At 44.0% G+C, this 125,420-nt stretch overlaps 3 protein-coding genes and 2 long non-coding RNA genes across 5 annotated transcripts; 2 read left to right on the forward strand and 3 right to left on the reverse strand.

The window, feature by feature from the left end:
* Positions 1–12,196: 12,196 nt before the first annotated feature.
* LOC308584705 lies at positions 12,197–13,130 on the reverse strand. The gene is made up of 2 exons (XR_014006982.1): positions 12,756–13,130; positions 12,197–12,720 (listed from the first exon to the last, which is right to left on the reverse strand). It is a non-coding gene; the product is annotated as an uncharacterized lncRNA (long non-coding RNA).
* A 4,900-nt stretch (positions 13,131–18,030) lies between these two features.
* Positions 18,031–43,902, reverse strand: LOC308593533 (acyl-CoA 6-desaturase-like). Its single transcript, XM_081205987.1, has 12 exons — positions 43,169–43,902; positions 36,564–36,674; positions 32,861–33,058; positions 32,218–32,319; positions 30,068–30,193; positions 26,762–26,822; positions 25,598–25,674; positions 25,289–25,386; positions 23,547–23,643; positions 22,445–22,524; positions 21,608–21,733; positions 18,031–20,653 (listed from the first exon to the last, which is right to left on the reverse strand). The coding sequence occupies exons 1-12, from the start codon at positions 43,373–43,375 to the stop codon at positions 20,602–20,604; spliced, it is 1,335 nt and encodes a 444-aa protein (XP_081062113.1). The 5' UTR covers positions 43,376–43,902; the 3' UTR covers positions 18,031–20,601.
* Positions 43,903–51,451: 7,549 nt separating this feature from the next.
* LOC308593539 (acyl-CoA (8-3)-desaturase-like) lies at positions 51,452–87,178 on the forward strand. The gene is made up of 12 exons (XM_081205999.1): positions 51,452–51,750; positions 57,808–57,918; positions 59,629–59,826; positions 60,736–60,837; positions 60,985–61,113; positions 74,063–74,123; positions 75,601–75,677; positions 77,411–77,508; positions 78,997–79,093; positions 80,784–80,863; positions 81,896–82,021; positions 83,353–87,178. Exons 1-12 carry the CDS (start codon positions 51,562–51,564, stop codon positions 83,402–83,404), a joined length of 1,320 nt encoding a protein of 439 aa, XP_081062125.1. The 5' UTR covers positions 51,452–51,561; the 3' UTR covers positions 83,405–87,178.
* An 11,167-nt stretch (positions 87,179–98,345) lies between these two features.
* LOC308593524 (acyl-CoA (8-3)-desaturase-like) lies at positions 98,346–115,727 on the reverse strand. The gene is made up of 12 exons (XM_081205959.1): positions 115,431–115,727; positions 108,806–108,916; positions 107,187–107,384; positions 104,994–105,095; positions 104,450–104,578; positions 104,161–104,218; positions 103,285–103,361; positions 102,633–102,730; positions 101,551–101,647; positions 101,224–101,303; positions 100,740–100,865; positions 98,346–99,891 (listed from the first exon to the last, which is right to left on the reverse strand). Exons 1-12 carry the CDS (start codon positions 115,650–115,652, stop codon positions 99,840–99,842), a joined length of 1,350 nt encoding a protein of 449 aa, XP_081062085.1. The 5' UTR covers positions 115,653–115,727; the 3' UTR covers positions 98,346–99,839.
* LOC308593586 lies at positions 105,102–106,909 on the forward strand. The gene is made up of 2 exons (XR_014011020.1): positions 105,102–105,693; positions 105,730–106,909. It is a non-coding gene; the product is annotated as an uncharacterized lncRNA (long non-coding RNA).
* Positions 115,728–125,420: the final 9,693 nt, after the last annotated feature.

Here is a 125,420-nt window from a genome sequence, read left to right on the forward strand (position 1 = left end):
GGCATCCTCATCCGCTCCTGTTCCTGATGCTGCAGTGATATTAGTGGGCAGGGTGGTTTTGCAGCCAGCCTTAGCTCAAGGCAAGGCACTGGGGGCTAGTGTGGGAACTAAAATGGTCTCGTGCAAAAGAAGGCATGGTTCCTGTACCCTACAGCCTCTAAGATCAGCGCAGAGGGCTCTCGGTAGCTCCACTATCCTGAGACTTTTTTGTGGGGTAGGGTGGCCCAAACTCTGGAACTGTGGAATTTCCTTCCCACAGAAGTACATTGGGCACTTTCATTGTTAGGTTGTGGGCGAACTTAGCAGATGACACAGTGATTTCTCCAGAGCAGCTCTTTTATTTGTAAGCTGGACAGAACTGAACAGCAAACAGCTCAGCCGGCCTGCTTTTATAGGCAGCTGGCTGTCAACAATGTAGCAACAACAACCCAGGGTTTCCCGCCTAAAATAACTGACGTGGACCTGAGTGAAAACTACACACACAATACTCCTGGTGGCCAGGGTGAGAACTTCAATACATAACATTCATTATATACCAGGCATGTCCAGAGTCAGGCCCAGGAGCCTAATCTGGCGTGCTGGTTGGTTTAATGTGGCCCCTGCAACAGTTTATTTTCTGGGGGGAAATCCTAAAAAAAGTTCAACAACTTTGGGGTAAAATCCGGGGGGGGGGGGGGAGCTAAACAACTTTGGTCAGCCCTCATGCATGTTCACGTCTTCAAATCTGGCCCTCTTTGAAAAAAGTTTGGACACCCCTGTATACCTTCCGCCGTATGCTGAAGAGGGTGAACCTGAGCATTCATTCCAAACATGATCAATGCTTGTAACAATTGAAACCATTTTCATTTACCAAATTTGAGAAGTTTAAGCCATCTAGAGTTTTAAGCATGGAAATTCAACTTTGGCAGTTGAAGTTTCTGCATGTAAGGATGCTGTTAAAGACACAAGAGCAGGGACCATTAACGTTCAGTGACCCTCACTCGGTAATGATAACAGGATCCCCTAGATGACGTAGTTCAGGGGTCGGCAACATGGGCCAGATGCGGCCCACAAAGACTGTTTTATCGGTCCACGAGCCACCCTTGAACCAAGCTGCCCGCTCCCCGACTCGCTGCGCTAAACTGGGCATGTGCAGAAGGAATTTCCGGCATTGCGCTGCCCCAGTCCAGCCCATGGACGATCGCCATGGGAGTGATCCGGCCCATGGCCGGTAAACCTTGCCGACTCCTGATGTAGTTTGATTGCATAAAGCTTACATGCAGGTTAGACTACGCCCAGTCTTTACTAAGCATTTGTTCTGAGTGATTTGTGAGGTGGTTATACAACAATGAACATCCATTCTGATTTGCTTGTGGGGTATTCACCATTGGTTCAACACATTGTTTAAAGCACATTGAAACTGCTGCTGTCCTCAGAACTAGTTTGGTGCTTTAAAAAAGCCAAACTTCCTGCAATGTAAGAGTGAAACATGCCTCCAACTGTACAGTGGTACCTCGGGTTACATACGCTTCTGGTTAAATTTGCTTCAGGTTACACACTCCACTAACCCAGAAATAGTGCTTCAGGTTAAGAACTTTGCTTCAGGATGAGAACAGAAATCGTGCTCCGACGGCGCGACAGCAGCAGGAGGCCCCATTAGCTAAAGTGGTGCTTCAGGTTAAGAACAGTTTCAGGTTAAGTACAGACCTCCGGAACGAATTAAGTAATTAATCCAAGGTACCACTGTATTTGAGAACCAAAGTGTGCCAGGAGTTTGAGAAGCAGGGTTCTATCTCCATAAAAGAGTTTATTTACTTTACTCAATGTCTAGCAAGCAAAACAGGCAAAAACAACTGCTTTGTTTTCCCCGCTCTCACAGACTAATCTTCTTTGCCTGTCATAAAGAACATTCTTATCAAGATTTACTATTAAGATTTGAATTGTTATTGCATGTTATAAACACATTTTATGCCACCTAGCCTGCTCAGCACTGAGCCTCTTGATAAGAAGAAAGGTAATGGCAGGTGGTTTTTCTTCTTTTTCAATATCGCATCTTCATCTTTGTCATCAATGTACTGTGCTTAAAACGTGGACTCTATAAGCCAAGGTTTGTGTGTTTGTCACTAAGTTTCTATTTCTGCCGACAAAGTTCAATTAAAATGATTTATTTGTTGTTGTTTTTTAATGCAGCAAAACAAGTGCATGCAACCTGAGGTAACTAACCTTTCCCTCCTGGTAGAAATTTTCATACTTATTTTTAAAAACACTTTTAGCTTGCCCTTGCCCCAGGAAGCAGTTTAGAGAGAAATGGGGGCAGTTTAGAAAGCAATGACAACAGGCAGAAATTCAGTAAGTGAAGTCCTTCCATTGCTGCTTCTCCCCCACCTGTTAAATGTCTTTCTTTCACACAGATGCTAAGAATGGGTGTATGAGTAGCAACCTTAGTTCAACATCCCCAGCCTATTAAGGTTATTTTCCCTAGAAAGGAAGAGACAGCCTTACACACGCTGAAGTGGAGACTTAGAAAAGTGATTCCAGCAGCTGATATGTACATTTAGTTTTGGGTGGCTATAGTGGAACTGCACCTGATTTGCATGTTGGAAGCCCCAGGTTTAAGGCCTGGTAAGGTAAAGGTAAAGGTACCCCTGACCATTAGGTCCAGTCGTGGCCGACTCTGGAGTTGCGGTGCTTTATTGGCCAAGGGAGCCGGCGTACAGCTTCCGGGTCATGTGGCCAGCATGACTAAGCCGCTTCTGGCGAACCAGAGCAGTGCACGGAAACGCCGTTTACCTTCCCACCGGAGCGGTATCTACTTGCACTTTGATGTGCTTTCGAACTGCTATGTGCGCAGGAGCTGGGCCCAAGCAACGGGAGCTCATCCTGTCGCGCGGATTCGAACCACCGACCTTCTGATCGGCAAGTCCTAGGCTCTGTGGTTTAACCCACAGCGCCACATGTGTCCCCTTAAGGCCTGGTATCTCCAGCTACAAAAGGAGTTCAGAAGAAGGAGTGACTTGCCCTCAGAATGAGACTCCTGGGTCAGATGGTCTCTGACTGTGTATATGGCTGGCTATATTATGAGAATAGTCACTCCTTTACTTTGAAATTAGCAAGATGCAGACTTAATCTTAGAACATTTACCTTTGAATGACCCTTGTAGGCTGCCAGCTTCATAAAACCGTCTACTGCTTGTTTTTATTGCCTGATTTACTTGATAATTGTGGTGAAACCCGGGAGAGTCACTGCTAGTCAATGTAGATAATACTCAATTGGGTCAATCAATAGTCTGACTCTATAGACTGCAGGCAGCTTCCTATGTTCCTTCTAATTAGTACCTGAGCCTGGAAGCACTGATCTCACCTGCCTCGGCTTTTTGCCTCCTCTGGTGATCTGGCTTGCAACCAGGGAGTACTGTAGTTGATCCCCTTTCTTGTGAAATCAAGCAGCTGAACAAAATGGGTGAAACACAAAGGCAGCATTTTCAGTCTCAAGGCAGTAATTTATTTCCCAAAGGAAACAAAAATAGCAATTCTGGATGTGAAGGAGGTTTTACTAGTTTAAAATAAGGCTTTCTCTGCATCCTGTTTTTGGGTGATATTTAAATATGCTACAGTGATTGATTTATGAAACTGAAATAAATAAAAGCAAATTTCTGCTGATTAAGTTGCAGCTAAATATTATACTGTATTGTGAGGGATGCTGAGGCCTGGATTCAGAGGGTGTTTGAGGTTACAATCTCCTTCTTTTTACAGTCCCAGGATCCTCTTGCTGAACATATAATAGCAGGTGCAAATGCTTATCTCCCAGATTGTGAAAACTTCACCTGCTGTTTTATGTCAAACTATCTGGAGTTCAAGGTAAAAGGTTGCTGGGTTTGTTTCTTTTTATTATTGTTGTTGTTGGCAATCCTAGGTGAGTCATTCCTAAATCCCATGGATTTGTCTCTCTGGATTGGGCATCCTACTATTTTCTGTTTATTTGGGAAATCTACTATTCTAACAGAATTACCGTATTTTTCGCCCCATAAGACGCACTTTTCCCCCTCCAAAAATGAAGGGGAAATGTGCCTGCGTCTTATGGGGCGAATGCAGGCTTTCGCTGAAGCCTGGAGAGCGAGGGGGGTCGGTGCGTACCGACCCCTCTCGCTCTCCAGGCTTCAGGAAGCTCTGCGCAACCCTCGGGAGACCGGCTCCGAGGGTTGCGCAGAGCTGCCTGCAATCCCGGGACCAGCGCAGCTCTGCCCGGCCACCGGGAGCCTGGGGATAAGCTCCGCCCCGCTCCCGGTGGCCCTGCAGAGCTGCCTGCGCTCCTGGGACCAGCGCAGCTCTGCCAGGCCACCGGGAGCCGGGGGAGAAGCTCCGCCCCGCTCCCGGTGGCCGTGCACAGCTGCCTGCGCTCCTGGGACCAGCGCAGCTCTGCCCGGCCACCGGGAACCGGGGGAGAAGCTCCGCCCCGCTCCCGGTGGCCGTGCAGAGCTGCCTGCGCTCCTGGGACCAGCGCAGCTCTGCCCGGCCACCGGGAGCAGGGGGAGAAGCTCCGCCCCGCTCCCGGTGGCCCTGCAGAGCTGCCTGCGCTCCTGGGACCAGCGCAGCTCTGCCCGGCCACCGGGAGCCGGGGGAGAAGCTCCGCCCCGCTCCCGGTGGCCCTGCAGAGCTGCCTGCGCTCCTGGGACCAGCGCAGCTCTGCCCGGCCACCGGGAGCCGGGGGAGAAGCTCCGCCCCGCTCCCGGTGGCCCTGCAGAGCTGCCTGCGCTCCTGGGACCAGCGCAGCTCTGCCCGGCCACCGGGAGCCGGGGGAGAAGCTCCGCCCCGCTCCCGGTGGCCCTGCAGAGCTGCCTGCGCTCCTGGGACCAGCGCAGCTCTGCCCGGCCACCGGGAGCCGGGGGAGAAGCTCCGCCCCGCTCCCGGTGGCCCTGCAGAGCTGCCTGCGCTCCTGGGACCAGCGCAGCTCTGCCCGGCCACCGGGAGCCGGGGGAGAAGCTCCGCCCCGCTCCCGGTGGCCCTGCAGAGCTGCCTGCGCTCCTGGGACCAGGGCAGCTCTGCGCCGCCATCCCGAGCGGTGCGCTAAGTCCCGCCCCGCTCGGGAGGGCGGCAGAGATCTGCCTGCCGTCGCGGGACCGCAGGCAGGTCTACGCCGCCATCCCGAGCGGTGCGCTAAGTCCCGCCCCGCTCGGGATGGCGGCAGAGATCTGCCTGCCGTCGCGGGACTGCAGGCAGGTCTACGCCGCCATCCCGAGCGGTGCGCTAAGTCCCGCCCCGCTCGGGATGGCGGCAGAGATCTGCCTGCCGTCGCGGGACCGCAGGCAGGTCTACGCCGCTATCCCGAGCGGGGCGCTAAGTCCCGTCCCGCTCGGGATGGCGGCACAGAGCTGCCTGCCATCGCGGGACTGGTGCACTTCTCCCCATCGCCAGCCCCACAAGCTCGGGGGACAGCGGGGAGGCAGAGCGTGCCTTCCCACTGTTCCCCGACCTGGTTCTTCCAGCCCCGCACCTGGGGGGGGAAATAAAATTTTTTTTCTTTATTTCCCCCCCAAAAAACTAGGTGCGTCTTATGGGCCGGAGCGTCTTATGGGGCGCAAAATACGGTATCTGAAACAGATAGCATTTACATTTAGGCAATGGAACTCATGGGATGTGATTTGTGTTGCATTTGAAAAAATTAGACGCATTCATGGACAACAAAATGGCCTCTCAGTCAGCAATCCTATAGCCACTTTTCTGGGGACTAAGCCCTAATGTAATCCAACATTATTTATTTATTTATTTTACTAAATATATATCTCACCGTTTCACCCAAAGAAACTTAATATGCAAGTAAAAAGGTAAAGGGACCCCTGACTGTTAAGTCCAGTCACGGATGACTCTGGGGTTGCGGCACTCATCTTGGTTTTACAGGCTAAGGGAGCTGGCGTTTGTCCGCAGACAGTTTTTCCGGGTCATGTGGCCAGCATGACTAAGCCGCTTCTGGCAAACCAGAGCAGATAAAAGAATAGGAGTATCCATCCAAATTTATTTGCACAAAGTTTGTGGGGAGGTTAGACAATGCTGGCTATTTAATAAGCATTCATTCTGATTTGTCTGAGGGGAGGTTAGATGATGTTGCTGACTTTTAAGCTCAATAATACGGATTTAAAAAACAAAATGCTACAATCCATACAAACACACATTCCTTTTTTTGCCATGAAATAAAATAGTTCTCAAATTGCAAAGAAAGGTTAAGTAACTGGACACAGAAGATGAAGTAGTATCAGGGTTAAATTTATAAATGCATGTCTTGCCGTTCCTATTTCATACCTGTAGATTCAGTTTGGGAGGGTCTTTCCCCCCAGTGTCATCTCTGTTATGCCAATGTTGGGCTTCTTCACCTTTGGCTGTGGTTGCAGGGGAGGCACAGTAGGTCACAGCCACAGGATGAAATTCACCTGTGCTTATTCGTGCAGGCTGAGAAGAGATGCTGTTGATTTGTTTTTGACCTATGTGTGATAATATTGTATCTGAAGAGATTTGCTTTGTATTCTGAGAGCATAATATATATTTGTGTCTGTGTGTGTATTCACACATGAGTACTTAATGTCAGTTCTAAGTGGGATTTCGGGTCTGGATGTAATCACTGACACTAATCTTCCACAACTGCCTGGTGCGACCCGGGCCTCCCTGTCTCAAATAGATTCGAAAGAAGGCAAGCTTTGTAAAAATAGGTCAGGTTGCCCCTGGAGACGCAGACCAGAGATTTGCATTACAAGGAAGTAACAGGGAAGTAAAGCTTGAAGTTTAACATATGGTGACGGGTGGGAGGGGTCTGAGGAAGGAAAGAGAACCCTGAAGAGTTTGGTTCAGCAGTAGCTACTGCTAACAAATTAAGTCCAGCTCCAGGATTGCTTCTGCATTTGGAAAAATCTGTAAGTGTAGCATTTCCTAGCTCAGTCTAGAGCAGACTTCTCTGGCTGGGATGGATGGGTTGGAGTCCATAACATCTGGGAGGCTCCAGCCTGGCAAAAACTGATCGAGGAGAAATTCAGTTTGGGTTGCATTTTAATGAAAACGTATGTAATTGTTACTTCCTGAAACAATATGTGAACTTAAACAGAGTTATCCTTCAAAATTCACACTTCTCCAAAATTTGCAAAGCTGTTCTCCAATATTGTGTACAAAAATGTGTATTTTAGGAGAAATTGTGCATGAAATGCATACGTTAGTGAGAAAAGCATACACAAATGGATTTTATTAGGGGGAAGGGCTGGCAAAAAAAAGTGTAGAGTAGGCAGTCACTGATGAAGTTTCACAATTTATTTGTTGATGTTTTTTGTTGAAAAATTCAGCAAACTGATGCAGCAATATGAAGAACTGAACTTAAACTTGGGGAAAATGGGGAACTGAGAGAAACCAAAATTGTTTCCCTGTAGACTCCCCGATGGCCATCTTTGATACAGAGGCATGGGTGCTGCTATTTAGGGTGAACTGAAGGCCAAGACAGGTGTACATGTTAAAAAAGACCGAACCTTGAATGTGTGTTTTAGTTCTCTTTTGGATATACGTGCGCCTGTAGCGTATCAGAGCAAATTGACACAGGTACATTCATGAAGGAACAATGAGTGTTCAAAACCTGTGAGTCTTTTTTTATGTATGCCTTGTCTTGGCCCTCAACTAAGATTCTGTTTGCAGAAAAGAACATTCATTTATGAATGGAGAAGGCACAAAGTGTGGCATTTTATTCCAAAGCTGAGCAAAACCCAGTTTTCAGTCCAGAACAAAAGGTGATTGGCCCTTTTGAATGATTTATCTTTTCCTTGAACATAACACCGAGCACTTTAACCCATTCCCCACAAGAGGCCCAAAAGCAATGCAATCCACACCTTTGGCAGCTGTGGCTGCTCTTGAGGGAAATGCAACCTCTTGAGGGAAATGGCATAATAAATAACAAACTGCTTGAAAACAAAGACAAAGAACAATTAAATGATATCCATTGTTCAGTCTCTCATAGGAAAAGAATGGAAGTAAATGAGCTTCCTTTTCCAGGGCCGGCCCTGCCACTGGGCAGAATGAGGTAGCCACCTCAGGCAGCTGATATTGAGTGCTATGAAAGGGGAATAATAGATTCAGAATTGTAGAGTTGGATCGGGAAATCATTAGTCAGTTTATTACTATTGTGCAAGGGGAAAGTAATATGGATTCAGCTGTGCAGCACAGGAAGTAATTGAAATGTGCCTTGTGAAGCCAATCTCTTGTGCCTCTTCACAGTGCACAGGGAGGATGCCCAGCTATTGACTCAGAGACGGCACCTTTGGCTTTAACACTAGACCCAGGGCATGGCCATCCTAGTGCCTTAGTACTTCACTGTAACCCTCCTCCTTTCTCCTACCTGCAAACAGCATTCTAGTTTTGTTCCTCATGAGGTCAGCCTGGCAAATGCTGCATTGTCTCTAGTGAGTGCTGCCCCTGGGGTCAACAGCAGGGTACCTTATGTCCTCCAAGCTGGAGAACTCTGGTAGATGGGACAGCGCAATGTTAATTACAACGGTAAGGGAAAGAGGAAGCAAGTTTCCACCTGGATGGAAGATTCTGTATTAGGAGAAGAAATAAGCTCCATGTTGTGACATGTTCAGTGGTGCAGTTGCGGGGACATATGATGGGGCTTTTTCGGTTCTGGCACCCAGGTTGTGGAACTCCAACTCTAGGGAGATTCCTTTTCTTACAGCTTTTAGATGTTCTGTGGAAACCATTCTATGTTGCCATGTGTTTTGTGCCTATTTTCTCCCTGCTGAGCTTCTGATTGTTTTCAATGTGCTGTTTTCATGCTCTTGGAATTTTAAATATTCTCTAAATTGCTTGCTTTGTTTGTAAGTGGAAGCCACCTCAGACCCTTTTAAGGGCTGAAAGGTGCTACCTAAAAACAGCTTTAGAAGGAAGTAAATAATTCAAAACATGTGTGAGCTTGGAGGCTGGGAAGATACAAACCAGGCCAACACTTGAGATGCTCAAGGTAGTTCCAATGCAAGGTAGTTCCAGTGCTGGTAGTTCCAGTGGCACTGTCCCTTGTACCATCATTATCTGTTGGAGCAGGAGATCAATTTTCCTTGACCGAGACTGGGCATGATTTCAGTTGTTAGGTGTTTAAACAAGGCCTATTGGGTTAGTTATCTGGCTGATAAAGAGCAGATAATAATCGCTGAAATGGAGCGGTCACTCCAGCTGTCAAGGCAGCTGGACTTTGTGCTGTCACATAACTGTTTCTCCAAACGACAGGAGGGTTAAAGTCAACCCCTGTGAACTGGGACTTATGCAAATGTGCAGTCACCCCACCAAAGCCAGCCAATAGCTGCACCCACCGGGTTGCAGCTGGTTCCCAAGAAGCCGTGGGATTCAGGTTTGGAAAATTTCTTTGCCTTTCCCGATTTTCTTCTGCCTTTTTCTCTCACATGAAAGCCCTAGGTGGGTTACATTAGTAAAATAAATGCAATAAAACCAATAAAGCCACAATGACAATTCCAATCATCATTCAAACCACCGTTCACCGTAATTCAAACGCACTTAGCAGCTGCACCATCCCATGCATGCCTACTCTGAAGTAAGCCCCACTGGGTTTACTTCTAGATAAGTGTGTATTGGGTCGCAGCCATGTAGCCATATGCGAATCAAACTATCAGTTGTCTGAAACTGGAATTGAAATTAAATTAATAAAAGTGTTTTGAACTTAAAAAAGGTTTTGCCCATTTCCTGGAGGTTGACAGCCTGATCATTTTTACTTGGAACTTCCACTTAAATCAGTAGGTCTTTACTTCCTAGCAAGTGTGCGTGGGATTGTAGTCTCCTTAGAGTCCATTTTTGGGCAGCTTTGCTCAGAAGAGAGTTCAATTTAAAAGAGAGGGGAACCTGTAGCCCTGAACCTGAACCTCTGTGGTTGGACTCTAACTCCCATCACTCCCTGCCAGCATGACCAATGATCAGGCATGATGGGACTTGTAGTCTAACAACCTCTGGGTTGCCACAGATCACCCTTCCTGCAATATACTACGCTAGCTGAAATGTCTTGTCTCCTCAAGAACTCACGTAGCATCTTACAAACTACGAGGGATTTTTAAAGAGAAACCCTACTTTTGTGCTAACAATAGGGTGACAGATGCAATCTTTTCAAAGTGTATATGCCTAAGGCTGGGTACACATCTTGCCTCTAAAGCACTTTTAAAGATTACTTCCCCCAATGAATCTGAACTGTAGTTTGTTAAGGGTGCTGGGAATGTAGCTCTGTGGTGGGTAAACTACATCTCCCAGGGTTCTTTGGGGGAAGCCATGTGCTTTAAATGTATGGTGTTTATGCAGATTTGGGATAATATATCCTACACATAGCCTGTAACATCATCCATGACAGAGCAGTAATAATGTAGTCCAGGAACAAGCTTCCTCTGTCCCCTTGTTACAATGAGATAAGCTTTCTAACTTAATCGTATTAGAGAGTTAACCTTAGGATTTTTCTTTAAGTGAAATGTCAGTTAGGTTTTAACCGAACTTCTTATCCTTCTTCATTCCATCGGCAAGAGAAACATGTCTCATTGGATAGATCCAGGCATACAATGCAATCCTAACCATGTCTACTCTATTGAATTCAATGGGACTTACTCCCAGGCAAGGATGGACAAAATCTGTCCACTTGGTTTCTCATTTTTCCAGTTACTCCCCTTTCCTTAGCAATCTGCATTTTTAAAAAAATCCCTCGTGAAAATTTGTCAGCATTTTAGTGCAAATTTCTCCTAATAAGCACATTTTGCACATACAGCCTAACAAGCAGATTCCTCTCATACAATGCATTTTTGTATGCTATTTCCAAGAATATAAGCACTTGTATGCACACCCTTCCCCAGCGGCTGACAACAGGGATGGTGGCAGAGATCGGGACAGGCAGGCGGCAGTGCGCACCAGGTTTCCGAATGCTGAGCTTCACTCTCACTTACTGAGAGGCACAAGCCATGGGAAGCTTAGTGGCCCAGCCAATTCAATGGTCCTGCCACTGCGATTACACCACAATGAGGTCACTGGGTCCTTTTTAAAAAGTGTGATTTCAATGTCACAGATTTCCTGTTTAGGAGAGTTGCAATACAGTTTTTCATCAGAGACACAGCATGTCTTCTGGTTCAACAGGAAAATCCTTAATTTTCTGAAGTTCTGGAAGAAGGCTTCACTACATTTGCAAAAGTTGCCACTTCTGAAGTTTGCAGTATGTTGTTGCCTTTAGTATTTGAGCACTTCACAAAGGGCCCCAATCCAACGGTGTCTTTAAGCACCTTGCCCCTACATCGTCTTACAAGAAGCAGCCCATCAGAGAACTATTAATACTTTCCGATTGCTGTCTGAAAGTTCTCTCGTCTGCCAAACAGGAGGCAGAAGCTACCAGCACCAGTGGAAACTCCTGACATGGGACATTTAGGGGCAGACACAGGATCTGCAGGATCCTGTGCAGACTGTGCTATCATCACGTGATGACAATGGGCCCAATCAGACCTAGGAGCTGCTGCAGTATGGGGAGTTGCATTTTCTCCTTGCTCTCTTCTCCTCCTCCTCCTCCTGCCCTGCTGGGGCTGTGGATGCAGCAATCTATCAAATCCCACTTCTGCTGACCAAAGATTACATATTGTCCAACTTTTCCAGAGCCAAAACCAGGACGTGCATCATCCAGGTGAGTCACGTGACCTGCACTATGCTCTGAACCCCCAAAAATGCTTTTTCAGGGCTGTGATTGCATGTGATGCCCCAAAACACGTTTTTCAAATCTTGGGGGGGGGGGGGTTAGACTGCCATGATCTTGCATGGAAAAACAGGATGTCCCATTTTTCCTGAGGCACTTGGGAGATATAAGATCAGGGTTACGGCCTAAGCTAGTAATGCTTTAGTCCTATTGAGATCAATGGGGCTTAAGTTAGTGATACTTGGTCCAACAAAATATTATCAAATCCACAACTGGCTCAAAATCAATCTGTTCAATTTTTTTTTAAGCAGCTCCAAAGGTTTTTCTTCTTCTGAATATGGCAGGATCACACCATGTAATGAAGGAATCACACTCAGCCTTGGTGCAATTTGAATAACATGGGAAGCCCTTCTTAGGTTAGTTAGATAGAGCCAATTATGGTAAGTGCTTCCTAACATTCCTGGTTGTGTTTGGAGAAATCACAATGTGTTTGGATGTCTACACTAGATATTTTAAGACACAATAATTAAGACACAAACCATTTATGTATTCAACAGCTATGATTTTATTGAGCTTAACAGCAGACACTTAAAAAATAGGTAAATTGATTTCCTAACAACAAAATTTGAATTAGGGACCGATACACATTGAAGCTTTGTGTGTAAAGAAAGCCTTCTTTGACTACCACTAGACCACACTGTAGGTTTATGGGTTTTATTAGAATAGCTCATTTTCTTTTTTTAAAAAAGCCTGCAAAGTACAAGATTGAATGGGATGGGGGGAAAGCTGCTGAAAATAGAGCTTTTGCTTTCGAGGTTAAACATTTGGCGACTTAACCATTAAAACCCATGATTGTGTGGATATTTCATTACTAATATCTAGTGCCCAAACTCTGCTCTATTAATCCAATATTTAATGTGATACGTTTGCAGCCTAGCCATTTTCAACTGCTTTTGTATCACCGATAGCCGCATGAGATCCAAGTAGCCACACAATCAATGTAAATGCTAAGGCAATTGTTTCATCAAGCCTTTTGCCTTTCCAGATGGCACAGTGCAGCTTCTCCTCCCCTGCTGCGCTGTTCTGAGGGTTCTTCCAACCCCCCGAGAGCCAATTTCGCAGTGTGCCCTGGGAAGCTAGCCCCATTGTGGAAGCCCTTAGGGCTTCCATTGACAGGACTCACTTGCTGAATCTAGATTTTACGTTTTATTATATGCTCAGATGTTATGACTGAAAGGAAGAAATAACCACCTCACTGCATGGAACAAAGTTTATCCTCGGCGTGTTTAGCTTTCCATGTGCATTAATGTGTTTGACATGGGTGAGCATGAAAACATGGAATAGTAGTTTCATTTGAGGTGGGTAAGTCCTGGGAGGACTGTACCACATACATTACATGATCTTTAGAGCTAGCTTTCAGACACATGGGCTTATTGGTCAGTGTTGATGGTGATTGTATTCCAGCAATATCAGGAGGTCTTTCATTACCATAGGCGCCGACTCAATGGGGCTTGAGGGGGCCCGAGCCCCCTCAAAAATTCGTTTGGGGGGGCTCAGCCCCCCCAATAATCTCGGGCGGCGGTGGGCGCGTCCGCGGCTTTTATAGGGCGCCCGGCGCGCACCAGCTCGATAACGGGCACCGGCGCGGCGGGGGGCGCCGGGCCGGGGAGGAGGGCGGCCGGCCTGTCTCCTTGGCAACCCCATTGAGCAGCGCCGGCTCCCCCGGGAGGGCCATCCCCCCGCGCCGCCGATCGCCAACACCGCCGACGCTGTGGCTGCCCGAGCCCGAGCCCGAGCCTGAGCCCGACCCGGAGCCCGAGCCCGACCCGGAGCCTGAGCCCGACCCTGAGCCCGAGCCCGACCCGGAGCCTGAGCCCGAGCCCAAGCCCGTCAGCAGGTGAGTCAGTCAGTCAGTCAGGAAGGTAGGAGAAATGGGGAGGGAGACGAGGGAGGAAAATTGCGCGCAGGGTGAAGAAAGGAGAAGGGCGAACGAGACGAGCTTCCAACCCAAAAAAGGGCTGGAAGACTGGGAGGATGCAGGATCGGGAAAGAAAGCGACGCCTTCCCCGCCCGCGACGTCGGCCGCTTGTCATTGGCAGCGCAGCGGGCGCCCAGAGGGGCTGGGCACCGGCGCAGGGCCGCTCCGCAGCCGCGGAGGACAGCTGCGCGGCTAGCAAGGTGCGCCGCGTAGAGCGCGGCCCTTGTGTGGCCCGGTGGCCAGGCAAGCTCGGGCGGGGACCCCCATGCAAATCTAAGACGGGAGAAGAGGGCAGAGCAAAGGGGGTCCCTTCCCCAACCTCCGGCTCTGAGACTTCCCTGAGCCCCAGAAAAGCGAAAGGATTTTCTCTTCTTTTTTTTATAAATATTTTATTAAGTTTTCAAATACAAAGTTAGAAACATACACTGAAGAAAAAAGCAAAAGAACAAGAAAAAGAAAAAAAGAAAAAGAAGAAAAGAAAACCAACCATTCAACACATTTTTTATATAACTAACTGGACTTCCTCGCATCTCCCTTACCCTGCATTCTTTATAATAAAGATATCAGCAAATTATTACCTTGTTTCGTACCTTATTTTGTACTTTTCAAATACTATACCTCTAAATTTAACATACTTTTCATCAGTTACTTATATCTTAAATTAAACATAGTATACCTTAGATTTTGACCTTTTCTTACTTAAAATATAATTTCCTGTTTCCCAAATCTAATTGCTGAAGCTATAGTTTCCGAATCGTGTAAATTTTTAACATTCATACAACTTATATTGTTTTTGTAAATAGTCCTTAAATTTTTTCCAGTCCTCTTCCGTTGTTTCTTCTCCCAAATCTCGGATTCTGCCAGTCATTTCAGCCAGTTCCATGTAGTCCATCAATTGTGTCTGCCACTCTTCCAGTGTGGGCAAATCCTGTGTCTTCCAATATTTTGCGATAAGTATTCTTGTTGCTGTAGTTGCATACATAAAGAAAGTTCTATCCTTCTTTAACACTTTCTGGCCAACAATGCCCAAGAGGAAGGCCTCTGGTTTCTTGGGAAAGGTATACTTAAATACCTTTTTTAATTCATTATAGATCATTTCCCAGAAGGCCTTCACTTTTGGACAAGTCCACCAGAGGTGAAAGAATGTCCCTTCAGCCTCCTTACATTTCCAACATTTATTATCAGACAGGTGATATATTTTTGCAAGCTTGACTGGGGTCATGTACCACCTATAAATCATTTTCATAATATTTTCCTTCAAGGCATTACATGCCGTGAATTTCATTCCGGTGGTCCATAACCTTTCCCAGTCCTCAAACATGATGTTATACCCAATATCCTGAGCCCATTTTATCATGGCTGATTTGACTGTCTCATCCTGAGTGATTTTCTCTTCAACCTGCCCTCCATCCTCTTGCAGAAAACTCTTTGCCTGCCCTGCCCGTATCTCGTTTTTGCTTTTTAATTCCACACACGCACCCTTCGGACTTCGTGGCAATCGGGCGCGCGGGTGCGTTTCCTAAGAGAGTGAGGACCCCTGCCTCCTCCCCACCTGCTCCCTCGCCAGCCAGCCAGCCGCGCGCCCTAGCCGGAGAGCCCCGGCCGTCCCCGTCGCGCAATCGGCTGGATCTCCCTTCAGCAGGCCGTGCTCACAACTCGGCCCAGGGACCCCCAGCAGCGGATCTCCGGCTCAGCTGAAGAATCCGGCAACAAGCCCCTCCTCCCCAATCGCTCCGCCGAAATACGCTCCAAAACCCCCCAGATAGGCCGCCGGCCGCCAAGTCTCGTGGCGCCCTGAGCGAGGGTCTCTCCCCAACACCGCCACCTCGAACTGCGTTCTCCCGGCTACCCGAGCGAACCAGCGGCAGGACCCCGGTATGGGCCCCCCCAATATTTTTTATAAGTCGGCGCCCCTGTTCATTACGTATAGTGCTGTACGGCTGACTCTGCTTATCACCAATTTGTGAAGTAGGGGAGTGAATCTGCAGCCCACTTCTGCATAAGATGATCTCCAAATATAGACCAGAGAGGCTGCAACTGACTTTCTTTTTTTGAGAATGTATTTGCTCTTTGCCACTGGTGCATCCTTCCACCACTGATTACACCCTAAAGAGTGAAGAAGACTGGCTTTGTCTTACTTAATTTTACTATCTCCCCCTCTCACACATTGCATCTAATACTTCCCTGCTCTCACATGCCTTTACTTTTCCTACTTAGCCCAACTTTCCTCCCCTCCTTCTTTCCTCCCCTTTCCCAAGGGTTCTAGAATGGAATGCTTGCTTCCATTTCACCTTTGAACCCTCCAACTGCTACAGAAGCAACAATTCCCAGAACATGCGCTGCTTTCCGCTAAGTAGACATCACTTGAGACATGCCATAGCCTAACAAAATGGCTGAAATGCGGCAAGAACATATCCCATTCTTCACTAATTTAATCATTATTCCTCATGAGCAAAAGCCATCAAAATATTCAACACACCATTACATTATTACTTGACTGGAGAAGGAGAAAGAGAAAAGATGGATTTTTTCCCCTAGCATGTGTTGTTTCCATGAAAGCACACTTAATTTTGCCTTGCTAATGGCCAAATCATGTGAAAGCTTTGATTTTCTACATTGCTTAAAACAAGCCGAGGGCTATATTTGTCCAATAGCATTGGTGAATCTCAGTGAATATCCTGGGTTAGAAATACAATCTCAATGTGGAAATTGTATATGCTTTTGTCTAGCTCAGATATCACCCAGGAATGGATTTTAGTCCATGCTAACATCATGCATTATACAGATGGCTAAGCAGCTCTGAGTCTGGTCAGCGCCTGGGTGGGTGACTGCCTGGGAACTGCATAGCACCACCTTGGCCTGTGATCAGAATAAATAAATATTGTCCCAATTTTATTTTTCCTTACAAACAACTTTCCTTGAGTGGGGGATTTTGATGTTAGATTAGGCAGGGACTGATATGTCATTGGAAAAAGAGAGCATTTAAGCCCTTGTCCCAAGTAAACGTAGTTTTTACGCATGTTTTGCAAGTATGGACGAATATACTTTGTGCTAATGTTTTGTAAGACCCCTCTAAGACAAGAAGGAACACAGCTTTCAGAAAATAATTGACTCAGGACTAGTTTGATAAGAGAACCCGACAAAAAAATGTGAACACAGGACTGCTAGTATTTACAATTGTCACAACTTCCCTATTGACACACATGCACATTAGTTAAGAATCAGTGCTTTAATGTCTGGGGAGCAGTGGAACATTGTCTTTCAGCAAAAGCAATGAAACACAATACACAAAGTATCTCCCAAATGCTAATGTTTATTTCAATCCACTCAATTCTGTGCTTTTCTCATGAACAAGCTCAGTCAATAGAGCATGAAACTTGGGTGAAAGATTCCTGCATTGCAGGGGGTTGGACTAGAATTCTATGATTCTAAGGTCTGAATAAAGACAGCCATTGGGGCTTGTTTTAGTCAAGAGAGAAAAAATGTCTATTTTAGGCTCCTTACTGTACCTATATTCTTCAGCACTTGCTACATTTTCACTAAAGGAATTGCTCTGTATCAGTTGCATACTGACCCCTACTTGTGTGGATTGTCCCAGCAACATGGTTCTTTATTCTAAATAACACCTACGTATCACTATCAGAGGATGCAACTGCCATTTCCCACAGTCATTGGCAGTACTGGTTCTCCTGCTTAGATGTTTAATAATCCACTAACTGCACAATCCTATACATGCCTACTCAGAAGTCCCACTGAATTCAGGCTTTGTCCCAGATAAGTGTGTGTATAGGATTGCAGCCTGCATTTCCCCCTAAGCCAGGTGTGGGGAACCTTTTGCCCTCCAGATGTTGTCCCATCATCTCTACCCAGTGGCTGTGCTTGCTGAGGCTAATTGTAGCTGAGTAACATCTGGAGGGCAAAATGTTGCCCGCACTTGCCCTCAGCTGAAGAGAAGAAGGCTATTGAGTTGAAATGGTTGAATCCCCAGATTTCTGTGGCTAAGCAAAGAGAAATCATCTGAGCAGGATGGAATACAAGATTAGAAGGTGCTGGGGTGGAGCGAAACAAGGTAGAAAGCTGCTAAAGGTATGATAGAATTTGTTCTGGAACCAAAGGTTGGGCAAACAGAACCACAAGAAAATCAGAAGACTTCAGACCAAATGAGCTTTCATCTTGGAAGACTGCATAGGAGATGCTACAGTACATTTTTGGGTGGTTATTCCTGCTGGAGCAGAGAAATTGAAATACATTCATGCAGGGCTTTTTTGTGACAGTAGTGACTGGTTTGGGGCACCAGCACCTCTCTTTTCTTTGCTGCCCGTGGCAGCCATTTTGTGCTGGCACCCACGGCACTTTTATCAATTTATGAATACTGGCACATCGTTTTTTTTAATAAAAAAAAGCACTGCATTCATGGAACCAGAAAGAGGCAGAGGGCATGAATCAGCCAAACCTAAGCACTTATGTAATTATTCAATACTTAATTACATGCTTAAACTGCTCAGTTGTGGTTTTTGTTTAATACTCAAGTTTGGCTTGATTATGTCCAGGTAGATTAAGGCAATATGTAGTTGTGCTATTAACACTCTGGTGTTTACTTCCTATATTATGTATCAAGGGTATAAAATATGGAATGTTCCTTTTAGTTCTGGAACCAGGGGTTTCCAGACCCTCAGTAGAAATGCTATTGAATAAAGTATGGTAGCTACACATACTTGGCGGCAAGTAAGATTTATATTACCTGCCAAATAGTCAAGAGGCACTGAATAGGCATTAGAAGCGGAAATAACTGCAATCTCATTAACTTTTAGTTAGTAAGAACTAACCCAAAATTTCACTGGGTGTGGGCAGCAAGGTGTCTTTCTACTAATGGCCCGCTGGCATTTAAATGTGGTCATTAGTAGAAAAAGTGGATGAACAGTGTACTTTATTTACAGTGCTAGAATTGCCGGCAGAAAGTATAAGATCCATGAACTGTGGGAAAGGCCCCAGAAACCATCTTTGAAGATACATGCCTCATTCAAATATCTCATGATTCTGGCCCATTGTGCTCGCTCACAGAATAAACTGGTTACCCACGAGAGGAGTCCCAGAAACCCCTGGATGCATGTTCTCATGGGTGTATTTACCGTATTTGATTTTTTTCCTGCCATTCCTCCAAGGAGCTCAGGGTAGTATATGTGGGCTTATTCCATTTTCTTCCTCACATTCCTGTGATGCAAATTAAGGTGAGAGAAAATGACTGGCCTCAAGATGCCCTGCGAACTTCATTGCTGAGTGAACCTAGGCCTCCTCCACTGTCCCAACACACATAATTGCTGCCCCAAGAGTGACCTGGGTATTTCCACATATGACCAACAGACTTTTGCATGAATGGCAAGAGGCAAGCTTCCTAAATATCTGAGCTAGTTTAACTGAGACCGTGAGCTAGACAAGGCTGCAAAGAAGAAGGAAAATCACCTAAGGTGGTTGAACTATATAGCAACACTGTACATGAGTTACCTGGGAACTTGTCACTGTTAATGGATCCAGAAACAAATCTTGATCTTTAAAGCAAGTCACTACCTGCTGTAGAGAGTACCTTGTTTCATGACAGACCCGTGTAATATCTGAGACTAGAGGCAGAATGCTCCTGTGGGCCCAGAACGCAGTGGCCCAATTAAAGCCCACGCACACACAGCTCTGAATAAAGCTAGTCAGGTGCCCAGGCTGGAAAAAGTGGGGGAAGACTAAACAGATGGCGCCTGCTTCTCATCCTGAAGCCCGGTCTGCATTTGCCCTGGAACTGCATATGCTCAGACCTGACTGGTGAATCATGCACGCAGCAGCCATTTAAGTGCACCATCCCCTATCTGGTGAGGAGCACACATTGGAAAGCCTGCTTCCCTGCACACGTGGTCCCTGGTTGGATCAGGCTAGCTGACCCAGGGTGAATGGGAACTACACCAGTTTATATGCAGCCCCATTGCAGAGAATGGGAAGTGGCCTGCAGAAAGGTCAAGGCAAAACAAGTACAGTATATGGAATTTTGTTCTAACAGTGTGGCAACTGGAGAGGGAGAGAGGTCTGCACACATGGAAAGGACCAGCTCTGAGCAAAGGAGACAGACCTGGCCTAGCTGCTTGGACCTGGGCCTTTCAGTTCTCCTTTTGAAAAAGCCGAGAGCAGAGAATCCCCCAATGTAATTCTCCATTAGATTGGTGACAATATTTTGTTACTGGGTGGTTGCTGTTGTTTTTCAGAAACATGCTTCTGGCATTTATTGTCTCAGCTGGAGGATAACAAGAGTGAGATGAGATGATCTCAAATGTCTCTTCCAATGCTAAGATTCTATGTAAGCCTATGATGCAAGGCCTGTATTTTATATGAGTTTTGCATTCAGAGGCACTTCACAAGTAATGAATATTATCACGATGATTAACTTATCTTGCCTTCCCTCCTCTTGTTTCAGCATCATTAAGGGGAAATGGGACCCAAGTCTATTAAAAAGAGCCAGCCATGATTGTTTTGCAATTCAAACATCTGCAGAAGCTTGACTGTTTTGAAAAATAAAATCTGTGTAGATGAATCAAGTACCTGAGAGTCTGGGACAGTAATAATAGTAAGTAGTAAGTCTCAGGAAGAGGAACAGGAGAGTAACTCTGCCTACTTGCTTCTTCACTCACCCTCCCTTCTCAAAATACCCCCCCCCCCACCTACTGGGCCAATTCTCAGCCATCATGTGTTCAGATCAGCGTTTTCCATTCATATTCTATGGAGACTAACTGACCTGTCTGAAACCCTCTCTGATTTTAAATAGCTCCCCTGAACCCACCCCAGCATCAATTTTAAAATACAGGAAATTCCCTTCAAGCTGTGTACACACAGATACACACTGAAATTGGACGATAAGAATACATATGTGAACACCCCCAGCCCCCAGTCCCCCCCCCTTTGTCTAACACCTTCCCCTTTGTTGAAACCCAGCTTCATTTATGGAGGTAGGCATCCAACCAGAGTGCTCCAGATTTCTTTAGGGACCTGTGGAGGAAGAAGAAGAAGAAGAGGTGTTCCCAGTGTTGGCATGTTCCTGCATTTACGTGTGCATAGGATACTCGCGAGTAGCAACAGGGTGGGGCCATGCTTCTCAATACTGTCTCAGGTGTTGCATCCCTGTCGCTGAACCACTCCCAACCTTTTCAGAGGACTGGAAAGCAAACTCTTCACACAAAGCAGGGCACACAATTGTGTGAGCATCCTGTTCACATGCAGCCCCTCTGCAGGAGCAGCTGCTTGCACGAAGAGTCTCACTTTCAGACCTCCACAATCAACATGGAAAGGTCAAGTGTGGATGCAGTGTCAATGGCAGTCCTGCTCCTGTTGCTATATATGGGTGCCCTACATGCAAGTAAAAACATGAATAGGGCTACACTCCTCTTCCCAAATCTGGATTTATAGGGCATGTTGATAACAACCTATACTTAAATTGTGAATTCCAATAGTTATTTAATGACCAAGGCACACTGTCTTCCTGTACAGGTCTTCCAATGGATTGCACAGGAGCATTTAAATGCCTGTTAAGGTGCCTGGCATTCCAGTACTGCCTGCTTTTCTCCTTCCATTACCGGGTTCCAGCATATCATTTGTTTCATAAACGCTATATTTGTCAATTTCATCTCACTCTGCCTCAGTGAAAGTCAGGGCAGTACATACATCATTTCCTTTTTTTTCTCTTTCACAACAACCTAGCAAAGCTGGCTGGCTTGAGCAATGGCAACTACTGTGCTTTAAAGGGAATAGGCAAGGTAATGTCCACAGGCCCAGCTCACTTGCAGAGAATTCCCAGCTCTAAACATGTCTGCAGCAAATGTCTGCACAGCAGTTGAGTTGGTTGAAGGTTCTGCCAAGGATATGGGCTACGGGCCTTGCGGTGTCTTGCCAGATTTTCAAGATGTGCTAGGTGAACACACTGAAAACCCCCGCCCGTTCTCTTACCCAACAATGTCTGAGAATGCTTTTATGATAGGTTTTTCTTCATAAGGGACATTGTACTTGGCACAGAGGGACCTCACCAACGGTGCTATCTTGTGGTAGTTGTGGCGCGGCATCGTGGGAAACAGGCTATGGTAAAACAGAAAGGAGAAAGCTTGAGGAAGGCCTCCATAGACTCTGTCCTTGGGGAAATGCACTGCACTGCACTGCCTTGCACGTTTGCTTACAGGAATAAGCAGCAAAATGTAGTAGTAGAAGAAGGGTCTGTACCCACTTCAGACTACAAGTGTGTGGTCTCTGCTGGTAGAAAACTAGCACTGTATGGAGGAGGCTGGGTTAGAACCCTAGACCCTGATGCTGGGTATTACCTGCAGTAATTTTTTAACATGGGAAGGCATTCAAAAGTAGCCTCCTCATCTAGTAGCTTGAAGGTGAGCATCCCTGTACATCACCTCAAGGCTCTGCCAACCCACTCTGCTGCATGAGTTCATGGCTGGTGTGTGTGTGTGTGTGTTCTCAGTGCAGACAGTCCAGAACTAAAACATTAGCAGAAGTCATCCAGACTTCCTGAGCAATTGTTTTCTTCTTTTTGTATCTAACACCGGGGTTTTATTTCAACCATATTGTAATGTTATGTTCTTTTGCTGTTAGGCACTGTAGCCACTTAGTGTACAAGTGTGGGAGAGAAATAATTATTTCAAAAATAACAAGGTAATAATTACCTTGCTTTTCGCCCTTCCTTTTTATGGGTTTCCAGTTCCCCCAGGGGGTTTCTATTCCATCTTATAGGGTCTGTTCTTTCTAGCAAAATTCCTTCAGGCCCAAACATTGCATACTTACTGGTGCTCTATTTGAAAGTTCAGGTGTCCACTGAACCAGTCGTTGAAAAAGGATTGTTCAATGTTGCAGGTAGCTGCCAACTGCAGAGTTCAAGGAGACAAAACAGTGAATCTTAATGAAGCCCAGACTTGGAAGCAGATCAAGTGGATTTCATAACAAGCTCTGCTCTTCTGTCACTGTCTGTGGTTCTAATACCACACTGCCATCTTCTACTCTAAAGCCACAATCCAAGGAAGTCTCAGATTGCACCTGTTTACACAGGAACTCCCTTGATCTCTCTACCAGTTTTAATTGCCGTGTTGTTTTAAGGGGATTGTTTTATTCCCTCTTTTAATTAGGAATGTTTATATTTTAATGTTCGTGTCACTGGTTTTTATATTTTCAAAACTGCTAAGAAGCCCATTTTGGCACAAAGAGGTTTAATAAATCAAGAAATAATAGTCATTGTGCAAGGGCTTCCATGTGGCCCTCTTGTTTAAATGGGGGCCATCTAATTTAAGCAAATGTTCTTCCCATGGCCACTGCAATGCTTAAATAGGCCCATCAGTTTTGGAAACCTGAACCAAGAAATCTAACGTTGGAAATAGTTATAACATGTGGTCTGGAGCCACTTTAAATATACCTTGAATAGATGGCAGCAAAGAACTTCATGGACCTCTGTAGTGCAGTTGTCAGAAATATGACATTCACCCATATATCAATGGGGAACAGGCTATCTACCACCAAAAATGTAATTTTAAGGGTTAGTTAGAGGTCAGGAGCAATTGGAGGGTTGTTGCTGCTGCTCTGCACATGGCCTACCAGCAGCAGTCACGGTTCCTTATTGGGAGGGGAGAAGGGAAGCTACTGGGTGCTGTGTGGGTGCATCGACAGAGACCATCTGCCACTCCCACTGATCTGCCTGCACAGCACCAAACTTCCTCAGTTAGATTTATTTTTAGAAGAATCCCATGACACAGACACAAAGGCTTAAGTTTTTTCCAGCATGATTTTAGAACCCCCACGGTGCAATCCCAGAAATCCCACCAAGTTCAGCGGCGCTTGCTGTCTCATTAAGGCTGTGCCAGATTTCAATAGTTCAGACTTTAGCGACCCAGTTTACCTGAGCACTGAGCCAATCTCTGTGCTTGTCATTGTCGATTTCCATTGGGATGTGATTCATCTGTGTGACCCATACAAACCAGTGGCTTTCCATGAACCTTAAAAAAGGACAAGGGGGGGGGGAAGACAAAAACCACACAATTCAGCCTTGTATATCTGGAAAGATTAATCCTTGGACAAAACTGTGCTCCGTTAGTGCAGGGGAAATGGAATTCTTGCCTGAATAATCAAAGGAGAGCCTCCCCCATTCTGTGCAGACAAACATCTTAGTGGTTGCTAGGTTTTCCAGTGGAAAGGGTAATTGGCATTTTGCTCTGCCTTTCTATATTGTGAGACACTTTCCATTTACTTATTTAATAATTTGCATATTCATTTTCTATCCTAAGCAGAGACAAGACAGCTGTTCATTTGGGATAAAAGAATGTAGTTGGACTTCAGTTCCCATCATCCCTAGCCACTGCCCATGCTGGCTGTGACTAGTGGGAGCTGAAGTCCAACTATATCTATTTGCCATCAATTCCCTGCCCCTGCTGTAGCCAGGTAGCCTGTATTTAAGCAGCTCAAAGAAGAAGTGACCTGGCTATGAAACCCCCCAAATAATAGACACCCCAGCTTCATAGCAGACTGTGTTTCTTGTATTTACTCGTGGCAACCGTACTGGGGAAGGAGGTGAAACTGGAATTTTCCACTGGACTGCTTGACATTTTTTTGTGTCTTCTCCAAGGGATTTTGTCAGTGACAAATATAGTAGCAGAAAGGACTGGTTCGTACATGATTATTTTTTCACTTGATAATGGGAGCTTATCTGAACAGCCTAACACAGATACACTGCCAGATTCCCCTCAAGCACAGGACTGCTAAATTGAGGGAGTTCACCAGATTCATAGGACTGTCATTTATCCAATGAGTCTGAAGATATAATTTTTAATATACCCTGCATACTGTTACCTTAATAATATTACTGTTTGTCATAGGATCAATTCAGAAATGCATAAATGAAGACAAATGAATGGGTGTTTTTTTTTTGAATGAATGTGAGCTGTTTTTAAAGATTATCAGAGGACCAGCTGCTGATGGCTATCTGAAATAAACAGGATTTAAAATACCGGAGTATGGGATGGCAACACAACATTCCTTAGAAGAGGAATGTCACATTTCAGGAAAGTTGTACTCATTTGCCTAGAGGTACCCCAGTGGGGGCATGAAAATCCATGCAAAAGAACTTGCATTCTTAAGAACAAGAAACACCATGGTGAGGGTGACAATGAAAAGACCTTGGAATCCTGAGGCCTGCCATGCAGTCCCAAAGCCTTCTAGTTCAAAGAACAGATCCAAACATGCTTTGCAACCATCTCTGGTAACTAAATCCCTGCAGAACATGTGTGAATGTGTTGAATGTTTAAGAACTCTTGAATAAATAAAACCAATGAAGCACTTTTGAAAACTGTGCACTCCTGCAACTCTGATTTCGGGCAGCATTCACGGCACAGCATTTGGTGTACAGTAAACAAGCACAGGGAAACTTTCCCTCAGAAAAAGAGAGCTAAAAAAGGGGGAGGAATAAGTTGGGAAGAGATGGGATGCAGCAAAGCCTGAGGTAGAACAAGTCAGCAAAGATAATACAGCGTAGTAGACCAAAGATGGATGACTGAAAGAGGTAGAAACAGTGTGATTAGGCTACTCTGAAGACACTCCTTAGTTCCACTGTTGGAAAGGGGAGGTTCAGCAAGAGGGAAACTTTACCTGACGAAGGTGAGGAGACACAAGGATCCCAGAACTCCATAGAAGGGGATATATAAGGTGAAATAGCGTAGGTAGTAACTGAAGGCCCAGGCCAGGTCCTAAGGAGAAAAGGAAGAGGTTACGTGTTGCAAGGGATGCTGCTGGCTGCCTCCCTCCTTCCACCAGTGCTGACTTCCACAGAATATGCAGAGAGATGCCTCTTCATTTCCCCCAGGAAGATCTCCTTGGAGTGGCCCAGGCCATTCAACTCCAATGGAATGAATGGGTTTGAATGAAGGCAATGCAGGGTATGGAGGATATTTCACTTACCGCCCAGAATTTGTGTCTGAACATGGTCATGAAGATTTGCATTTGGAAGTAAACTGGAATGAGGAGAGGTGGAAAAACTGAAAGGAAAACCAGAAGGCATTAGAGGAGGCAGGCAGGCATGAAACATAAAATGGCACCCTGCAGCTGGACAATGACCTTAACATGAAAGTTAGGGTCTGGAGGGAACTGCTATCACTCTGGGAAAACATGGCAAGAGGTTCTGTTTCGGTCTGTGTTCTATCCAACATCTCAAGATGTTAAAGAGACTAGGATACCTCTGCACCATTCCAGAAAGGCCAGGTTTCTACTTACAACCAGTTCAGCTATTTAGAAAACAGCAACCACCCATTTTAACTAGCATTCTGAACCACTTCAAAGTGCAGGTGGGTAATGCCAAGTTTGAATTCTCCACTAGGACAAATGATTCCCCGTATGTAGGAACTAGCACCTCAGTTTTAGAATAGCTAGCTCTCTGGATACAGAGAATTTATGACATGTGGAAATACTTAAAAATTACACTCTAAAATGCTGTAGTCCCAGGAGGGTTCTCTTGATGCTTGTTCCTAGTTTAACTAGAGTTTATAGACCAGTAACATTTATTCTTCACATTGCAAGAACCTGGAAAAAAATATGATGGAGCTCCATGTTTTCTTTAATAGAGTTGTGTGGAGTTGCATCATTTATGCCACAATAGTGAGTGTGGTGTAGTAGTTAGAAAGTTGGACTAGGCCTTCCTAGTTCAAACCCCTACTCAGCAATGAAGATCACTGGATGTAGTCAGTCACAACTTCTCAGCCTAACCTACATTGCAGGCTTGTTGTGAGGATAAAATGGAATATGTGGGGAGAAGAACCATGTATACTGCTTTGAGTTTCTCGTTGGAGGGGTGAGATAAAAATGAAACAATGGCAGAAAGGATAGAGTCGAGAGAGAAATATGTGGCATGATTCCGACTGGATTCTATGAGTTTCCAAATATGGAATACAATGAACGCTCAGAAGTGAATGAAAGGAGATCTACCCTATTGCTGCACATCAGAAATGTAGCAGGAGGGATCTTAATTCCTACACAGGGAGGGGCTTGTTTAATCACAAAGGAATTACAAGCAGGCTCCTACCAGCACTTACATGTAGGAAAGTGAAAGAAGGAAATGGAGATACTCACCAAAAAAGAAGTATTCGTGCTGATGGTTATATGGGAAATATTTCAGCTTCTTCTTTCCATACTGAGGAAAAAGGGGGGAAAAGGGCCTTCTCAGTGGTAGCTCAACAATTGTGGAACTCACTTTCCAGGGAGATTTGCCAAGCTCCCTTTCCTTTTAGGTGTACTTCAAAGCCTTCCTGTTTCAGAAAGCCTGTTAAAGTTACAATCCTAGGTACGTTGCCTAGGAGCAAGTCTGATTATACCGCAATTGCCTTTGTTTTAGTGGACTCCTATATAAATTGTCACTGTGCTTCTTGTATTGTTGTTATATTGGTTTTTTATTGTTTGAAATTGTATTTGTATCAGATTAATATTGTAAGCTTTTTTTCCTGACGATAGAGGATTATATTCACTCATTTAAGCCCACATGTTATTACATTTCATTTCTGCTATAATTCCCCCACCCCCCGCAAGAACCCCTAATACCGTATTTACATGAGCCATCGAATCTAATGCGCACCTCAATTTTCAAAACCTTGAAACAAAAAAAAGAGTATATGCTGGCAAATGTAAATGCACACCTTAATTTTTGCAATGTAATTTGGCCAAAAAAGGTGCACATTAGATTGAAGTAAATACGGTATTTACAGTCAGGTTTTTAAATATCCACTTTTCTTGTCGGCTGTGGTAAGTAAGAATTGCCATCAGGCAACAAGTCATCATCACCACCACCACCACCACCACCATAATCTTATTATTTATACCCTGCCCAGCGTATGGGAGGGGGAAATGGAAGGGGGGCCAAGGGAGGAGAATGTGTCCCCAACAATCATTCTGGGCTGCCAAAACCATGGTTTTAGCAAGATGGGATCTTTACACCTAGGCTCTATGCATAGTGGGGATGGCAGAACTCCTTTACCATTCTCCAGAGTTCACAGTATGGTGGCTCTTTCCTCAATTTTTTGAAAAACTGAAATGCCACCACTTTGTTTTAAAGGTTCGTAGTTGGAAAACAGCACACATATTTCTTGAGTCTGCTGGCTCAAACCGATTGCTTCGCTTTCGCAAAGGTCAGGTAAATGCCAATTTTCTGCTTAGATGGACTTTAGACAAGTGCCAACTGGATGATATGCTGACACTTATGTCCATGAAAGAATGGAAAACCAGCCTCTTCCTTTTCACAAGTTTCTGTGTGCTGCTAAATCATTTTTCAGTTTTTATTGCTGTTGTTATTAAGATCATAATCACTATTTGTAAATAATGATATTATTTTTAAATGTTGCATGTTGTACGGTCCGTGCCAGCAGGCTCACAATCTGATAGGCACAACGCTAAGAAGAGCGCAAGCAAATTCAGGCACCTGTTGATAAGGCTACAATTATCAGCTTCGAAATGGCTCAGTGTTGAAGGTTGGCATAGCTCCATTGTTAATTTTGTTTGAACATAATGAATCAGGCCAAATCAAGCGGTGTTCCTCGAGGGCACGCAGCGCTCTAGACACCATGATCAAACAGCATTCCTCTATGACACAAGGTACAACCTGTACACAACCATGCCCAGTTTGCCCCATCCCCTGTTTACTTTGAAAATATTCAGTGCCCTCCTCCTGGCTGAGGCTTTGGATTTAACGGCAAGCATCTTCTTAGTATGTGATGCAACAGCACACAGAGCGTTGCTGTGGCAACCATTTTGCAGAGCTCCGCTGAAAACTATGTTTATTTCTGGTTATTATTGGCTGAAGATCATTCTTTGCACTTTTGAACCAGAGCAAAGTTGTGTTCCAAGAAAGCAACCCATCACAAGGACAACATACAGCTGCAGCGCCCCAACATTATCCAAAAAAATGTATCAAAGAATAACATCTTACTGCCCCCTTTTCTTTCCCACCTATAGGAGGTCTATTTCCTGTTTTCGTAGAGGTGGTTCTCATATTAAAGGTTCAGGTGTGCTCTTGCAAGTCACATCTTTAGCTGAGGATAAGTGCACATCTAAGAGTGGGAGAGCATCTGGCCTTGAATGCAGGAGGTCCCTGTTTCAACCCCCAGCATCTCCAGGCAGGGCTGGGAATATCCCCCATCTGAAATCCTGAACAGCTACTGCCAGTCAGTGTAGACAATATTGGCAAGATCCAGTCCTCAAAGCAGGCAGTGAGCTTTCCCTGTTTAGGGAAGTTTTTAATGTTTGATGTTTTATCACATTATTATTATTATTATTATTATTATTATTATTATTATTATTAATCTGTTGGAAGCTGCTCAGAGTGGCTGGGGAAACCCAGCCAGATGGAGTGGGGTATGTATAAATAAATAAATTATTATTATTATTATTATTATTATTATTATTATTATTAATAATAATAATTATTATTATTAGTGCAGCTTCATTCTAGGTGAGTCTTCTGCAAACCAGCCACGCAGAGTAGCCAGCTTTGCTATCACATGGAAGTATGATAGTAGCAAGGACGGCCTCACTATTTAACAGTAGCACCAAATGGCCAGTTCCATATATGAATGAAACTGCCTTCAACATGAGATGTGACTGGTTTTTAGGAGAACTCTAAAGACTCCCCCCCCCGTCAGCTTTTGGATGAAGATAGGTCAGTTTTATTCTGGTGATGCTGTGCCAAACATCATGTTTTCAGATGTGCTGTAGATTATGATTGTATGGTTTTAATAATTTGTGTTTTAATGTGTTGTGATCTGCCTTGGGCGGGCTAGCCCTGAAAAGCAGCCTATAACTAATATAATAATAAAACCATGTTGTTATTGTTGTTTGCGGATAGTCTCCGAGTCATTGGCTCTGTCATCCAAATCCAAGGCTGTGCCTAATGAAGTCATCCCATTATTAGCACAAGGGGTTCCGCTATGCAACAGGACTTCCTCCCCCTCCTCTCTCCTTGCATGCCCCCAATCCTCCAGAGCCGATGGGGTCGGGCAAGAGGCTTACAGGGAGAGGAAAGGGAGAGGAAGTCCCATTGCATAGGTGGAAGTCTTCGCACTATTGAGACAGCTTTGTTTGATACAACCCATAGCATTTAATTCATATCCAACTGGTATGAAATTCAGAGTCCTAAAACTGGTAGGGTCAGTATTAAGCCATGGATTAGAATGTGGATGATAGTTTTCCCCTACAAAACTTGACCAGTCACAAAGTCCAGATAAACCGGCCTGCGAAAGAGCTTTGCCCCTCTTGTTTGCTAGTCATTGAGGTGCCACATAACTGCGCTGGGTTCCCGGCCCCCCACAAACATGCGAAGCGGGTTCCCAACTCTTGGAAACAAAGAGCTTCCGTGTAAATGCAACTTGATTTCACACCCCCTCTTCTTACCTCGACAGGCTGCGTGTCTCCCAGGACAAAGAGGTGCACCATGTTCACGTCCGGATCCTTCTTGAAGATGTTTGGTTTCGCATGGTGCTGGAAGTGACGGTGATTCCACCAGTTTGCTGAGGCGCCCTGCAGGAAGAAAAGATTTGCACGGTACATGGGGAACTCTGCTTTTTCAATGCATTTGTGTACACAAAAAGATGCCCTGCAATATTTTAATAATGAAAGGGGCTGGGAACTAGGTACAATAGTCAGTTTGGCTCCCGCGAACTCTTAGCTCCTTTTTCCTCTTGAGGTTTGAGTACCAATTTAAAGCGGCAGATCATAAGGCCAGCTTGCTGCTCATCACTGGCCTGGTAGGCAAGCAGGCTGTTGGGGCGGCTCCAGATCGTTTCCAAAAACTCAGGACAGACAGAAAGCCTTTGCTCACAAAGAAGCTTTCAATTCCAGCCCCAGGCTATGTTTATGGAAAGCAAGTACAACACCCTATTCATAGACCCTGGAGGTCCCCAGAGGAAAGCAAGGAAGCCTACAGCTTGGAGCAAACAATGTGGGCATTATCGAGAAATTAGCTAGCCAGTCCCAAAAGCCTTATCTGGGTTTTATGTGGCAAGGATAAACTACTCCAGCCAGCATTCCTTACTGCTCCATGGTTTGTGATCTTGAATGATAATCTGAAAGGAGGCACTTAAAAGAATGGCCATGAATGTCCATTCCAGGTGATGCTAGTCTTGCTGCTCTGTGTCTTTAATAGTTGCCTGGTAACTGCAGCAACAAAGCTTTTCCTGACACTTTATCTCCACACCAGGAAAAGCTTAATCTGCTTTCCATCTGTGTGTCAGGTTGCTGCTAAAGGCACAGGAGCTTGAGGGGGCGGGGGAGTTGACAGTCCTAGGTGACATACTGCTAATTCTCCTGGAGTATTTCAAGTTGGTGGTTCTTAGCTGTGATTGGCTGGCTAGATCTGTTGGATTTCTGCCTTTCAGGCACAGGCCCTCTGTTGGTTAAAAAGGTGGTAACTATTATTGGCTTGATCCTTATCTTCTGCCATAGCTCTTCAGCCTATTAATGGATTCTTGCAAGAAGTGATTTCCTCATCCTGAGCTCTTGAGCCTCTAAACTCATTGTATTTATTGTGAAATCTCTTGGACTCAGATCTTCCAGCTTCTGAGTTCTGAATTTATAAAATCCCTCACTTTGGAGTAAAACAGGTGAGACATCCTTTGATCCAGAATGTCCACACAGTGATTCCATTATTTTTTTTAATTTTATATATTTCAATTATTTTAATATTTCCAAACATGACTTCCTTCCCCCTCTTTCTGCAGTTCCTTAGATTTATTTTTAATATTTTCTGCATATCCAAATTAACTTAATTTGCTAATTTATTCATCTACTTTATATGTATACTCTTTTTAAAAATCTCTTGTAATACTTTCGGGATTGACTCTATTGGATCTTCTACAGATATCACCACGTCGTTTGCAAATGCTTTTAATTTATATTGTCTCTGTCCCACTCTTATACCTTTAATATCTTGATTACATCTTATTCTTTGCACCAATACTTCCAAACTATTATAAACAACAAAGGTGACAACGGGTAGCCTTGTTCCTTTAGTTATTCTACCATTCTCCGTCAGGATTCCTTAAGAAACTTAAAGGGAATAATATAGTCATACAAGTTTGACTGTGGCTAATGGTTCAGAATTTGAAGGGAATTTATATATATATATATATATATATATATATATATATATATATATATTGCTTGAGATACATTTATGTCAGTTCACAAGCTATACCCTCTGTGGGCACAACAACCTGTTCATCTAGAATAGATTCATTTCGGCTTACTCCTTGCTAAAGCAATCAGACACAAGAGCTAGAATTTACTGTTTTTTATCACTTGGAAGAGTGAGGTAAGCTGGCCTCCAGCTAAGATTGTGCTCTTTTTGTCCTGCTCCCTTAAAAGCTGCATGACAGGCAGAAATCCAACAGGCACAGCACTTCCCAGTGATGGGGAATGCATGATCCTTGGGATCTTTGCCAGTTCTGCAGTTTTTAAAGAAACTTTCCTACCAGGAGAAAGATGGCAATCTTAACCTCATCATTTCTTACTGCAGTTATTTCCTTAATGGGAAATGACCTTACCTTCAAGTGACCAATCACAAACTTATGAACTAAGTGGTTCCATGTAGACTTCTTAAACACAGAGAGGTGTCCAAAGTCATGCTGTAGCCATCCAGCCTGGGCCTTGGGAGGAAAGAGAATGATCATGAGAGAGAGGAAAGGCACCCCTAAGAGAAACTTGATATCAAAACCTAACTATAAGTGCTTTCTCTTCAGTTTTCTTTACATCAATGGTTCCCAAACTTCTCCCCACCCTGGACCACTTGAAAATTGTTGCAGGGCTTTGTGGACCACTTAACGATTTCCCTGCCTGTTCTAGCAATTGTAATGGGCTGCGCTAGATGCTGTATGGTTTTTTTTTAATTGTTCTTTTATTGCTTATTTTATTTCTTACATACTGTGTTTCATTACAATACAAATTGTAGGTTTATTTTTTGAGGGTATTTGATTCAGTTGTATTATAACATTGTAATAGGGAATGAAACACAACACAGTATTAAAGATGGCCCACCCTTCCGGTAACGATTGGCAATTATGAAGTTACAAGTTGTTTCGTGCTATCTTCAGTGCCTTTTTGAAGCAGTGACAGTATGCAACTTTCAAGGCATGGGTGAACTAGGAGGCAGGTGACTGCCCATTCAAGATCCATAGAACAAAGTTTCACCTGGGAAACTGCAAGGATGATGGCAAGGAGGAAGGTTGTGATCCAGTTAGTACCACAGTATGAAACCATAAGCCAAGCCAGAGCCTCCATCACAAGGATATGACCCAAGTAAAGAGAAAAAAACACAGGATCCGCTTGGAATAAGTTCATGTCTTCTGCTGTCTTCCTCAGGGCACGGAAATCTTCCACCAATTGAGACTGCAAAGTAGAAAAAAAAGGATATTAAAAGAGGTCCTCTTGATACCAAAGGGACTAAGGCACACTAATTTTTTTCTGGATTGCAAATTATGTAAAAGAAAATTATATGCCAGCATTTTTGACAACAGCAAGATGGCTTTCCCTCTCTGTACAAATGCATCTCTCTCGATGAGAGAGAACACAAAACAGACCCCCCACACACAAACATCCAGAAAAGCCCATCCATGAGTGAAGGAAGTGCCTGCCATTTCCACACACCCACCCCAATTTATTTTGTCTATTTCCCCCCTCCTTTAAAAAACAATAATAACCCAAAAACTACACAAGAAAGGGCCATTATAACCTTGGCAAGGGTACAATGCTGAAGTTTCCTAAGGAAACTGGGGCGAAGCAAAGGGGAGAGGAGGAGTCTGTAGACAGTTATGCAAACTCAGTTCTGCAAAACTGTGGCAATACTGCAGCATAAAACTCAACCGTTTTCCAACTGCCCCTGCCTGCAGCCCCAATTTGTTTTCCAAAATACCCCTTTCTGCGGGAATATATTTTGGAACAGCACAGCCTCTGTTTGCAGCGAAAATCATCCGAGACTCTCAGGGTTTGTCACTGCACCGCACCGACTGTGAATGCACCCTAGAGTCAGGTTACCAGACGTCCCCGTTTCCCAGGGACGGTCCCCGGATTTACAAATCAGTCCCCTGACAAATTCCATTGAAGTTGAAAAGTGTCCCTGGATTCATTGAAAAAAATCTGGTCTTCTGCTTTGCACCTTGCTAGGGGAGGTCAAGATTTCTTTTACAAAATCTGGTCTGCCATAACAGTACTGAACTCCTCATGGAAGCGTCTCTGATAAGCTTTCTAGGAAACCCTGCTGCCTGCTGAAATGTAGTCTGAACCGCTATTCCCTCTGGCATAGGAAGCCCTGAGCTCTGCAGAGTGGTGTTCCTGAGGGAAAGCAGCTCACGAGGCAGGTTAATGTTTAGACACTGGCTGGCTGTCATCAATGCAGCCATCCAAGAACAAGAGGCGGCAGAAAGGGCTTCCTTTTGCAATCAGCCAAGTGGGACGAAGTGCCTGAATAATTGATAGCTGGAGCGTTTGGGATTTGAGGGATCCTGAGTGACACGGCGACGTGAGGCCCGATGGGAAAGGCATCTGTGGATCCTGTTTGCAAAGCTGCCCTCCAGGCCAGAGCTCAAAATTTCAGATTATGAGAGATCCACGCATGGCTGGTTTCCTATCCGTTTGGAATATATATGGACGACTGGTTTGGTTATGTGGCCAGTTGTACTGGGAACAGGCTCCTTACAGGCCCATGAAAATTCTCTGGACATTTTATGTTACTTGGTAAATTTACATTCAGGACTCTTCGTTTCTTTGCAACACTCCCCCTGCTCCTCCCTGCCTCCTCTTCTATACCTAGGCCTTGTGTGAGGTTTTTCTTCAGAATATTGATTCTGTGACATAACAGCAACTCAGCTAATCTTTCTCTCAAGCTCTCTCTCTCTCTCTCTCTCTCTCTCTCTCTGTGTGTGTGTGTGTGTGTAAAAGTCACAGGTTTATTTCCAGCGGGCTCCTTTTCCTGTCTCTCGTCTTCGTATGTTGTCTCCCTCCAGCCTTCCCATATTCTGGTGTTTCCCTTTTTATTTTCTAATAGTGTCCCCCCCCCCCCCGGCTTCTCTCTCCCTGCTTGTTTCTTGCAGCCTGCTTTCTTCAGGACTACATTTATCTTTATCACACACCCCCCCCCATTGTATGGCATTTGCATATATTTTTGTTTAATGTTAAGTCGCTTGGAGACCTTAGGGTGACTAGCGAATAATAAGCTTAATAAATAAATAATAAATTATCTGCACATTAAAGGCAGTCAGAAGCACCCCTGAAGCCACATGTCTCTGGAGATGTGTCCCTCCCCCGTTCCTCATTAAGGCATCTAACAAAACAGCTCATCTAATAGCTAGGGATGGCTTTCAAATGGAAAGTTAATTGCAAACTTGTGTCCGCCTCATGCTTTATTCTTTACCATTCCTTTTCTTTCTTTTCTTTTTTTTACAGCCTGTGTGACCTTGGGTGGTGGTGGAATTATCGTCATAATTTTCCATCAAATCATTATTCTAGTTATTTTTGGAGGATTCTAAGATACAGCATTTATTAAGCAAAGTCAATGTTGGTAGGTTGGACTTACATTGTCCTAAGCGCATTTGAGAAAAGGGAAACCTCTAAACCTGAAGTTTACTAAATATTCCACCTTCCCTAAAACCTTTTTTTTTTTTTTTTTTTTTTTGCACATACAGCAAAAGGAGGTAACAGTAGACTCCAGGGGCATAGTACCTCAGTTCAAATAAAGCAAAGGCAAGCTGAAACCCAAGAAGTCTTGCAGTATCAGTTCTTCCTATTGGTCTACAGTGTCAAATATCCACCGTATTACAACCCTTGATACAGTTCTGGATGGTAGTATTTAATCCTCAGATGAATCAATGTTCTATGCTTTCTTTGACACCTCAATCCTATAATGTATTTTATGACCCTACAGAAATGTCTACACAGAAACCCTGAATCTGGCGTTACGGCATAATCATTGTGCTGATATTTTCTGTGTTTTCTACTGCTATCCTGTTTTCTTTCTTGGGTATCCACAGACTAGTTTAAACTCTGATCAGTATATCTGTGCAGTCTCAAGGTAGATTACTTTGCAGGAAAAATTCGAATTTGTGTCTGCAGCCTCCAAGCGCATGCCACTGTCACTGGTTCATGCCTATCCACATACAAAGAACTCCCAGAGCTTGTGAGGCAGGGCTGCACTTTGCAGAAGCCAGGCTAGGGTTATCATATTTCAAAAAGCAAATGGCAGCCCTACTAATTCATCTTGGCCAAGTTTCTCCCAAGGGATAAATAATTTCAGCTTTTAAACAGATTTGCCTGGGATAGGCTGGATTGTCTGTAAGATACTCCCCTTCTGACACTCAGTGCAATTCTTCATTCTCCAGTGATCGTTTGTCCTCCAAAGCACCACTTCAAATATTGTGACACACTTTACAGAACTAGCTCATGAGAGATACTAATGTAGAGTAAAACACAAAAAGGAAAACTGACTGTAGATCAGGGGTGCAGACCCTCCGGCCTGTGGGCCAAACTTAGCCTGCTAGGCATCCCTATCTGGGTCGCAAGGTTGTTTTGGCACTTGACATAATATATGACATTAGGTGTGAGGCAAGTAAGGACAGAGCCTTAAAGGAACAATGGGCACTTTAAGGGGAACTCCTGTTCGCTCCTTTGCTGGAGCTAGACACGCTTTCATCGTCCATCAGTTGATGGGTGGCGGGAACATTGCTCCAAGAGGGGAAAGTGGTTTCCATTGAAACCATGGTTATGAAAAGCACTTCTCCCTCCCAGCACTGCTCCTTGAACCTCTGAAAACCAGAGGGCTGTTTGAAAGCCCTTCTGCAAACAGCTCAGTGCCATCCTTCAAATATTCACTGAACATATAGGAAAAATTGCTCTTACTCACGTTCTGGCCTCTGTCTTGGCTGGGTTCTCCTGGGGCAAGTTCTCCAATCAATAATGGCTTAAGAAACTTTCTTACAAACACAGGATCAGGGTGAAAGGCCTTAAATGCATCCTAGAATGAAGAAATACACAATTGCTGTTCAAAGAGCTGTTACCCACTCTTCCTTATCTCTCATAATCATTTTCCCCTTAGAATCCAGAGACTTCTTTCTACATGCAATAATCCTTACAGATGAGCCAGTGCAGAGCAAATTCCCAGAGTGGTTTGATAACCAATCCCTCTTCTCTGGGAATTGTAGCTATGTGAGGGGAATTCGGGTCTCCCAACAAGTCTCAGCACCCTTAACAAAATACACTTTAGGGCAGGCATCCCCAAACTCGGCCCTCCAGATGTTTTTGGGACTACAACTCCCATCACCTAACAGGAGCAGTGATCAGGGATGATAGGAATTGTAGTTCCAAAACATTTAGAAGGCCAAGTTTGGGGGTGCCTGCTTTAGGGGAAGCCATGACTGTTTAAGGTGGTGATACCATTTTATATGTTTTGTGCAGACAGGGCCTTACTGTAGGAATCAAACAATATTCCTTCTGATTACAGATTCTCAAAACACACACACACGTATAAAATAGTATATAACATTGAAAATCTCCATCTCCCAGCATAATTATTAGTAGATAAGCAAACAGAAAGCAACATATTTTCACAGCCAAAGAGTGAGTGGGTGGCAGAACTAGGAATCCTAATCTTGCGGTGCTTTATTCCTAGGGACTGGTCTGACTCAAGTCATTGTCTCTAATGAGTCCTTTGTTGTCCTTGCTTATGGAAAAAAAGGAAACCTTAATTAGTAAGATTAGCTTCAGCAGCTTAATTCACTTGGGAAAAGCACTGGAACAGGGGACAAGGAGAAAATAAATTAGAAAATGCTGGAAAGGAGAAAACAAGATAGGAAATAATATACAGATAAGGATAGCTATTAAAGCATAAATGTGAGGCACCATGGAAATTTTATCACCAAATGTGATTTCTGTGTGCAAGCTGCTACCTGAATCTGCAGTCATCAAGAAACGAACAAGCATGTGCATAAGCCTAAAGGATTTGTAACTGAGGGAAATTTCCAACTCCTTATCTTCCCCTAGAGCCATATAAAATCCCTAACTCCTTCCTAATTCCCAGCAGAAAACACTCCTGCTTAAAGTTGTGCATTGCTAATTCACCTTGCGGCAACATAATCTAAGGCTGGGTGCACCCAGGCGATGAACATTTTGGTGTGCTCATTAACTTCCAGAGTCTACATGAAATGAAGGCTTCACCTTTAATTGGTACCAAATTTTTCCATGTGGTGAACAGGCGTTGTTGGGGGTACTGGAGCACAATTTTCAGCCTGCAAGACAAAACTCCTACTGTCACTGAAAGAGGATCAGATGTGAGAGAGCTATCTGCACTGTATAATATAAAGCCAAACAAGGGGAGTGTAGACAACCATTATGTGGGCAGGCCCTTTGTGCCGCTCCCTGTCAAAACACTGGATGCAGCATCACTGGACTTCTTCCTCCTCCTTTTGAAACGAGTATAAACCTGAAAAAAGCGAAGGAAAGAAACCCTTCCCACATACTTCAGCCCCCTCTGATACCCAAAACAAATGGTACAGTGGCTTGGAAGGAAAATGAAAGGTTGTGGGATGGGGGGGGAGAGCCAGGGAAGCTTGCTGCTGAGCCACACAATGCCCACCAAAGAAACAGCTAAGTGTTTAGGGAGATGACAATTGGCCTTACAAAAGATACTGGATAAGCACTGTTTAATGCTAGGGAAAATTTGAGCCTCCTGGGAACCGACTAATGGTCTTCATTACAACCCAGTAACCGTACCTTGCTAGCACTGGATTAAAGGACCTGGCAAGCCCTCTACTGGGATCATATTCTGGGGCCATAGGCCTTTCTGACTTATATGTCAGACTCATACACTGCATGCACACCACATTTTCTTTGCAAAGCAGTCATGCTATTTTGTTGAACAGATATCCATCTCTTTTTAGGTTCTTGAACACATTGCTAGCAGATGGCAAGTAACAGTGGCATCTCCTTGGGAAGCACTAAATGGCTTCAAAAATGCACTGTGAATGAAGTCACACTTGCAGTAAGGGTTTATGCAGTCTGAACCTGGCCAAACAGGAGACAGTCCTATGGTATTGGAATTGGCTGGCGGAAGCTTCAAGGACTCGATGTGACTTTGGGGCTTGCACTATCAGCTTCCTTGCTACCTGCTCAAACTGTGTGTGTGTTTGTGTGTGTATATATACAAGGTACAGTAAGCCTCTATCATTGCCTCACCCAAAATGAAAAACTAGCTTGCAACATCCTAAAGAAGGTGATCAGGCCTGTCACCACACTCCTGAAGTTCAAACAGAATTATGGTGGCAAGCAAGCAAGCAATGGTCACCTTCAACAATACACTTGAAAGAACATGATGCTGCAGATTTGGCTCTGTGTGTCCCCCCACCCCCCATAAGTACAAACACTTCCACATGTGCTGGTTCATGAGACTGATAGCTTTGTAGTGGATGTACAACATTTGGGAGAAAGAGCATTCATGAAATCCTAGAAGGGATGAAAAGGCAATGCAGCTAAACCAGTGACAAAAGCTGGGAGCCATCAAACTTGCTTCTGCAAGTTGGGAAACTGTCATATCTGGTAACCTCTAGGTTAGTTTACTACAATGCATTTTACACTGGGCAGCCTTAGAAGACACTTTGGAAACTACAGCTAGTGTAGTATGCAGTCGCAAGATTACTGACTTGGTCCAGAAGGTCTGAGCACATTACACTGATTCTGGCCTGACTGCACTGGCTACTGATGAGTTTCCCAATTCAATTAAGTGCTAGTTTTAACCTATCAAGCCATATGCAGCTCAGGACCACAATACCGCAAAGGCTGCCTCTCCCAATATGAATCCGCTCAGAGCAAACTATCTTCATCAAAGACCCTTCTTTATGTACCTTATCCAAGGGAGCTGTGGAAGGTGGTCACATGAGAACAGGCCTTTTTGGTAGTGGTTCTTCCTTGTGTGGAATGTTCTCCTCAGGGAACCATGCCTGGTGCCTTGGTTTTTATGGGCCAGGCCAAGACATTTTTATCTGCCTAAGCCTTTGGTAGTTATACCAGCTTCTACTGTGGTGCTTACCTTTTACTGATATGAGATAGGTTTTAACCTTATTGTGTTGGATGAGCATTTTAATTATTTTGTATTGTACACTGTGTTTAAATTTCCTGGTTTTTATTTGACTTCATATATATATTGTTAAGTTGCTTTGAGACTAAGAAGCACAACAATACATAAAATAAAGGAGGTAATTTGTTTTTAAAACGTTGCTCCACAGAATCACACAATCCAGACATTTCAGCTCATTGTGTCTCTTCAGTCTTCTTTTTAAATGTTGCTTTGAAAACCTCCACTGTGATTTAAAACAACAAAGACAATAGAATCACTGTGTGTTTCAGTTTGGGAAGTTCAGAGATGAGTGGGAAATGAAAATTACAATGTAAATGATTTAACAATAAAACTTGCAGATTGGCAGGACATCTGGACCAATTGATTTTAATACATGATGGCTGCATTTCGAAGAATGACAAGTTGATTTGAAAGCATGTAGTTCTTCCCAAGAACACAAAACGGATTTATAGACAGTGGACAGAAGTAACCACAGCCAGAAACATGCAGCCAAGGTACCTGGCCAAAAACATCCATTCTGGCTACAATTCTTGTTCATTCTGTATGACAGACACACACACAACCAATGGAGAAGCACAAGAGAGACTTAACGGAGCCATGACTCAATACAGATTCACATTTTCTCTATATGTGAAAGCCTGTGGCTGCTTTTGATTAACACACTGTTTGCAAATACACTCCTAGAGGTTACTGGTACATGTCCTGTCTGACATGCATGTAGAAGGGTGGAGAACAAAAGGCATACTCACCTGCCACCTCTGAAGGTGGACTTTGCTGAATTACATGAATGTGTGATTTCACCCTCACTTCTGAAGATTTGCTTTAGACACCTTAGCCTGAGAATAAAGCTGGGAACCTGTAGCCCTCCAGGTATGCTGGACTCCCATCAACCCCAAGCAGTATGATCAATAGGGATGATGGAAAACAGTAATGATGCTCTGAGTATTGCCAGGGTGCTTCACTTTCCCATGAGTGATCACAACCAGCTGTAACACATTTAGGATTTGTCCTCAGTGCCTCTCAGGTCCAGAATACTTCCCCTGCCCTCAGTTTCAAAAATAGGAGAGAAGAAGAAAGTAGAAAACAGTGCCTCTGAGCACATGCAAAGAGGCCTTCCTTCATCATCAGGTAACTACAACCCACATTCACCTGAGGAAAGGTTTCCGGAGCAGAAAATGCAGCTGGAACACATTTATGAGTCCCATCACCTTCTCCGTCCCACCTGCTGGCACACAATCTCTCTGCATTTCCTGCTTCTCTTAATGGGCATATCCAGGTGGTTGAAATGATAAAAAGACCTCATACACCTACAAAGGGCTACCTTTGAAGGTGACCCGGAAACTACAACTAATCCAGAATGCGGCAGCTAGACTGGTGACTGGGAGTGGCCGCCGAGACCATATAACACTGGTCTTGAAAGACCTACATTGGCTCCCAGTACGTTTCTGAGCACAATTCAAAGTGTTGGTGCTGGCCTTTAAAGCCCTAAACGGCCTCGGTCCAGTATATCTGAAGGAGTGTCTCCACCCCCATCGTTCTACCCGGACACTGAGGTCCAGCACCGAGGGCCTTCTGGCGGTTCCCTCACTGGGAACCAGGCAGAGGGCCTTCTCGGTAGTGGCGCCCACCCTGTGGAACGCCCTCCCACCAAATGTCAAAGAGAACAACAACTACCAGTTTTAGAAGACATCTGAAGGCAGCCCTGTTTAGGGAGGATTTTAATGTTTGATGTATCACAGTATTTTAATATTTCTTGGAAGCCGCCCAGAGTGGCTGGGGAAGCCCAGCCAGATGGGAAGGCCAACAGAAGCTGGGGAAATATCCAGTTCAGAATGAATTACCCCCAAATGGAATGAGAGTAAAAAAAAAAGTTTGTGGTCATTCAGATAGGGCTGGGATACAGCAAGATGCTGAGCATCCAGTAGGCCGTGATAGCCCAAAGGGCCATGGGAGGGGGAATGAACATGCCAAGCAAATCCACAGAGGATGCCATGTGCAGATATGCTCTCTAAGCTATGATAGAGGAAGTGGGGTGCTTGGTTTCAAAAGCAATCATAGAAAGGTGGGCATAAAGGAATTCTGGTCAAATAGAGAGACGCAGCAGTATACAATTATCTTAATGGGATGCAGTTAAGGCAAACTTTTTGAAGCTGAGGTCCACATTCACTTGAGGGAAAGTGATCAGGGGCGCATGCAAGCGGTGGACAGGGCTAAAGTCAGAAGTGAGGAACAGCACAGCTTCCCCTCCTCTCTGCTATGTCTTCCCTCTACCGCTTCATTCATCTCACTCACTCACACACACACTTATACAACTTGTTTCCCACAGGCATCTAGTTGGCCACTTTCCCCAAACCTCTCTTCTCCTGGCGTAATCCAGTAAACCAGAACCTGGGTAGACAAAAGTGCTTCTTCAAAGCTTGTATGGTTAAACTATGGAATACTATCACAACATGTGAGGAGGACCCCCAACTACGGTGGCTTAAAAAAAAGGGGGGGTAGTGACAAATCCATGGAGAATAAGGCCACCAACAGACAGACTCCCTCCAGGACCAGCGGGCCTCAGGAGTCCAGTCGCTAGGGAATAGCAGCTGGGGAGAGCTGCAACTCTTGTGCCCATGTCCAGCCTGTGGGCTCCTCAGAGACATGATCTGACTGGCCACTTTGGGAAGCAGGATGCTGGGCGAGACGGACCTTTGCTTTGAGCCGCACAGTTCTTAACACGCGACTACCTTCCCCGCGCTGTGCGTCCTGCCCGGAGCTAAGCCTCCGCTGGCCGGCTGCTCCCCTGCAGCTTGCGCTTTCAGGAGCCGCAGCTACTAATCTTGCAGAGGCATCCTGGTTTTGCTCCTTCCCGCCGCCGCTATGCCTCCTCTGCTGCCGTTACTGAAACAGGAGCCCGGTTTGGGGGGGGGCGGTGGAATGAGGCTAGCCAACCACTAGCTGCAGAAGCAGCTGCCGGGCGAGGGGAGGACGCCACCAGCTCCTTTCCTTACGTGGGGGGTGGGGAGTCTCAGGGGAAAACCCCTTGCAGAAAGAGCCACCCGAGCGCAGCTCTTTGGCCGGCCTGCAGGCAAACCTCTCTCCTCCCCGCTCTTGCATTGCTACAATGCTCCTTCTGCAGCCTCCCAGCCGCCGGCAACCTTCCAGCTTGCAAGCACCCCGTTCCCTCTTTGCATCCAGTCCCCGTTTCATGTCAAACGGCGGTTCCTGCCAGCCCTGCGGCTGCAGCGAGCTCCGCGCTGCGGATTTGCCAGCCCTGCAGCGGCTGCCGCCGCCGGTTCCCTCCCTTCTTCAAAGCAGCAGCAGGTGAGCGGCAGCGCAGGAGCCGGGCGGAAGCCATTTGCGCCCTGCCAGCGGCACCGGCAGCCGGAGCCCCTTACCGTGGCATCTTCGCCGGCGTAGTGGCTGATCACGCGCAGCCCCCCCGGGTGTCGCTTGGCCCATTGGGTGATGTTGTACACTTTCCGCTCGATCACCAGCCACTTGTCCGTGTGCACGTTGTGCTTCTGGATCTCCTCCCAGGTGTACGAGGGGCTCGGCGCCTCCCGCTCGGCGCACATCCCGCCCTGCTCCTCGCCTTTCCCCATGACCGGCTTCGGCGCGCTGCTTCGACGGCTCGGCTTCGCGCTTGCTGGCGATGCGGCGAAGCGAAAGGCTCCCCGCCTCTCCGCTCCGGTTTAACTCACCGACTGCGCCGCCGCCCCCTCCGCGTGCTCTTTGTCTTCGCCTTGCCGCCTGCCAGCCCTTGTGCAATTTCTGCCGGCTCCGCCGCCTGCTCTGAAGTGCCCCCTAGGCTGCAGCGGCGGACTTTTCCCTCGCAAATAATCCCTGCGCCAGCCAGCCAGGGGGGAACCTCAGCCTCTCCATCCCATTCCATGAATCACCGACGAGGATTCCGGAGGGTAATCAGCAGAGCTCCTCCTCCAATCGCCGCTCTCCGCCGGCCAAGCGGGGCTCTGCCATTGGCTGGCGCTAATCTTTCGAAGGTGAAGGCCGGCTGACCTCAGCTTAAAACTTGAAGAAGCCTTGATATTGTGAAGCGGGCCGCCGCCGCAGTGCTTGCGCGGGGCTCGCGGCGCTGGCCCAGGTCTCTTCTCAGAGGCGGCCCCGAGGGCGCCACCGAGGCAGCATCAGGCACGAGGAGCGAGCGCGCGCGCGCCTCAAGGAAAGCTTCGCGCCTTCCGCCAACGCGCCGGTCTTTGTCTCCAAAATTGGCACAAGAAACGAAGCTGTCAAAACTCAGGACAGCCGGCTTCCTGAAAAGATTCCACACACACACAAAACGAAGAAGAGTTTTTACAATTATGCAGATTTGCCTCCCCGCTATCTTCAGCCTAAGAGAGTCCCAATCTGCTCCTCATGTCAGTGTCTTATCTCCCCAACTAGGAGATCTTGGCAGTTCTCCCAGGATTGCCTATCAAGAATACCAACTTGTAAAATATATCCTGCAGGGTGGCCCTTCTTTATTCAGACCTTTAGGTAGGTAACTTAACTCAAGATTTAGGCAATTTCAGTTCAGGATCCATAAATATTTTCCTGTATGTCTGCATAACAAAATGAGCAAGGTTGGTTTTATAGACATTGTTTTCTGATTGCACTTACATGAGTGAAACAAAGGGTTCTTTCTTCCTAATGTTTTTTTTCATGTCAAGTTGCTTCTATCAAGTACATAAAAGTGATAGGGTGCTGTTTTTTTCTGTTAAAAACTCGTGGCCACCAGAAGGCTGTCACAACCATACCCATTTCCATGTGACTGCAATGTTATGTATTTTGCCATAAATACATGTCACATTGCAGCACCTCATGCATGTCTTCCCTGGAGTCAGGGGAGATGTCATAAATTCAGACCTTTGCCACTTTCCCAGGAAGGTAAAACAAATGTTTTCACCATGGATCACCTTTTATTTGTTGTCACTGAAAAACCTTTCCCTCACTTATGAACAAGCTATGGGAGGTAAAAGTGTAGTTTTAAATTGTTGATTAGGCATTTTGATCCCCACTGGGTCTTTTTCACTTTGCAGTTCACAAGGACAGATTTGTTGGGTTTAAGGCTATGAAACTTTGCAGAGGAATCTCTGATGTTACAGATTTAAAGCTGAGGGAGAAAGAGAACCTTGCAGGCATGGAACATGCCACTCTTGTTCCACAGATCACACACAGTTCCACAGAGTCACAAAAACGAAACAAAAAAGCCACAAAAACAAAAGCGCAAAATAAATAGCTGAAACAGACAGACCTCAACATAACACTGAAAACGGAAGTGTGGCACTCAAATCAGAAGCGTAACAGTCAAAACGGAGTGCCTCTTTCCAGGTATCACTCTTTTGACAGTAATGGCTATATAGAGATCAAAGCAGCCTTACCATAGTGCCGCATGCTCTGATGATCTCTTGCATAGACCACTGGAATGTACTCTAGGTTTGGCAACCATTGAAGATGATCCAAAAATTAAAACAAGGGCAGGATGTAGCAGCTAGAGTCTTAACTGACACCACTGTGCAATGTCACATCACACTTATTCTGCAGGATCTGCACTGTATGTCTCAAGGTGCCAGCACTGATGTAAAAATGACAAGGGTTTTCTTCTGGCATCATCCAGCACAAGCCCTGAAATCAGGGGAATCCTGCTTGTGCTCCTACCAACAGGGATGTGGGGCCTTCTCTGTGGTGGTGCCCCTGTTATGGCACACTCTCTCCTTGGAGGCTACAACATGAATGAGCTTCCAATGAATGGTGAAGTCTCACAGTTTTTCCTAAGCTTTTGGAGGCCACGTTTAGTTTTTTTTTGTCTGTCTCTAATCTTCTTTGCATTTTATATAGATTGCAATTGGTTTATTGGTTTCAGTTGTGTTTCAAATTTTGTTTTGTGATTAGAGCTTTCAAATGTTCGGATAACACTGCAGCGGTTGTGCCGTGTTAACACCATTTGGCATGAAGGGTTACTTCAGTTCTTAGGGTTGATTTCATATGGGAAAATTGGGAAGGGTCATGTTTTCTGGCAGTGTCCTATACAGCACTAGCAGTGTCATTATATAATCCAGCCCTCTGGCATGTTTGGGAAGTATTTGTACCTCTCTCTCCAGTGTCAAAGCCTTGGGTTTGGCACTCATCCTCAGCCACAGAAAGGAAGACTAAGAAGGGGAATGAATTCACTGTATTTACTTTTGAGGATAGTGTTGGTAGCCAAATAGGCAAAAGGCTGCACATTGTAACTGCAGCTTGGGAAAAGAGTATGGAGTAGCTTTGATTAAACAAAAGATGCTGTGTATTAGAAAGCAGGAGAGGGGCACCGAGTTGGAGGATTATGTGTGGGATAATTAGGCTGAGAATTACAAACAGAGAGAGAAAATGAGAGGAAGAATGAACATACAAAGAGGAAAGAAAAATAAAATAGAGGAAATCAAATGCGGAGGTGGGGGCTGGGAGGAGTATGCTTAACAGATTTCTTTGAGACAGGTACATTTAATCTCTAGTATTGAGGAGCATGCCTCATACAGCCATGCTGCCTCATATTCACATAGGCATCTCATTATTATTATTTTAAATTAATTTCAGATAGGCATCTCAGTCCAGCAGCTAGTGTACTGATGTCAGAGGTTCTTATATTCAATCACCATGGGTATTTGCTGTGGCCTTCATGGCATAGCTGGCTACACTGAAACATTATTGTCCTGAAACCAACAGCTGTAAAGCTAAAGATTTTTTTTTTTAAAGTTTGTCTGTATGATACCAACTTTGCACATATAGAACAATTTCCTAGTCCACGATTATGGGAAATGTTTGCTAGGTTCTGTTTACTAGATATTGTAGTGATGTATGTGCCATGGCCAATGATATATCTATGAAACCTCTCTGGGGGATAAGGAATGTCTGTCTGTCTTTAGCTACTATCTCTGTCTCTTAAGAAGGGAAGCAGATAGATACCCAGGATATTACAGTATTTAGGTTAAAAACACAACCCCAGAATACTTTATAATAAATCTATGCTTGAGTGACAAAGGAGGTGGTTATTTAGCATAGAAAAGCTGGTTAGAGTAGAAGTTGTTTTTGTTTTGGACCAGGAAACCATTTCAAAGTGTAACATGGTTGCAATGTAGCAGAAGTCAGTTAATGGTAATAAATTTTACAATGTAATCAAAGAGCCAATGTTAGTGACACATTGCATGTTGGAGAGAATACCAGTTCAGATGTGTAGAAGTCAAGCTTCCAGAATTCCAAACAAGCAGAGCTCTGGCTATCTGTATTCCTGTCTGCTTCTCCTCTTAATAGAAAACGGGGACAGTTTTCAGAGTTTCGAATGTTAGTAGTCTGAAAGTAGTCATTCTGCAGAGGGGGAAAAATGGGAAAGAATATAGAGTGGCTGGCTTGATAAACCACATCACAGTAGTTTATTCCTATCACCTACTTTTCTACTGTCCTAAAAATTAAATCAACAGTGAATTTACTCAGAAGTAAGCCTCAGAGAATGCAGTTTACAACTGTAGTTTTAAGGGCTTTCTCCTCTCCAAAATAAGCCAGAAGCACATAAGCAATAATGAATGCACAAACAGCACATAAGCAAAGATAAACAAGAATAAATCCAAGCCACTTAATTAATTGGTGGCAGTGTAGTCTGTTCCTTTGTACAAAAGATAGATGAATATATAAATCAATCAGAAATTTATATAATGTGCCACATGGGCATTTGATTGCATAAATTGCACAGCTAAGCTATGAGTAGAAAACTGCTTGAGATAGTATGTTTCTACAGAATGAGCAAAATGTTACATTTTTGCAAGTTAATTGCCAATATGCAGAAGCACCACATGGGAAATAGCTCAGGGGAGGAGTTGTTCTGTGCAAGATATGACTAAATAGAAGACTACTACAGTATGTATTTAAGACTACACAGAAGTATCAGAATTAATTGCCCTGCCCTTCAGATTTTTATTTTGCTCGTTTCTCTTATTTATCACGTGTCTCTTACCACAGAAGGAGATGCTTCCACTGAGCCTAGGGCTTGCTGATCGGAAGGTTGGCGGTTTGAATCCCCGCAACGGTGTGAGCTCCCATTGTTCAATCCCAGCTCCTGCCAACATAGCAGTTCGAAAGCACATCAAAGTGCAAGTAGATAAATAGGTACCTCTCCAAGTGGAAAGGTAAACGGCGTTTCCGTGCGCTGCTCTGGTTCGCCAGAAGCGGCTTAGTCATGCTGGCCACATGTCCCGGAAAAACTGTCTGTGGACAAATGTTGGCTCCCTCGGCCAGTAAAGCGAGATGAGCACTGCAACCCTAGAGTCATTTGCGACTTAACTGACAGGGGTCCTTTACCTTTACCTTTTTATTTATAATTTATTCCCGAGATGCATTAACATTTGTCGAAAGGCAGTTTATGCATGATGAACCTTTTAGATGTTGGGCTTGTTTCCCCCCTTTCCACTTCAAGAAAATTCTCTGACCTCCCACTTTCCTTTGCGTTGTCCTTTCTCACCATATTTATTGGGTAACCTATATGTATTGGGTAGTTGTACATCTCTGCCTCAAAGTTAAAATACAATGTTTTTGTACGATCTTTCCTAACATGTAAAACAGAGGTGGGTAACCTCTGGTCCTCCTGATGTTGTTTTCCTCAAACTCCCACAAGCCCCAGTCAGTATGGCCAATGGTCAGGGTTTATGGGAATTGTAGATCAGCAATATGTGGAGGGTCACAGTTTCCTCACTTCAACGTGCACATCATCCACATGGATAATTATTTCCTACATATCAAGGATGGGAACTATTTCTATGACACCCTGAAACCAGATTCTCAAAACAACTTACAAGAATAAAAGGAAATCTAAAATATATACAAGAAAAGAGCTCAACAATAATACATATTTAAAACATATACAAACTAATTCCAATTCCTTTCTTAGGCCAATCAAAATATAACAGAACAGTGTTGTGAGCTTTTGAGTTCTCCAGAACTCTTCATAGATAGTAAACAGAACAAGAGGAGGGGGAGGAAATATTTTTGTCTGATGTTGAAGCCTTAATGACATTGGAATTTTTCTAAAGCGCCAGCACAACTACCTTTACATTTTATGTTACATGGAAAATAAATAAAAAGTGGCAAAGATAAAATTGATTAGACCTGGAGCAGATTGAAATATATCAATCTGAAATGCTATGAACCAGGTGAGCCTGGTGAGCAAGGTCAGCCTCTACTGCTTTTAGCATTTTAATGTAAGCAGCCATGGGAATCCCATGATGGGTCAACTTTTCCTAAGTGTAGAAAAAAATAAACGTTAAAAATAGTTTTAAAAACAACAACATTGCACAGTGTAGTAAATGTGTGGGCACTCATTCAGCCACAGTTTTGATTTTAATAGGAGAGATTTAACTCACATCTTTCTCAATGAAATAAATGGCGTTTGGGTTGGAAAGTGCGAAATGAATAAATGAATGAATGAATGCAGTCGGGGAATTCAGTTGTTCAAATGAGATCAGGCAAATACAAACGAAGGCATGAACCCCAGGATTTGAAGCTGGAGATATGATAGTAATGGGAATCTGATGTTTTTCTGAGGCTTGTTCACACATCTTGCCAGATAGCTAATCATGGTATTGTGCTTGTTTTAATCAGAATGTGTCACAAGGCAAAACATATATGGTCTGTAGCAGCCATTCATCCTGATATTGCTCAGAAAATGTACTGTGCAGCTACATGCAACAGATTATAGATTTTGTCACATCGATTAAGTTATTCACATAGAAACTGAAAAAGTGTGAGCAACAGATTAGATAACAAGGCAATCAGGCAATCAGACATTTTGTTGGAATAGCAGAGTTCACTGAGTAGTCTGTTCTACTATGTTTCTGTTAATTACCTTTCACCAGAGATTAACTCACCCTAAATGCAGATGGCCACAGTTGGGTGCCAGTGAGCATATAGTAGCAGCTGCTTTTTCTTCTTATGTTGCTTTCATAACAATGACCTTATTCTTGGCTGTGTGAGGTCCTTTGGAGCTCTGTGTATATTAAGTGTGAAAGAATTGACTCTTTGGACCAGTCTTATGAGTGTCTTCAAAATCCATTACAACTTTGGGAAAGGCTGTTCTCCAATTGGAGCACTCGCAGGCCAGTGTTCCCCAATTGTCAGTGTTTATCCTACATTTTTTAAAAATTGCCTTGAGAGAGTCTTTAAACTTATTTTGTTGACCACTAGCATTATGCTTTCCATTTTAAAGTTTGGAATAGGGTGGTTGCTTTGGAAGATGATAATCAGGCAGCCAAACAACATGATCAGTCCAATGACGTTGATGTTGAAGTATCATTGCATCAACACTGGTGATCTTTGCTTCTTCCTGTACACTGGCATTAGTTCGGGAAGATATGTAAATTTTTTTTGAGACACTGTTGATGGAATCTTTCAAGGAGTTGGAGAAACGTGCTAAGAGGAAGGCAGATTTGGCAAACCTTCACCATGATCAACTATGTCCCCACTGTGGAAGGACATGTGGGTCCAGAATTGGCCTCTACAGTTACTTACGGACTCACTGTTAAGACCATGTTCATGGAAGACAATCTTACTTGGCTATGAGTGATCGCCAAGAAGAAAGAAAGAAAGAAAGAAAGAAAGAAAGAAAGAAAGAAAGAAGACTAGTAGCAAACTGCTCTAGATTGCTTACTAATCAAGGCCACTGTGCAATTTTCTCCTCTAGCCACCAGTTTAAGCACTGTTTATTCTGGCTGACTACTAGACAACTAGCACCTGACATCTAGGCTGGGCACCCCTTCTATAAGGGGGTGCTGGCAAGTCAACGAAATGTAACATTTTCTCTCTGTGGACGGTATATATTTTCTGTCTATGCAAAGTAGTGTTATTGGGCGTCATGCAGCAGATAGCAGCTACTGGTTTGTTGCAAGAGAGAAAGAGATTGGCTGCTGCAAGGAAATGAGAAAGAAGTCCGAAGATTTTGCAAGTGTAATAGTCTTTTTGAAAATCAGGTGATGCTTTAGAACCAGCAATGTCACTCTAAGTTCAGTGCTTGCTTGACTCCCTCATGCTCAGTTTTGTCCGTCTGAAGTGTGACCCTTTCCTTACAGATTGATTGGCCCAGGCCGCAGGGTAGAGAAAGGCATTGCAGGGTAAACTTAATGGGCATCGGTGGAGGTAAGATTTGGATCAGCTGCAGTGGGTGCACATTGGTTTGCCATCAGATCAACTGTGCTGGCATTTTTTATTCTGTGCTGCACATTGTATTGTTGCATGCCACCCCAGTCTCCGAGTGGTGCGAGATTTCAGGGTTTTCCAGGCGATATAAAACAGTTATTGAAGTTACTGAAGCACCATGGACTTTCTTAGAAGCCACCCAGACAGCAACCAGTTCTCATTTGCGCGCGCACCATCCCCACCCCCCGCAGTCCTTTTTTATGTAACGTCTTGGCAAAGGCAAAGGTTTGCTAAATATCATCCGGAACGGGACCGGCACGAACAAAGGCCGTGGGATTACGCAGCCGGCATCTGCCGGGGCACAGGCAGCGGCGAGAGGGAGCGGGCGTCCAATGCGCGCGAAGGATTTCCTGCACAATAAAGCCGGAGCTCTCTTTCTCCAAGCGAGCCGGCAGAGCTGCCGGCCAATGGGCTCTCGCGAGCCTGGCGCGCAGGTCGCGGGGAGGCGTGTCCCGGGCGGAGCGCGCGGCTGGCTGGGCGCTTGGGGGTGGTGGCTGCTCGGCGCCGCTGGATGGGCAGAAGCGCTTCGGCAGCCCGGGGGTCGCTGACTGTGGCATCGTGACAGCCGCCGGCGGAGATGGAGAAGGCCGAGATCCCCGCGGCAGCCCCGCGGCTCTTCACGTGGGACGAGATCCAGCTGCGATCGGGCAGGGCGCCGGAGCGGTGGCTGGTGATCGACAGGAAAGTCTACAACATCAGCCAGTTCCACAAGCGGCACCCGGGGGGCTCCCGCGTGATCAGCCACTATGCGGGGCAGGACGCCACGGTGAGGGGGCCGAAGGAGAGCGGGGGCGCCAGAGGGGATGCCCAACGCAGCGAAGCCGGGGAGCGGTGGGGGCGGAGATCATGTTTCAGGGGCCGGGCTGGAGGGCAAGAGATGCCTGGAGGAATAAGGTTACTGGATAGGGCGGCATGTGTGTGGTGTTTTGCTTGGGCTTTACTGGAGAAGTGATCATTGTTGCGACCCGATCCTACACGTGTTTACTGGGAAGCAATCTCCGGGACTTAGAATCCTAGAGTTGGAAGGGACCACGTGAATCAGTTAGTCCAAGCCCCTGCAATGCAGGAATCATTTGCCCAACGTGGGGTTCGAACCCGAACCCCTGAGATTAAGAGTTTCATTCTCTACCGACTGAGCTATTCAGTGCAAAGCAGTGGCATAGCGTGGGGGGTGCAGGGGGGGCGGGCCGCACCGGGCGCAACATCTGGGGGTTAGGGTTAGGGGGCGCAAATCCACGGGTTAGGGGGCGCAAATCCACGGGTTAGGGGGCGCAAATTACTTGCCTTGCCCCGGGTGCTGACAACCCACGCTACGCCACTGGTGCAAAGCCATGCTTCGGATTCCAACATCTGGAGCCCACTCAGCCACACCGAGGGCCCTGGAGTGGCCAAAAGATCCTGCAGGGGTTTCTTCATGAAGAGGCTATGCTTTATACTCAAAAGGACAGGAGTTGCCATAGGCAATGATGAATACTTAAACATAAGAAATAACTAACTGACCAATCACATCGGTTCTGCCCAACAAAGTCCACCCCCCCCCAACAAATATCCTAGCTATGCCCATGTATATATGGTGAGGGATGCAGGTGCATTACATTTTCTGACTGGAGGCAGAGAAAGAAAAATAACTCTGCACATGCTCAGAAACACTGTTATTTCACATGTCTCACAGTGATCACTTTTCTAGTTGTAAGAACATGCCGTACATTCACTATGCTGCAGGGACAGATCACCTGTGGACCTCTGGGTGTTGCTGGCCTCCCAGCCTTCTTCAGCTTTATGCAGCATAGGCCATGTGGTCTGGGGTGGAGTTGGGAGTCCAGCAATGTTTAGAGGACCACAGGCTCCCCATCCTTTTTGTAGGACTTGGACAAAAATGAGAAGGCTATGAATGAATATATGCCTATTTGTGTGAGAGAGCAGGAACTCTGGAAGAGAGGAAAGCATGGTGACTGGCCTGTGTGCTTTGCTAGTTTGTTTGTCTGTATGTACTGTGTCTATCTATTTGTTGGTCTATATGCCTCACTCTTCTTCCCAAAGCATGTTCAAATAACCCCCATAGAAAACTAACATGGTCAGGGAGAGAGCTAGGCAGACCATTTCTCCCCAATACATATATTTCCCATGTGTACCGTCTTGTACAAGTACCAACTTGAGAATGAGGATAATTTTTCAAAATGATGACTGCAACCTATTAGGGCTGACCCTACCATTAGGCAGAGCAAGTCAATTGCCTTAGGTCTCAGAGGCTTGGTGGGGCAGCATCACGCATCCAGCCATTTCTCTTGGACATTTTCCTCTGTTAGAGACCAGAGCTATGTGTTCCCCAAGCCGGTCATCCACCCCCATAACCATCCTGCTACCCTTGGTTGCACTGGAGGATGCTATCCTGTTGCAAGCATTGAAGTAAGATTCAGTTGCCAGTCTAGTCAGTACCTGGGTGTGTACGTGTGTGGCAAATTATCCTTTGCTTCAGGCGGCAAAATGTGTTTGGGCTGGCCCTGCTTATTAGGCATCTATGCAGTGTTCTATTTGTGTTCACATTAGAAGTGGCTCTCCTGATGGGGTGGAGCTACAGCACTAGCCTTCTGGCAGTGGAGAGGGGGGAGGTGGCGGGGAGAATGGTGTGCTGCAGGCACACCGGTGGAGTCAGTCTGGCGCTCCTGCCAGTGGGTCTGCACTACACTGACCTTCACCCTTCTTCCTGGCAAGTGGCAGTGACATCTGGTATTGTGAATCTGTCCCACTGTTTGCATGTACTAAATTTAAGTTTAGCATGACATATATGCAACCAGGAATCAGCCACAGCAAGCCTAATGTGCCCCCCCTTTGCATAACCATAGTTTACCACGCCATCCAGACTTGGAATTATGATTAATAAAAACTTAACTTTGATAATTATGGCGTGACGTTGATTTGCCTGAAACCAACCCTTATTAAAGTTAACCATGGTTTGGACCAGCAACAAACCATGGCTAACCATAAAAACGGGAGCTTCCAAACCTTTCTGTGGAGAGAGAAGTGGGGAGCATTCGCTTATCTGCAGGACATTTCACACTTCATACTAAACTGTGATAGTTACAATAAATACCTGTTAAGAGTCCAAGTGCTTGTTTATCTACACAAACTTGTTTGTAACTCCATGGGAGAACTGTACTGGGGGAAGTGGAGAAGCAGTAGGTTTGATAAAGGTTAAGTAGTCTCTGTGCCCTTCTGCCCTATCCCATCAGCTCTCCTCCAGAAATGGCTTCTGTTTAAAAGGAAGATGAGTCTATCAGGATTTTGTTGCATGCATTGTGTGTTAATCTTAGTTAAGTTGTAAGTGTCAAGTCAAGTAATGCCATTTTCTTCTTGCACATCCTCATAACCACCTTGTGGGGCTGGCTGCTATTCTTTGTATTTTGACTTGGAGAGCTGAAGTGGAAAACCACGTAGAAGTATTTGATCTGGGTTTAAAACCCAACCACAGCATAGACTTATTGCAGTCATGGCTAACCTCTGATTTCAACCTAAGTCATTACTTCACTTCACTGATGGGATCCCAGAACAGCAGAAGCTTGGATTAACGGACCTCCAGTTTACGTAGCATTTACGTGGCTGTACTTTTTATGGAACTCAGATAGTCTTGTGCTTACAGTGAGGTTTCTGTCTGAACCACTTCTCACAAAATCAGATTTCAACTGGTCGTGTAGCCACTCTAGCCTTTTTAGAAATGATAGTGGTGGCATACTAAACGGCAATTTGTGTTTGCGATGAATGGCTCAGCTGTCTGACTCATCATGTACATAGCACAATCCAGACACAAAAAAATGCATCTGGCAATGTGGATCGTGGCAGTGTGAATTGACTCTGAATAAGCCATGCATTTTAGTCTGGATTTAGCAGCCTTGAGGACATGCTGAAAGCTTAACACTGTGCAATTGGAAACAAAGATGAAATACTGTTCATCTGGCAAAAAAAAGCTGTTACAGGTCATACACACACACACAAAATCTAAAAAATGTAAGAAAATGAGATGTTCCCCTTCTACTTCCTGCTGCCCAGCTAACTATTCCAGTTCCGAGAAGGTGATTTACAAGGTCCCTCTCTATCGCCTCCCTCCTCTCCCTTTTTCATTACTGCCGGGTTTTTACAACAGCTATTGTGAGGATTGGCTGAATCTTATGGTACCACCGTCTACAGATCAGCCTACGAACCACCCCCTTTCCCCCTTCCAATGAGAAAACTAACAGGAAAATACCGTTCCCCACTCCCAGGATTCAGATAAACTTAGGAACAGCAGATACAATCTCTCTCTCTCTCTCTCTCTCTCTCTCTCTCTCTCTCTCTCTCACTGGAAGTAGTTATATCAGCTGCATTTTAAAACACTTTCCTGGCCAGCCTTAAAGGGCCAGCACCATCCAAAAGCACACAAATTAAGGATAGCATGTGTTGATCAGTATCGTGGAAAAGAAGGAAAGAATAAAAGCCAATACAGAGATTTTTTAGAAAGGGGACATTTTCGGTCTGAGGGGTGTCAACAGCAGAGGCATTATATTAGACAAGAAGAAACCAGCTTCTTTCCTGAGGTCCTCACACCACTTGAACAGAAGAGTGACTGACACTATGTCAGTGTGATATAAATATGTTGTTGTTGTTGTTGTTACTATTTATTCAATTTATATCCTGCCCTTCCTGCCAAAGGAGCCCAGGGCAGCAGACATGACAATAATAATAAAACAGCTTAAAACATGTTTAAAACATGCTATAAAGAAAAGTGGATTATGCATCAAACCCAGGTCTGAGCACAGACTGGAATGGGTCCAGATAATCTGTTTCCTCCAATAATGCTTTCAGCTGAACTAAAAAGACCCTCTTGAGCATTTGAGGCAGATTTAGGGCAGTGTGGCCTGTTCTCCCCAACTGGCACTGAGCCTAGTGAGCACCACAGGGTGTCACAACTGTGACATAGTGAATTGAGCAGAACGGAAGGCGAGAGGCGGGTGGGGTGCTTAATTTTGGCCTTGTACATGGCACTGCTGAAATTTGAAAGACCAAAGTCCACCACTGTAAGCACTTTTACCTCAAAAGGGGGATGTTAGAAGCCTGGAGTACCCCCTGTTTCTTCGGGGGGAAGCGCACGCCTTCCCTGGACATTGTGGTGTAGGGGGCAGTGTGTCAGACCAGGGTTCAAATTCTTACTCAGCCTGAAACTCAGTGGATTGCTGTGAGGGGAGTGGAAAACTGTATACGCCACCTAGGGCTCCTTGGTCAGGTTGTGCACCTAATTATCACACTGACTTGAGAACACAGGCTTGTTTAGGTGACACAGGGCAGGCCATGTGGTACACACAGCTTTACCTACTCCCTACTCCTCAGCATTTGCTGCCTGAGGTGGCTGCCTCACTCTGCCTTATGGTAGGGCTGGTGCCTTGTTATACAGACAAGCTAAATAGTACATGGAGAGGAATGTGAGGTTGCAGAAGTTTTGCTCTGCCTTCTTATATGTATCTGAATCAATATTAGATTGGGGTTGGGAGGCCTTTCAGTAACAGCCAGGAAAATTCACACGTTCTTATAAAACATAAGGGTTATTTGCTGGTATTTCTACACAACCCTGTCCCCAGCTTTGTCCTGTTTATAACACTCAGGGACTGAATGAATGGTTGGCAGACATCAATCAGTCATTTATTGTATTTGACTAAAAGCCATCACAAATCCAGTTACAGGTCCAGCAAATCAAATAAAACCTATTAAAAGAGATCCAGAAATATACATCCATTTACATTAAATCAAATTAATTAATCCCTGCACAATCTACAGAATTGTCTTTTATGTAGCCAGCACAGATACATTTTAGGGGCTTTTGCAAATAAGGCTGTTTCATATGTGACAAGCGGGTCGCAGTCAGATAATAGCCAACATGTTTTCACTTCAGGGTTCTGTCCAACATCTGTTCCAAAAATATCTCTGGGGTTTTGATAGAGCTGACAATGGAGTATATAATAATGGGGAATATCTTCTTTTTCACCTACCCCACAAATACAAAATCTTAAATGCCTTGGGAATGATGTGGGCATTGTTTGAAAGCAGAAAGCTGTAAATGCAGTTCTCAGGGAGGCAAAGGTGTCTGGTTTATAAATGCAAACACATTTCCAGAGCGGCACCTAGTGACCAGAAGGAATAACTGTTACCCAGGACTTTTAGTTGTCTTCTTGAAGCCCTTCAGAAAGTCTTGGGAACAAATGCCTCAAATAAAAATAAAAGCACAGGAACAAGGAAACCAGTGTCCTGGCTAGAAATCAGTCGAAGGACCATCAGTATCTGTGCCAATGCCACATGTGCCAGAATGTGTAGCTGCAGCCTTTAGAGAAACTCAAGTCAGAAGGTGAAAGAGGCTTTTTGGAAGAGGAGACAAAAGAACATTATTTGGATAAGAGAAAATAGTCAAGATATGACTAACAGGTCTCTGTTTAGAGCAGGGATGGGGAACTTGTGGCCTTCCAGATGTTGGACTACAACTCCTGTCATGACTGGGCTGATAATTAGAGTTCAGCAACAACTGGAAGGCCTCTAGAGGAAATGATGAGATATTCCCACACTGAAACACTTTACTAATTCAAGAAAAAAGTTAATGGAACAATGTGGCCATTTTGGATTGGAAAGTATATTTTAGGAAGTGCAGAACGGGACCAGCAAGCTTCACTAGCTAGATTTCCCTACATTGACTTAGGAATGCCAATAGCATCATGCCTATTTCTTGACATTTTTAAAATTAACATTTAAATTCTCCCTTCTTGAAGCACCACTAGTTTACTCACTTCATTCCATTGTGGTTTTTCAGGATCCCTTCACAGCATTCCACCTGGACAAGACTCTAGTAAGAAAGTACATGAAGCCCTTGCTCATTGGGGAGCTTGCAGCAGATCAGCCCAGCTTTGAACCCAGCAAAAATGTAAGTTTCCTTTAAAAAAAAAAAGAAGATGTAGTAATATCATTACTATTATTATTGTTGGTGGTGGTGATTTATTTTGAGACCACCCATCTAATAATTGCAGGTTGGTATACTACAATATCTAGAACCTTACATGATATTAAAAATACTTAAAATCTTAAAACATCATAGGACATGTTGGACTGGTGAGACTGATGGTCAGTCACTAGAACTCCATATATTATATATAGCTTTAAAGTCTCAGTTTGCCCCCTTATAAAAATATGTGTCATCAGATGGAACTGAAAGAGGGAACCAGTGGTATCTGCAATGGGATAATGTCTCATGGTTGTAGTGCCACCACAGAGGAGACCCTGCCACATGTTGCCACCAAAGAGGCAATAACCATTGGTGGTACCACCAGTATGTAAGAAGGCTGTGAATTCCCTTAAGCACTGATGTTATATGATTCTGTCTATGATTGCTGTATAGCAGCCAGGCTGCAGCATTCTACACTAGCTGTAGCTTTTGATCCACATTGAGCGCATTACAGTAATCCATGGGTAAGAGTGGCCAGGCTATCCTGATCCAGAAACAATCATAGCTGGTGAACCAGCTGCATCTGTGAATTAGCACTCCTTAGAATCCATGAGTGCTCTCAGGTTACACACTGACTCTGTTGAGGTGAGGGCAACCTCGCCTAGAACAGGCGAACTTCTCCTTGTGCAATAGACTATTCTCCCCATTTCTTCCCTATGTATGTCTTCTAAATCTGTTCCGGGAGATCCTCCATTCCTCTGGAACAGATTTAAGGATGGTATTGGGGGGAATGTGGAAGTCACATAGTTGTGCATGTGCAACTATCTCATTGAATACATCCCATGGGTTTGAAGTCAAGCAAGATCAGTGAAGCTAGTGGAAAGGTATCTGGGTGGCCTATCAAAACAAGAAATACAGAAAAAGGATCTAGTTGGGGGTGAGAGAGGCAAGAACTAGTTTTCAGTTGAAGAAAGATGAGGGCACTGCCAGAACACAAGAAAGAAAAAGAAACACTACTGGCAAAGCTACTACTATCAAAATGGTAATGAAATACAGTTTAATAAATTATAATAAGAAGTATGAAATGTCCAGAGATATGTAACAATTTTTTAGAACATACCTTCTTCATGGGTAAAGAAATAGAACTTGATACCTTATTTGGGCATAATTTTAAAAAGCACTGTGTCTCACTGCATGAAGTATCATACTTCATTGTATTCCTTTGACTTTGACGAACACCTATCTTGAAACACACTGCGCATTTCATATGCTTTACTAAAGTTTTCTATACCGCAGCACAGTTTTGAGGTTCTGCCTCGATATCTTTTGTTGTTAAGAACTTGTTTTTAACATGGTCGTTAAGTGTGAGAATATAATATGCTGAATACTGAATGGCCATTAGAACAATGGTTCAGCACCAGTACCCTACTGTATTATGATTTTTAGAAAAAGTATACATTAGCACATATGTAGACAGAATCTATACTACATTGACCTTTCTAAGTCTTTTTGTTTATAACTGTTTATGTGTGCATTTTAAAATGAATTGTGAGACTATCTAGGTTCTAACAATAGGCTCACCTGGGATGGCTCTAGAGATAGAAAAGCTGGACTTCAGCATGCTCTCTGTAGGAGGTTGGGTGAGGTCCCCTTTCAGAGGAGAGAAAACTGCAGTGTGGTCTCTCTCCACAGAAACTGCATGTAGATGATTTTCGTGAGCTCCGTGCTACCGTTGAAAAGATGGGACTTCTGGATCCCAACCGCCTCTTTTTCTTCCTGTACCTCATGCACATCTTGCTGCTGGATGTGGCAGCTTGGCTCAACCTCTGGTACTTTGGACCATCCTTGGTGCCTTTCCTCTTCTCTGGATTGCTGCTTGGCACTGTACAGGTAACCCACAGATCAAATGCAGCAGGGTACAACAGGACAGGTGGTGGGGCAGGATTGACTACAGTTTTAGCTACATTAGGCTGCACAAGAGGAGGCAAGATACTTCTAGAAAGTGCCTATTTTCCTCCTGGATTCTTGTAACCATTGCTTCTCCAGCTTACCACCCATGGCTGCCCAGAGGTTTCCTACCCTCAAACAATTATTTCCACTCACCCACGCTCTGTTTAAGCTAGGAACTCCTTAAAGCACCTTGGGAGTGCTATCTCACTCTCTTCTTTGAAATCACTCCATCAAGCTTTGGGATTAATTCCTCTGCCTTCATCTCCTTTCACAACAAAGTCTATGCATGTTGTTGTTGTTTTAAAAAATGTTTAGTGCCTTTCAGCTGAAGATCACAGGGTAGTTCACAACAAAAAAACAAAAAATGAGAAGACAAAAAAACATAATACAACAAAAACAAACCAATTATCCCCCTTCCCACAAACACATTTAAAGGGTCATAGAATGTTAATCAACCAAATGCCTGGTTATAGAGAGATGTTTTAGCCTGGCACCTAAATATATGTAATGAAGGCACCAGGTGAGCCTCCCTGGGGAGTGCATTCCACAAACTGGGAGCCATCACAGAGAAGGCCCGTTCTCGTGTTGTCAACCTCCAGACGTCTCATGAAAGAGACCTCTGATGATCGTCACACAGAGTCTGGGTCGGTTCATATGCATATTAACTGCACTTTCTCTCCATATTGTCCTGACCTCTCCCAGCCTTCTCTTTTCCCTTCATTGACAAATTTCAGTCAGTAAAACTCGCTTGGGTGGAGATGGGTCCTTTCCCCTTTCTGTTGCTACTATGCTATAAAACACTGCATGCATTTTTCATTGTGGCATTGTGTTTGTACTGATGTTTTCCAGGCGCAAGCTGGCTGGTTGCAGCATGATTTGGGACACCTTTCGGTCTTTGGCAAATCTAAGTGGAACCACTGGGTTCATAAATTTGTGATTGGACACCTGAAGGTGAGTAATGGAGCTGGGATTGTTCCTTAGCATCACTCCAGTGGTAATAAATGACAGAACCCCTTTGGCTGAGATTTCGCTGTGTCCTTTATTTGGGGCAGAGTATAAAGATTCTAGTTTAGACCTCTTATTTATTTCTCTCTTCAGGGGGCACCAGCTAGCTGGTGGAATCACTGGCATTTCCAGCACCATGCTAAACCTAACTGTTTCCGCAAGGACCCTGATCTCAATATGCATCCTTTGCTTTTTGCACTGGGAAAGAAACTCTCTGTAGAGGTGAGTCTTGAAATATTTTGGAAATGGCAGGGGAATGAGAAGCATGTGAAGGTATTGTCAGGGAGATACATTGAAATTAGACTGGTGTCTCTGTGCTTTTTTTGGTACTGTGTGAAAGGCCTGGGTAAAGCAGATTCCTTGCTTAAATTTAATTGAATCAAGGCAGAATGAGGTCCAAATGTTAGGGAGAGATTAGAAGAAGTTTATAGACATTCCACAGCCAAAGTGACATTACGTATTTTTAAAGAAGTTATATGCATGCTCTTAAAGACAGGAGTGCTTGGCGTCCTCTGGTCCATGGGGTCACAAAGAGTCAGACACGACTAAACAACAACAATATGCATGCTCTAGCATTATATTGTTTTGAAAGGTTCACAGTTTTGCAATCATTACCAGATTTATGGCCTGTTTCTAAGTATATTGACTCAGAAGTATATATTTGTTTCTGCATTGGGAAACAAGTTCTGGACTTGAGGCAGAAGAGATTCTGCTAAGCCTTGAGCAAATATGTTAATCCTGGTTAAGTGTTATTGCAATTTGAAAGGTTGATTGACTTTTTTTTGACCCCCTTGTTACGATTCAGAAGTTTCTACTCAATTTCATTTGAATGGTGGCTTTTTGGAATATTTTAAAAATAAAAGTAGAGCAGGTAAGATTTTTCATAATAACCTGTGCTGGGCAAAATTATGAAAATCATCTGCCGCTTAAAACCGAACTCATGCCAAACACAATTCTCTGTTATTTTACTGGTAGGAAGCTCTTAGTGAAATAAAATGTTAATACAGTGGTACCTCAGGTTAAGTACTTAATTCGTTCCGGAGGTCCGTACTTAACCTGAAACTGTTCTTAACCTGAAGCACCACCTTAGCTAATGGGGCCTGCCGTGCCGTGCCGCCGGAGCACGATTTCTGTTCTCATCCTGAAGCAAAGTTCTTAACCCGAGTTAATATTTCTGGGTTAGTGGAGTCTGTAACCTGAAGTGTATGTAACCCGAGGTACCACTGTATAAATACTCTTACAAATCTAATGAAAGCAATAGCAATCAGTATCTGGCTGATACATTTTGAAGAGTACATGATACATTGTCCATTGCATAACTCTACTGCAGAGCTTTCCAAACTGTGTCACGACAGGTTAGTGTGTTGCCTGCAGTGTGCAAGTGTGTTGCACGACTACTCCCTGCGCTCCTCCTGGGGCTGGAAAAGGGTTAGTTTAACCTCCAGTTTGCTAGTAAAACTGAATTACTGTGTTGCAAGATGATGCATGTCTAAAAAAGTGTGTCACCAAACATGAATAGTTTGGAAAGCTCTCCTCTACTGTTTCTAGGATTCAAGTATTGCAGCTCTGATTTTGGGTACCTGTACCATCCTTTATTTCTCTCTCCCTGCCTCCAGAGTTTAACCACAACTTTGGGTTGCACGATTGGGTTAGACTGGGGAAATAACATGAGGAGGAAGGTTTAAGAACATGCTGCCTTCCACCAGTTCTGTTCAAGTCAAAACTGAAATCTTCCGCAGCTGGTTTCAAGTAAACAAAAGTCCTGAGAAATCTGATGATTCGTGGATCTCTTATTTTAAAAATCCTTCTTTTTTGTATGAAATCTGCAATACAATAATACAACAATACAACCTGTGCTGTGAAGAGCCTTTTGAATCAAACCACTATTTAACTCCCTGGGGAGGTTTTAACTATTTATAAAAATGTAGTACCACATGTTATAAACCAGCTTGTTCATTTTGTTCCTTATCTTCTACTGCCATCAACCATTCCTGGTAAAAACATACATACTGTATTTTCCTTTCTTTTCCTAGTAGCTGGGATAGGTTTTAGGCTTGAGACATAAATTGAACCAATGTACTAAAACTTATTCATTTTTTTAAAAAAACTTAGGACAAGTATTAATGGTTAGACTATATTCAAATAGGCTTCGTTCAGTATTTGCTTAATTGATACTATAACCTAAGGAGTTGGAAATCATCTTGAACTAGGTTGCTTCCCTAATTAACAGGGCTAACTTCGTTTAAATTGCCAGCCACCTCCTCTGCAACTCCATCAGCCCCAGTGAACTTGGCCAATAATCTGGGATAATGGGAGTTGGAGTCCAACAACATTTGGAGGGCTACAGATTTCCTATCCCTGCCTTCTGTTAACTTGTCCACAGTTCGAACTCACTGTTTTGTTTGGATGTTATTGAACTGAAGCCTTTCTTCTGGTCAGGACCAGACTGACAAAGGTTCAGAACAGAAGAGGTTTACAAGCTGGCACTCTCTGAAGACATCACAGCTTCTTGAGCTCACCTTCTTATATCGATCGTACACCGACTCTTGAAGTGCCACTTCAGAAGTCTTTCTCTTCTTCCAGGTCTTTCCTCATGAGTTTCTACCTACATGAATTCTTTTGCTATCCTTTGGACAGTCTAAGCTAAGTTGTCCCTCTGCTGTCCCCTTTGACCACTTTCAGATTTTCCAGTGCAGCTTTGCTTTAGCTTCTTCTTGACAAATCCCCTTGACCCCAAACTTTCTCTTTTTAGTATTCTCTGATATATAACCCAAAGGGTGCTCATCAATGGTTCCTCTTCATCCTGGAGAAGAGTGACTAGTGCGGTGCCACAGGGTTCTGTCTTGGGCCCGGTCTTATTCAACATCTTTATCAATGACTTGGATGATGGACTCAAGGACATCCTGATCAAATTTGCAGATGACACCAAACTGGGAGGGGTGGCTAACACCCCAGAGGCCAGGATCACACTTCAAAACGACCTTGACAGATTAGAGGGCCAAAACAAACAAGATGAACTTTAAAGTATTGCACTTGGGCAAAAAAAAATGAGAGGCACAAATACAAGATGGGTGACACCTGGCTTGAGAGCAGTACATGTGAAAAGGATCTAGGAGTCTTGGTTGACCACAAACTTGACATGAGCCAACAGTGTGACGCGGCAGCTAAAAAAGCCAATGCAATTCTGCTTCAAGATTGTCTCAGCATATAGACTGGGAAGATTGGTAAGGAAAGACAGATCCAGAGACTGTTTGATAATTTTAAGATCAAAGGAAGAGAGAGACAAGATCCTAGGCCTACACTTCAAAAAAGCAATTGAAATACAAGATAAAAGGGTGGAAATTTATAGAGATATTCCGAGACAGTTGCTGGACCTCAGAGCCACCTACTCAGAACTAGCAAAATTGCTGAGACACAACGCAATTCCCTATAGGTGGGAGTTTCCACAAGGATTATCCTTTACTTACAAAGAAAGGAAGGTTAAAATTAGAACACCTGAAGATAACCAAAAGTTCCTTCACGACCACGGAGAAGATCTCCAAAAAGGAGTGGATTGGCTTCCAACCTTACCAGTACCAATATTGCCTGGAAGCGGGCCAACGCCTGCACCCTCGGGATCTGAGCAAAAGGAAGACACCTCATCCTAAGAACATCTTAATTAGAACAGGATGTCTCTGCAGCTACTTAGTTGGAACATAAATGGCGGGAATTCTCCGGAAAAAAGGAGGAGGATATTCCATATCCTGAAAAAAGAACAATTGGATGTAATATGCCTTCAAGAAACACATGTGACTAGGCTCCATAGGAAAGTATTAATCAATAAAAGACTTGGCCAGGAATTTATCTCATCAGATAAAGTTAAAAAAAGAGGCGTTGTAATTTATGCAAAGGAGAACCTGTCACCAAAATTTCTATTCAAAGATGATCATGGAAGAATTCTCGCAATTGAAATCCAAACACAAGGGGAAAAGATTTTGATATTAGGAGTTTATGCGCCAAATGATGGAAAATCAGAATTCTATAAGAAGCTGCATGAGACAATGATGGACTATTTGGACTATTCTAACATTATTGTGATGGGAGATATGAATGGGGTGGTGTCTACAAACATGGACAAATCCCAAAATCAAAACTTAACAACAGACGGCAGACTCCCTAAAACCTTTTTTGAAATGACAGACAATATGGACTTGATTGACATTTGGAGGACAAGGAACCCCTTGGGTAAAGAAGGAACCTTCTTCTCTGAGGCCCACTTGTCATGGACACGAATTGACCAAATTTGGATATCTAGAGGGCTGGCCCCGAAAACAAGAAAAGTGGAAATCTGCCCAAAAACCTGCTCCGACCATAATGCCTTAAAAATGGAATTGAGACTTTTTCCAACTGGATCCTTCAGATGGAGAATGAATGACACCTTGCTAAGAGATCAAGAGATTGTTAAGAAGGCCCAAAAAACGCTAAAGGACTACTTTGAAATAAATTTGAATACTACGGTGGAGAAAAGAACAATCTGGGACGCAAGTAAAGCCGTAATGAGAGGGTTTCTGATACAACAGAATACAATAAAGAGGAAATTTTGGAATGGAAAAAAAGAAAAAATTCTAGAGAAAATAAGCGAAGGAGAGAAAAAGCTGAGAACCAAACCAAAGTCAAAAGAGGTGCTAAGAGAGATCAAATTCCATCAAGCACAATATTCGAAACTGATCAATCAAGAGATTGAGTGGAAAATTAAACAAATGAAGCAGAGATCGTTTGAATCAGCAAATAAATGTGGAAAGTTGCTAGCTTGGCAGCTGAAAAAAAGACAAAAGTTAAATACGGTCACAAACTTGGAGATTCAAGGAAAAATAGTTCAGAAACCAGAAGAAATAAGAAAGTGCTTCCACAGATACTTCAAAGATCTTTATGCACAGGGGCCTCAGAAAGAACCGGAAATAGATCAATTTTTGAGGATAAATGGACTACCTAAAATAAGTCAAGATAAAAGATCAATTCTTAACAGCAAGATAACTCAACAGGAAATTGAAGGTGCCATCCAGAACATGCAGCTGGGCAAATCTCCAGGCCCGGATGGACTTACCTCCAAATATTATAAGACTTTGAAGGACTACTTGATACAACCGTTGTTGGAGGTTTGTAACCAGATCATGGAGGGGAGAAAGGCACCGGAAACGTGGAAAGAAGCATTTATCACATTGATTCCCAAGTCAGAAAGGGAAAAGACTCAGCTTAAGAATTACCGTCCCATCTCACTCCTGAATGTGGATTACAAAATATTTGCAGACATTTTAGCAAATAGACTTAAAAATGTACTAAATGAAGTAATTCACAAGGACCAAGCAGGCTTTCTCCCTGGCAGACATATGTCTGACAACACTAGGAACATTATTGATATACTGGAGTTGTTGCGAATTAGAAACACAAGGGCTGCTTTAATCTTTATTGATGCGGAGAAAGCATTTGACAACATTTCTTGGATGTTTATGAAGAGAAACTTGAAAGGGATGGGAGTGGGACGGGGGTTTGAAAATGGACTAGAAGCAATCTATTCAGAACAAAAAGCTAAATTGATAGTGAACAATGTGGTATCGGAGGAACTCCAAATTGAAAAAGGGACACGACAGGGGTGCCCTTTATCCCCTCTGCTATTTATTTCTGTTCTGGAGGTACTGCTGAATATGATCAGGGAGGACCAGTTGGTGCAGGGTATAGTGGTCGGAGCGAAACAATACAAACTGAAAGCTTTTGCAGATGACCTAGTTATTACAGTACAGGAGCCAGAATCTAGCACAAAAAGAGTTCTTGAACTTATTTTGGAGTTTGGTCGGGTGGCGGGATTCAAGCTAAACAAACAAAAAACTAAGGTTTTGGCCAAAAATTTGACGCCTACAGAGATAGAGGGGTACCAGAGAGAGACAGAGCTAAGTGTGGTTAAAAAAGTGAAATACCTGGGGGTATCTTTGTCCACCAAAAATTTAAATCTATTCAAAGATAATTATGAAAAATGTTGGTCGGAAATTAAAAAAGACTTGGATATTTGGTCAAGATTGAAACTTACCTTGTCAGGCCGAATCGCAGCTATAAAGATGTGTGTTCTGCCAAAAATGCTATTTTTATTTCAAACCCTCCAGGTTGTGGACAGAATGGAATGTTTCGGAAAATGGCAGAAGGATATATCTAAGTTTGTCTGGCAGGGCAAAAAGCCCCGAATTAAATTCAAAATACTAACTGACTCAAAAGAAAGAGGGGGGTTTGCCCTGCCGGATTTAAGGTTGTACTATGAGGCTTCAGCCTTCTGCTGGCTGAAGGATTGGTTTCTGTTGGAAAACACCGATGTCCTAGATCTGGAAGGGTTTGACAATGTTTATGGTTGGCATGCATACTTGTGGTATGACAAGGCGAAGGTTCATAAACTGTTTAAAAACCATATTGTCAGAAAATCAATTTTTGCCGTCTGGATGAAGTATAAGGACTTATTAGAAAGCAAGACCCCGAGGTGGTTATCACCAGTGGAAGCCAAGATTTCTAAAAAAAGGCCCAATATGGAGGCCTACTGGCCAAAATATTGGGAATTGATTGAAAGAGTTGGAGATAATTGGAAGCTCCAAAGCCAGGACAAACTGAAAAATAAGGTGCGAGATTGGTTACATTATGCTCAAATTCAAGAGGTATTTAAAATGGATAAAAAAGTGGGTTTCCAGTTGGAGAAATCGAAACTGGAGACGGAGTTACTAGAACCAAAGACTAAGGTACTTTCGAGGATGTATGACTTGCTGCTTAAATGGAACACACAGGATGAGACAGTTAAATCTGCTATGATAAAATGGGCACAGGATGTAGGACACAACATTATGTCTGAGGACTGGGAAAGGTTATGGAACACCGGTATGAAATTCACGGCATGCAGTGCCTTGAAAGAGAACATTATGAAAATGGTATACCGGTGGTACATGACCCCAGTCAAGTTGGCTAAAATATATCATCTTTCTGATAATAAGTGTTGGAAATGTAAGGAGGCAGAAGGGACATTCTTTCACCTCTGGTGGACCTGCCCGAAAGTAAAGGCCTTTTGGGAAATGATACATAATGAGCTGAAAAAGGTATTCAGATATACCTTTTCTAAGAAACCAGAGGCCTTTCTTCTGGGCATGGTGGACCGGAAGGTGCCAAAGAAGGATAGAACCTTGTTTATGTATGCAACCACAGCAGCTAGGATTCTTATCGCAAAGTTCTGGAAGACACCAGATTTACCCACACTGGAGGACTGGCAGACGCAGCTGATGGACTACATGGAGTTGGCAGAAATGACTGGCAGAATTCGAGATCTGAGCGAAGAAACAATGGAGGAGGACTGGAAAAAATTTAAGGACTATTTGCAAAAATATTATAAGTTGTTTGAATGTTAAGATTGCGCACGATTAAGAAACGTTATGCTTCTGCAATTTACTTAAGTAAATGATAAAGTAAGTATTGATGGAAAAAAACGAGACAAATTAGAAACAAAATATTATGTTTATTAAGAGTGTTAAAATTAAATTACAAATTTTTGAAATTGGTAACATAATAAATTTAAAGGTATAATAAGATGGGAAACAAGATAACAAATTGCTGAACTGGCTAGAATAATGAATGCAATGCCGAGAGGATGCGAGGAGGTCCAAAAGTGAACTGTTGAAAGACGTTATGAAAGTTTCTTAACTTTTTCTTCTTTTTCTTTACTTTTCTTCATATATAAAAAATGTTTCTTGCATGTTGCTATATAAACAAAGCTCTTAACCTATGGAAAGAAACGCAATAAAAAATTTTATAAAAAAAAAAAAAAAAGCCAATGCAATTCTGGGCTGCATCAATAGGAGTATAGCATCTAGATCAAGGGAAGTAATAGTGCCACTGTATTCTGCTCTGGTCAGACCTCACCTGGAGTACTGTGTCCAGTTCTGGGCACCACAGTTCAAGAAGGACACTGACAAACTGGAACGTGTCCAGAGGAGGGCAACCAAAATGGTCAAAGGCCTGGAAACGATGCGTTATGAGGAACGGCTAAGGGAGCTGGGCATGTTTAGCCTGGAAAAGAGGAGGTTAAGGGGTGATATGATAGCCATGTTCAAATATATAAAAGGATGTCATATAGAGGAGGGAGAAAGGTTGTTTTCTGCTGCTCCAGAGAAGCTGACACGGAGCAATGGATCCAAACTACAAGAAAGAAGATTCCACCTAAACATTAGGAAGAACTTCCTGACAGTAAGAGCTGTTCGACAGTGGAATTTGCTGCCAAGGAGTGTGGTGGAGTCTCCTTCTTTGGAGACTCCACCACATTTTAAGCAGAGGCTTGACAACCATATGTCAGGAGTGCTCTGATGGTGTTTCCTGCTTGGCAGGGGGTTGGACTCGATGGCCCTTGTGGTCTATTCCAATTCTATGATTCTATAAGTGTGGCTTTTTATTCACTGCAACCAACTCCTCTCCCAATCAAAATTTAAGCCTGACAGACTGATGGTTCAGTACACCAATAAGTGGCAATGGAATGTCCACCCATTCATCTCTCAGTGACAGACATCTTATGCCCTTTTCAGTGTTCACATCCTGTATTACTAGAGGACTCTTACAGTCTCCCCTGGCACCAGCATGTGATAGCAGTTCCCTTTTCCTCTCCAACATTAAAACATATTTGCTGCTTGGCAGGCTGTCAGCTGTGAATCTCAGTATGACATTTCTATCTCAGGATTTTTACTGTTTTTCCAGGGGAAGTAAATATAAATATGATTGTTGACATACAGTGGTACCTCAGGTTATATACGCTTCAGGTTATATACGCTTCAGGTTACAGACTCCGCTAACCCAGAAATAGTGCTTCAGGTTAAGAAATTTGCTTCAGGATGAGAACAGAAATTGTGCTTTGGCGGTGCGGCAGCAGCAGGAGGCCCATTAGCTAAAGTGGTGCTTCAGGTTAAGAACAGTTTCAGGTTAAGTACGGACCTCCGGAACGAATTAAGTACTTAACCTGAGGTACCACTGTAGTCTCATTTTTTATCTTAAGTGGCTTATTCATCATTTCCTTTTGCTTCCCCTTGACCAAAAAAAGACCCTATTAAAAAAATTCCTGTTTTGTTAGTGGTTAGATTATTCATGAAAGAATTCACCTAAATCTCTATTCACAGTAGCTCCATTCAAGCCCATGTTGCTTTGATTACAGTACTTAGGTACATGGTAGTATTTCAAAAGGCTCCCTTTGTCTGAGACATTCCTTTCATCCATTAAACTTGCTTGCTTGCCAAAGAAAGAAACTTCATAGCAAAGTATGCTGGTTGCTAGCAATCACCTTATTTCCAGTATGTGTCTTACTCCAACAACAACCAATGTTATTATGCATTCCCCTATTCACAGAACAGCAGAAAGTTCTATGGCCTGCACTGCTGTGTTAATTGACTTTGATGAGGGAGCCCTGGAGATTAAGGACTGTATCCAACACTGCAGTTCTGTTCGTGTAACAGACTTCTCTGTGTTCAGTGGAACTTCCCCTTCTTCTCCTGCCACCTGTAGCTATCTGTGCAGCCTCAAAACCTGCTCCAGAAGGTTGGGAGACCCTCCACAGCAGATATTTTTTTTGGGGGGGATTGCAGGGGGAGAAGAGGAAGTTCTGTTGTGTGAGCAGAAATCCTCTTGCACAGTGCTGGATAGAGTCCTTTGGATGTTTTTGTAATATTTGCTTTATATGAGCAAAGGATAAGTGGAGGCAAACAGAAGCTCACACAAGACTGGAGATTCCCCCAGAGGGAAACTTGTTCCCCCCTACTCCACTTTACTATCCCAGTTTTCCTTTCTTAATAATAATAATAATGATAAATTTTTATTTGTACCCCACCCTCCCTGGCCGAGGCCAGGCTCAGAGCGGCTAACATCATAAAAACAACACAATATGCATAAAAACAGACACCAATCATTTAAAATATATCTTAAAATTAATTCAGACAAGTTAAAATCTGGGCAGGTGGCAATTATCAGGATGGAATTGAGAGTGGTTAATACTTGCCAGGACCAACTTTCCACTGATCATACAAGGCCCTTGTGAGTGGGCTTGGGGCCTCCTTCAGGCTTGTTTTATACACCTGCCACTGCTGTCTTTTGGCCTGCCTTTCACTTCCATGCACAAATATACCCTTTACAAACTCTGGTGTGCATCTCAGTTTAAAAACAAGAGAGAATCAGCAATGGAGACTGCACTGTTTTCTAGAAATTTGCCTGACAAAGTAACAGTCAGTCATCATTCTTACCATAACAATAAGTAAATCTGGCCTCTGTAATATACAGGCTCTCTCTCCTCCTTCTTCTTCTGGTCTGGCCTCTCAATGATACCACCTGTTTCACAGATTCACAGCATATATAGTTCCGGACAGTGCCGGTGCCAGGCTGTTTTGCACCCTAGGTAGCTACTTGCACACACACCCAATGGCTAACTTCAATTTTCAACAAAACAGATGTATTGTAGAAAAAATGAAAAGTGCAAAACTGCTAAACTTATTTTAAATTGCAAGAATAAGTAACACAACAATCCTTGATTATCTTTCTCAAATACAAAAGAAAATGTTTTAGCACACCAATCATTTGGAATAGTCTTGTGAATTGTGATGTTAAAAATGCAAGTCTTTTCAAAGTTTCAATTTCGGGCACATCAAAATCTCCCTTTGCATGCCTTTTCCTTTGCAAATGTTGTCACTTCAGGTCAAGTGTTGCAGCTTGAGCATGTCCCCCCCCCACTTTTTCTTTTTTCAAATCCTTTATTATTTTATTCACACAACATACATTCTTTACAACAAACAACTCCAAAATAAACAGACAACTCCAAAATAAAATCATATGTAACAAAACCATAAGTCTCATGTTTTCAAGTCGTATAGATGCCAAGCCAACTACAGTGGTGCCCCGCAAGACGAATGCCTCGCAAGACGGAAAACTCGCTAGACGAAAGAGTTTTCTGTTTTGGAGGTGCTTCGCAAAACAAATCTCCTATGGGCTTGCTTCGCAAGACGAAAATGTCTTGCGAGTTTCTGCGGGTTTTTCCCCTCCCCCCTTTTTCTAAGCCGCTTATCAGCTGATCCGATAAGCCGCTAAAAGCTGCTAATAGCGCTAATCCGCTAATCCTTCAATCCGTCAATGGGCTTGCTTCGCAAGACGAAAAAACCGCTAGACGAAGCGAATCACAGAACGGATTCTTTTCGTCTTGCGAGGCACCACTGTAGTCTCTTTTGCAATGTTGTTGAGCCCGTGTAAGTTTCTGTTAAGTTTGAGCTTTGAGAAACTATTTACAAAATAGAAAACAAAAATAAAATACTATCAGAAATTTATAAGATATAACAAAAACTAATCTGTATTAAAAGGTCAGAACTGCACCCATCTCAGGTCTGTGCCCTAGTTGGCCTAATGACAGCACTGGCCCTGGTTCTGGGTGGTCAGGACCCAAGTGTTTGTTTCATCAGTCTGGAATTAATTCCTGTTGGCTAAATTGCTTTTGGTCTTATCCTGATTCACTCCATCTTGACCTTATCCATTTTTGTAGCTACTTCAGTGTACAATGCATTCTTCTCCTTATTTAGTTGTTCCCTACAAGTGCCTTCTGAGGTGAATCATGAATATTCCTAGTAATGACAAGCAGCAGCAGCAGTGAGGGAGTGGGAGCTTGCACAGGCTGCGTGAAGAAACTGGGGAAGAAGGAGTGAGTGGTGAGGAGGGAGCCCAGGGCCGGGTTTGAAGATGCAAAGGGGTATGTTGCAAAAAGAACAGAACCTGATGCTCTTGTGCTTTTGGTTGGAGGTGGACAGAAATTGCAAACAGGGTTGAATGCAGAAAGGTTTGGAGTGAGCAGCAGGTGGAGCTGCTGGGCAGGCACAGCAAGGGCTCAGCCATTGATAAGGTAGCCAGACTGTGGCGGTTTGCTAGAAAGACTTGAGGAATCGGGCCAATGAAGAGCAAGCAATTAGCCAGTCTGGCTCTGGGCAGAGCCTCCAGGGTTGGGAAAAGTGGCACAGTCCCATTTTGGAAGCCTATCATCCACTGACTCATGTAATCTATATTGAACTTGCAAAGGAAAGCATCGCATACTGAGCCAGACCAGATCTAACTGACTATTATTTACTCTGATGGGCAGCAGTTCTCCAGGATTTCAGACAGGAGGCTTTTCCAACCCTGGCTGGGAAATGCCAGTAATTGACCATTTTGCTCACTTTACTACTGAGCAAGGTCCCTTCCCTTGTATCACTTCAAACTATAGGTGAGAGATTGAATGTTTCAGTACTTTCCCATATAAAAAGCTCAGTGCACGCACAAAATTAGCATATAGTCGTACCTTGGTTTTTGAACAGCTTAGTTCTCAAACATTTTGGTTCCGGTTTGCGAGCTATTTTTGGAAGCTGAATGTTTATCGTGGCTTCCGATTGGCTGCAGGAGCTTCCTGCAGCCAATCAGAAGCCGCGCTTTGGTTTCCGAATGTTTTGGAAGTCAAACGGACTTCCAGAATGGAGTCTGTTCAACTTCCAAAGTACGACTGTATTGGGAAGAGGGGTTCTGGTATATGCTGATCATGTGATTTGATTTGGAATAAGGATGCTTGATAAATTAGAGATCTGTGAATTCTGTTGCCCCTCTGCACCTCCTGGATTAATATGTGGAACAGAACTTGGTTCTCCACCAGCTTGTGCCCTTCCCAAATGTTTGAGCATAGCTCTCAGCTAAAAAATAATAATCAGCATAAGTTAACATGTGTTTTGAGAGAAAATATATTTAGAAATGCATATTCAAATAAGTGTTTGCATGTATTTTTTTGTGTATTTGAGAAGACTAGAGTAATGCAGAAATGGAACAGACAGGGACGAAATCATGCAAAAATGAAAGTGGAAATACAGTCATACCTCATGTTACGTTTGCTTCAGGTTGCGCATTTTCAGGTTGTGTCCCGCGGCGACCCAGAAGTACTGGAAAGGGCTACTTCCAGGTTTTGCCACTTGCGCATGCGCAGACGCGGCAAATTGCGACCCACGTGTGCGCAGACGTGGGTTGCGTTCTTTTCAGTTGCGAACGGGCCTCCGGAACGGATCCTGTTTGCAACCAGAGGTACCACTGTAAACTGATTCATCCATCTATAGCACTTTTCGTGACCATTTTCTCCCTCTTACAGCTTGGTGTAAAGAAAAAGAAGTACATGCCTTATAATCACCAGCATAAATACTTCTTTATCCGTGAGTATAATTTCTTTTCTGCAATGGCTTTTTGGATAGCTTCAGAAGTGGTTTTAGGCAAATTTATGGACGGCAAGGCTGTGCGCTACGTCCAGTTCTAGAGGCCAGTTTCTGGGGAGCGCAAGTGGGGAGCATGCTGTGTGTGAGAACAGGATCCTGGACTAGGTGGCCCCTTGGTCTGATCCAGCACAGCTCTTCTTAGGATCTTACCACATGATTTTTTATCAGAAGTCCACAAAAAACCTGCCATCTCACAAGAAGTTTTAGTAGCTTGCTTTCCTGCTGGTATCTAAGCTAGTCATCTGCAGAATGCAGAAACAAGGAACAAACCTTGCAGTAGAAAAGAAGGTGTTTGTCCTTGGTCACTCGTAGGTGATTCTTACTTTCCATAGGTGACCCAGGGGAGTGAACATTTACTACAACTGAGCCAAAGTATTGCTCACAAGGGGGGGGGGACTTGCAAAATTTAGAGTTCCCCCTCAGTGCCTTTTTTTGTTTTTGTTTCTTCTGTGGTTGTTTGCCATTATAATGATTCATTTTGCTTCCAGTGTTTCCCAATAGGGTGGGAGATGCTTGCTGTCTTTCTGTCTTGTGCCACAAGACTATCCCAACACGACCAATGCTAGCTCTTATCTATCTATCTATCTATCTATCTATCTATCTATCTATCTATCTATCTATCTATCCATCTATTATTTTAAAAGGTGTATCTTACCTGTCAGTATTTCTGCTTCCAGAATGGTTATTGGGCAATGAAACGTAGTTTAAAACAAAGTACCATATTAAAAGCAAAGAGGGGGGGGGGAAACACAGAATAAAGAGGTAGTAGAAGATGGCACTGTGGGTTATACCACAGAGCCTAGGGCTTGCTAATCAGAAGGTTGACGGTTTGAATCCCCACGACGGGGTGAGCTCCCGTTGCTCGGTCCCTGCTCCTGCCAACCTAGCAGTTCGAAAGCACGTCAAAGTGCAAGTAGATAAATAGGTACCACTCCAGCGGGAAGGTAAACGGTGTTTCCGTGTGCTGCTCTGGTTCACTAGAAGTGGCTTAGTCATGCTGGCCACATGACCCGGAAGCTGTAAAGCGGCCAGTAAATCGAGATAAGCACCACAACCCCAGAGTCAGCCACAACTGGACCTAATGGTCAGGGGTACCTTTCCCTTTAGCTTTTAGAAGATAAAACATAATAGGAACATCAGAAATAATACAATTTCAGACTATGAGGCAGAAGGAAAATATGGGGAAATAAAAATGCATTCACCTGGTAACGAAAAGCAGCAAGAGTGGGTGCCTGTCAATCCTCTTGGAGGAAACTGCCGTCAGGAGGGGTTCCACAACTGAAAAGCCCCTTTCTCCTACCCTATTCAAGACTGCAGGGGCACCTAGAGAATATGAGCTGAGTAGGTTTGTGTGGAGAAGATGGGCCACTCATTTCTTTTGAGCCAACTAAGAATGTTTCTCTGAATTCTTCCCTAGTTGGACCACCAGCCCTGGTGCCTTTCTACCTGCAGTGGTACATCTTCTACTTTGTTGTCCAGCGCAAACAATGGGCGGTGAGTATGCCTGAGCCCAGCTTCCCCAGATCAGCTGCCCTGGCATCAACAGAACAGGATTGTTCTATGAGAGCTAGGAGCTCGAACGGAACAGGATTGTTCCATGAGAGCTAGGAGCTCGTTGCACCAGCCGTTTGTCAACGGGACACTTTGTAGGACTCTACATATCTCTCACACCCATACTTAGTTTCCCTGTTTCCCAAAAAATATATTGTCTTTCAGTCTGAAAAAGAAGAAGGCAAAACTATGGATTCGGTTTGTAAACTTGCTGTAGAGAGGGGAGATCTTTAGCACATAGCCATGTCGCTAAACTCACACAAGTTGCTTAGCTTACCTGCTTTCTGTTTTCCTAGCCTCTTTGTCGCTGAGGCTGCAACGCTGCACTTTCATTCTTTAAAAAGGAAATGAACTGGAACTGAAGACTTAAAGCTACTCTTCAGTGTTTATGCTAACATTTCCTCTACACTGGGCGGTTCTCAGTTTGGGTTTTTCCTCTTTCTAAATTAGTTTGCCTCTAGGTTTTTCCAGTTAAAGTTTAACCTCGGACAGTCAAGGCTTAATTGCTACATTAGAGCTGAAGAACTGCATTTTGCAACAGAATGACCTCTTCAAGAGTTATGGTTCAGTTCCTGAGATGCAGTGCCCCTTTTCAGCTGTGGGATATAGATTTATATAAATGGATATTACCAGATCACAGAGATGGACTCTCTTGAAATCCAGCCCTATTAAAACCTATTATAGCAGTAGTTATCACAAGGGTGAGCAAATCAGAGGTGTGGATTGCACATTCTTACAGTGTGGGCAATGGGATTAGGGGATTGAATTGTCCAAAGGCCACAGTTTGTTGGGTAGTATAGATATGCCTAAATAAATAAACAAATAAATAAATAAATAAATAAATAGGGAAAATAGTTAGGATCCTCTGGGAGCCAAAGAGTATGACCTGCTTTAAGCTTGGCTAAGCTTGCACTTTTCTAAACTTACACTTTATTACTATTGCTATTATCATTTATTAAATTGATTTACCACACTTCATCTGAAGATCACCGGGCAGTTTACAACATAAAAACACAAAATTCATAAAGTAATAGCACAAAACAAAACCCCAGCATATTTAAGAGGCCATAGAGTGTTTAATTAGCAAAAGGCCTAGTTGAAAAGGAACATTTTCGCCTGTTACCTAAAGAGGTGTAATGAAGGCGCCAGGCAAACCTCCCCAGGGAGAACATTCCACAAGTGGGGAGCCACTGCAGAAAAGGCCCACTCTCCTGTTGCCACGCTCTGGACCTCTCATGGAGGAGACACACGAAGCCTTAGATGATGATTGCAGGGCCTAGGTCAGTTTGTATGGGGAGAGCCAATGCTTGAGGTATTTGGGTCCTGAGCCATTTAAGGCTTTATAGGTCAAATTCAACACTCTGAATTGGGCCTGGATGGGCAGAAAGAGGGCAGGATGTGGGAAGTGAAAGATTAGATGAGGAATAACAGGAATGCGTATAAGAAACTTCCTGACCGAGACAGGTTTAAGCATGTGGATATTTAAAATAGCTTTGGGAGATGTCTGGGCTGTTACCTTTTCAATATATCAGATTGAGGGCGAGCACAGGTTTAGTGATGGGAGACTGCATAGGTGGCCTCTGAGACTGGTGCCCTACATGAGCAAATTGGTGGGGCAGGTCTGCAGCACTATGACATGGCCTTCTGCAGAGCATTCATCCTTTCCTTTGCGACAGGATCTGGCCTGGATGGTGACTTTCTACATCCGTTTCTTTTTGACTTACTCATACCTACTGGAACTGAAGGGTCTCCTTGGTCTCTTCTTTCTACTCAGGTGAGTTTCATTTGGATGCATACCCTCACCATAACTGATTATTTGGGGTTACCATACAGTCTCTGCAAGTCAAAGATCTTTGTTTGCACTGCAGCGCCACATTCTGGCATGGTCAAGAAACAGAACCTTTCCAGGATATTGAGCCGTGCATTGAGAAGGGCCCCATGGTGTGTGCGCACACAGGCATGCACACTGTGTTTCTGCATGCACAGATGCATCGAACCTTCCCCAGGGTCACAGCAGTCTGGGCTCTACCTGTCCACATCCCTCTGCCCACCATAGCAGCAGGTATTTTGTTCCTGCAATACTAACTTGAAGTAGCCACCCCTCCCAGAGGCCACTCTCACAGTCAGTTAGATTGCACTCACAAGCTTGCACCAGAAGAATGGACCCCACTGCCATACACCAGCCATAAATGAGGTTTAAGATTTACTGATTTGTATCGACTAATGTTGAACATACATTCTAAAACAACAGCAACAAAACCCCTTTCTCGCTAAGAGAAAACTATATAGTTTTACTCTTCACCCTTCCTCTCTTTACTCCCCTTCAAGGTGTGTGTGTTGTTGTTGTTGTTTTAAAAAACAAACTGTTTCAGTCAAGCATTGGTGCTTTTCAATAGGTTCAATACAGAGGCAAGTCTTCCCTCTGCAGAAGCTCAGTCCTGGCAAAGAACTCTTAATTATTGGCTCCGTCTAAATTTAAATCCACCCGGTCTGCTGCCCTTATTGACACAAGACCCCCATAAAAGTGCGTGGTTTAAAATTGTGCACCAAAAACTCTTATCCTGTGGACTCCACCCACATCAGCTTCTCATGATGGGTTTTATTAAAGCAAAAAGGCTAATTGGACAGCATCTGAAGGACTTAGAGCAACAGAACAACCTGGACATTATAAAGAAATTCTGTCCTTGGTATGCCTCCCCCCCCCCCTTCTCAGTTTGATTCCCTGGCACCATATTTGTATAAATTAACTATCCCAAAATACAGACGTGCCTTCACACTGGCCAGACTGGATGTGATGCCCTCTGAGGGCAGATACTAAAAGATTCCAACTGAGAAACACTCTGCCCCTGTGGAGATGGTAATCTGGAAAGAGTGGCTCATGTTCTCCTGTCCTGTCCTCTTTATAAAGATCTGAGGAATGAAATCATTAACCCACTCTTACGTACCCTCCCAGGCCACCCATCTGAGGCCACATTGTTCTTTCTTTTATCAGCTCAAAATGATCAGACAACAGCAAAGGTTGCTAGGTTTATTGAGGGTGCAATGAGATTAAGGACCACTATCTGAATGATAATATTGGCCATTTGATTGCCCTTTTTACCCATTGCTGTCTTTTTTATTTGTATATATATATTATTTGTATATATTGCTTGTTTTATGTTGCTATGGCCGTTGGCTAATGCGAATAAAGTTTATCTTATCAATAGGTTGTGTGGGTTTGGTTGGATGGAAACACAATAATTTACTTCTGTGCTTTGTGCAGATTTATAGAGAGTCACTGGTTTGTCTGGGTGACACAAATGAACCACATCCCAATGAACATTGATTATGACAAGAATGTGGACTGGCTTTCAACCCAGGTAATGTGCACAACGATTCCAGCAGTTATGATCATGAATATGAGACTTATACAGGAGGTGTCTTATCTTAGGAGCTGAAGTATAATTGAGTGACTGGAAGGGTTGGGTGTAACTGTATGTAAGAACTAATTGTGGAATACCAATAATGGGTTGGGGTGAAAGAGGACAGACTGTGGGAGTAAAAGAAGATTAGAAAAGGAATAACATGAATGCTTGCAAGTGTCTTCTTGACCCAGAACTTTTATACCACTTGTGTAACACATGGAACGTCCATCAATTATTGCTGCTTGAAGGCCCCATCAGGTTGAGTCCCATGTCCAGTGAAATCCTAATCCATCCTTCCTACCGCTCTCACTGCATTCATTATTTTGAACATGGGATTTTGTCATGGGTGGGTGGGGTGGCTGCTCACATGCTCCACATTTGGGCCCCAGAAGTCAGGCAATAATGGTGTTACTCTCTGTGCTGACCCTCTGTGGTTGACATGGGAACTGGGAAGGCACCGTATTTTTCGCTCTATAAGACGCACCCGACCATAAGATGCACCTAGTTTTAGAGGAGGAGAACAAGAAAAAAAATATTCTCTCCCTCTCTGCGCAGCATCTCTCCAGCAAAGCGGGAGCAGAAACGGAAGGGGCTCTGTTTCTCCTCCCGCTTTACTGAAGAGGCGCTGTGCAGCTTTCCTTCTCTGCGCAGCGCCTCTTCAGTGCTGAAGAGGTGCTGCGCAGAGAGGGAAGGCTGCGCAGCGCCTCTCCAGCGAAGCGAAGTCAGAACAGCAAGAGGGATCGTTGCGCAGCGAAAGCAGCAGTCCCGCTTACTGTTCTGGCTTCTGGGATAGCCATGCCAAGCCTCTTCAGGGCAGGGGGAGCGTTCCTCCCATTGCCCTGAAGAGGGTTAGCGCGGCTATCCCTGAAGCCAGGAGAACGGAAAGCCTCCTGAGCTCAGTGGGAGGAGCGCTCCTGAGGCTTTGCGTGGCTGTCCCTGAAGCCAGGAGAGTGAGAGGGATCAGTGCGCACCGATCCCTCTCCCCCTCCTGGCTTCAGGGATAGCTGTGCAGCCTGCATTCGCTCCATAAGACACACACACATTCCCTCTTACTTTTTAGGAGGGGGAAAGTGCGTCTTATACAGTGGTGCCTCGCAAGACGAAATTAATCCATTCCGCGAGTCTCTTCATCTTGCGGTTTTTTCGTCTTGCGAAGCACGGCTCTTAGCGGCTTAGTGGCTATTAACGGCTTAGCGGCTTTAAGAAAAAGGAAACAAGCTCACAAGAACTCGCAAGACGTTTCGTCTTGCGAAGCAAGCCCATAGGGAAATTCGTCTTGCGGAACGACTCAAAAAACGGAAAACTCTTTCGTCTTGCGCGTTTTTCGTCTTGCGAGGCATTCGTCTTGCGAGGTACCACTGTAGAGCGAAAAATATGGTATATGAGGTGTTGAAGTTTTTTGCTAGCGTTCACACAGACATATATTGTACAGCCCTGCGGTCAAGCGGGCCCATGTGGGGCAAGGCGATCTCATAGGTAAACTGCTCCCAGTTGTTAGGTCCATCTATTTATTATTGTTGTTCTTATTCTAAGGACTAGGATGGGGAGATGAGGGTATGCCACAGTTCATTCGGGTGCCTAGCTAGAACTGAAACATGAATATCCTCATGTGGTGCCTTTTTAAATATATTTTCTCTCTCTCCAGCTCCAGGCAACATGCAACGTAGACCAGTCCCTGTTCAACGACTGGTTCAGTGGGCATCTCAACTTCCAAATTGAGCACCAGTGAGTATATTCTTCTTTTTTTCACCAGTTGGAAGGTGTCTTGAGGATATCAACTAATATGAAGCCTAGAAAAAGAATGGGATCTATTTCCCCTAGAGGCTTATTTCATGCTGTAGTAGTGAGTGACCTTGTAGGGGGCTGAACAGGATGGAGGCCTCATGAGAAAGAACTTCCTGACAGTAAGAGCTGTTTGACAGTGGAATTTGCTGCCAAGGAGTGTGGTGGAGTCTCCTACTTTGGAGGTCTTTAAGCAGAGGCTTGACAACCATATGTCAGGAGTGCTCTGATGGTGTTTCCTGCTTGGCAGGGGGTTGGACTCGATGTCCCTTGTGGTCTCTTCCAACTCTATGATTCTATGATTCTATGAGAAACCTAACAATTCAAGAGCCTGGAGTCCTTTATGGTATACGTGTGATTCAGTCATGTGGACGACTGAGCTTGTAGGGCTTCACGTGCTGCTGCTGAAGCATCACGTGGGTAGGCTTTTGGGTATACAGTGGTACCTCGGGTTACGAACTTAATTTGTTCTGGAGGTCCGTTCTTAACCTGAGGTACCACTTTAGCTGATGGGGCCTCCTGCTGCCGCCACACCGCTGCCTCATGATTTCTGTTCTTATCCTGGGGCAAAGTTCGTAACCTGAAGTACTACTTCCGGGTTAGCGGACTTTGTAACCTGTAGTGTTTGTAACCCGAGGTACCACTGTAATGAGGAAGCAGAGCTGGACAAGGGATATTGCGAAGTTGAATTCCTGTGTGAAAACAGCCTTGGACCAGGGGGGCACCCAGGACATGATAAGCTTAAGCTGGCAATGCAAGAGGACCCAATGCTATGATTATAATTTTAGGATAAGGCCCTCTGCAACAGTTGTTTACAGAAGAAATCATTAAGCTTGTAAGTGATTATTTGGCTCGGGCAAGCTTCACAAAGAAGTATTGCACACACTAATGAGATTTTGGGAGGAAGAAGAAGGCTCTCTAGAGCTCTGAGGAAGCCATGAGACCTGGCAGCTGCCTCTCTCCCTCTCTCCACAGCCTTTTCCCCACCATGCCTCGACACAACTTCCACAAGGTGACCCCCTTGGTGAAGTCCCTATGTGCAAAGCACGGCATTGAGTACCAGTCCAAGCCTCTGCTCACAGCCTTTGCAGACATTGTACAGTAAGTATCAGTGAATGTGAAAGCACCAGTACCCCCTGCAAGTTCCAGGAGGAAGGATAGCTCCCCTGTGGGGGGAGAGACATCAGACCGACATCTTGTGAAAGGGCACAAAAAGAAAAGGGAAGGGGGGCGGAATAATATGGGACCCCCAGTCTCCAGCCATTGCTTCCAATAATGCAAACAGATAGCTGGGAAGAATGCCCTGAGGAAACAATATTTGTTAACGTTCAGAGTTTTCAGCACTCTCTTAATTGTTCTAGAAATCATAATCAGGGCTGCATACATTCTGCTTGCCCTCCTCCTAAAAACACATCAAAACTTGGTGCGAAGGAATCGGAACATTTCTGAGCACACACATAAGTCAGGGATGGGAAATGTGTTACCCAGCAGAAGACTCTGATCAGGCTCTGCCAGAAGCAGCCAATAGAAATAGATACTGGAAACCACTGGAATCTAATGCCGTTGTTAAAAAGCAGCTTGAACGCAGGTTGGTGGAGTTTGAAAATGTTGGCACTGCCCGTGTTTTGGTTGTCCCCCTTCAAATATTCCTATCTGACCATAAGGCTTAGAAACAACAACACAGAGCTTAGTGCATGATTAGAGCATAACTCCTGCGCAGTATGCAAGGAGGTCTGTAGAATATGCACATCCCAGAAAAATGGACAGCCTTCATTGAATGAGCACAGAGTAGGTGGAAAGCTAATTGGGATGGCTGTTGATATTAATGTTAATTTATGTACATAGTTTAAGTCTCTTTGAGTTTGCTTTTAATAAAAAAGCTAATAGTCAATTCAATAATAATAATAATAATAATAATAGTAATAATAATAATAATAGCTAGTGAAAGTAGTTTGCCTGAGCTTTTGCAAGAGCATGGTGGCAAAGTCAAAACAAGCATTTGTGGATTCTGAGCTCTGTGGGTTAGTTCACACATACCTACTGCATCTCTTGACTGCTTGGCTCCTCAAAACTTGCAGACAAAGTGTGCAGACTGAGCCCACTGAAAAGAACTGCTCTGAGATGACTTGAAAGTTCTGTCCTGTCTCACCTGGAATGGCTCATTCGTACAGCATTTGCTGCAGCAATCAGGTGTTGAGCCTGCATGTGTGAACCAGCCCTGTGGCTCTCTCCATGAGATGGTGCTGCATCCTTCCTTGTGCTTTTAATGCCACCCCCCCCCCCACTTGCTGCTATATTACGGGTTTTTTCTTATCGTAACATGCTCACTCAATGACTATAGTGCCCTGAGAATTCCTGGCTCAATATCGAACCTCTTTTTCTGGTTTGTTTCTTCATGTTTCCTGACTTGACCCTTTTTATCCTCGTTCCAGTTCTCTGAAGGATTCAGGAGAGCTTTGGCTTGATGCATACTTGCATCAGTAAGAAGCAGCTGACATCTCTCACCCTTGCTGCCTCCTGCCATTGGCATCTTGAAGAGCGCAGAGGCCTGGCTTAATCAACCGCGGGCAGCTGGCTGAGCTGAATGCTGGGACTGAGTATGATGTTTCAAGAAGTCTTGTTCCTTCCTCTTCACTCATGCACCTCACTCTCCTTCTTTCTGCTCTTGGAAGATACTGCAACCTTTCCAGATGTGCACGTTCACCAGGGAGAACTCTTCAGGACCAGGAAACGATGCTCATTTCTTTGCCACCATTTCACTTGCTTTGTATGTAGAAGGGAAATCTTACTTAGGGATCTCTTAAGGCTTCTGTCACCCTGGGGTTGAGCTTGCCTGGCTCCCTCCTAGAGTAAACAAGGACCGAGGATGTGGATGTAGTCTGATGAGCAAGGTGGAGAGGAGAAAGCTTAGGGAAGGAGAAGAAAATGCAGGATCTGAGGAGCTGTTGGTAGAAAGATTAGGACACGAAAGCTTGAAGTTGGGAAATGAGGCATAACCAGGATTAGAGAAGACAACAGATGCCAAACTACTGTGCAGGTGATTGTGAGTAGAGAGCAGTCAAATACTGATACAGGCACACATTCCAGGGCCAGGCTAGAGAATGGCCAGCCTACCTTAACTACAGAAAGCAGTTTGGACTAGGCTTTTTGAGCTCAGGAGTCCAAGACATTCCTGGGTGTACTTTTCACAAAGACAAAAAAGTGCCTTAATTACAGACGTGGCACTACTACCACTCCACAGGGCCATATTTTGAAAGGGGGATAATGAATGTCTGGTCTGGCTACTGCTCAAACTTCCAGAGGCAAATTGGGAGTACGAAGATGCCCAAGTCTCTCAGCTTAGCTACTGATATGCCTCGAGAACAAATAGTATATACTTTCGCACAACTGGAACTGCACTCTTTCTGTATTGCTCAGTTGCTAAGGGCTGTTTCTAGATCACATACCTGATTACACTAATTCTGTTCTACAAATAGGACTAAACCTCTGGGGTGTTTGCTGCTACAACAGAGGGGGTGACAGCAACTAAAGCACAAGTCCAGACCAGGCATTCTCAAAGTTGTCATAGTCTTTCCTTGTCTCTAAATCAGCCTTTCTCAGCCTGTGGGTCCCCAGATGTTGTTGAACTGCAACTCCCATCACCCCTAGCTAGCAAGGCCAGAGCTCAGGGATGATGGGAGTTGTAGTCCAACAACATCTGGGGACCCACAGGTTGAGAACCTCTGCAATTGAGAATGAGGGGAAGAAGAGTTTGAATTTTCTCATGCTTATTTCACCTGGTGTCTGATTAGAAGAGTTTGGATTTGATATCCCGCTTTATCACTACCCTAAGGAGTCTCAAAAGGGGCGCGGGTGGCGCTGTGGGTAGAACCTCAGCGCCTAGGACTTGCCGATCGCATGGTCGGCGGTTTGAATCCCCGCGGCGGGGTGAGCTCCCGTCGTTCGGTCCCAGCTCCTGCCCACCTAGCAGTTTGAAAGCACCCTTAAATGCAAGTAGATAAATAGGTACCGCTTTATAGCGGGAAGGTAAACGGCGTTTCCGTGTGCTGCTCTGGTGCCGTTTTGCCAGAGCAGCTTCGTCACGCTGGCCACGTGACCCGGAAGTGTCTGCGGACAGCGCTGGCTCCCGGCCTCTAGAGTGAGATGAGCGCACAACCCTAGAGTCTGTCAAGACTGGCCCGTACGGGCAGGGGTACCTTTACCTTTACCTTTAAGGAGTCTCGAAGTGGCTAACATTCTCCTTTCCCTTCCTCCCACACAACAAACACTCTGAGGTGAGTGGGGCTGAGAGACTTCAGAGAAGTGGGACTAGCCCAAGGTCACCCAGCAGCTGCATGTGGATGAGCGGAGACGCGAACCTGGTTCCCCAGATTACGAGTCTACCGTTCTTAACCACTACACCACACTGGCTCTCTTAGTTGTGCAATTAGTTTTTATGGGGGGAAAGTCACCATGAGGTGTCTGTAATTCCTTCATGGCTTCTTATTCACACAAATGTCCTCCCTTATGGTGAAACTGGGATGCATAGCCTTGGGGCATTTTGGCTACTGAAAACAAATGGCACTTCATGGTGACATTGCCCCCCCCCCCGACAATTTGCGTGTCATCAACTTTCTCTAACAGCTAAGAGATGCATCTGCTGGATCATTCTGTTCTTCCTGTTCCAAAGGCAGATAGTAGGAAGGTTCACACCCAAGTTGCTGCCTTGGGCTTCTCCAGGAGGAAGGGCGGGATATAAATAGAATAAATAAAAATAATAAATAATAAAGTGAGACTTTGATTCTCCGAAGGAGAGACCATATGGAAATGTATCTCCCCACAAAATGGGTTTTGCTGTGCAGTTCAATGATTGGGTTTACACAGTGCAATTTTTCTAGAAAAAGAGGTGCCAGAACTCACCATGACCGCCTCCCTTGTTCTCTTATAATGGCAATGGCAGCCACCTTAGAGGCGCCAGAACTGAGTTCCAGTGAGTTCTGGCTGGAAAAAAAGAGCCCTGGGTTTATATGCATAGCAGTGATTAGGAGAGAGGGACCTAAGCTGAGAAGTAGACCAGAAATCCATTCATAATGAAAATCTGTTAGAGTGGAGTTGCCAAACCTCCCAGCGACTGGGTATTAGTTTTCCATATGAATGCCTGGTGGTTTGAGACAAGACCCATAGCTCTAGACAGGAGTTGTCACCCACTTATAAGCTTTAAAGCTTTAACATTCCAGTCCAGAGGGAAGGGTGATGCAGCCTTCAAAACAAGCCAGTATATCACCTCTGGTTCTTTCTTGTATAATGTGCCTCTTAGGAATGCTTTTGGGGGAAAAGCATGCTGCCTTGGATTGCCACCATAGCCTTATGTTGCCATTTGAAAGAATCTGTAGAACACGAAAAAGTGCATCTGCCAAATTAGACATGTGGAGTTGCTCCTGTTCCTTTGAAAATGAAGCCCTAACATTGAAGCATCTTTCTTTTCTCAACCTCTAGTCTTTCCTTCCGTGAGTTGATGCCAACCTTTCTTCTTCCAATCTTCACTATCTGCTGATTTTATATAAGCAGCATGTGATGGCTTCCTTCCTTCCTTCCTTCCTTCCTTCCTTCCTTCCTTCCTTCCTTCCTTCCTTCCCTCCTTCCCTCCTTCCCTCCCTCCCTCCCTCCCTCCCTCCGGTAAACGTTTCCTGATTGCACATGTTGCCGTCTGCCAAAAACTGCCAATGACACCAAACTAGATGTGGTAGTGGAGAACCAGGACTGGATCATCAGTTTCTTTAAATTTTGACAAATAGGAGCTGCAGGTGTTTGTGTCCAAAATCTAAATGGGGGGTCCACCCTTCACTCCAGTTGCTATTTGCCATTAGAGACAAGGTAAATGTGCACAGGCTGCACCCATAAAGGGGCAATAAAAGCAACTGGAATGGCTTAATTCAGTGGGAAAATAGCACAAGTATTAACTTTTCAGGTAGTTGGCTGCTATTTGTCAGTTTTTAAGAGGCATATCTCTGCTGCCTTGTCTAGTTTGGCCCTGCTTGTTATAGAAGTGCCCTTTGCAGGGTTGTGGCATAGGATAAAAAACACCACTACCCCTGCGCTTATTATTAAGAGAGGATGGAAAGGCTGGAGGCAGAGGAGTGTTTGTCTCCCCCATGGATGAAAACTCTGGACATACAGTATTCTCTTGCGTGTGAATTTTTTTGATGGGGATAACCATACTGTAAAAAAAAAAAGAAACCATAATGTGAGTGTTGAATAAATAAGAGTAGGTGAAGCAAACAGTGTGCACATCTTTTTATCTTTTCCACCATTCTGTTCATTTTCCTTCTTCTCTTGCTTCATACCATACACCCTGCTCCCCAACAAACACATACGTTCATTGAGTGTGTGAGGAGGTAGGGTGATTGTGTCCATGGCCACGATCCTTTGGCAGACATACATGCATCACTAGCAAGAAAGGGCTCCTTTCTGTGGATGGCTTTGCCACCAGTCCTTCTGACCTGAGCAGGCTCTCTGAGAAGTTTGGAAAGCAGTATTTTCTGATGTTCACATTTGGAATGGCATGATACCATGGGCGGAACTAGAATTCAACATATCACTAAGTGAGGTATGCACACGGGGAACAAGGTCTGCTGATGCAATGGGACTTTCCCCCTTCTACCCCTGTGCACTCCTTGAAACTGTTCTGTGGACCCCCCCCAACCATCTAGAGCAGATTTAGGGGTTGTGGGGGCACACATGGGGGGAAGAGAGAGAGGAAAGCCCTATTGTATGAGCAGACCTTATTGCACGCATGCAGCAACTTAGTTGAATCCCATCCCACTCAAGTTTCATGTGGGTTTGAAGCTTGTTTGTTTGTTTGTTGAGGTGTCCACACAACACCCTCCTCATCTTAGTGGCAGCCTGCAGTTTCCCTCCGCTAAATTTTGATTTTTCCAATTGTAGGATAATCTGATAAAGGAATAAAATCTAATATAAAATTACATGTCACCTGACTGGACACACTAAAGTGCATTGCATGGGTGTGTTTTCCTAATAAATACGTGTCCAAAAAGAGGTCACGGACACCATGTGATTTATTGCTGACCTGCTCCTGACACATGCAGAGCTATGCATGTGAGAAGGGATTTATGGTGCCCCTGATGGTATATGGGGTGGAGATTGGTCAAGAGGCAGCTATCTTTCACTTGTGCCAGCCTACAGAACATACTGTTTGCAACAAAGCACATGCTCCAGGCAACACCCTGGTACATAGATATCCAGAGATATAAAGCCTGATGTGTATGTGTGGGTGGGGAGTGCCATAGTTTCTCAGACCCACAGATGATTTTCCTTTCCCACACTCTTAGGCTGCTGTTGCAACACAGAGTGATATATTCTGCTAGATGATGATCAGGTGTAACACAAATCAATTGCAAATTTAAGGGGATGGGTGTGCAGTGCAACACATTTGATAATACTGAGTATAGGTGTAGCATAAAATAGCCCCAAGATTTCTCTGCAAGAAGAGTTGTCTTAGTCAACTGCTGCTCTAAAAGGTAAAGGACCCCTGACAGTTAAGTCCAGTCGTGAACGACTCGGGTTGCGGCACTCATCTCACTTTACTGGCACAGGGAGCTAATGTTTGTCCGCAGACAGTTTTTCCGGGTCATATGGACAGCATGACTAAGGTGCTTCTGGTGAACCAGAGCAGTGCACAGAAACACTATTTACCTTCCCACCAGAGCGGTACCTATTTATCTACTTGCACTTTGATGTGCTTTTGAACTGCTAGGTTGGCAGGAGCTGGGACTGAGCAATGGGAGCTCACCCCATCGCGGAGATTCGAACCACTGACCTTCTGATTGGCAAGCCCTAGGCTCAGTGGTTTAGACCACAGCGCCACCCATGTCCCTAACTGCTACTCTAGCTGAGTCAAAAGATGTCTACATATTTCCTTAGAGGAACAGCTGCAGGAACCTTCCACTTTGAAATCTTGAAATCAACTATATGAATGCTGTTGCTGCTATTTATTTATATATCAACACCATACTCAAACCATCCAAGTCCCAAAGGTGAACCATTCTCCAACAGAATGCAAAGGGGACAGTGCTGAATAAATGTCCTCTGCAGCGTCCACATTTATTTGTATATTTCAATCTTTCTACCATTTAACACAAGACAGGGTACATAGAGATCCCAAGCCCTCTCCCATCCAGGCTCTGACCATATCCAGACCTAATAATAATAATAATAAATTATGCCCCACCCACTCTGGGTGGCTTCCAACAAAATATTAAAATACAATAGTGCATCAAACATTAAAAGCTGCCCTAAACAGGGCTGCCTTCAGATGTCTTCTAAAAGTCTGGTAGTTGTTTTTTTCTTTGACATCTGATGGGAGGGCATTCCATAGGTTGGGTGCCACTAGGGTGAGAAGGCTCTCTGCCTGGTTCCCTGTAACTTGGCTTCTCGCAGTGAGGGAATCGCCAGAAGGCCCTCAGCGCTGGACCTCAGTGTCCGGGCGGAACGATGGGAGTGGAGACGCTCCTTCAGGTATACTGGACCGAGGCCGTTTAGGGCTTTAAAGGTCAGCACCAACACTTTGAATTGTGCCCAGAAACGTACTGGGAGCCAATGTGGTCTCGGCGGCTGCCCCCAGTCACCAGTCTAGCTGCCGCATTCTGGATTAGTTGTAGTTTCCGGGTCACCTTCAAAGGTAGCCCCACATAGAGGACATTGCAGTAGTCCAAGCGAGAGATAATTAGAGCATGCACCACTCTGGCGAGACAGTCCGCTGGCAGGTAGGGTCTCAGCCTGCATACCAGATAGAGCTGATAAACAGCTGCCCCGGACACAGAATTGACCTGTGCCTCCATGGACAGCTGTGAGTCCAAAATGACTCCCAGGCTGCACACCTGGTCCTTCAGGGGCACAGTTACCCCATTCAGGACTAGGGAGTCCTCCACACCTGCCCGCCTCCTGCCCCCCCAAAACAGTACTTCTGTCTTGTCGGGATTCAACCTCAATCTGTTAGCCGCCTAGCACCTTGTAGCACCTCACAATATTGAACTTAATTATTCCGCTCACAAAAAAGCTTCCCATTTTATTCCACTTGGGTGTCTGAGAATGTGAATTCATGATACACTGATCGGGGCAGAGGAAGGGGGGTGCGGTGGGTGCAGCCCACCCTGAGTGTCACCACTGGGGTGTGTGTGACAAAATGCCAGGCGGCACTCACTGCAGGGCCTGCAGTGCGCCAGAGCCACGTTGTTTTGGACAACCTGTTCCTTGAAAGCCATTCTCACTTCTGGGATTAGGATAATGATCTGGATTAGAAGAATGATCTGGGGAGGGTTGCACTTCCTCTGAAGGAACAGATCTGTGCTTGCCTACAACTTCCTTCCAGCTACCTATTTGTCCAGCTGCCTAGTGTGATCTTCTGTGAAGGTAAGCAGCTCTCAAGTCTCTTGGGAAGAGATATTTCACCTCATAACTACCTGATCCTTAAACTGGAGCTGCCAGGCCTTGAACCTGGGACATTCTACATATCAAACATGTGCTCTACCACAAAGCTAACATCCCTCCCTACAATAATGTATTATATGATGTCATATCATATAAGAAGCATTGTCTCTACCACTCATGAAATACTACTTCCTCTCTAAATAGAATCAGCCAGATGAACACATATTTATTCTTGGTATCACTAGTGAAAAGGGAAGATGTCTGGCACATAGCACCTTACATTTGGAAACCTGATGCTGTGAACACATTTGCAGATGACCTGATTTTCAGTCAAAGTTCCATATATAACAAATTAGTTCCTTAGCTGCGCAAGCGGTGTTTTGTTTTTTATTTGGGCAAAAGCAGAATAAAAACAGGGAGGTTGGCAAATGGCAAATAAGCTTTTAGACAAGGGGGGGGGGAGAAGGAAATAATGTATTTAAATAAATATTGAGGTAATAGCCCGTTTTGGGATAACCGTTTGTTTTATCGTTCCATTTTCTGTGGATAGTTTATTGTTTTTAAACAATTGTTTTGGTGTTTGAGTCTGAACTACCACTTCAAGGCGATTTTATATTATGAAGCACCTTGATATCTGAGGACGAAAGACAATATACAAAATTAGTTAGTTAGTTAGTTAGTTAGTTAGTTAGTTAGTTAATAATACAGCCCAATCCTATGTGTGTTTACTCTGGTAAATCCTATTGAGTTCAAAGCGATTTGCAGACTGATCCTACCTAGTGACTCTCCTCTTTTTCACAGCCTCCTCTCCCCTCCATCAGTCCATCCTACTGCCTCCATCGTCTAGTGTTTACCTTCCCTCAGTCGCTGTTCCTTTAAGGCTCTGCCTGACAGTGTGTGCCTCCCAGTGCTATTTTTCCAGAAAAAGAGGTGCCAGAACTCTCCATGAACGCCTTCCTTGTTTTTTTAGAATGGCAATGGCGCCCACCTGAGAGGTGGAAAAAAAAGGCCCTGGTGCCTCCGATGTCAGGTTGCCAGTCAGGACAGGAGAAAGGAGGTGAGCTAGGACCTTAATCTGCCACTGAAGCGTCCAACTCAGGCCCATTGTAGGCTCAAAGCAGTTCCTCTGTCATCTTAAACTTCCCCAAGCTGTTTAGAATACTGTAGTTCATTTCCTTAAAATATATTCTGGGAATAAATGTAGATCATCCTACATTGAAATGCACAATTCATGATGAAATCCTTAGTCTCAAAGCAGTTCCTATCTCTTTAATGAAATACTTGGGCCTGAGAAGGTTGCTCCTATCGGATCTTTTTTAAGAGTCAAGTATCAGCTTGCAAGTCCATGTACCAGATTTCAGATATACTCCTCTGTTTGCTCACTAGCTTCCAGCCTTCCAGCCACAGAGAAAATATACTTGCATGCAAGTATAAAATGAAGCAATGGCTTTTATAATAACTGAGTTGCAACACAGTTACTGCATTATAAAAGCCATTGTTTATTTGTTTAAAAAAGAATTAACAAACTTTATTAAATCTCATATATAGATATAGTGTGTAACATAAGATAGCAAAATACACACATTTAATAAATGTTCATATTATAATTATGTTATACTTAATATTTTACCACACAGAAAAACTTATGTATATTCACCCACATTTATACTTTATTTATTCTTCATAAATTCAATAAGAGGGTTGAATGTAATTTTATTTCTCTTTCTTGTCTGCTTTCTCTCACTCTGATCACTTCCATCAGCTTGCACTTGTACTGCTACCTCCCAAATGTTTGTTGCCCATTCTTTAACTCTTGGTGGTGACCTATTTTTCCATTTTTGTACAATGAGCATGCAAGCAGCTACTATCAAATTCCATATTAACTTCTTATGGTTTATTTAATAATTTATAATGACAATTTCTTATTAATACCCTGTCCATCTGGCTGGGTTTCCCCAGCCACTCTGGGCGGCTTCCAACAGAATACTAAAAACACAAGAAAACATCAAACATTAAAAACCTACCTAAACAGGGCTGCCTTCAGATGTCTTCTAAAACTCAGATAGTTGTTTATTTCTTTGACATCTTATGACAGGGCGTTCCACAGGGTGGGTGCCACCACCAAGAAGGCCCTCTGCCTGGTTCCCTATAATCCCACTTTTTGCAGTGAGGGTACCTCCAGAAGGCCCTCAGTTTGTGGATCTAAGTACTCTAATAATAGGTCAAAACCAGCTCTTTGAATTGGTCCTGCAAACAAATTGTCAATCAGTGCAGTCAGGCCAGGATCAATGTAATATTCTCAAACTGCCTTGCTCCGGTGAGCAACCTGCCCGCTGAATTCTGGACTAGCTGAAGTTTCCAAACCATCTTCAGAGGCATCCCTACATATTTTTCATACATAACCACCCTTATGGGGGCAAGAAGACCTTTAACAGGATCCACCAGTGAGATTGACAACACACACCTGCTCTTTGTAAAAACGCAACAGACCAGCAACAAGGTGAGCCATAGAACGCTAGGGAAGAACAAAGCATCTGGAACAGCACCACCTAGTGGCACGTGCTGGGTACTCCCTTACTTGCTATGTATTCAGCAAGGCAAAAGCAGAACCTCTCACTGCCCCCACCCCAACACCAAAAACAATTCAAAACGTGGATGCCAGTGAATGTCATTAGGGTGTTCAATGGAGAATAGTTGTGCACTCTGTACCTGCTGCAATTCTCTCTTCCACTCATCTATTACAGGTACAGGAGCACTGGCCTCTAAACTAGCTATTCTAAATGTTGTGCTGTCACTGACCCTCCCACCAGTGTCACCCATGGCTCCCTTTGACTACATTTGTTCCCCCTTTTGGTCTATGGACCACATTAAAGCGCTCTCTGTGTGTGCACTGTTAGGACAGCCCCTCTAATTTCCATTCAGGTTTCACCTTGGCTATTATTTACATAAAGTTACATAGAACTTGGCCTGAAAATACAGTCCTCCAGATTTTTTTCCAGGAGTTCAGTGTTGCTTTATATGATGTACCGTCTTAGTACAGGGGTAGGCAACCTAAGGCCCGGGGGCCGGATGCAGACCAATCGGCTTCTCAATCCAGCCCCCAGACGGTCCAGGAATCAACGTGTTTTTACATGCGTAGAATGTGTCCTTTTATTTAAAATGCATCTCTGGGTTACTTGTGGGGCCTGCCTGGTGTTTTTACATGAGTAGAATGTGTGCTTTTATTTAAAATGCATCTGTAGGTGTGCAAATATCCAAAGTGTGGGGTCAGGTGGGATTACTATGAGGAATTATAAAATATGCATCAAGCCATTGTGTCCACAATGAATGCATGGTGTTGACTGGGTTTGATACATTGACAATAATTTCTGATCAAATCCCACAACCCTCTGCATCTCTGGCCATTTTCCCTACTGCCCATTTCTCTCTCTTCACAAGTCACGTACACAGCCCAGTTGCTGTGGGCAAGTTTCTTTGATGTAGCTTTCTGATATGTTAATCTTAGGATGTTAATCTTAGGGCCAGGAAACAGATCTCACATGAAGGTGATAATGATCGCTGTCCTCCTGGCCATCCTTCTTATCATGTGTATTGCTTGTTTATCACCTCCCGGGGTTGCCAAATGTCCTCCTTTGTAGTTCTGTTATTTGTTTACCCCAGAAATATGTGTGCTTAATTAGTTTAACTTGTCCCCATTTGGGGTTTGTTGAAATGTCAGAAGAAAGGGGGAGCCACTAGGGGCGCATTGGAAGATGGCTGGCAATACCATCTCTCCGACCCACACGGGGTAATTAAGAGGCTGTTATGGGAGTAGGCAGCCTCCCTTGTTGCCCCAAGGAAATGGGGAACACTGCCCTTGCCTGCTGTGCCCATAAGTCACCCCCTAATTCGAAAGAAGGGGGTGAGGGCCCTAGGCAGAATGCCCCCATGTGGACCTCGACTCTCCTGGACGCTGTCTCTGATCGCGCACTAGCTGCAGCAATTTGGAATAATTAATTACAAAAGAAGCAAATGCACATATTTCAAGTGAAGAAGGGGAGTGAAGTCTGCTAATTTAAGTGACCTCTGCGAAAGAAGACGACGGGTTGGAGAAACAGGAATATTTTACGATGGAAGATACACCAAAGGTTGGGTATGTTGACAACGGGACTGAATGGGGGGACCGGACCTTTTTTACTTTCCTTCTATGTGATTTACAAGAACCCCTCCTCATTAGAATCGTCAGTTGAACTGACCCAAGCAGGATGATTAAGGTCTGTGTGGAGATAAACTTTAACCAAAAGTATGCTTTATGGAGATCGAGAAGCAATAAGAGCTTTTGGAATAGTGCAGCAATTAATTCGGAGTCGCCATCTTGCCAAAGGATTTATAGCCAAGAGGAAAAACGGACTTGTTTTCAGACTGCATTCCTGGTGAATCTCCTCAGAGGTTTTGAGAAAGGAGGCAGATTGGTGAAGATTAATGACGCTAAGACTGTTTTGATGTATGGAAGTGATGTTATATGGAAAACGTCTGGATATGGTTACTGGATAAAAAAAATAATATCCACGCAGGATTACAAACTGTTCTAACCAGCTTGTGGAGACTATCAGAGGTCACAAAGAGAAAAGAAAAATATATGAAAATAACAACAAGAGATGTGGAAAAACAATAAGAAAGGACTGGATAGTACTGTGAACATCATAAAGTTAGATTTGTGGACATTAAAACAGCAGCAAGAAGCAAGAAGTTGATGGGATCCCCTTCGGAACTTGAAATATGGGTACCCCCAACAAAAATTTAAAATTCGGCTGTGTAATTTGGAATTTATGTAATTTGGTTTGATTTGATGTGATTGGTTGGTTAATAAAAAATTATTCTTAAAAAAAAAGAAATGTCAGAAGAAATCTGATTGGTTCTTACGAACGCTCTGTAAAAAGTTCTTTTGTGAATAAAACGACCTGCGCTGAGGGATAGAGAGAGACAGACAGAGAATATTATACACACCCTTCCCAGAGTCTTGCTGGTTCAAGTCTCTGTGTGTATTCTTATTAATCAGAGTTCAATCCTTCCTTTACTTTGTGAACGCCTCATGCATCTCTGGGCTATTTGTGGGGCATAGGAATTCATTCCCCCCCCCCAAAGTATAGTCTGGCCCACCACATGGTCTGAGGGATGGTGGACCGGCCCACAGCTGAAAAAGGTTGCTGGCCCCTGCCCTGACTTAGTACCTCAGTGGCAGGGTTATTTCCCCAAATGTCCCCGGGAGAGTGCTTTGGCTCAGAAGCTGAACACATCATTTGCATGCGGAAGTCCTCAGTTTCACTCCCTGGCATCTCCCGGTTAAAAAATAATAATCATAGGAAGGGTGTAACTTATCCCTTTTGCAAAATCCTTGGCACTGAGATCAGAAACAGTGAAGTAATCACATTCTTCTGTTGAAATGGGCAGCATTGCATAGAAAGTTTTGGTACTGCCAGGAAAATGAGCCAAGTAGTTCACAAAGTCACATGTGGCAAGCCTCCTTTCCATTGGCTGGGGCTGTTGTAGTCCAGAACTCCTTGAGGGAGGCACCAGGTTGGGAGAGCCAAGTTTAATATATAGGGTTGCACTCAAAACCTATGTGTGAGGGCAAGGCTACTTGTGCAGTGGGGGTTTCTAACATCACCCTCTCACTTTAGAATACTGTATCCCTGAAGAGCCTTTCTTGGGGTTTGGGGAACACTCAGGAAAAGTCTGGGTGACTGCTGTGGGAGGTAGCAGCGGTCTTCTTTATTTTTATCGTTTTTCAGCTGAAATGTTCACAGCTTAGTATCAAAAGGTTCTCACGAGTAACATCTTGTTACATTTATTTCACAATATTTAGCTTTCAGCACTTTAGCTAAAGTGTGGGCAGAAAGTAGGTCTACTGCTAGATATCTGGGTAGTTTGAAGTACATCAGGGAGTAGAACTGATTCCTAACTGTTTAGCGGCAGAAACAACAAAATTAATCCCCTTCGACGCTTACACTTCGTGATGTTAGTTGACTACGGCTGCCAAATGTCAAAAGGTGAAAATCCAGACACAAAAATTGAGGGCTTTTTTATTTTTTTGCAAGCTATCCAAAAAGAAAATGAAGTGTTTGAGCTATTTTAGTCGACCCACTATGCAACAGCCATGGAAAAAGCAAAATTCATGTTAGGGTCAAAAGGACTGAGAATAAAACTGCCGATAATCATAATGCCATGATCGAGGCTGATTCGACCCTGAACAGATTAACATTATTAGAATGATATTAGATATATCGTTGTAAAACATCACAGGGCGTACTTGTAATTTAGATTGCTTTTCTTACCTCGTTGTTGGTTTATTTTCATCAAAACGCTGCTGGTTGCTCTTAATAACAGATTAAGAACATTAAGAGCAATGCGTCTTTTGTCTTTCTGCATTACCACAACCCTTCCTTAACTCTTTCCTAACGTTAAAAAGATGAGTTTAGAGCCACCCCAAGAACAACTCCATGAGGAAATGTTACAACATGGGGTAGTTTAGGAAAAAAGGCATGTTAAAGGCTTACTGGATTATGCTGAGAAGGTGGATAGGGAGACAATTCTCTCCCTCTCTCATAATACTAGAATCATTCAATGAAGCAGAATGTTGGAAACTGAGGCGTTCTCAAAGTAAAGGAAGGATTGAACTCTGATTAATAAGAATACACACAGAGGCTTGAACCAGCAAGACTCTGGGAAGGGTGCGTATAATAATCTCTCTGTGCCTCCAGCCCCTGGCCCAGGTCGTTTTATTCCCAAAAGAACTTTTTACAAAGTGTTCATAAGAACCAATCAGATTTCTTCTGAGCATTTCAACAAACCCCACGTGGGGACAAAATCAGATCAAAAGAAATTCTTTTAACTACAAAGACTACTCTGAGTATGGATACATAATCTGAGAGTAAATAAAAGAGGACTAGAGAAACTCCGGAGATCACAAACAGGAGTAAATAGGAGAGGATGGAAGGATGGCAAGGAGATAGGCATCTTTATCACCTTCCTGGGAAACTATTTCCAGGCCCTAAAATAAACATCCTGAGATTAACATACAGTGGTACCCCGCAAGACGAATGCCTCGCAAGACAGAAAACTCGCTAGACGAAAGAGTTTTCCGTTTTGGAGGTGCTTCGCAAAACAAATTTCCTATGGGCTTGCTTCGCAAGACGACAATGTCTTGCGAGTTCCTGCTGGTTTTTTCCCCTCCCCCCTTTTTCTAAGCCACTAAGCCGCTTATCAGCTGATCTGATCAGCAGATAAGCCGCTAAAAGCCGCTAATAGCGCTAATAGCGCTAATCCGCTAATCCGTCAATGGGCTTGCTTCGCAAGACGAAAAAACTGCTAGACGAAGAGAATCACAGAAGGGATTCTTTTCGTCTTGCGAGTCACCACTGTATTGGAAAGGCTACTTCAAAGAAGCTGCCCACTATCTTTGATGACTCAGATGCCTATCTGCAGTACATTACTTGTCAAGAAAGAAAAATGGAACAGGGATGCAGAGGTGTGGCTTGATCAAGAATCATATCAAAATAGTTTAAACCCAGTCAACGCAATGCTTTCATTGCTGACACAGATAGCTTACTCTATATTTGCTATAATTCCTCATAGCAATCCCACCTGATCACTACAGGAAACCTCAGGACAAACAAAATAATTGTGCTGCTTCACACAGCACAGAATGGCTGTTGGTTGCAGCTGGCCCCAAGACTTTATGAGCTCAACAGCATGCAATCAAGGAATGAATGAATTATCCTACGTACCCCTAGAATAAAAAAAGTAGGTTTTCACACCACAGTTTGAATTCCTATGATTTCTTTTTGTAGAAAGATGTGTTAAAATTTGCACTCATTATCTACTTTCAAAATCTTTCACAAAAGCAAATATGGTACCCAGTCACATCAAACATCTGTTGCTGATGTGTATGTCTCCCCAGTCATTTCACACCAAGCCCAACTTGAAGTTGGTTCTTCCATCAATTTCAAAACAGCATACATTCACGTTTGCAGGCTACTTATTATTTTATTTATTTATTTATTTATTTATTTATTTATTGATATACATACAACTCTTCTACCATAGAAGGACTTCATGATGACAATTTACAACAAAATTACATAAATTAATAATATAATACAATAAGACAATAGCAGCGACATTAAAAGAGCAACAAAGATGGTGTCATTGGTTGCCAAAAGTATACATTTTTAAATTTTTTGCACCTGAAAGATTTTTTTTTTAAATAAGAGTATAGGAGGGAGTTTTAATCAGGGTTGCCTCATGGAGAAGGCCTGCCTCTGCCTGGTTGTTGCCACCATCTAACCTCTGAAGGCAAGTCCACCCAGAATAGGGTCTCATCCAATTATCTTCATGAACAGACAACTTCATATGCTAAGCTGAACTATATTATCATGAGAAGCAAGAACTTTAGTTTGGGAGAAATGGAAAATGGTTTTGCTTGCTCAAGAAGCCTGCTTAGGACTTAATGAAAAGATTTCTGATAACCACAGAAAATTGGATCTTGCTTAATCATTGTTCCCTTTATTATGAAACTTGAATGACTGAGTGCTTATCAGTTTGGAAGCTAAATGTGGCCACCCCCAAAATAAGAAAGCATTTGATTTGTGCCACGAGTTGTGTCATTGTGTAATTTGTCCCATTATTTGGAGGCAAAACCTCTGGGTTTACACTGTCTCCCCAAAACAGCAGCTGTCTGTAGTGCTTCGTGTCTTTGTTTCAAAGGAGCAGGGTGCTGCTCCAGATCAACAAAAACTATGGCACAATCCTGGATTTCTCCATTGAGAAAAAACTGGAAAGGGAGGGCAGGGGAAAGAAGAAATTGGCCTCAGAGCTGGAAAGCCTACCAGGCGAGATGAGCGCCGCAACCCCAGAGTCGTTTGCGACTGGACCTAACAGTTAGGGGTCCCTTTACCTTTACCTGGTGCTACTGCCTCACCCTGCCTGAACGTTGGGCTGGCTCTAGGTCAACTCAGTAAATGCAAACCATGCTTTTGTTTGAGCAATCTGTGGAGTTTATTCAGTGGAACAAAGAAGATTCAATCTGGATGTTCATATCTGGCAGGAGCCTGAGACATTTAAAGGACTGTGCAAAGTCTACTAAAGGAAAGGATCAGGGTGTAAGGACTCAGAATGGTTGGGAGGCTGCTTGTCCTAATATACATTTGAAACTGTTGCTGCAGGTGGAAATACAGAGTAAGCAAAGCACTGTTTCCCTTTCCCTATCTCTTCATAAGGTCTCAAAGTAGAACGAAGGCTCTTTTTCATTTTTCATTCCCCCACAAACAGAAAGGGGCAAGACAGCAGAGAAGCCACCCTTCTCTCTTTCACTCACTCAAGTTCAGCTCCAGCCCCACCTCAAATTCCTAAAGCTTCAGAGATCAGCAGCTCAAGGTGTGTGCGCCAGGGAAGAGGAAGAACAGGAGATCACAGTTCATCCCGAGGCGATTTGTCCCCAAAGTCCTCTCTCTCCTTAGGCGTGGATATAAGCATCCAGCCAGTGTTCCCCAGACTCCTTCAGCGTGCTGCAGAGGAAAAGAGAAAAAGGCTCTCAGTAATCCTCAGCTTAGTTTCAGTTTAGTGCTTGTCTTTCTTCCTTGCGCTGTTAATTTCACTTTTAATTTACACACTGCCTTTCTGTATTACCGTAGCTGAGATTCCTGCATTGCAGGGGTTGGACTAGATGGCCTTGGGGTGCCTTCCAGCCCTACAATTCTATGATTCTATACACAAGGCAGTGTCAGTGTAGAGAAACAAAAGGCGGTGTGAAGAAGCAACAAAGACTGCACACCTTATAACACAATCTGATCCAATACAAAGGTGTCATAATAAAAACATAAAACATAAGCAACTTAAGCCACATAAAGTGATATTCAATATTCCATTAAAATATAATAGCACACAATAAAATTAAATATCAGCAAATAATTATTGAACAGAAATTCACTCTCAGCAATTACAATAAACAATACTATATTTTTCCGTCTATAAGAAATATATATTCCTTATGTACCCATGTATAAGACACCCCCTATTTTTGTGAATTCCAAATTAAGAAAACATCCCTCAGCACTACCCGTGTATAAGACGAGCCCCAATTTCAAGCCTAATTTTTTGGTAAAAAAAACCTAGTCTTACACACGGAAAAATATGGTATCTAAACTATAATCAATAAAAATAACAGCAGACCATAGTGCGTATAACAGCACAATACAAATTGAGAATCAGTTTACACAACTTAAAAGCAATTTACACAACTTCTCTCTTCCCAGCTGGTTCTGTTGTTCCTAAAGTCAGGGTTTCGAAAAGGCTGCTAGGGCTGGAGGATGGGGGGGTACAAGGCAAGTGGGGGAAAGCCGTTAATTGAACTTACTGCAATATATCTGCAAAAGCCGTGAGCAGGGGCTTGCATTGGTACTTAATGCCATGCTTAGCACAGAGGGATTTCACCAGAGGAGCGACCTTCCAATAATTGTGGCGAGGCATCGTTGGGAAAAGGCTGTGGAAAGAGAGCAAGAAACATGGGGAACCAGTGTGGTGTGGAAGTTAAAATGCTGCACTAGGACTTAGGATACCAGGGTTCAAATCCCCACTCAGCCATGCACCTCGCTGAGTCAGTCTCAGGCTCTCAGCCTAACCTACCTCACCACCTTGAGCTCCTTGGATGAAAGGTGGGGTGGAAATATAAACAATAAACCAGTGGCAGAGCCTTCAGTTAGCCAAAGCCATCCCACCTCTCTTGAAGTTTCCTAACCCTTTCCCACCCAATACGAGTATGGGCTGTCATTTACATGAAGGCCTTTTCCAGACACATTCACACTGTGCCAGTGTCTCTCTTCCATATGTCACATACTCACTGATGCTCAATCTGGAAGTTCAGGTGCCCCGTGTACCAGTCATTGAACAGGGATTGATCCACATCACACGTCGCTGCGAGCTAAGTGAGAACGAGAAAGGAGACAGACTGTTAAATGGCCCGGCAAAGGGGAACAGCTGCCTCCAGAACCAACCCCACCAAAATGTGACCATGGCAACTGGGCCATTTGAACAACTCTCTCTTTGACGGAAATGTAACCTTGCCCTTTCTAAGGAGGCCATGCACTTCAAAGCGCAAATGGATGGCTGAATCTATCAGATGAAAGAAAGTCATTGTCTCTGGGAGGAAGAAGTACATATTAACTCACCTGAGCAGACACCCAGTCCAAATTCTTATCATAATCGATAGTCATGGGAATGTGGTTCATCTGTGAGACCCAGAGAAACCAAGTGCTTTCTAGGAACCTGGGTAGATCAACACAAGAACAACAACAATAATCACCATTCTGTCAGAGATTGGCCAATACTACCTCATACAGAATGAAAAGGGCTAATTCTTTCAAAGCAAGTTTTTTCTACACCCTCCTTCCGCTTACAAGGCCCTATTCCCTTTCTGCTCCTGTAGTAGTGATGAGAGTAAGGGAATAAGAGGAGCAAATGCTCCATGGGCCTTCATTTGGCCCAGCAGACTTACTTGTGGGAATTTTCCAGTGCAGATATCTCTGGGATTTGTAGTTTTACCAAGGCCTCACAAAGAGCCTGGAAGACCTGGGAAACTACGGGATCTTTGCCTTGGAGATGTCTGTTATTGTTTGTATTTCATCAAATTGGCACTGCTAACTCCAGAGGAGTCTATTAATAGTTAGGCAGCCTCTTATGTCAGCGAATGAACCTTTTTGCCACAGAAGAACATTGCATGGATAGTGAAGTTTCCATTTAAAACAACAACACCAGGAGATAAATATAATGCTAGAAACATATAGTGTGAGATCTCTTAACAAATGTAACAAATTTGTGCAAGGACTTCTGCTTGCACAGCAGGGCTTCCCCCCTCCACTTACGCCCCCCCAACATTAGCTGGGGGGTGGGTGGGTCCAGAGGTAGGCCCAGAACAGCATGTGGGGGGAGGGGAGGGGGATTGTTCCATCTCACAAACTGATGTACTTTGTGCAGACAAAATGTCTGTAACTGCATGGTGCTGAATTCTACTCATCTCTGTATTTTACTTTTCCACTATCTGAATGCAGAGTAGGGGGCAGAGGAACAGTCTCTCTTGGGACTGATGGACACTTTCTTGGACTGCTTCGCTAGGCCAGGCCAGGGGAGATCATCTGCATGACGGATCTGTTCACACTGGTGGGACAATTTGAGATGCAAATACAGCACTTTGTACATGCACAGCTGCCCCCACCCACCCCATCCACGAGCGTTTTGTATACAGATTATTTACCTGGCCAGCCAGTAGTATGCCATGAAGGTCTTAAATCCCATTAAAGGAACAAACATGAGACAAACGCGGATGTTGTAGAACACAACGCAAGCAAACTCCTGCCAAAGAAAACTGGGTTAAGGCAATAAAAATGATTGAAAACTGCTGCCTTTGGATGGTGCAATTATGATGGCTTAAAAGGCCATGATGCCATGTGAATCAGAGCAATGTTTGCATGTATGGAAATGCCCTGGGAACTGTATCATGTTAAGAAGAACTGCCTCCATGGTATGGAAGGGCATCAGTATCAGTGCAGATGAGACACATGTTTCTGCACCGGGGTGGATATTATGAAAGGCAGTACAAATAACAAATCAAAGGAATGAACAAATGAAAATCTCATGGATATTGGTCTTCTTGATTACTGTAGATCTATTCTTCCCTCCCCAAACTGACATTGGCTCCAACAGACAAAGGCCAAGTGGATTTGTTTACTCTGTTAATTCACGAAAGTAAACTCATCCTTCATGTGGCACAGGAATAAAATAATGATTTCTCTAATGCAACTCTGGTGGCTAGCTGCAGGCAGTGCGGACACAGGACATCTGCATTCCACCATTACGTTATTATCCATAGGGGAAACAGTGCAGTTACAAGTTCACAGATGACTCACCATCCATTTTTTCCTCTGAATTGCAAAGCGTATTATAATCAGCTGCACAAATACAACGAAAGTCATCGGGGCTAAGACTATGGAGAAAAAGGAAAGCAAACATAAAACAAAGAGGAGTATTTTCCTCCAGTTGTAATAACCAAGCTTTCCAAGCCCGTAAGTATTTCTGGGTATTTCTCATCTCCCAGGTAATTCTGGAGCAATCATACTGAGCTAAATTTAAGTTGGAGGAGGTGTCCGTTCAAGATCCCTTGCAGCCCTGTGACTCTATAGCTGTCTGATTTGCATTTGTAGAAATGGGCAATTTTTTATTTTTTTTAAATGAAAATGGTCAAGCTTGGCATAATTAAAGAGCTGGCCTAGTGCCGGTGATTTGTTGCCATAGGAGCTCAAGGGTATTTGACTTTCATCCCTCCTGCCCTGGCTGGAGGTGAAGTCAGGAAAGTGTGTATCTGAGAAAGAGAACCAAGGCAAAAACAAAAGCCTCAGGAGTTTTGAAACTGAAGCTGAAAAGAGATGGAGCAGCTCGACTTGCTTTGTGGAATTGGTGTCCCCCCTTCTAATCTACTGCTGGAGTTTTGATGCTGTTAAATTTCTTTCTTATGCTCAGCCTGTATAAATGTGTGGGGAAATGCTACTCATCTCCAGGGATCTTCATTCTGCAGAAATAAACCCTAAGCTGGGAGTCTGAAGTCTCTCACTCTCAGAGATTGGGGTTTGTGTAACACTAGTAAAGATAACATTTCTTCTATCTATCCATTTGCCTATAGCATATTTTTTTCCAGAACCTCCAGCCTCTGATCTAACAAGCTTCGGTCCTAATCCCCAAAGAGACACAGCCTTGCTGATGGTAGCAAACAACTGAGAGAGACTCACGGATGAAGTATTTGTGCTGGTGCTGGTAAGGCATGTATTTCTTCTTCTTCTTCCCAAGCTGCGAATGGAGAGCAGAAGTAGTGCGTTTAAACATAGGTAACAACTTTGCTGACCTTTTGTCACGGCACAGATTTTTCTTAGAGAATTTGATTCAGGAAAGAAGCCTACGATATATGTTTGCAACATGAAATCGGCTTCCATGGCCATGTTTGCACGTAAGGCGAAACCAAACCATGGCTCTAACCTACTGCACCTGTTATTCATGGTGTGCATTCCCCTGTCTACTCACCTCCTCAGAGAGCGGCTTCCCCAGGCTGAACAGGAGCGGATGCATGTTGAGATCTGGGTCCTTGCGGAAGCAGTTGGGTTTGGCATGATGCTGGTTATGCATATGGTTCCACCAGCTGGGGGGCCCTCCCTGCAAACAGAATAAAAAGAAAATTCCACCAATTTTTCATTATTCATGTTGGTGGTGTTGGAGCAACTACGTTATGTGCTTATTCCTGACACACAAATTGGGGGGGGGGGAATTGAGAAAACAGAGAATGACAACTTCAGCCTCCTAGGGCACTCTGATGCATAGCTGTCAACTTTTCCCTTTTCTTGCGAGGAATCCTTTTTGGAATAAGGGAATTTCTCTTTAAAAATGGGAAACGTTGACAGCTATACTCTGATGTTGACCTGAGAGTCACAGTCATTTAACAAAGTATTCGACGAGAGTATCAAGAGTGAAGTTATTGAACTAGAATTTATCAGGAAGTTTGATTCTATTCCTGTTTAGCCTCTATGAGTTCTAAGCAGGAGAAACCCCACTCTCGATACTGGGCTCTTACTTTAAGTACTCCTGCCACAATGTGGTGAGCCAGTCTATTCCACTTGGGCTTCTGAAAGACGGAAACATGCCCAAGATCATGCTGAAGAAAGCCATACTGGATCTGGAAAGCAAAAAAGCAATATCAAAACATGTTGATAGGCTATTTTCCACAGATGGGTTAGAAGGAACAAATGGCTCACTCTTTCACTAAGACTTGGGAAAAGCAACAGCAGCTATCCTACGCACTCTGCCCCTGTTTAGTTCCCCACACATTTGCAACGGAAATTGGCAGGAAGCCTGGGCACTTTCATCAGAAGGAGAACTGGTTCCCATGAAGTTAGTACTATAGAAAAGGGCACTAGGCCTTCCTGCATGGGTATATAGCCTCACTTCCCACGGTGGCATAATAAAAAGGCTTGCCTCATGAATGTTGCTTATAAAAGTTCAGACACAACAGAACAATGAAATGGAAGATTTTAAGTATTACAGTAGCATTGTGGAAGCCACAGTCAATGGATTCATCCCACAGGGTGGTGTAACTTTTAAAGGCGCACAACTATGTGAACAAGGCCAGTCACACAGATCTTCACCTTGAAATCATCACCTCCCATACTAGCCAGGCATAATATTTATGATAAGGACCCATTCCATTGCAAATGGCTCTACCAAATGGCCACAGGCCTTTCAAGGTCAACAGCTGTGTGTGTGTGTCTGTGTGTGTGTGTGTGTGTGTGTGTGTGTGTGTGAATTCCTAGAAAAGCAACTCACACAGCACTACCATAACATCAAAGGGTGCCAGCATATCTTTCCAATGAAGCAACTTTTTGCTATTTCTCTGTTAACAACTGACTTTTTTTGCCTCAAAATGAAAAAGAAAATGCTGGATTGACATCTTTATCAATCTACTGTGACTCCAAGGTCTCCTTCCTAGACAGTCAGTTCCACCAGTTCAGACCTCATGAACATGCATGTGAAATTAAGAATTTTATTTTATTTTTGCCTTGACATGCATCACTTCATACTTGTTTACACACATTGAGACCACATGCATTTTGACTACAAAGCTGTGCCTGTCTAGCTGGCCTTTCGCACGGAACCAGCAGCATTGCAGAGAAAACTACCTTGGAGCTGCTGGCATTCAGAGTGCTACCAAACAACCCTAATTTTGCTTCTGGGACCTCACAACTACATTTCCCCATGCCATTTGTGCCAATGTGCACCGCAACCTCTGCATCACTATCTACTACTACTGTCTACTATGCTATGCTATCTAGGTGACAGGTGATATCCACAACCTTCACATCAGACAAGCAATAAATCCTACTGCCTACACACCGATCACACACCCAGTTGTCAAATTGCCTACTACTAGGATCACTCCAGCTCTGGAGAAGTTCTCTCAGGACAGGTTTTCTTTAGATCAAGGAAAGGTCAGGCAGCATAGTGCGTCCTGGCTTCCAGGCCCTGTTGCCGAACTTGCCTGGCTGTTTAACTTGCTTTGACACTTGTCCACTGGGGCTCCCTGCAGCTTGTGGAGCTAGCTCCTTTTGCTAAGTTGCTCTAAATCAGTGTTTCCCAGACTTGGGTCTCCAGCTGTTTTTTGGGACTACAGTTCCCATCAGTGCTGAACACTGGTCTTGCTAGCTAGCGGTGATGGGAGTTGCAAATCCATAAACAGCTGGAGACCCAAGTTTGCTGGAGACCCAAGTTTGGGAAACCCCACTCTAAATTTATATGCCTGGCTAGTTCCTCCCAGCTGCTGTTGCAGTCAGTAAGGTCAGGTGTATGGCTGAAATTCATGAAAGTAGGGCTTTGAAAAAGGGAGTAGTAGTCTGGAACAGTGGATGTTGATTGACTGGACAATGGGCAATAAGATGGCTGCAAATTAACTCCTTTGGGAAATTTTCTTATTTTAAAACTTTTAATAAAAAATAAGTAGCTTTTGCCTGTTGCTGAGCAGAGCACGCTTTTAAAAGTGCAAGTTTAGCTGTAGTTTTAAGTGGTACCTTGAACTCCCACTTTGACAAACTAGACCAATTTTCAGCTGGTAACATTAAATTTGTGTGTTCAGGTCACCATGATATGCCTGAAATTCCACAAGCTATGCCAAATGCTTAGGGGGGTGAGGATATGACAAAGCACTAAGACAGGTAACCGGTCCAGAATAGTCCAGACTGAATCCTGCTGCATCCAGTAATGCAGACACATTTACCTGTGCAATGGTGAACAATGCTACACCAATGAGGAAAGGGGTCCAGGTTTTTCCAAAGTACCAGATGACGAGCCAGGATGCAATGTCTATCAGGAAAGCATGCAGGAACATGAAGGCAAAGAAGGGATAACTGGCCTTCAGGAGTCCAGATCTCTTCACGGTGCTATGCAGCTCACGAAAATCTTGTATCAGCATATCCTGTGAGAAATGACCATGGTTAAGTTCCCCCTTCACAAAGTACATGCATCTGATTTGAACTGTAGCATTACTACACTTTCTCTAGACAGATCATGATGGTAACAGAGAGGCCAAGCCAGCTGGTCAGCTCTCCTTCAACAGGGGGCAGGATGAGACAGGACTCTAAGATAAGAGGGGCTTCCCCCAGGTGGGATTGGACAACTGACTGAGGTAGGCGGAGACCTCCAGGTATCACATCTGAGGGAAGGCAAGGCCAAGCCTATGCTGTTGGGGCCGCTCCAGATCTAGGGGCTGCACGCGCCCACGCAAAGGGCGCCCCCCGTTTTAAGCGGGGAGCGGTCATTGTCTAACCAGAGGCAGTGGAAAACCACTCTCTGCTCTGTCTCTCCACAGTAACTTCAAGGAGTGTAATGAGTGGGTTTTCTGTAAGAGTTGAGGTTTTTGTACCCAGATGCTTCCTGTGCTGTTGTTGGAATCTGTCTATCTTGAAAGACAATGGAATGCCCAGATGTCAAGACCCTGACTTCTCAGCCTCACCGATGTGGTCCAAAGGAAAGCAGAACAACACACTTGGCACCAACTTGGTTGCTGGAGTTGCCAGAATGAGGCATCTAAGACACCATCCAACTATCTTAGGGACTCCATTCTGGATCTGTTTAGGATTTACTCCTTAGCCTTTCCTTCTAACAAATATATCCCGCAAGGCAGCAGAGGTTTAGGGCCAGAATTTCCCTTCTCTGCCTTCTTGACCATTAGAGCCACTTGTCCGTTCCATCTGCCAGAGCCTGTCTTCGCATGCAGGGGAAGTGCACTTGGCATGCTAGTTGCATGTAAATCCTACAAGGAAGCAGGGCAAGCTCACTAGGCTCCAACTCTGCTTTGCTATCCTCATCTCCTTCCATGAGGATGAAATCCAAAGTGTGGAATGCCTTTGCTCCTCACATGATCTAGACCCTCAATTTTTCAGGGTTCTATATTGTGTGGGAAATCTCCCCATTTTAGACTTCACCCTTCAACTCACTGAGGTTTATGGGCAGGGCCATAAACACAACTTTACTGGTGACCAGTGAAGAATGGGGCAGGTGCTTAGTGAAGGATCAAAGCAGAGAGATTTAAATATCCAACCAGATCCCTCCACCACCTACCCAGTTGCACAAATTTATGGTTGTCTCTTCCACGGTGGCTGTGTGCAAAGCCATTCTCTTTCACATCTCTACCACGGGGACAAGGGGTGAAGAGCAATATTGAGGTTCTAAAGCATCATGAAAAGTGTACCCTTAGGGATCCATGGGGCCTAAGCCACCAAAGGGAAATCCTGCAGCTAAGTTCTTTGGTATCTACAGTGTGCTTTTGCTCAATTAGAACATGTAAAGCATTTTAGTCCAGTGGCTTTTGCCATGCACACTACATGGAAAACTTACTTTTTTGGTGGGTTCACAGCTTGGTTGATCAGGTGCCAGCTCCCCAATTAGCAGTGAGCTCAGGTATTTCTTTACTAGGTCCTCATCCTTGTGGAAAGCGGTGAAGGCATCCTAAACACACACACACACACACACACACACACAAACAAACAAACAATAATGTAAAAGGATGTAGGGGTCTTAGTACACCACAAACTTAACATGAGTCAACAAAGTTATGCAGGAAGAAGAAGAAGAAGAGGAAGAAGAAGGAGGAGGAGAAGAAGAAGAAGAAGAAGAAGAAGAAGAAGAAGAAGAAGAAGAAGAAGAAGAAGAAAGAGCTGATGCTATTCTAAGCTGTATGAACAGAAGTATAGTGTCCCAATCAAGGGAAGTAATAGTACTGTTCTGTTTTGCCTTGGTGAGACCCCACCTGGAGTACTGTGTCTAGCTCTGGGCACCAGAATTTGAGGATGATATTGACAAGCTGGAATGTGAGCAGAGGAGAGCAACCAAGATGATCAAGGGCCTTATGAGGCAAGGTTGAAGGAGCTGGGTATGTTTAGCCTGGAAAAGAGCACACTGAGAGGAGATATGATTGCCATCTTCAGATAACTAAATGGGTTGTCACATGGAGGATGGAGCAAGCTTGTATTCTCCAGCTCCAGATGGTAGGACCTGAACCAATGGATTAAAGTTACAAGGAAAGATATTCCGACCAAACACCAGGAAGAACTTTTTGACAGTAAGTGATCACTAAGCTCATTCTGGGTTGATCATTCCATTTTTATTTTTATTTTTGGGCATTCTAGAAAGGACTATCTGGCAGGATATTCTTCACTGAATCCTATGATGAAATGACATGCTTTTAATGAAAGGGCTGGTGCTGTGCTATTTATATTGTAATTATTGGTATGGTTTTAATAGATTTTATATATGTATATAGTTTTAATTTTATCAATGTTTTATGGTTTTTTAATTATTGTTTTTTCTATGCTTTTAGCGGTTCTTATTTTTTTCTTTAAGCTGCCTTGAGTTCCCTCAAGGAAAGGTGGGGTATAAATACATATACAACAACAACAGCAACAGCAACAGCAGCAGCAGCAGCAACAACAACAACAACAAATGAACAACTATATTTTATTTCTGATAAGTAAGTTTCACGTTTTGCTGTAAGTACTTGTGAAGCCAGTGATTCACAAATCAAGACTGGCATACAGTTCCTGTTAAATGAGTTAACAGAAACTAGAGGTCCAAGACTGATAGTAATGATCACCCATTATGATGTCATTTGGTCTGATCTTCAGAAAAGCACACTCTCCTTTTTTTAAATTTTCCATGGGCATCTTTGATTTTTGGTTCAGGTAAACTAAGTTTACCATAGAATCCAAACCATGAACAATGGTTTGCGGTAGTCCTCTGGAGCAACAATTTGCAACCAAAGTTTGCTCATTCAGATGTAACAGGAAACTATGGAAGAGAACTGAAGTATACAAGGAGAGAAAGAGGGAGCACATCAGCCTAAGGAAGGCCAAGCCTTTGTTTAGCATTACATTTGAATTAGCCCTGTAAAGAGACTACCCTAATTAATTGCATTCAGAATTCAGCATCAATAGAATCTCAGTGGTCATTCAAAATAAACAAAGCAAGTGCCTTGACCTTGTGGGTGAAAAGAGCTCAGAAACATGTGTGCCTGGTGAGGTCTCAGAAGCCAAATGGGCTGAGCACAAGAAGCAATGCTGAGGGTTGAGGATGTGTTTGTGTGTGTGTACAGAGGCTGGATCTAGACACATCAAAGAAGCATTTCAGTTTGAACAGGAGAAACAGTTAGAGAAAAACAGGACTCCAGGCCGCTATCTGGTGGCAATATCACATATACAACGCATACAAATAACTTTTAATGTAACAGTCTAGCTGAGTCCAAAGGCCTTCAGGCAGTGACTCTTTGCTTATGACTGTGAGTTTCATAACCAGCAAGAAATCTTCCACCCACAGAAGGCTTCTGTAGACGCCAACAGAGTTTACACAATTTCTCAAAGGAGCTTCCAAACTTCAGAATGAACTCACTTTAAAATGAATCACATCTTATTGTACCCAATTCCTTTCTCACGTCACATTTCAGTTTCATCAAACACCTTTCCAGCTACATATATTACCAAAAGTTCAGCAGATGGACAGGCAAGAAGTCTTTCCGTGTTTTCTTATTCCCTCAGAGGAGGAGACATGAAAATCACAGCTAAAGACAGAAGGCACTTGAAAAATCATTGAAGGAAGAACATACTTAGTTATTATTTTCTTCATAAAATGTATATACTGCTTGATTGTAGAAAAAACCTCAAAACCTCAAAGCACTCAGCAATGCCCTAAATGGCAAACCCTATGCTAGTTATAGTTTTGGTGGGTGAAGTCAAATGCAGAGGCGTTCTGAGCACTGTCCCGTTGTCAACATGAGTCAGTGCACATCAGTATCTTTCCCACCCGCATTGATTAAAAGGCCGATTTCTGATTTGGGGTGACAGAGTACAGCAGCAGTGATGTAAACATGGGTTCTCCTACCACACATGCTTCCTGCTTCCATTGGCCCATTCTTGTGGAGTACTCTGCCAATAGATACAGCAATGTGTATTCTGTGCCAACTTTTAAAAACTTGCTCAAACCTTTTCTATTCTGCCAGGTCTATGTGGACAATTCAAAACAAATCCTTTCGCAATGGTTGATGGATGTTTAACTTTTTATGGTTTTTACTGTGTGGTTTCATTTTTCGTTGCTGGAAACTGCTTTGATTTTTTTAAAAAAAATCACATAGTGGTATATAAATATGTTTAGAAGTAATATTCAAACAACCCAACACAGCATGCATCACCAGTCAGAAAACTTTTCCAGTGTTGTGCTTACGTGGCACATCAGATGGTGCCGTGATTCCATTATAGCTGCTTGCACTCAAAAGTGGTGCCAGGAATACCTTCTCCTATGTTACGTTGTGCCATTGAAACAGTACATTCCAGCCTGACGACCCCTCCAGATGTCACTTCGTGATGATTTGTATTCACGATGATATTGGGGCACTTTTACACAGTCCTGCTTTCAATACTGTTTGTGCCTGCAAATGTTTTGGGTTGGCAGATAGCCTGTTTCATTTCCAATCAACACACACCCTTTAACCACCTGCTGTAATCCTGGAACTTTTTATGCTACTGATGTTCTGGGTTTATTCTTTTCTCCCTCTTTTGGTGGTGCACTATAGGGTAAGCACATCCCTCCAGATGGCAGTAATACAGTAACACCGGTGAAGCACTGGAGAACAACTAACCAAGTGGCGTGGCGTGTGGACAGTCCAGTGTAAATTCACTACTAATGCACTATTATTGCATCAAGGACATGTTGAAGAATATACCCACAAACAACAACAAAACAGTCTGGAGGGGCCCATTAGTCAATTCATTCCAGCTTAAGACATATCAGACTAAGAAACGTCTAGCATGACCAGATGTCATAATTATGCATCAGCCTCTTGTTCGTGTTCTCAGAAGCGATAAAATCTGTAAGCCTGGATATGGCCCAGGACATTTCTCTGCCTGAGGTAGAAAGCCCAATGACATCTCCTCCTTCACCCACCCAGTGTTGATAAACATATTGCAGCAATCTTAATATAAATGGTAATTTATAGGCTTTTAAAAGTACCCTCCATCTTACTACCTGAGGCACGCTGCCCCACTTGCCTAATGGTAGGTGGAGCCTTAATTATTTCGCTGGCATCTGAATCCAAGAGCATCTGTGGTTTGTGACACTGAAAGACAATCATGTAAGAACACGACGGAGTCCCAGGAATCTTTAAACGGCCCTTGTGGCCTAAGCCAGTCCATTCCAGTGTAGGAGGTACAAACAGGGTGTGAAGGCATATCAGATGAGGAGATTTCATGGGCATGGTGAGCACATGTCGTACTGAGGGATATTCTAACTTGTGGGCATCAGCCACGTGTCCATGTTGTAAGCCCAGAAGCAAGGATGGGGGAGGAAGTCAATATGTAATAATAGTAATTATTTATTTTGTGTACCCCACTCATCTGACTGGGTTAAATTCAGCTCACATTTAAATTCAAACCTATAAATTCACAGTTTCCAAAATAATACGATAAACAAAATGCAGCCGTCCTTTGAAATTCACACGTATCTGAATATTGCGATGCCATTCTTTAAGCAAACAACATTTACAAAAATACATATATTGGGTTAAGGTGTGCATACAAATAAATATGTTCATGAAAATAGCATGAATAGTAAAATGACGTTTTACTATGTTTTTATATGTGCTGTAAGCGGCCCAGAGAGCCTGGAGAAACCCAGCCAAATGGGTGGGGAATAATAATAATAATAATAATAATAATAATAATAATAATAATAATAATAATAATAATAAAATACACAAATGCATCACACCATGTGTACATTAGTCAATGCCAGGGATTTTTCTCAGCCAGAATTCACTGGAACTCAGTTCCACTACCAGGTGGGCGCCATTGCCATTCTAAGAGAACAAGAGAGCCGTTCATGGTGAGTTCCGGCACCTTTTTCTAGAAAAATGGCACTGGTCAAAACCACTGAAGGATTTTATGAGGATTTTAAAAAGAATAATTGTAAATTCCTGTAGAAATGTGGAGAATCGATTGGAAGATTGGAAGAGCAAGAGAACCGAGAGAACTGATATATTCCTCCCTCTCCAGGTAGAGGGAGCCTGAGGTAGAGAAACCGATTGACACCTTCTCCTGCCCACAAACCCTAATGTTGGTAGAAATATTACGGCAAACTAAATAATTGACACGTTCCAGCCTTTTAATAGTAGTCCTTAAATCTATAACTTGAGTTGGGCTGCCTGCCTCAGTCTTCTTGGCACTGAATAACTCACTGGCACCTGCTGCAACTACTTCAGAGATCTGAAGCAGTGATAGGCATGTGAGAACGCAGCTGATGTTTGCGACTCTTAGCCAATGTTTCATTCCTGTTCATATTACCCTGTGGGTATTAAACAGGTGGCCAGGGACTTACTAGGGGGAAAGTTGGTCTGGCTACTCGCTTCAAAGAAAACACCTTTAGGCAGTGTAACTCCACCACAACTTTCTGGATCCCTGTGAGGGTGGCTGTGCGTGAATGTGAGCACCAGCGTTATTAGTTAAACCCTTTCTGTAAATTGCTTAAACGTCAATTAACACCAACTTCAGTTACATGTAATTTGAATAAACCTGTTTTTGTGGGTGCCAGAATGTTCATTTGGTTAGGAACAGAAAATATATATGTAAAAATAAAATACCTTTAGTTTACTTTGACATGCAAGAAGTGTGCTAGAAAGTGTGCCCAAGGCAAAATGAGAAAACTTTAAATCACCAAGGTCAATATCCGGCTCATAACTGTTCAGTCAAGACAATCCCAAACACAACATCCTTTACTTACACTATTCTTAATCTCAGGTGGTGTTTTCTAAATTTTAATTTCAGGTGTACAACAGATTAGTATATTTCACACTTTGCCAATTTAATCTGCAAAGCTAAGACATTCTGTAGTGAAATATAAAATTGTGGCTGTAATTCTAAGTGTACTTACCAGGGTTAAACTCAACGAGAAGAGCAAAAACTACAATCCCAACAAATATCAGCAATGCTACATCAGTTCTCTTAGCTTCCTACCCCAACATTACTCAAATATTTTGGCTGAGGAGACATCCTCAGTCATAGTTTCTCACAGGTATGATAACTCTGCTTTTGAGTCCATATGAATCCTTCACCCACCTGGGCTTCTTTAAGCCACCTGGAAGTCAGGCAATGATATGTAGAAAGAATTATAATCAATTATCTTGAGAAGGAACTGCAGACTAGCTTTAGTCACCCATGCCAGCCAGAATTTAGCTTCCTCCTCCAGCAAGCTATTATGGGGTGGGCTTTTCTGTGCCTTCAGACCCTACTTCTAACTCTTGTTTCCTACAATAACAGAAAATTGCCAAGGAAACTTCATGAGCATATGAAGAACCTTGGTCCCTCTAGCCCTGAATGCCTACAGTGCTGTGTCCTCCAGGGTGTCAGCCACAAGTCTTTTCCAGGTCTGCTACCTGAGATCCTTGGAGATGCTAGGGGTCAAATCTGGGATGTGGTCCAAGTAAGGCAGGGGTGGGTGTGCCTTTTTGACAGGGGGGAAAAAAGATATTTATCTCTCTCCACCCTTCTTGCCAACTTCAGCAGGTGGATGGGACCACCCATCTATCAATCTTCCGATGACCTGATGACATCAGGTGTCTGAGAGGTGGGTGATCTCAGAGGGCTGCAGGGATGGATCTGCTTTGCCAATGCATTCCCTGCATTGAACTCTCCCCTCTCTAGCTGTTGAGCAGAGGGTGCAACCCTGCTCTCTACAAGGGTCTGCTTTGCCAGTGTGTTTCTTGCAGGGAACATGCTGGCAAAGATGCACCCAGTAGGATTGAGCCCCATCCCCATCAGCTGATGCAAGCCAGTGATGTTAGGCTGCCATGACCTCATGGACCAAATGGGATCCCCTAGCAGGTCTATGGGCTGGAGTTTCTCTACTCCTGATTCAAGACATGTGCTCTGCCACTGGGTGATGGTCCTTCTCCACTGCTCTCTGCCCCGCAATAAGGTCTCACCGTGGCATCTTGTCCGGAATAGTGGCTGATGACGCGCCTTCCTCCAGGGTGCCGCCAATAGAACTTGCTGACATCGTAGACTTTCCGGTTGATGACCAGCCACCTCTCTTCCTTGGAGTTCCCTTTGCCCGAACGGAGTCCTATCTCCTCCCAGGTGAAAAGCTGTGGAGCATCTAAGCAAGGTTCCTTTCCTCCTAGAACAGTGCCTGACTGTGGAGGCATTCTGACTGACAGTGCAGCACCAGCTTCTCCAGCTAGTTACTGTACTCTTTATCCGGGTTGGAGCCACCTGTTTCATGTTTCAGACAGGTTTATATAGATTCACACACCTGTTGCAGCAATCCAACCCACCACCCAGGACATTCTGTTACTTCAGGCATTCTCTTTCAAAACAGCTGCCTTTCTCCTGCTCCTCCCCTTGGCTTCCTTTCCCCATAATGCTGCAAGAGTCACCTTTCCGTCATGCCTGTGTATCCTTCACACCTACTAGACCTCAGAACTGGGAGAACGAGCATGTGAATAATTGTCGTTTAATTAATACAGCCACATACATAGAAGCCATTTAGCTTTGGGTGCTCTGAATTGTGCAAGAGTCATAGCTTCACCCCAACAGAAGTTTGATATTTGCCAGCCATCATCACAGATCACTTCCAGAGTAATATTGCTTCCTTTTCCAAGCAACAGAATTAAGAGAAGAGAACATGGAGATATAATCACAACAGTTATGCCACAGGGAGGGACGGGAGAGAAATTTAAAGTTTGTGTTTGAAGCCAAATCTTCCCGTTGCAAAACATTATGAGAATTGAAACATGGTCATCCTTTGATACCTGCAATTTTTCAAATCATGCAATTCAGTTCTCCAACCATTGTTTACGAAAATAGATATATTAGGGGAAAGTGTGCATGAAAATGAAAATAACACAGAAAATTGTATTATATTGGGGAAACTTGTTTGCAAACAATTGTATGTTAGTTAAAATTGTGTATAAAATTGTATTAAGAGTAATTCACATTAAATTCCACATGAATTTTTATTAGGATTTTTTTTTAATGCAAGTTGCTGCAGAAATGTGGATAACTGGATTTAATAAGCACCAAATGAGAAACTGAGAGAATAAAAAAAAACCCTTATCTCTAGCCACATATTGCTCCAGTGAGTGAAAAGAGCTAAGTATGTGTTCCCTCAGAGAGCACGTAGCTTTTTCACTCACTGGAGTGATATGGGGCCACCTCCCATCCATCTGTTCTAGAAACCACCCACCTCAACATTATCTGAATTGAGCATCAGTTTGTTGGCTCTCATCCAATCCATTACTGAGGCAAGACAATCATCCACTGCCACACCTGTGCTGTGTGTCATCCACATATTGCTGACAACATAGTCCAAACCTCTGGATAACCCCACTCAGTGGTTTCATGTAGATGTTAAACAGCATGGGGGTAAGACTGAACCCTGAGGAACATCACAGTGAAGACTCCATGGGGCAGAATAGCATTTCCTAAGCATCACCCTCTGGAAACAACCAACCAAATAGGACTGGGAACACCACAAAGCTGTGCCACTCACCCCTAAGTCAGACAGCCGCTCCAGAATGATACCACTGTCCTGAAAGCCACAGAGAACATTGATGAGAATTAACAAGGACACATTTCCCTTCTCTCTCTCTTGGCAAAGGTCATCATACAGGGCACCAAAGCAGTTTCTGTACCAAAACTGGGCCTGAAGCCCAGTGGCGGAGGTCATGCTCTGGCACCAGGGGGCGGAGAGCAGGCGGGGGAGTGCCTAGCACGCATCCCGGGGTCATGGTGCACCACCTGTGGGGGTGTGGCACCCAGCGCGGGCGGGGAGGGCAGCTGTGATGGCACTCCATCAAATCAGAAACCGGGATGGCTTCTCTAAATCAGGGATGTCCCTGGAAAATAGGGACATATGGAGGGTCTGAGACACACACACACATTTAGGGACACGTACAAAACTCCTTCATACGCATACATATAGGACATACACATACAGAGACGTCCCCCCCCCCAGCTGATGCATGTAGGTCACTTAAGGAGGAGGCAATGTTCTTTCCATGCTGTGGGGATTTTCATTCCCATTACAACCACAGGCTATGAAGAGAAGATTAAATCTCTTCAGCCAGCCTAGCATAATGAGAATGAGTGAAAGTCAGACAAGTCCTGCCTAGGTCTGCACCCTATTCTCCCTGTAGTATCACTACCACCTCCAAAATATTGAGTTTATGGCTCATGGGCCACCAGCTAAAGCTTGGTGGAGCAGATCAGGCCTTCAGACTGCACTTGTTCCAACTTGTTGGGTTCAGTGGGGCTTGCATCTGAGTAATGATGCTTCCAAAGAACATTAAGTCCTTGGTTTTAAATACTACGACATTAACTTGTTATCCTCATCTCATTTTAATTAGCAGGTAGACTTTATGATCCTCAGGTTTTTCTCCAGGTTGCATGTTAAGGGGGCAGTTTTTTCAACTCACAATCCCCTCCATCCACCAAAAGGAAGAGGCCAATTGCTCTGGCAGGCTGCAATTTATCCTGTCCCAGGTCCCAGTGCCCCTATTGGTCACTTGGTCCTGCACCCAGGGGAACACCCAAGACCTCCTGCTACCATAGGTCAAATGCGTGGCAGGTGGATGATTGTAGAGTGGCTCAGGGCCTGTCCACAAAACTGCCTGCCTGGGAGGGCAAATGGACTTTCTTCAAGCCACAATCCACTCCCTTGGTTCTGGACACCACTGTTCTCACTTGAGTACACTTGCTAGGAGAGTTACACTACATTTACCTCTGAAATGATATAGGAATCTGTGAATTACATTTTAACTAGATCTAAATTGTACATATCTAATCTGAAAGATAATGATTTTTATGGAAAATATGTTTTCATTTATATGATGCAAATGACAGGTCCTATGTATCAGCCGTAATCTTATTTAAAAAGCTGTCTCATCTACTTTTGGTGTGTCTCTTTGGGATTTTAAAAAATATCTGGCAGGGTAGATATATGTGGCATTATTTGCTAGATGGCTTTGAGCAACCACAAGGTTCCCTTTAGGCTTGGCATGTAGGTCTGGATGACAAACAAACTGGTGGGGCCATGCTTTGCTTGTCAAGCTCATATACTCAATGTGGCAAGGTGAGGCAGTTGCCCCTGATGGCAGGTTCTGGACAGCTAGGGGGCAGCAGATCTGACCTCCAAGGAGCATGCTGCCCACCTCCTTTCCCCCCTTCTTTTGCTGCATGCCTATGGCCCACCTGCCACCTGTCCACTGTTGCCCATTCATCTCTAACCTCCTTCTACCCCCAGAAGGGCAGGCACATTGATGCGGGTGAGCTGTGGGTGAGCGGCCGGTGGGTGTAGAGGTTCTGGGAGTCTCCTGGCCCAGGCTGTTGTACTAAGAAGCGGTGGCAGTGATACTACCTTCTAGGGTTGGTTTTCAATTCTGTTCATTTGGCTATTGCTATCCCAGCAAGAAGGCTAGCTCCAAGGCTATTGGGAGCTGGTCCCTTGACATAGGGTTGCCATACATCCCAGAATTTCCCGGACATAGTCAGAATACTGCAGTTGGAAACAGTGTCTGTGTGGAAATTGCTTAAATGTCCGGGAAAATCCGGCTTTATGACAACCCATGTAGGAAGTCTAGATTTTGGCGAATTTCCTTAAAAAATATATCAACAACTTTGGGCAAACTTTTGTGTCCAGATTTTCACTTTTTGAAATATGGCAACCCTACTTGACAGCTGGCCACAAGCACAGTGATCTGAGGAAGACGTCCGCTGCATTTCCTTCCTGGCTATGGAGGATATGAGCTTTCAGTACAGATGGCGATCCAGAGAGGAAAAGGAGAAGTTGAGCACTCTCTTGTTTTATCAGCTGATCACTTGCCCCAAGGAAATTCCATGCACTTGACTGAATGGAATGCACTTGCAGGTCTCCAATGACAACCAGGGCAAGAAAAACTCAGCAGGAAAACTATTGTTGTTCCTGGAGTCACATGACAGTAGATTATAAATGGGATTCTGATTTGACTTGTTTCATTCCTTTTTTAGCTACTCTCCCATAATTTAAATTGCAAATTTCATTATCCTGGACAATATCTCAGGTTCTGTGATTCCACACATTAAGGCAAATTTAAGGCTTTTAAAATATGTTCCTTGCCCTTATGATTTTAATAACAACACTGTTGTTAGTGTTTAAGGATACAGGCTCAGACTTGAAAACATCAATCCCAACTAGCATAGATTAAATTGGTCACAAGCTTGTTGCTAAATATTAACTCTGAGATTGGGGCAATAACATGGGAAACAAAAGCTACAAAGATAAGATGTAGGTCCTAATGTTTAGATATACAGGAAGTCTTCTACATACTGGCTTCTGGGCTGTTATCCAATCTTTTCTGAAACTATAGAGCACAACACATTTACTCATCTGAATTTTATGTTTTCCATTTACCTTTAAGCATTTCAGAGAATGGTGTTCCTCTTAGAGCTTGACAGATTATATTAGCTGTGTTAACTGAAACCTAGTGTTAAACCTTAGGCACATCTCTCTTGCTATTTGTGATAGACACAGAGACCCTGGCCACAATGCTTAGTGTTAGCCTGTAGGTCGCAGGGTTGAAGGTCAATGGGTGTAATGGACTGGTTGGACGCAGAGGAATGGTGGGAGAAACCAGCTCAGGACAACAGTGAGTGGTCAGAGGGAGAAGAGGGAAAACACTGGGGAGAGGAGGTGTCAGAAGCTGAAGAGGTAACAGGGCTTAGTAAGCTGGGAGAGTCCATGGCAGAAAGAAGTCCAGAATCAGAGACAGAAGCTGAAACAGGAGGGTGGGAGGAGAGAGGCTAAGAGGCAGAGATGAACACAACTGGTGAAGAGTCATGGTTGTCTCCCCCTCCAGCTGCGACAAGCTCCCCTGTGGCTGAGGAAAGTTGGAGTCCAGCATCATCTGGAGGGGTACAGGTTCTCCACTAAGGTACTACCTGTTTCCACAAGGATCTCCCCAAATGCTTCTTCGCATAGTATTCTCTGCATACTCACATGAAAAGAAGTGTAGCAGGGCAGCTGATTACAGGGAAAAGGGTATTTTCTGTGGGCATGCCCTCCTGAGAGATGCTTACCCACACAAATACCCTTTTATTTTCTCAGACCTTTTAATTTATTTTATTGCTCAACCTGAATCAGTTTTATCTCTTTCACATGGGGAAAAACACTTCTAATGGTTTTAAATTTGTTTACCCAATAGCTGTAGTGGGCAAGATGTGAATACCCTAAATATGTAAGGAAGGGGCTTCCTTATCACTGAATTTATCTAGCCAGAGTTCTGATAATGCTGCTTCAGTTCTTCTCCAGTTCTTTGCCTTGCAAAAGTGTTTAGGCTTCTTGTCTCCCCGGGGAACCACTTGCAAGTCAGGGAAGACAGTAACGAATTATGGTGCCTCCAGAATGTCAGTATTTTGCAAGAGAGATTCAAGTGCATACCAGATATTAAGGTATGCATAATTCAAGTGAATTAAAATACTGCCATTCTTGCACAACAAATCCAACTTTATTTTGAAATTTAACTTTTTCTAACCAATCAGTGGGAAGATGTATAAATGCAAATCAGGATGAATAACCTGAATAAACTGCTTGCGAGCAGATCAGAATGAATGCTCAACAAAACTAGATATGTTTCTCAACATTTTTAATCCTATTTGAGCTAACATTAATCCCTGCATTAGATGACACAATCATTTGATTCAGCATGAGGTTGTTGAAACTGTATGTGGGTCCTTATTCTGCCTAACTGCACATGTCAGTGGTTCCAAGCATAAATCAAATATCAGTGGAGAAAGAGAGCACTCCTGTCTTGTACCTCTCTCCAAGCCAAACTGATCTGAAAGAATTCCATTTGCCCCCCCCCCTTGTGATTTCAGAGAGTTGTATAAAATTCTGATCCATTTTATAAATTCAAGCTTTTCCAAAACACGAACTGCCAATATAACTTCCTCAAATGCTTTTTCAGAATATAAATAAATAAGTGCAGCCAGATGCATTTTATGACTATTTCAGGCCACCAAACTGGTTACGTTTCTTAGATAACTGCTGGCTGTCCTGGCACTTGTGCCTCCTAAGCTCCTTCTTGATGCTGTCTGCCACTCCCTCAATGCTCCACGCTGTGTGCCCTGCCACTTACAGCTCATAATAATAATAATAATAATAATAATAATAATAATAATAATTTATTTATACCCCGCCCATCTGGCTGGGCTTTCCCAGCCACTCTGGGCGGCTTCCAAAAAAAAATTTAAAATACTGTAATACATCAAACATTAAAAGCTTCCCTGAACAGGGCTGCCTTCAGATGTCTTCTGAATGTCAGGTAGATGTTTATCGCTTTGACATCTGATGGGAGGGCATTCCACAGGGAGGGCGCCACTACCGAGAAGGCCCTCTGCCTGGTTCCCTGTAACTTGGCTTCTCGCAGTGAGGGAACCGCCAGAAGGCACTCGGTGCTGGACCTCAGTGTCCGGGTAGAACGATGGGGGTGGAGACACTCCTTCAGATATACTGGACCAAGGCCATTTAGGGCTTTAAAGGTCAGCACCAACACTTTGAATTGTGCTCGGAAACGTACTGGGAGCCAATGTAGGTCTTTCAAGACCGGTGTTATGTGGTCTCGGTGGCCGCTCCCAGTCACCAGTCTAGCTGCTGCATTCTGGATTAATTGTAGTTTCCGGGTCACCTTCAAAGGTAGCCCCACGTAGAGCGCATTGCACTAGTCCAAGCGGGAGATAACCAGAGCATGTACCACTCTGGTGAGACAGTCTGCAGGCAGATAGGGTCTCAGCCTACGTACCAGATGGAGCTGGTAAACAGCTGCCCTGGACACAGATTTGACCTGTGCCTCTATGGACAGCTGTGAGTCCAAAATGACTCCCAGGCTGCACACCTGGTCCTTCAGGGGCACAGTTACCCCATTCAGGACCAGGGAATCCTCCACACCTGCCCGCCTCCTGTCCCCCCAAAACAGTACTTCTGTCTTGTCAGGATTCAACCTCAATCTGTTAGCCACCATCCAACCTCCAACCGCCTCCAGGCACTCACACAGGACCTTCACTGCCTTCACTGGTTCTGATTTAAAAGAGAGGTAGAGCTGAGTATCATCTGCATACTGATGAACACCCAGCCCAAATCCCTTGATGATCTCTCCCAGCGGCTGCATGTAGATGTTGAAAAGCATGGGGGAGAGGACAGAACCCTGAGGCACCCCACAAGCGAGAGCCCAGGGGTCTGAACACTCATCCCCCACCAACACTTTCTGAACACGGCCCAGGAAGAAGGAGTGGAACCACTGTATGACAGTGCCCCCAGCTCCCAGCCCCTCAAGACGGTCCAGAAGGATGTTATGGTCGATGGTATCAAACGCCACTGAGAGATCCAGCAGATTCTTATCTTCTGTTTTCTTATTTATAATATTATTGTTTTACTATTTACTGCATTTATTGTGTTGATGTTTTCTGCTTTATTTTATGATTCAACTGGTTTTTTAAAAATCTGATTTTTTGTTGCCTTGCTTTTCAGGTCAAAGGGTGGAATATTATTATTATTACTATAATTATCATTAATATTTCAGAATTCAGCAGCCAGGTTGCTCACTGGAGCAAGACAGTTTGAGCATATTACACCGATCGTGGTCCGACTGCACTGGCTGCCAATTAGTTTCCGGGCCCAATTCAAAATGCTGGTTTTGACCTATAAAGCCTTAAATGGTTCAGGACCGCAATACCTCAAGGACCATCTCTTTGCATATGAACCTACCCAGCCCCTGAGATCATCTTCTGAGGTCCTCCTCCATGTACCGCCTCCTCGAGAGGTCCGGAGGGTGGCAACAGGAGAACGGGTCTCCTCTGCAGTGGCTCCCCATCTGTGGAATGATCTCCCCAGGGAAGTTTGCCTGGCGCCTTCATTATACTGTACTCCTTTAGGTGCTAGGCAAAAATGTTCCTTTATAACCAGGCCTTTGTTGATTTAATTGACATCCTATGCCATTTTAAAATGTGTTGTTTTTTTTGGGGGGGGTGTTATTGGGCTGTTGTTTTTATTTTGATTATGTATTTTGTTTTATATTTTGATTTTATTCTGTGAACCGCCCTGAGACCTCCAGGTATAGGGTGGTATATAAATTCTAACAACCACCACCACCAAAGTCCCAGGGCAGACTACAACATGGAAGCACAATATTTAAAAGTTGAAAGACAACTTACAATCACAGAAATAAGGTGGGTATACATTCCACAAACAAACAAACAAACAAATGCTAGATAGTTTCATCAGGAAAATCCCAATCATTTGAACAGGTTTCTTATGAAGCTGAGAAAAGAGATTAGAGAAAAGAGACTATCTGAGGACAGATCAAAATGCATAACTGACTTTGCAGTATTAAATCTGGATCTTGCAATTAAATCTAATTACTTTGCAAGGCTCTGGAAGCTGGTTAATTGCATCTGTTCTATGTATAGAAATGGTTTACAGTGGTACCTCTGGTTGCGAATGGGATCCGTTTTGGAGGCCCGTTTGCAACATGAAAAGAGCGCAACCTGCAGCAGTGCGTCTGTGCATGTGCGGCTTGCGATTTGCTGCTTCTGTGCATGGGCGTGACGTCATTTTGTGCTTCTGCGCATGCGTGAGTGGCGAAACCTGGAAGTAACCCTTTCCGGTACTTCCGGGTCGCCACGGGATGTAACCTGAAAGAACGTAACATGAAGCGGACCTAACATGAGGTATAACTGTACTGGATAATTCTTCAAATGGCTTAGGAACACCAGTCCCTCTCTCTGTTTAGGAAAACAACTGTTCATTCTAGTCTTGAACCTGCTAATTGTCATCTTTCATTTCTCAATCCTGGTCTGGGGATAAGAGTTCGTAGAGAGCCTCCTCAGTCTCTGCTGCGTAGTTTGGATCTAGGCGGAACTTGGGGCCCTTAAGCCAAGTTGACCCAACAAGCTGAAATGCTGGAATGGAGCGTGTTGCTGGAATGGAGCGTGTTGCTTGGTCTACTGAAATTTGGTTGGTGGAAACATATTGACCTTCTGATGCTCTCCACCCTGTTGCTCACATACACACAGAACCTTCTTTTCTGATTGTGTATGTAGCCCAGTACAACCTTGTTGTCTGTGTAGAGCGTCACATCCTCAAACTGGAGATCCAGTCCATTTTCTACTAACTCTGACAGTTCTACTGCCAACATGGTGCCGAAAAGCTCTAGCCTTGGAATGGTGTGTCCTTGGAGTGGTGCTAGCCCTTCCAAGACGAAACCCACGTGCACTTGGCTTTCACCCTTAGAAATGCCACGGCTGCTGTTGCTTTAGTCGCTGCATCTGAAAACACGTGTGGTTCTTTGCGGGAAGCGGCGGCAGGAGAGGTGGGCACATAGCTACAGGGAATGCGCACCGTCTGCAGGCTACCGAGGGAAATTCTCCTGTAATATATATATATATATATATATATATATATATGTATGATCATATATATATATATGATTTTAAATCTTATACATTTCAATAATTTTACAATCATTTTAACATTTCAAAACTCGACTTCCTTGTCTGCGGTTCCTTAAATTTATTTTTTATATTTTCTGCATATTTCACATTCACGTAACTTAATCATTTATTCACCTACTTTAAACACATACTCTTATAAAACTACAGCTTATTATACATAATCTTGCCAATGTTCTTATCTGTTTACAGTTTATTTGTAAATATTCAATAAACCATTTCCATTCTTTTATAATAGGTTCATTATCTTGATTTCTTATTTTTCTGGTAACTTTCACCATTTCTTTGTATTCCCAAAGTTTTTGTACCATTCTTTTTTCATTGGGACGTCTTCTTCTTTCCATTTTTGGGCAAACATTCTTGCTGCTGTAGTTGCATACATGAATAAATTTCTATACAGTTTGGGTAGTTCTGCCCCTATAATTCCCAAAAGG

Source organism: Podarcis bocagei (assembly GCF_964188305.1).
Source record: "Podarcis bocagei genome assembly, chromosome: 1".
Taxonomy (NCBI): domain Eukaryota; kingdom Metazoa; phylum Chordata; class Lepidosauria; order Squamata; family Lacertidae; genus Podarcis; species Podarcis bocagei.

Excerpts from the sequence above, each read along its gene's own strand:
- LOC308593533 (XM_081205987.1), bottom strand. The coding sequence starts at position 43,375 with ATGGGGAAAGGCGAGGAGCAGGGCGGGATGTGCGCCGAGCGGGAGGCG. Across the intron at positions 36,675-43,168 it reads ACGCCGGCGAAGATGCCACG|GATGCATTTAAGGCCTTTCA; the intron begins GTAAGGGGCTCC and ends TCTTCATTCTAG. Across the intron at positions 30,194-32,217 it reads TTGTGATTGGTCACTTGAAG|GGCGCCTCAGCAAACTGGTG; the intron begins GTAAGGTCATTT and ends TTCTTCCTGCAG.
- LOC308593539 (XM_081205999.1), top strand. The coding sequence starts at position 51,562 with ATGGAGAAGGCCGAGATCCCCGCGGCAGCCCCGCGGCTCTTCACGTGG. Across the intron at positions 79,094-80,783 it reads TGGACTGGCTTTCAACCCAG|CTCCAGGCAACATGCAACGT; the intron begins GTAATGTGCACA and ends CTCTCTCTCCAG. Across the intron at positions 80,864-81,895 it reads AACTTCCAAATTGAGCACCA|CCTTTTCCCCACCATGCCTC; the intron begins GTGAGTATATTC and ends CTCTCTCCACAG.
- LOC308593524 (XM_081205959.1), bottom strand. The coding sequence starts at position 115,652 with ATGCCTCCACAGTCAGGCACTGTTCTAGGAGGAAAGGAACCTTGCTTA. Across the intron at positions 107,385-108,805 it reads GCTGTGAACCCACCAAAAAA|GATATGCTGATACAAGATTT; the intron begins GTAAGTTTTCCA and ends CATTTCTCACAG. Across the intron at positions 99,892-100,739 it reads GCTTTTGCAGATATATTGCA|CACGCTGAAGGAGTCTGGGG; the intron begins GTAAGTTCAATT and ends TTTCCTCTGCAG.